The sequence below is a fragment of the Cherax quadricarinatus genome, unplaced genomic scaffold, assembly GCF_038502225.1.
Source record: "Cherax quadricarinatus isolate ZL_2023a unplaced genomic scaffold, ASM3850222v1 Contig504, whole genome shotgun sequence".
Classification (NCBI taxonomy): domain Eukaryota; kingdom Metazoa; phylum Arthropoda; class Malacostraca; order Decapoda; family Parastacidae; genus Cherax; species Cherax quadricarinatus.
This window is the reverse complement of record NW_027195530.1, coordinates 45,219-171,151: the sequence shown is the minus strand read 5'-3', so window position 1 is coordinate 171,151 and position 125,933 is coordinate 45,219. Positions and strand designations below refer to the sequence as shown.

General features: G+C 43.7%; 1 protein-coding gene across 1 annotated transcript; it reads left to right on the top strand.

Moving 5' to 3' along the window:
• The first annotated feature begins 5,746 nt into the window (after positions 1-5,746).
• On the top strand, positions 5,747-99,614 carry LOC138851396 (uncharacterized). Its single transcript, XM_070080476.1, has 4 exons — positions 5,747-5,869; positions 44,653-46,579; positions 69,019-69,186; positions 99,050-99,614. Exons 2-4 carry the CDS (start codon positions 44,695-44,697, stop codon positions 99,274-99,276), a joined length of 2,280 nt encoding a protein of 759 aa, XP_069936577.1. The 5' UTR covers positions 5,747-5,869; positions 44,653-44,694; the 3' UTR covers positions 99,277-99,614.
• Positions 99,615-125,933: the final 26,319 nt, after the last annotated feature.

Sequence of the window (125,933 nt, the reverse complement as noted above, 5' to 3'; positions counted from 1 at the left end):
CATTTTTGGAGGCTGTATAGATAAGGTTGTTTGACGTGTATATTGCAACAGTCTGATTGTTGATCTTGGTATATGTTGTACTGTACTTTATGTTTTATTGTTTGATTACCTGATTGTCCAAGTATATGTTTTTCTATGTTTAATTTTAATATTTTGTAATATGTTATTTTAAATAAAATATAAACAAAAAATTGTCCATTTATTGAGGAATACAGAGACAGACAGTATAATAACCCATGTGACATGTCAAGATATCTTATTAATGAAAATAAGATACCAGATATATTAAGCAAATTTCCTAGTGTGACATTCGCTTTCTTTACTACACTGTTCCCTATCAATTCTCCTGACATGCATGGGTCAAAGAGGATTTCCAGATATCTTACTGAGGAAACTGAAGTGATGGGCTCCCCATTACAGATTAGCCTAGTTATGCATAGCCTAGTTATGGGGAATATATATGATAACTGATGCACGCACGAACAAAGATCACTTACTACTCTCAGGTGACTTCAATATAAATCTCCTACAAGACCAGGACCCACACGTTACTGAATTCACAAACACTGTGAGTAACTGCTTGTTGCTACCAACAGTAACAAAACCTACAAGAGTTACAGAGACTAATATTTCCCTACTAGACCACATCTGAACCAACACCATATCGTCTTTAAAATCAGGCATAATCACAGATAATACCACACACCACTACCCTACCTTCCTCATAACTAATCTAGGCAAATTACCCCAAGACACTACTAAAGTCACTTTCAGACTTCACAATGAGGCAGCCATTAATAACTTCACAACAGCAGTGACAAACATTGACTGGCACACTGAGCTAGAAATCTCTACAGATATTGACGAATGTATTAATAATTTTCTAAAAAAGACCCAATACCTTTATAACAAGCACAGCCCTAAAAAAAAAACTAAACAGATGACAGCTAAGAGACTGAACAGTCCCTGGCTAACACCCAGCATCCTCAAATCCATAAACACAAAGCACTTATATGAAAAACAGTACAGAATGGGCCACATAACCAGAGACCAAACAAAACATTATTCGTCAGCCCTAACCAGCCTGATAAGAAGGGCTAAAAAATTGTATTATGCAAACAGATTATCCAACTTACGAGGTGATATAAAAAAGACCTGGAAAACCCTATCAGAAATTCTAGGAACAAAAAAGATATCACGAAATAGCGAAATTTAATTAACAAAACCAGATGAACCCCAACTCCCACCAACAGAAACAGCAAACAGACTCAATGATTTCTTCTCCACTATAGGAAAAAACCTAGCCAATAAAATCCCAAGCTCAGATACCCCACTCAATGACTACCTCACTGGTAACTACCCGAACACACTGTTCCTAGCTCCGACTAACCCAACTGAAGTCTCCCTTATTATCAACACACTAAAAAACAAGACAGGAGATTTAAATACCTTACCACCCTTTATATACAAAAAAAGCGTCACAAGCGCTATCACCAATCATTGCAACACTCTAACAAATCCATTGAATCCTCTACCTTTCCTACAGTTCTCAAAATAGCAAGGGTTACCCCGAAACATAAAGGAGGAGGCCAAACACACTTGAATTGGGTGACCCGGTGGTCTGGTGGCTAAAGCTCCCGCTTCACACACGGAGGGCCCGGGTTCGATTCCCGGCGGGTGGAAACATTTGACACGTTTCCTTACACCTGTTGTCCTGTTCACCTAGCAGCAAATAGGTACCTGGGTGTTAGTCGACTGGTGTGGGTCGCATCCTGGGGGACAAGATTAAGGACCCCAATGGAAATAAGTTAGACAGTCCTCGATGACGCACTGACTTTCTTGGGTTATCCTGGGTGGCTAACCCTCCGGGGTTAAAAATCCGAACGAAATCTTATCTTATCTTATAACTATAGGCCAATATCCAACTTACACCCTCTCTCTAAAATCTTCGAAAAATTAAGTCATAAGCGAATCTATTCCTGCCTCATCTCCCACAATATACTCAACCCCTGTCAATTTGGGTTCAGGCCTAATAAAAATACTAATGATGCTATTATACACATGCTAGAACACATATACACTGCAATAGAGAAAAAAAGAAGTCCCACTGGGGATCTTCATTGATTTACGTAAAGCTTTTGATACAGTTGACCACGACTTGCTCCACATAAAATTGTCACACTATGGTATAAGAGGGCACTCCCTCAACTACCTAAAGTCATACCTCAGCAACAGAAGCCAATATGTGTACACAAATGGGGCAAACTCTTCCGCACAGCCAATTACAGTTGGTGTTCCACAGGGAAGTTTCTTAGGCCCTCATCTCTTTCTCATATACATAAATGACCTACCAAATGCTTCGCAAATACTCAAACCCACACTATTTGCAGATGACACTACATACGTCTTCTCTCACCCTACCCCAGTCATGCTAGCCAATACTGTAAACACCGAATTACAGAAAATATCTACCTGGATGAGAACTAACAAACTTACACTAAACATTGACAAAACCTACTTCATTCAGATTGGTAAGAGAGCTACTGACGTCCCTCTTAACATAATGATAAACGGATCACCTATCACAAAACTCACATAGGGAAAATTCTTAGGAATCCACCTTGATAATAGACTCAAATTTCATACACATATACAACATATTTCCAAAAAAAAAATCAAGACCGTAGGCATACTATCGAAGATAAGGTACTATGTTCCACAGTCAGGCCTCCTGGCCCTATATCACTCACTTATTTATTCCTATCTCACCTATGGAATTTGTGCATGGGGCTCAACAACAATAAACCATCTCAGACCATTAATTACCCAACAAAAGGCTGCAGTCAGAATGATAACAAATTCTCACTACAGGCAGCACACTCCACCAATATTCAAAACACTAAACCTACTCACCATACAAAACATCCATACTTATTACTGCACCTACTACATACATAGAACACTTAACTCGGATATAAACCCTCCCCTCAAACATCTTGCCAACCTCAACAGAACACATGACCATAACACAAGGCACAGATCACTCTTTGATGTTCCTCGTGTCCATCTCACGCTATGCAAAAACTCAATGCACATAAAAGGCCCTAAAATCTGGAATTCATTACCTGTAAATATAAAAGAAACACTGTCTGTTTATAAATTCAAGTCTCTTCTCAAAAATCACTTACTCACCCACAACTAAATAAATACTGAATAATTGTATCTCATAAATGTCTAACCTGTGACCCAATCAAACTTTGTTATTTTTTAATTACATTACCTAACAGAATACTCCATTCTACTGATTGCACAATAACACAGTAAATGACCATATGACCTGTCTTTGTAATACTCATTTGTGCTTAATTGTTATCTGTTTACAATAATGGTTTTACCATCATTGCTTAGTTAATCTTAAGATAATTTTAAGCCTGCCCATAATGCTCTGCATACAAGGGGCTTTAGCATGTTGCACTGTAATAACTGTATTCCTTTGTACTTCTCTGTATCATGTTCAAATTATTAAATAAATAAATAAATAAATAAGATAAGGATGAAGGCCTAGCGACAGTACGAAAATGACCCGAAGCTGTTGTATAGCCACATCAGGAGGAATAAATAAGTTTATTCAGGTATACACAAATACAGTAACATAGATTATCATACATAGCAGCATATGTGTAAAGTACCTAGGATAACTCAAAAAAGTTAGACAAAGTGACTTATTTTTGTTGGGGTCTTTACTTATTTCCAGTCAAGGACCAAGTAGTCAGGCTAAGGAAGGAAGGAAGGAAGGTGGGGGAGCTCACTAGAAACAACCATGAAGTATGTGAGGAGCTCAACCTGAGATTTAAGGAGGTATTTACAGTGGAGACAGAAAGGACTCCAGGAAGTCAGAATACAGGGTTACAACAACACAGAATATACCAACAAGTGCTGGATGAAATACACACAACCGAGGAGGAGGTGAAGAAGCTGCTAAGTGAACTTGATACCTCATAGGCAGCAGGACCGGACATCTCTCCATGGGTCCTTGGAGAGGGAGCAGAGACTCTGTGTGTGCCACTAACAACAATTTTCAACACATCCAATGAAACTGGGCAACTACCTGAGGTATGAAAGACAGCAAATGTAATCCCCATTTTTAGAAAAGAGACAGACACGAGGCACTAAACTACAGACCAGTGTCACTGATGTGTTTAGCATGCAAAGTCATGGAGAAAATTATCAGGAGGAAAGCTTATAAACGGAACATGCTTATAAACGGCAACCAATACAAATTCAGGGAAGGAGAGTCCTGTGTGACAAACCTACTGGAGTTTTATGACATGGTAACGAAAGTAAGACAAGAGAGGGAGGGGTGAGTAGATTGCATTTTCTTGCACCGTAAGACCTTCTACAGAGTTCCTCACAAGAGGTTAGTGAAAAAACTTGAGGATCAGGCACGCACAACAGGAAGGTCACTGCAGTGGATCAAAGAATACCTGACAGGAAGGCAACAACGAATCATGGTATGTGACGAGGTGTCAGAGTGGGCTCCTGTGACGAGCTTGGCTCCACAGGGGTCAATCCCATCGCCAGTGCTATTTTTGGTATATATAAATGACATGATGGAAGGGGTAGACTCAGAAGCATCCCTCTTTACAGATGGTGTGAAGTTAATGAGGAGACTTAAATCAAATGAGGATCAGGCAGGACTACAAAGAGATCTGGACAGGCTGCAAGCCTGGTCCAGCAACTGGCTTCTCGAATTTAACCCAGCTAAATGCAAAGTAATGAAGATCGGGGAAGAGCAAAGAAGACGGTAGACAAAGTATGGGTTCAGTGACCAAAGACTGCAAACCTCACTCAAGGAAAAGGATCTTGGGGTGAGTATAATACCGAGCACATCTCCTGAGGCACACGTCAACCAGATAACTCCTGTAGCATATGGGCGCCTGGCAAACCTGAGAAGAGCATTCCGATACCTCAGTTAGGAATCGATTAAGACTCTACACCGTGTACGTCAGGCCCATACTGGAGTATGCAGCACCAGTTTGGAACCCACACCTGGTCAAGAATGTCAAGAAATTAGAGAAAGTGCAAAGGTTTGTAATAAGGTTAGTCCCGGAGCTCATGGGAATGTCCTACGAAGAAAGGTTGAGGGAAATCGGACTGACGACACTGGAGGACAGAAGGGTCAGGGAAGACATGATAACGACATACAAAATACTGCGTGGAATAGATAAGGTGGACAAAGACAGGATGTTCCAGAGAGGGGGCACAGAAACAAGGGGTCAGAATTGGAAGCTGAAGACTCAGACGAGTCACAGGGACGTTAGGAAGTATTTCTTCAGTCATAGAGTCGTCAAGAAGTGGAATAGCCTAGCAAGTGATGTAGTGGAGGGAGGAACTATACATAGCGTCAAAACGAGGTATGACAAACCTCAGGGAGCAGAGAGGGAGAGAGGATCTAGTAACGATCAGTGAAAAGGCGGGGCCAGGAGCTGAGTCTCGGCCCCTGCAACCACAGTTAGGTGAGTACAGCTTGAAAATATTTTTGGAAGGTGTTATCAAAACAGTACAACACCTGAGGTGTTTCCCAACACCGAGGTTACATCCTTGACTAACTTTGCATGTCCCTGGTTTGTTTGGGCGAGAACAAAAATTGTTGACGGTCGAGAGGCTTATCGTACAAGGAAAACGATAAACATTTAACAGTTTTGTCACTCAGATGTAACAACTGTTACAGCATGTTGCAGCCATGAGAGGACAATACAAAAAATCAACAGTAGTCTCAATTTGTAACTCAGAATTTTAAAACGAGTCATTCACCTTCAGAACACAGCCGGGGTAACATCGGCCTTCCAGCCGGTGATAGACGTAGAAGGTAAGTGAATTAACTATTACAGTTAGCGATAAAGGACGGTTAAATTCATTTATTTCTGAAATCTGTGTGAGTGAAGAATTGTGTTGTGTTACTGTACCGGTCTTTTGTCTTACTGTACTGGTCTTCTGTGTTACTCTACTGGTCTGTTACTGTACTGGTCTTCCGTGTTACTGTACTGGTCTTCTGTGTTACTGTACTGGTCTTCTGTGTTACTGTACTGGTCTTCTGTGTTACTGTACTGGTCTTCTGTGTTACTGTACTGGTCTTCTGTGTTACTGTACTGGTCTTCTGTGTTACTGTACTGGTCTTCTGTGTTACTGTACTGGTCTTCTGTGTTACTGTACTGGTCTTCTGTGTTGCTGTACTGGTCTTCTGTGTTACTGTACTGGTCTTCTGTGTTACTGTACTGGTCTTCTGTGTTACTGTACTGGTCTTCTGTGTTACTGTACTGGTCTTCTGTGTTACTGTACTGGTCTTCTGTGTTACTGTACTGGTCTTCTGTGTTACTGTACTGGTCTTCTGTGTTACTGTACTGGTCTTCTGTGTTACTGTACTGGTCTTCTGTGTTACTGTACTGGTCTTCTGTGTTACTGTACTGGTCTTCTGTGTTACTGTACTGGTCTTCTGTGTTACTGTACTGGTCTTCTGTGTTACTGTACTGGTCTTCTGTGTTACTGTACTGGTCTTCTGTGTTACTGTACTGGTCTTCTGTGTTACTGTACTGGTCTTCTGTGTTACTGTACTGGTCTTCTGTGTTACTGTACTGGTCTTCTGTGTTACTGTACTGGTCTTCTGTGTTACTGTACTGGTCTTCTGTGTTACTGTACTGGTCTTCTGTGTTACTGTACTGGTCTTCTGTGTTACTGTACTGGTCTTCTGTGTTACTGTACTGGTCTTCTGTGTTACTGTACTGGTCTTCTGTGTTACTTTACTGGTCTTCTGTGTTACTGTACTGGTCTTCTGTGTTACTGTACTGGTCTTCTGTGTTACTGTACTGGTCTTTGTGTTAATGTACTGGTCTTCTGTGTTACTGTACTGGTCTTCTGTGTTAATGTACTGGTCTTCTGTGTTACTGTACTGGTCTTCTGTGTTAATGTACTGGTCTTCTGTGTTAATGTACTGGTCTTCTGTGTTAATGTACTGGTCTCTTACTGTACTCGTCTTCTGTGTTACTGTACTGGTCTTCTATGTTATTGTACTGGTCTTCTGTGTTAATGTACTGGTCTTCTGTGTTACTGTACTGGTCTTCTGTGTTAATGTACTGGTCTTCTTTGTTACCGTACTGGTCTTCTGGGTTACTGTACTGGTCTTCTGTGTTAATGTACTGGTCTTCTGTGTTAATGTACTGGTCTTCTGTGTTAATGTACTGGTCTTCTGTGTTAATGTACTGGTCTTCTGTGTTAATGTACTGGTCTTCTGTGTTACTGTACTGGTCTTCTGTGTTAATGTACTGGTCTCTTACTGTACTGGTCTTCTGTGTTAATGTACTGGTCTCCTGTGTTACTGTACTGGTCTTCTGTGTTACTGTACTCGTTTTCTGTGCTAATGTACTGGTCTCTTACAGTACTGGTCTTCTGTGTTAATGTACTGGTCTCTTACTGTACTGGTCTTCTGTGTTAATGTACTGGTCTCTTACTGTACTGGTCTTCTGTGTTACTGTACTTGTCTTCTGTGTTAATGTACTGGTCTTCTGTGTTACTGTACTGGTCTTCTGTGTTAATGTACTGGTCTTCTGTGTTAATGCACTGGTCTTCTGTGTTACTGTACTCGTTTTCTGTGCTAATGTACTGGTCTCTTACTGTACTGGTCTTCTGTGTTAATGTACTGGTCTCTTACTGTACTGGTCTTCTGTGTTACTGTACTTGTCTTCTGTGTTAATGTACTGGTCTTCTGTGTTACTGTACTGGTCTTCTGTGTTAATGTACTGGTCTTCTGTGTTACTGTACTGGTCTTCTGTGTTACTGTACTGGACTTCTGTGTTACTGTACTGGTCTTCTGTGTTACTGTACTGGTCTTCTGTGTTACTGTACTGGTCTTCTGTGTTACTGTACTGGTCTTCTGTGTTACTGTACTGGTCTTCTGTGTTAATGTACTGGTCTTCTGTGTTACTGTACTGGTCTTCTGTGTTACTGTACTGGTCTTCTGTGTTACTGTACTGGTCTTCTGTGTTACTGTACTGGCCTTCTGTGTTAATGTACTGGTCTTCTGTGTTACTGTACTGGTCTTCTGTGTTAATGTACTGGTCTTCTGTGTTACTGTACTGGTCTTCTGTGTTAATGTTCTGGTCTTCTGTGTTAATGTACTGGTCTTCTGTGTTACTGTACTGGCCTTCTGTGTTAATGTACTGGTCTTCTGTGTTACTGTACTGGTCTTCTGTGTTAATGTTCTGGTCTTCTGTGTTAATGTACTGGTCTTCTGTGTTTCTGTACTGGTCTTCTGTGTTACTGTACTGATCTTCTGTGTTAATGTTCTGGTCTTCTGTGTTAATGTACTGGTCTTCTGTGTTACTGTACTGGTCTTCTGTGTTACTGTACTGGCCTTCTGTGTTAATGTACTGGTCTTCTGTGTTAATGTACTGGTCTTCTGTGTTACTGTACTGGTCTTCTGTGTTAATGTACTGGTCTTCTGTGTTACTGTACTGGTCTTCTGTGTTACTGTACTGGTCTTCTGTGTTAATGTACTCGTCTTCTGTGTTACTGTACTGGTCTTCTGTGTTACGGTACTGGTCTTGTGTGTTACTGTACTGGTCTTCTGTGTTAATGTACTGGTCTTCCGTGTTAATGTACTGGTCTTCTGTGTTAATGTACTGGTCTTCTGTGTTAATGTACTCGTCTTCTGTGATACTGTACTTGTCTTTTGTGTTACTGTACTGGTCTTCTGTGTTAATGTACTGGTCTTCTGTGTTACTGTACTGGTCTTCTGTGTTAATGTACTCGTCTTCTGTGTTACTGTACTGGTCTTCTGTGTTAATGTACTGGTCTCTTACTGTACTGGTCTTCTGTGTTAATGTACTGGTCTTCTGTGTTAATGCACTGGTCTCTTACTGTACTGGTCTTCTGTGTTACTGTACTGGTCTTCTGTGTTAATGTACTGGTCTCTTACTGTACTGGTCTTCTGTGTTACTGTACAAGTCTTCTGTGTTAATATACTGGTCTTCTGTGTTAATGTACTGATCTTCTATGTTACTGTACTGGTCTTCTGTGTTACTGTACTGGTCTTCTGTGTTACTGTACTGGTCTGTGTTATTGTACTGGTCTGTGTTTCTGTACTGATCTGTTACTGTACTGGTCTGTGTTACTGTACTGGTCTGTGTTACTGTACTGGTCTTCTATGCTACTGTACTTGTCTGTGTTACTGTACTAGTTTGCTACTGTACTGGTCTTCCGTGTTACTGTACTGGTCTTCTGTGTTACTGTACTGGTCTTCTGTGTTACTGTACTGGTCTTCTGTGTTACTGTACTGGTCTTCTGTGTTACTGTACTGGTCTTCCGTGTTACTGTACTGGTCTTCTGTGTTACTGTACTGGTCTTCTGTGTTACTGTACTGGTCTTCTGTGTTACTGTACTGGTCTTTGTGTTACTGTACTCGTAACTTCAGAAGTAGTAGTCACTGTAGGTACCAGTCATGTACCTAACTTCAGAAGTAGTAGTCACTGTAGGTACCAGTCATGTACCTAACTTCAGAAGTAGTAGTCACTGTAGGTACCAGTCATGTACCTAACTTCAGAAGTAGTAGTCATTGTAGGTACCAGTCATGTACCTAACTTCAGAAGTAGTAGTCACTGTAGGTACCAGTCATGTACCTAACTTCAGAAGTAGTAGTCACTGTAGGTACCAGTCATGTACCTATCAGTGAAGTTTATAATACAAGAATCACTAAAACAGTTCCTCCTCTAATGATATATAATGATGAAAAATGTAATGAATTTGTGTTAAGTAAAGGAACTCAAGGTGCTGGAGATATTCGTTAAATGTAATATTAATGATAATAATAATAATAATAAATCTTTATTTCTATAAGTACACGTACACTGTAGACAGCTTTAGCTGACATCAGTGACATACTACTATATAGAAAGCCTCTTGTTATGCTGAGCATTTCCCGCAAATTAGGTCGGTTTTGTCCCAGGATGCGACCCTGTTTTAGTGAGCCTGTACATAGTGTGTCCTCACTTTTCAGTTCTTAGCTGACAGGAGTTGAACCTGGGGTAGTCTTCTGTTGCTGAAGTCCATCCACTTGAAAGTTCGACGAGTTCAGAGAGGCTCTTCTGCATATCACTGTTGTAACGTTTGTTTATTTGAGATACTGTTGCCTTCACCAGTTTCAGCTTCAGTAACAGAAACATTCAGTGGGATCCTAAATGAAACATAATTGGAAGATATCCTGAGCAACACGGATTCAAACCTTTGCCTGAAAAGAAACAGCTCTGTGTAACTTAAGGCACATTCCCCTAATAGAAAAGAAGAGAAGATGTAAAGTAGAGAGAGAGAGAGAGACACCCTCTAGAGGTAAAGGTGAAGACACACAAGGCTGCTAGAAGGGGCTTGTCTATCTGAAATACACAAGAAGACACTGGCCAGAAACAGAAAATATCAAACATAAACTTAAGGAATCATACAAGAGCCAAGAAACACATGAAGAACTTCAAGCAATAAATGAAATTGAAAGAAACCTAAAATACTTATTTTCGTGTACCAAATCTAGAGCAAAAACCACATCCAATATTGGGCCTTTGATTAAACCAAATGAAACTTATAGTACAGATTATAGTAAACAAATGAGTGAGATATTGAACTCCCAGTATAACTCTGGGTTTAGTGAGCTGTTACTCGGACTAATGGTCGATAATCTAAATGATTTTTAATGACCAAGACTCAAAATTTGGTAAATTCAAGAATTTCTGATATAATCCTAAGACCACATGACTTCGTAAAAAAACAGTAAATAACATGCTCATACACCGTGCTCCAGGCCTTAAATATTCTATGGAGAGGGGCGCCACTAGCACGATAAGAGACAACACAATAAGTGTCAGGGGCCCAAGACTGTTCAACTGCCTCCCAGCATACTTAAGGAGGATTATCAATAGACCCCTGGCTGTTTTCAAGAAGGCACTGGAGAGGCACCTAAAGTCGGTACCTGACCAGCCGGTCTGTGGCTCGTACGTCGGATTGCATGCAGCCAGCAGTAACAGCCTGGTTGATCAGGCTCTGATCCACCAGGAGGCCTGGTCAAAGACCGGGCCGCGGGGGCGTTGAACCCCGGAACTCCCTCCAGTTAAACTCCAGGTAAACTATATACACTATGTACAACAATAGGTATTAGTGCACTCCACGGTAAGCAAGCAGAATAGAAGCCACAAGATAGCAGACTGTGCTTCAACCAGCTCTAGAATGGGAATGACAAGGGCAGACAGGAGAGCGGTACCCACATAACCTCTGCGATTGCCAAAACCATCTTCTCGTTGGCTGGAACCTGGGTACTGATTGAACGACGGGGCCCCATCATCAACCCTTAGCTCCTGGTTTGCTGGTTGGGGAGATAGCCTGTCAATGAGGGTTTACCTGGAGTTTACCTGGAGAGAGTTTCGGGGGTCAACGCCCCTGCGGCCCGGTCTGTGACCAGGCCTCCTGGTGGATCAGCCCCTGATCAACCAGGCTGTTGCTGCTGGCTGCACGCAAACCAACGTACGAGCCACAGCCCGGCTGATCAGGAACTGACTTTAGGTGCTTGTCCAGTGCCAGCTTGAAGACTGCCAGGGGTCTGTTGGTAATCCCCCTTATGTGTGCTGGGAGGCAGTTGAACAGTCTCGGGCCCCTGACACTTATTGTATGGTCTCTCAACGTGCTAGTGACACCCCTGCTTTTCATTGGGGGGATGGTGCATCGTCTGCCAAGTCTTTTGCTTTCGTAGTGAGTGATTTTCGTGTGCAAGTTCGGTACTAGTCCCTCTAGGATTTTCCAGGTGTATATAATCATGTATCTCTCCCTCCTGCGTTCCAGGGAATACAGGTTTAGAAACCTCAAGCGCTCCCAGTAATTGAGGTGTTTTATCTCCGTTATGCGCGCCGTGAAAGTTCTCTGTACATTTTCTAGGTCGGCAATTTCACCTGCCTTGAAAGGTGCTGTTAGAGTGCAGCAATATTCCAGCCTAGATAGAACAAGTGACCTGAAGAGTGTCATCATGGGCTTGGCCTCCCTAGTTTTGAAGGTTCTCATTATCCATCCTGTCATTTTTCTAGCAGATGCGATTGATACAATGTTATGGTCCTTGAAGGTGAGATCCTCCGACATAATCACTCCCAGGTCTTTGACGTTGGTGTTTCGCTCTATTTTGTGGCCAGAATTTGTTTTGTACTCTGATGAAGATTTAATTTCCTCATGTTTACCATATCTGAGTAATTGAAATTTCTCATCGTTGAACTTCATATTGTTTTCCGCAGCCCACTGAAAGATTTGGTTGATGTCCGCCTGGAGCCTTGCAGTGTCTGCAATGGAAGACACTGTCATGCAGATTCGGGTGTCATCTGCAAAGGAAGACACGGTGCTGTGGCTGACATCCTTGTCTATGTCGGATATGAGGATGAGGAACAAGATGGGAGCTAGTACTGTGCCTTGTGGAACAGAGCTTTTCACCGTAGCTGCCTCGGACTTTACTCTGTTGACGACTACTCTCTGTGTTCTGTTAGTGAGGAAATTATAGATCCATCGACCGACTTTTCCTGTTATTCCTTTAGCACGCATTTTGTGCGCTATTACGCCATGGGTGTGTACATGCGCCGAATAAAGGTTACATACTCTTTGCATGCCACACCCCCACCCCGAGAAGGCTCAGGATTAGGCTCCCACCTCCCAGTGGTAACCGTGCCGCCATGGCACCAAATAATGGGACCACCTTTCCTCTCAACCATCTAACTCTTAGATAGAGCTCAGCTTTATTCATGACAAAAAGTCAAACCCTAAACTCAGAGTGAGACAGCAGACAGTCGGGCTAACATAGGTCCAAGACACGGGCGGATGGTAGCTCATGTCTCCTCACTTTGTTTATTTATTTATTTATTTATTTATTTTATGTCTTCGCAAACAGAACATTGAGATTTTATATTTACAATAGTGGGTTGCATTGCAAAGAGAGCCTCTATTATGCCTAGGCATTATGGGCCAACTTAACATTATTGGCTGACAGACTACTTAACACTAAGGATTATATCATAGTTGTACAGTAGGACAGTAATTATTTCATAGTTGTACAGTAGAATATTAATTATAAATGAATCAAAATTTGTATAATACAAAGATATATTCATATATTCTAAAATGCTTATTGTGAAAAACAATGGTTCAATTATATTTCTGTCAACAATGGATAAAAGGTTTACTGTGATTGTTTCAGTTATGATGTGGGAGTACATAGGTGAGTAAATGTGTACTGAGTATTTAACATTTAGTCTAGGGTGATTAAGTGGCTTTTGAGAAGAGTCTTAAATTGATTTTCAGACTGGGTTACTTCAATATCTTCTGGTAGTGAATTCCATATTTTAGGGCCCTTTATGTGCATAGAGTTTTTACATAGTGTGATATGAACACGAGGTATATCAAAAAGAGATCTGTGTCTTGTGGTCATGTGTCCTGTGTAGGTTGGTGAGGAGAAGTTTGAGTGGAGGGTTGATATTTGCGTGTATTGTTCTGTGTATGTAGTAGGCACATGAATAAGTATGGATGTTCTCAATGGTGAGCAGATTCAGACTTTTGAAAATTGGTGGAGTATGCTGGCGGGAGTGGGAATTTGTTAGCTTACTGCTACCTTTTGCTGGGTTATTAGGGGTTTCAGGTGATTGGATGTTGTTGATCCCCATGCACAAATTCCATAAGTAAGATAAGGGTATGTGAGTGAATGGTACAGTGCCAGGAGAGCTGATTGTGGAACGTAGTACCTTATCTTTGATAGTATGCCTACAGTCTTGCAGATTTTCTTGGTGATTTGTTGTATGTGTGTCCGGAAATTAAGGCTACTGTCAAGGTGGATACCTAAGAATTTTCCCTCTGTGAGTCTTGTGACTGATGATCCATTTATCGTTATGTTAATCGGATCATTTGCAGCTTTGTTTCCAAACTGAATGAAATAGGTTTTATCGGCATTCAGTTTATTAGTCATCATCCAGGCAGATATTTTTTGTAATTCAGCATTGACTGCGTTTGCTAGTATGACTGTGTTTGGGTGGGAAAAGACATATGTAGTGTCATCTGCAAGTAATATGGGTTTGAGTAGCTGTGATGCATTCGGTAGATCATTGATGTAAATGAGAAAGAGGAGTGATCCAAGGACGCTTCCTTGTGGGACTCCGACTGTGATTGGGTGGGTGGAAGAGTTTGCATCATTTGCATACACATATTGAGTTCTGTTACTAAGGTATGACTTTAGGTAGTTGAGGGAGTGGCCTCTTATACCATAGTGCGTTAATTTGGAGTACAGCAGTTCATGGTCGACTGTATCGAAAGCTTTACGTAAATCAGTGAAAATGCCCAGCGGGACTTCTTTCTTTTCAAGTGCGGTATATATATTAGTTCTAGCATGTGTATGATAGCATCATTCGTGCTTTTATTATTCCTGAATCCAAACTGACAAGGGTTTAATATGTTGTGTGAGACGAGGTAGGAATAGACCCGTCTATGAATTAATTTTTCAAAGATTTTAGAGAGCAGTGTAAGTTAGATATTGGTCTATAGTTATTCAAGTCAGCTTGGTCACCTTTATGGATCGGAGTGACCCTTACTATTTTGAGGATTGTTGGGAAGGTAGATGATTCAATGGATTTGTTAAAGAGCGTTGCAATAATTGGTGACAATACTTGAGAAGCTTTTTTGTACATAAAAGCAGGCAAGTTGTTTATGTCTCCTGCCTTATTTTTAAGAGTGTTTATGATGAGTGTAACTTCTATGGGGTTGGTTGGAGCTAGGAATAGCGTATTTGGGTAGATACCTATGAGGTAGTCTGATGGACGGGTGTTTATGCTTCTTATTTTGTTTGCTAGATTTTTTCCAATGGTGGAGAAGAAAACATTAAGTCTGTTTTCTGTTTCAGTAAGTGTGAGTAGGGGTTCATCTGATTTTGTTAGTTTGATTGTTTTGTTTTTGGATAACTATATAGTTCCAAGAATTTCAGATAGAGTTTTCCAGGTTTTTTTCATATCACCTTTGATGTTATATAATCTATTTTCATAATACAATTTTTTGATCACCTTATCAGGTTGGTAAGTGCTGACGAGTAACTTTTCGACTGTTCTCTAGTTATTTGACCCATTCTATACTGTTTTTCATATTTGTGCTTTGTGTTAATGGATTTGAGGATGCTTGGTGTTAGCCAGGGATTATTCACTCTCTTTGCAGTGATCTGTTTAGTTTTTTTTTGTGGCAATGTTTGTCATAGAGACATTGGGCTTTGTTTAGAAAATTATTTATACATTCATTCATATCTGTATGTGTTTCGAGCTCATTTTGCCAATCGATGTTATTCATAGCTGCTATAAAGTTGTTTACTGCTGTCTCGTTATGTAGTCTGAAGGGGGATAAAAAACCGTGTGTGTACTCACATATTTGTGGTTGCAGGGGTCGAGTCTTAGCTCCTGGCCCCGCCTCTTCACCGGTTGTGTGTGTGTGTATGTGTGTGTGTGTGTGTGTGTGTGTGTGCATACTCACCTATTTGTACTCACCTATTTGTGGTTGCAGGGGTCGAGTCACAGCTCCTGGCCCCGCCTCTTCGCTGATTGCTACTAGGTCCTCTCTATCCCTGCCCCATGAGCTCTATCATACCTCGCCTTAAAACTATGTATGGTTCCCGCCTCCACTACGTCACTTTCTAGGCTATTCCACGGCCTGACTACTCTATGACTGAAGAAATACTTCCTAACATCCCTTTGATTCATCCGAGTCTTCAACTACCAATTGTGACCTCTTGTGTCCGTGTCCCATCTCTGGAACATCCCGTCTTTGTCCACCTTGTCTATTCCGCGCAGTATTTTATATGTCGTTATCATGTCTCCCCTGACCCTCCTGTCCTTCAGTGTCGTCAGGCCGATTTCCCTCAACCTTTCTTCGTAGGACAATCCCCGTAGCTCTGGGACTAACCTTGTCGCAAACCTTTGTACTTTCTCTAGTTTCTTGACGTGCTTTATCAAGTGCGGGTTCCAAATAGGTGCTGCATACTCCAGTATGGGCCTGACATACACGGTGTACAGTGTCTTGAACGATTCCTTACTAAGGTATCGGAATGCTGTTCTCAGGTTTGCCAGGCGCCCATATGCTGCAGCAGTTATCTGATTGATGTGTGCTTCCGGAGACATGCTCGGTGTTATACTCACCCCAAGATCTTTCTCCTTGAGTGAGGTTTGTAGTCTTTGGCCACCTAGCCTATACTCTGTCTGTGGTCTTCTGTGCCCTTCCCCTATCTTCATGACTTTGCATTTGGCAGGATTAAATTCGAGAAGCCATTTGCTGGACCAGGTGTCCAGTCTGTCCAGGTCTCTTTGAAGTCCTGCCTGGTCCTCATCTGATTTAATTCTCCTCATTAACTTCACATCATCTGCAAACAGGGACACTTCTGAGTCTAACCCTTCCATCATGTCGTTCACATATACCAAAAATAGCACTGGTCCTAGGACCGACCCCTGTGGGACCCCGCTCGTCACAGGTGCCCACTGTGATACATCATTACGTACCATGACTCGTTGTTGCCTCCCTGTCAGGTATTCTCTGGCCCATTGCAGTGCCCTTCCTGTTATATGCGCCTGATGCTCTAGCTTCTGCACTAATCTCTTGTGAGGAACTGTGTCGAAGGCCTTCTTGCAGTCCAAGAAGATGCAATCAACCCACCCCTCTCTCTCGTGTCTTACTTCTGTTATTTTATCATAAAACTCCAGAAGGTTTGTGACACAGGATTTGCCTTCCATGAATCCGTGCTGGTTGGCATTTATACTCTTGTTCCGTTCCAGGTGCTCCACCACTCTCCTCCTGATAATCTTCTCCATAACTTTGCATACTATACACGTCAATGACAGAGGTCTATAGTTTAGTGCCTCTTTTCTGTCTCCTTTTTTAAAAATGGGAACTACATTTGCCGTCTTCCATACCTCAGGTAGTTGCCCAGTTTCCAGGGACGTGTTGAAGATTGTGGTAAGTGACATGCACAACATATCTGCTCCCTCTCTAAGGACCCATGGGGAGATGTCCAGTCCCATTGCCTTTGAGGTATCGATGTCCCTTAGCAGTTTCTTCACCTCCTCCTCATCTGTATGTATGTCGTCCAACACTTGTTGGTGTATTCCTTGCTGGTGTCCCCATCTGGTCTGGCCCCCCAGAGTCCTTCCTGTCTCTACTGTAAATACTTCCTTAAATCTCGTGTTGAGCTCCTCACATACCTCTTGATCGTTTCTTGTGAGTTCTCCACCTTCTTTCCTCAGCCTTATCACCTGGTCCTTGACTGTTGTCTTCCTCCTAATGTGGCTATACAGCAGTTTCGGGTCAGATTTGACTTTCGATGCTATGTTGTTTTCATACTGTCGCTGGGCCTCCCTCCTTATCTGTGCATACTCGTTTCTGGCTCTTCTACTAATCTCCTTGTTTTCCTGGGTCCTATGCCTCCTGTACCTTTTCCATTCCATTTCCATTTTGTGTGTGTGTGTGTGTGTGTGTGTGTGTGTGTGTGTGTGTGTGTGTGTGTGTGTGTGTGTGTGTGTGTTTGTGTGTGTGTGTGTGTGTGTGTTTGTGAGTGTGTGTACTCACCTAATTGTACTCACCTAATTGTGGTTGCAGGGGTCGAGACTCAGCTCCTGGCCCCGCCTCTTCACTGATCGCTACTGGACCCTCTCTCTCTCTCTGCTTCCTGAGCTTTGTCATACCTCTTCTTAAAACTATGTATGGTTCCTGCCTCCACTACTTCACTTGCTAGGCTATTCCACTTGCTGACAACTCTATGACTGAAGAAATACTTCCTAACGTCCCTGTGACTCGTCTGAGTCTTCAGCTTCCAGTTGTGACCCCTTGTCCCTGTGTCCCCTCTCTGGAACATCCTATCTCTGTCCACCTTGTCTATTCCCCGCAGTATCTTGTATGTCGTTATCATGTCTCCCCTGACCCTTCTGTCCTCCAGTGTCGTCAGTCCGATTTCCCTTAACCTTTCCTCGTACGACATTCCCTTGAGCTCTGGGACTAGCCTTGTTGCAAACCTTTGTACTTTCTCTAACTTCTTGACGTGCTTGACCAGGTGTGGGTTCCAGACTGGTGCTGCATACTCCAGTATGGGCCTAACATACACAGTGTACAGTGTCTTGAACGAATCCTTATTAAGGTATCGGAACGCTATTCTCAGGTTTGCCAGGCGCCCGTATGCTGCAGCGGTTATTTGGTTGATGTGTGCCTCCGGTGATGTGCTCGGTGTTATGATCACCCCAAGGTCTTTCTCCCTGAGTGAGGTCTGTAGTCTTTGTCCACCTAGCCTATACTCTGTCTGCGGTCTTCTTTGCCCCTCCCCAATCTTCATGACTTTGCATTTGGCTGGATTGAATTCGAGAAGCCAGTTACTGGACCACAAGTCCAGCCTCTCCAGGTCTCTTTGCAGTCCTGCCTCATCCTCGTCCGATTTAATTCTTCTCATCAACTTCACGTCATCTGCGAACAGGGACACTTCAGAGTCTATTCCTTCCATCATGTCGTTCACATATATCAAAAATAGCACTGGTCCTAGAACTGACCCCTGTGGGACCCCGCTCGTAACAGGCGCCCACTGTGATACCTCTTCACGTACCATGACTCGTTGCTGCCTCCCTGTCAGGTATTCCCTTATCCATTGCAGTGCCCTTCCTTTTACGTGTGCCTGATCCTCCAGCTTCTGCACTAATCTCTTGTGGGGAACTGTGTCAAAGGCCTTCCTGCAGTCTAGGAAAACACAATCTACCCAACCCTCTCTCTCGTGTCTTACTTCTGTTACCTTGTCATAAAACTCCAGGAGGTTTGTGATACAAGATTTGCCTTCCATGAACCCATGCTGGTTTTCATTTATAATCTTGTTCCTTTCCAGGTGTTCGACCACTCTCCTCCTGATAATCTTCTCCATGACTTTGCACACAATACATGTCAGAGACACAGGTCTGTAGTTTAGTGCCTCGTTTCTGTTTCCTTTCTTAAATATGGGGACTACATTAGCTGTCTTCCATTTCTCAGGTAGTTGCCCAGTTTCAAGGGATGTGTTGAAGATTGTGGTTAGAGGCACACACAGCATCTCTGCTCCTTCTCTAAGGACCCATGGGGAGATGTTGTCCGGTCCCATCGCCTTTGAGGTGTCAAGGTCACTTAAGAGCTTCTTCACCTCCTCCTCAGTTGTTCGTATGTCATCCAACACTTGTTGGTATATTCCCTCTTGATGTTCCCTTCTGTGCTGTCTTCCCACAGCCCTTCCTGTCTCTACTGTAAAAACTTCCTTAAATCTCCTGTTCAGCTCCTCACATACCTCCTGATCATTTCTTGTGAGTTCTCCACCTTCTCTCCTTAATCTGATCACCTGGTCTTTGACTGTTGTCTTCCTCCTGATGTGGCTATACAACGGTTTCTGGTCAGTCTTGATTCTCGATGCTATGTCATTTTCATACTGTCGCTGGGCCTCCCTCCTTACCTGTGCGTACTCATTCCTGGCTCTGTGACTGATCTCCCTATTTTCGTGTGTTCTCTGCCTTCTGTACTTTTTCCATTCTCTATTGCACTTTGTTTTTGCCTCCTTACACCGTCGGGTAAACCAGGGGCTTGTTCTGGTCTTCCCGTTGTTACTGTTGCCCTTGGGAATGAACCTTTCCACTGCCTCCTTGCATTTTGTTGCTACATATTCCATCATTTCATTTACTGGCTTTCCTGCCAGTTCTCTGTCCCACTGGACCTCCCGCAGGAAGTTCTTCAACCCTATGTAGTCCCCTCTTTTATAGTCAGGCTTTTCCCATTCTACTCCTGTTATTCTCTCCACTTGCAGCTCTACTATGTATTCAAAGCACAGAACCACGTGGTCGCTAGCTCCTAGGGGACTCTCATACTTGATGTCCTCAATGTCTGAGCTGCCCAGGGTGAACACAAGGTCCAATCTTGCTGGTTCATCCTCCCCTCTCACTCTGGTAGTGTCCTTAACATGTTGGTGCATGAGGTTTTCCAGCACCACGTCCAACATCCTGGCTCTCCATGTTTCGGGACCCCCATGTGGCTCCAGGTTTTCCCAGTCAATCTCCCTGTGATTGAAATCCCCCATAACCAGCAACTTTGCTCTGCTGGAGTGAGCTCTTCTTGCCACCTCAGCAAGTGTGTCCACCATTGCTCTGTTGCTCTCTTCATATTCCTCTCTTGGCCTCCTGCAGTTCTGTGGTGGATTATACATCACTGCAATGACCACTTTGTGTTCCCCAGACTGAAGTGTACCTGCTATGTAGTCTCTTTCTCCCGTCTCATCTATTCCTTCCATTTTCTCGAATTTCCATATGTTTTTTTTATGAGCAGAGCAACCCCACCTCTCCCCCAGCCCCTTCTATCTTTCCTCATGATCTGGTATCCTGGTGGGAAGATTGCATCTGTTATTGTCTCCATGAGTTTTGTTTCTGTAACTGCTATGATGTCTGGGGACTTCTCATTGATTCTTTCTTGCCATTCCTCATGTTTATTCGTTAATCCATCTGCATTTGTGTACCAAACCTTCAACTTCTGTTCTAATACTGTAACTGTAACTGTGTGTGTGTGTGTGTGTGTGTGTGTGTGTGTGTGTGTGTGTGTGTGTGTGTGTGTGTGTGTGTGTGTGTGTGTGTGTATGTGACTCAACAATCAATATTTGCACAAATAACTCATTACAGTTGTGACCGTAGCTCTTTTGTTTACCGTCCGATTTCCTCCAGTTTTGGTACACAAGACAAAGTGTTTTCACTCTTTCTTGAAAATATTTATCAAAAATATACCTCAAACAACAACTGAGAAAAGACTGAAAAAGGACTGATTTACTGAAAATGCCCTTGTGGCCAAATTTATTCCTATATGGGACGACGTAAGGTTGTTTGGACACTTGGTGCCGAGAGAACAATGCTTATACGTACTTACCCCAGAACCAGAACCCCAGTTTGTTAGTTCCTGGAATGTTGCAAAAAATCTGCCCTTTACTCCCACATTAAACTCCGAAAGTATTTGGAGTATTTCCAAAAATGAAATGAGGTTAAATAGATAAATCATTATTCTATAATTTCTGTGAATATTATTCCATTTAATTAAGTAATAAAGGAAGAATTATGGAATTTAGGTGAATAAGTTATTTCCGAGATATTGGCCTGGAGGACCGGCCGGCCCCCCGTCTCTAAAAAAAAAAAATGATTCGCGAAATTCGCGTTTATTTCGGTTTATTTCTTAGTAAACTGATGTTCTAGTGCAATTATCCTCTTCAAAACACCGTTTTCTCTTATTCAAAAACGACATGAGAGAAGTAACTCATTTATATCGAAATATTCCCGATGGTCTCTCGCCAAATTATGGCTTTTTTATTCAGTCTAGAGTATATAACATGTGTGTGTATGTTATTTATAGTGTTTATTTTATCATATTAGATCAATTCTGATAGATAAATAAGTCGTAGAGTTGATATATAAGCTGATATAAGCGTAATAATGAAGTGATTTCCCCTGGCTCTCTCGGGAGCGGGAACATTGCCGAGCATTCCCATATGGTGCCTGGTTGTCTCTAGGTCTACGGAAAGCTCCACCTACTGTTTTATGATGCCAAATAGTCAGTTATTATATTAGAAAGAATAATGCAAGAAAAAGAGATAAAAAAAAAACAAGGAAAAAATTACAAAAAATACATGGGCTGTGAGCAGACTCGCTACCAACATCGCCGTCGCCATACCTGATGTAAATGACTATAATTTCTTGTAGAAACGTCGTAGAACATTCATTCTGGTACCATTGTTTTGCCAAAGAGTTAAGCTATTTTTCGATATATATATATATATATATATATATATATATATATATATATATATATATATATGTATATATATATATATATATATATATATATATATATCTATATATATATATATATATATATATATATATATATATCTATATATATATATATATATATATTTATATATATATATATATATATATATATATATATAAATATATATATATATATATATATATATATATATATATATATATATATATATATATATATATATATATATATATATATATATATATATATATATATATATATATATATATATATATATATATATATATATATATATATATATATATATATATATATATAAGAGGACCTCGTACATTGTGCCCAAAGATCAGCTCAAACGTACTATACCCGGTAGACTCCTGCACAGTTTCTCATATTGAAAACAGCAACAAAGGTAGTGATTCATCCCAGTCTGTAGGAAAATGCATGCAAAAAGTTCTCATCATGGTTTTTAACGTCTGAAGGAGTCTTTCCAAGGCGCCTTGGGACTGAGGATGATAGGCAGTGGATAAGTTGTGGATTATCTCTAACCTAGTTAATGCTTCCCTAAATGCTTTGGCAGTTAAGTTAGTACCTTGATCACTTTGAATAGTTTTAGGAATGCCAGAACAAGAAATAAATCTGGTTAAAGCTTTGAGAATAGCTTTAGTATTAATACTGCGCATGGGAATTGCTTCAGGGTATCTAGTTACTCTATCCATAATAGTAAATACGTACTGATTTCCAGACTTTGACTTAGGTAGAGGATCTACACAGTCTATGATTAAATCTGCAAAAGGTTCTCCATCAGCAGGTATAGGTTGGAGAGGTGCAGATTTAATCTAATGTCCAGGTTTCCCTACTTGCTGACATTCTCGGCAACACCGGATATGATTCTTCACATCCTGCCTTAATTTTGGCAAATAGAATTCTTTTGTGATTCTAAATAATGTTTTAGTAATTCCCAGGTGACCTCCTAATGAAGTATTATGAGCTATATTCAATATTTGAGGTCTAAACTTTGTTGGAACTACTAACCTGTCAGACAATTGCCGGCCCTCTATCTCCTTACCAGTCTTAAAAACGACTGTTTGATTTGCAAACAGTCGTTTTTAAGTTTATACTTGACTGGATGATCCAAAGAGGATTTACCTACGGCTGCCTGAAAAGCGAAATTCAAAGAAGGGTCCTTTCGTTGTTCCTCCGGCAGGAGAGTCCCTTGGGCATGGAAACAGAGATATCTGGCAATCCTGCTACCCTGGAATAGGAAGGCTTGATCTGGGTCTGTTCACTTAAACTACGAGGCCCTGGCCAGTTTTCCTATTAAAACAAATTGGCTATTCCAAGATCGGAGTCGTCCAAGGATAGGTCAGCATTCTCGCCAGACAACCCTTGGAATGTTGCTCGAGTTATGGCCAACACCGGAGAAGAATTAATCATTATGGGTTCAGGACATACACTAGCAGGGGTAATGTTATTACCCAATAATAACATTGCATCTTTCATGGGGAATCCCTCGGACACACCCACAATCAAGTATCCAGTGTAATATTTGCACAGTACATAAATTCTATGCAAGGGGACAGAATATATAGCTCCTCCAAATGCTTCCAACAAAACAGAGGAATTTAAGGAGGTGTTCTTTGAAAGGGGTAATATTCCCGCTCTTATAAGTGAGCAATATGCTCCAGTATCTCTAAAGGGTTTGACTTCAGTTGTTTTTGAGTTTTCCTGAAGGAAAATAAGACTCTGACAGTAATAAGGGGCCATCCCTTTCTATACTTCTTTCAGGGACATGCTACTAGGGATATTATAGATTTTCCCAATAGGTTGGGGTTTGTGGGGGCAGTTGGGACGGATGTGACCTACTTTGTTACAGAGGAAGCAGACGACAGGCTTGCCCTTTACTCCCTGCTGATGTTGCAACTGGTGTCGCTCTGGCTGGTGTCTCTCTGGATACTGTTGTCGAGTTACGCCATGATGAGGGGTTTGTCTCTCACCAGGTGGAGCACAAGTTGAGAAACGAGGCTCACCAGGTGACTTAGTTGGCTGACATAGACGTTCTCCCTCCAGCTGGCACTTCATCCTCCAAGGTTGACGATCTCTGCTCATGCCAGGCTGTTGAAAAGAGAGACGGGACCGCTCGGACAGAGAGTGATTAGTTTCAAAGGTATCAGCCAACCTGGCTGCCTCCAATGCAGTGGTTAAGTCACGATCCTGCAGAAAGACTCTAACCTCTGATCCCACAGACTCCAGCATGTTGTCAACCAGAATAAGCTGCACAAGATCATCGAAGGTAGCAACACCACTTGCTTTATACCAGCTGGTAAAAGCTTAGGTCTGCTGTCGCACAAAATCAACCAGGGACTGACCAAGCTGTCTGTTGTGATAGAAACACAGGCCTTATCTCTAGGCTTTATTGAACATAGAATCTTCATAGTACTTCTGCAACAACAAAATATAATGACTAGTACATCTAATAACGGCTTCTACAGGGATGGTGATGTCTTGCATATGTCAAGAGAAAAGTTATAACTACAGGCCACATATTTAAACTCACCATGTAATCTGCATCACTAATATATGGATAGAAGAGAAGAGAATCACACACCATGTGTTGGCGCCCATGACACACACAAAACTATTGTTGTTGTTAAGGGCCCCGAGAGGTGGTGCAGTATTATCCTGCTGCTGCTCCCCACAGGAGCAGTATCACTACAATCTCCCCCTTCTAAAATATCAGAGACAGTAATCTCCCAAACTGTTAGGTGGGCGACGTACACGTCCCGACCTTCGTAGCCCTTGAGCCTCTTCACCAGGTTCAATATTTTCCAGCAGGGTTTGACTAACTGCTGGAGCAGAATCCTCTATTTCCCTAGGGGTAGTCTCAAGGGGCTTTCCAGGAGAAAACGAAGCATCTTTCACATCTATTGGTGTATCTTGAGATTCCACACTAATGGGGATTTCAACTGGGGCTAAATGTCTTGTAGATACTGTAGTCTCTTCACCATTTTGGTAGCGAATGTGGGCGTAATGTGGATTAGCTTGCAGGAGTTCTACCTCTTCCACTAAAGGATCCGTCTTGTTCATCCTACGGTGACTCTTCAGGAGAACGGGTCCAGGATGACATAACCAAGTGAGCACGGAGGCTCCCGTAGAGGAACGACGTGAATAGTTGAGGAGTCTTTCATGAGGGGTTGCATTAGTAGCTGTGCACAGCAATGATCTAATAGAGTGAAGAGCATCAGGTAGGACAGTTTGCCAGTGTTCAGCAGGTAGATTGCGCGATTTCAATGTCATTGTAACTGCCTTCCATATAGTACCACTGAACTGCTTGACTTGACCATTGCCTTGAGGGTTGTAGCTTGTTGTTCTGCTGCAGGCAATACCTTTGCTAGCCAAAAGCTCCTGAAGTTCGTTACTCATGAACGAGGATCCCATGTCTGAATGGATATAAGCTGGCATACCAAAAATAGAGAACAACTGTGAAAGACAACTAATAACAGTTGAAGCAGTCATATTTGCACAGGGGAATACAAAGGGAAACCTTGAATATTCATCTACTATGTTAAGGAAATACCTATTCTGATTTGTGCTTGGTAGAGGTCCTTTGAAATCTAAATTCAGTCTCTCGAAAGGTTGGGTGGATTTTATGAGATGAGTCTTCTCTAGCTGATGAAAGTTTGGCTTGGTTCTCTACACATATGCTGCTATGTATGATAATTCTATGTAACTGTACTTGTGTATACCTGAATAAACTTACTTACTTACTTACATACTCTGCATGCTCTGATCACTTGTCGCACATCTTCCACTGAGTAGGGCATGTTCTTTGATTTGACAAAATGGTAAAGGCGTGTAACTCCTGGGTGACACAAAGCCTTGTGGAGCGCTGAGAGTGATTGCAAATCATGACATGCTGCTCCACAGTGGGACCTAGAGAATGCATCAGGTGAGATGTTCTCTTGACCCGGTCGGTACAGAATATCAAAGTCATAACACGATAGTTCCATCCTCCAGCGTAATATCTTGTCATTCTTTATCCTACTTTTGTGCTTCTTGTCGAACATATACATCACGGACCGTTGGTCAGTCCTTATGGTGAAATATCTGCCAGTTAAATAATGCCTCCAATGGCGAACTGCTTCTATGATGGCCTGGGCTTCCTTTTCTACAGCAGCGTAACATTTCTCTGATCCTTGAAAAGTTCTCGAGAAGAAGGCCACTGGTCGTCCTGCTTGAGATAAGACTGCAGCAATGGCAATGTCAGATGCATCCGTTTCCACTTCGAATGGTAGGGACTCATCAATGGCTTGAACTACTGAGTTTTCAATGTCCTGTTTGAGAGTATGGAAAGCGGCTTCTGCTTCCTTTGTCACAGGAAATGTGGTAGCACTCGATGGGCGGACTTTACTTGAATAGTTGTAGATCCATTGTGAGTAATAAGCAAAGAAACCAAGAGTTCTTCGGAGTGACTTTTTGTCTTGAGGCACTGGAAGTTCCCGTAGAGGTCGTAGTCGTTCAGGGTCTGGGAATATTGACCCTCCTTCCACTACATAACCAAGGATGCTAAACCTTTTAGTTGAAAAAGTGCACTTTTCCCCATTGTAACTGATATTTTTCTTCTTGGCGGCTTCCAAAAACTTATCAAGGTTTGCATCATGTTCCTCCTGGGTCTTGCCAGAAATGTTAACATTATCTAAATACGCATAAGTTCCCATGAGTTGCTCTTCCTGAATGAGTGAATCCATAATTCGTTGGAAGCAGGCTACCCCATTGGTGACTCCAAAAGGGACTCTGGTAAACTGATACAGGCCATCACTAGCCTGAAATGCTGTGTATGGTTTATCTTCATTCCTTATAGGGACTTGATGATAGGCACTCTGTAGATCAATTGTGCTAAACACATAGTATTGAGCAATTTTGTTCACTGTATCATCAATTCGAGGTAGAGGGTACCCATCAAGAAGTGTAAATTTGTTGATTACCTGGAGTTTACCTGGAGAGAGTTCCGGGGGTCAACGCCCCCGCGGCCCGGTCTGAGACCAGGCCTCCTGGTGGATCAGAGCCTGATCAACCAGGCTGTTGCTGCTGGCTGCACGCAAACCAACATACGAGCTACAGCCCGGCTGATCAGGAACTGACTTTAGGTGCTTGTCCAGTGCCAGCTTGAAGACTGCCAGGGGTCTGTTGGTAATCCCCCTTATGTGTGCTGGGAGGCAGTTGAACAGTCTCGGGCCCCTGACACTTATTGTATGGTCTCTTAACGTGCTAGTGACACCCCTGCTTTTCATTGGGGGGATGGTGCATCGTCTGCCAAGTCTTTTGCTTTCGTAATGAGTGATTTTCGTGTGCAAGTTCGGTACTAGTCCCTCTAGGATTTTCCAGGTGTATATAATCATGTATCTCTCCCTCCTGCGTTCCAGGGAATACAGGTTTAGGAACCTCAAGCGCTCCCAATAATTGAGGTGTTTTATCTCCGTTATGCGCACCGTGAAAGTTCTCTGTACATTTTCTAGGTCGGCAATTTCACCTGCCTTGAAAGGTGCTGTTAGTGTGCAGCAATATTCCAGCCTAGATAGAACAAGTGACCTGAAGAGTGTCATCATGGGCTTGGCCTCCCTAGTTTTGAAGGTTCTCATTATCCATCCTGTCATTTTTGTAGCAGATGCGATTGATACAATGTTATGGTCCTTGAAGGTGAGATCCTCCGACATGATCACTCCCAGGTCTTTGACGTTGGTGTTTCGCTCTATTTTGTGGCCAGAATTTGTTTTGTACTCTGATGACGATTTAATTTCCTCATGTTTACCATATCTGAGTAATTGAAATTTCTCATCGTTGAACTTCATATTGTTTTCTGCAGCCCACTGAAAGATTTGGTTGATGTCTGCCTGGAGCTTTGCAGTGTCTGCAATGGAAGACACTGTCATGCAGATTCGGGTGTCATCTGCAAAGGAAGACACGGTGCTGTGGCTGACATCCTTGTCTATGTCGGATATAAGGATGAGGAACAAGATGGGAGCGAGTACTGTGCCTTGTGGAACAGAGCTTTTCACCGTAGCTGCCTCGGACTTTACTCTGTTGACGACTACTCTCTGTGTTCTGTTAGTGAGGAAATTATAGATCCATCGACCGACTTTTCCTGTTATTCCTTTAGCACGCATTTTGTGCGCTATTACGCCATGGTCACACTTGTCGAAGGCTTTTGCAAAGTCTGTATATATTACATCTGCATTCTTTTTGTCTTCTAGTGCATTTAGGACCTTGTCGTAGTGGTCCAATAGTTGAGACAGACAGGAGCGACCTGTTCTAAACCCATGTTGCCCTGGGTTGTGTAACTGATGGGTTTCTAGATGCGTGGTGATCTTGCTTCTTAGGACCCTTTCAAAGATTTTTATGATATGGGATGTTAGTGCTATTGGTCTGTAGTTCTTTGCTGTTGCTTTACTGCCCCCTTTGTGGAGTGGGGCTATGTCTGTTGTTTTTAGTAACTGTGGGACGACCCCCGTGTCCATGCTCCCTCTCCATAGGATGGAAAAGGCTCGTGATAGGGGCTTCTTGCAGTTCTTGATGAACACAGAGTTCCATGAGTCTGGCCCTGGGGCAGAGTGCATGGGCATGTCATTTATCGCCTGTTCGAAGTCATTTGGCGTCAGGATAACATCGGATAGGCTTGTGTTAATCAAATTTTGTGGCTCTCTCATAAAAAATTCATTTTGATCTTCGACTCTCAGTCTGGTTAGCGGCTTGCTAAAAACTGAGTCATATTGGGACTTGAGTAGCTCACTCATTTCCTTGCTGTCATCTGTGTAGGACCCATCTTGTTTAAGTAGGGGCCCAATACTGGACGTTGTTCTCGATTTTGATTTGGCATAGGAGAAGAAATACTTTGGGTTTCTTTCGATTTCATTTATGGCTTTTAGTTCTTCCCGCGATTCCTGACTCCTAAAGGATTCTTTTAGCTTAAGTTCGATGCTTGCTATTTCTCTGACCAGTGTCTCCCTGCGCATTTCAGATATATTGACCTCTTTTAGCCGCTCTGTTATTCTTTTCCGTCGCCTGTAAAGGGAGCGCCTGTCTCTTTCTATTTTACATCTACTCCTCCTTTTTCTTAGAGGAATAAGCCTTGTGCATACATCGAGTGCCACCGAGTTAATCTGTTCTAGGCATAAGTTTGGGTCTGTGTTGCTTAGTATATCTTCCCAGCTTATATCGGTTAGGACTTGGTTTACTTGGTCCCACTTTATGTTTTTGTTATTGAAGTTGAATTTGGTGAATGCTCCCTCGTGACTAGTCTCATTTTGTCGGTCTGGGGCTCCACGCATACATGTCTGAACCTCAATTATGTTGTGATCTGAGTATATTGTTTTTGATATGGTGACATTTCTTATCAGATCATCATTGTTAGTGAATATGAGGTCTAGTGTATTCTCCAGTCTAGTAGGCTCTATTATTTGCTGGTTTAAATTGAATTTTGTGCAGAGATTTAAAAGCTCGTGTGAGTGTGAGTTTTCATCAGAGCTGCCTCCTGGTGTTATTTCTGCAACAATATTATTTGCTATATTCCTCCATTTTAGGTGCCTTAAGTTGAAATCCCCCAGGAGCAAGATGTTGGGTGCAGGAGCTGGAAGATTTTCCAGACAGTGGTCAATTTTTAACAGCTGTTCCTGGAATTGCTGGGAAGTTGCATCCGGAGGCTTGTAGACTACCACAATGACTAGGTTTTGGTTCTCGACCTTTACTGTTAAAACTTCCACTACATCATTTGAGGCATTAAGCAGTTCTGTGCAAACAAGTGACTCTGCAATGTACAGGCCAACCCCCCCCTTTTGCCTGTTCACTCTGTCACATCTGTATAGGTTGTAACCTGGGATCCATATTTCGTTGTCCAAGTGATCCTTTATGTGGGTCTCAGTGAAAGCCGCGAACATTGCCTTTGCCTCTGCAAGCAGTCCACGGATGAAAGGTATTTTGTTGTTTGTTGCTGGCTTTAGACCCTGTATATTTGCAAAGAAGAATGTTATCGGACTGGTGGTATTGTTGGTACTGGGGGGGGATTTTTTTTCCGGCATTAGTATCTGTATCAGAGTAATCGATAGCCAGCCTCCGTTTCCTATAATCATCTTTAACAACAACAACCTGTGCACGCCAAGGGGAATTACTCGGATCTATAATACCCTCCTTCAGCAGCCTCTGAGTTTCTTTCTGAATGAACATCCGATCCTCATAAGAATAGCGGCGTGACTTAGCTGATATAGGATGGCAATCCGCGGTAAGATTTGCAAACAGCTTTGGTGGGTCTACCCTTAAAGTGCTAAGTCCACAGACAACAAGAGGAGGCAGTTCACCTCCATATGTTAAGGTGACACTACCATGCAGCTTCTGAAAGTCCTGATAAAAGCATCCCTGATGGACTCTTCACAATACTTAGCAGCTGTCACTGCTTGGAAGTGACAGTCCTTACCTAAAATTTTCAGTGCTTGAAAGTATTCCTCTAAGGATTCATCAATCTGCTGGCGGCGAGTTGCAAGGCGATAGCGTGCAAAGATTTCATTTGTAGGTTTAATATACTGAGACTTGAGGGTTTTGATAGCATCTTCGTAGGTATTACACTCAGAAATAGCCTCATATATCTTAGGTGACACAAAATTGATGAGCAGACTTAGTTTATCTAGATCTTCTTTAGGAAGGGCTCCCAAGAAGTTTTCGAAAGTCTTAAACCAGTGCTTCCATTCCTGAGCAGCCGTTGATAAGCTGGGGTCACAGTCTAGCCTCTCAGGTTTCAGTAAACGCTCCATGTTGTGATGTAGTCTAGTGCAGGATCACCACCAGGTAGCCCAGGATTCTATGTTCAATAAATTGTTGTGATAGAAACACAGGCCTTATCTCTAGGCTTTATTGAACATAGAATCTTCATAGTACTTCTGCAACAACAAAATATAATGACTAGTACATCTAATAATGGCTTCTACAGGGATGGTGATGTCTTGCATATGTCAAGAGAAAAGTTATAACTACAGGCCACATATTTAAACTCGCCATTTAATCTGCATCACTAATATATGGATATAAGAGAAGAGAATTGTAGTGATACTGGTCCTGTGGGGAGCAGCAGCAGGATAATACTGCACCACCTCTAGGGGCCCTTAACAACAACAACAGTTTGGTGTGTGTCATGGGCACCAACACATGGTGTGTGATTCTCTCCTACTTTATCCATTTATCAGCGATGCAGATTACATGGTGAGTTTAAATATGTGGCCTGTAGTTATAACTTTTCTCTTGACATATGCAAGACATCACCATCCCTGTAGAAGCTATTATTAGATGTACTAGTCATTATATTTTGTTGTTGCAGAAGTACTATGAAGATTCTATGTTCAATAAAGCCTAGAGATAAGGCCTGTGTTTCTATCACAACAATTTATTGAACATAGAATCCTGGGCTACCTGGTGGTGATCCTGCACTAGACTACATCACAACATGGAGCGTTTACTGAAACCTGAGAGGCTAGACTGTGACCCCAGCTTATCAACGGCTGCTCAGGAATGGAAGCACTGGTTTAAGACTTTCGAAAACTTCTTGGGAGCCCTTCCTAAAGAAGATCTAGATAAACTAAGTCTGCTCATCAATTTTGTGTCACCTAAGATATATGAGGCTATTTCTGAGTGTAATACCTACGAAGATGCTATCAAAACCCTCAAGTCTCAGTATATTAAACCTACAAATGAAATCTTTGCACGCTATCGCCTTGCAACTCGCCGCCAGCAGATTGATGAGTCCTTAGAGGAATACTTTCAAGCACTGAAAATTTTAGGTAAGGACTGTCACTTCCAAGCAGTGACAGCTGCTCAGTATTGTGAAGAGTCCATCAGGGATGCTTTTATCAGTGGCCTGCAATCACCAATAATAAGGCAGCGTTTATTGGAGAATAAAACTCTCGACTTAGCCGCTGCCTTTGACCAGGCAAGAGCTCTAGATTCAGCCCAGAAGAATTCTGAAGTATACAGTACCACTCAGCCTTCTCGAGTGGTAAGTGCTGCAATTCCTGACCAAGACTCTTGCAATGAAGTTACTGTGGAACCTGCCTCAGTGACAACAGCAGCAGGTACGGTGTGTTTCTTTTGTGGTTTTTCAAGACATCCACGTCCAAAGTGTCCTGCTCGTGAAGCAATGTGCCATAAATGCCACAAGAAAGGTCACTTTGCTAAAGTATGTCGTGCTAATGCATCAACAAGAGCTAGTGCCTCCACACATTCCAGTGATCATGCGACTCTAGCAACAGTGACTTCTGCGGCTACTCCAAATTCACTGTCAAAGGCAGTTGTGAAAGTATTCATCAAAGGAACAGAAGTAAATGGTCTTATTGATAGTGGCAGCTCAGAGAGTTTCATCAACCTTGACTTAGTTAAACGGCTCTCCTTGACTCTACATCACTCATCAGGTACCGTTTCCATGGCATCAACATCTCTCTCTATTCAGACCTTAGGGTTTTGTAAGGTAAATCTCAGAGTTAATGGAAAGGATTATCAAGATGTACATTTAGCTATTCTGCCACAACTGTGCTCTGATGTTATCCTTGGTCAGGACTTTCAGAAGCTGCATGGTAGTGTCACCTTAACATATGGAGGTGAACTGCCTCCTCTTGTTGTCTGTGGACTTAGCACTTTAAGGGTAGACCCACCAAAGCTGTTTGCAAATCTTACCGCGGATTGCCATCCTATATCAGCTAAGTCACGCCGCTATTCTTATGAGGATCGGATGTTCATTGAGAAAGAAACTCAGAGGCTGCTGAAGGAGGGTATTATAGAACCGAGTGATTCCCCTTGGCGTGCACAGGTTGTTGTTGTTAAAGATGATTATAGGAAACGGGGACTGGCTATCGATTACTCTGAGACAATCAACAAATTTACACTTCTTGATGGGTACCCTCTACCTCGAATTGACGATACAGTGAACAAAATTGCTCAGTACTACGTGTTTAGCACAATTGATCTGCAGAGTGCCTATCATCAAGTCCCTATAAGGAATGAAGATAAACCATACACAGCGTTTCAGGCTAGTGATGGCCTGTATCAGTTTACCAGAGTCCCTTTTGGAGTCACCAATGGGGTAGCCTGCTTCCAACGAATTATGGATTCACTCATTCAGGAAGAGCAACTCATGGGAACCTACGCGTATTTAGATAATGTTACCATTTGTGGCAAGACCCAGGAGGAACATGATGCAAACCTTGATAAGTTTTTGGAAGCCGCCAAGAAGAAAAATATCAGTTACAATGGGGAAAAGTGCACTTTTTCAACTAAAAGGTTTAGCATCCTTGGTTATGTAGTGGAAGGAGGTTCAATATTCCCAGACCCTGAACGACTACGACCTCTACGGGAACTTCCAGTGCCTCAAGACAAAAAGTCACTCCGAAGAACTCTTGGTTTCTTTGCTTATTACTCACAATGGATCTACAACTATTCAAGTAAAGTCCGCCCATTGAGTGCTACCACATTTCCTGTGACAAAGGAAACAGAAGCCGCTTTCCATACTCTCAAACAGGACATTGAAAACTCAGTAGTTCAAGCCATTGATGAGTCCCTACCATTCGAAGTGGAAACGGATGCATCTGACATTGCCATTGCTGCAGTCTTATCTCAGGCAGGACGACCAGTAGCCTTCTTTTCGAGAACTTTTCAAGGATCAGAGAAATGTTATGCTGCTGTAGAAAAGGAAGCCCAGGCCATCATAGAAGCAGTTCGCCACTGGAGGCATTATTTTACTGGTAGACATTTCACCATAAGGACTGACCAACGGTCCGTGATGTATATGTTCGACAAGAGGCACAAAAGTAAGATAAAGAATGACAAGATATTACGCTGGAGGATGGAACTATCGTGTTATGACTTTGATATTCTGTACCGACCGGGTCAAGAGAAAATCTCACCTGATGCATTCTCTAGGTCCCACTGTGGAGCAGCATGTCATGATTTGCAATCACTCTCAGCTCTCCACAAGGCTTTGTGTCACCCAGGAGTTACACGCCTGTACCATTTTGTCAAATCAAAGAACATGCCCTACTCAGTGGAAGATGTGCGACAAGTGATCAGAGCATGCAGAGTATGTGCAGAGTGCAAGCCAAACTTTCATCAGCCAGAGAAGACTCATCTCATAAAATCCACCCAGCCTTTCGAAAGATTGAATATAGATTTCAAAGGACCTCTACCAAGCACAAATCAGAATAGGTATTTCCTTAATATAGTAGATGAATATTCAAGGTTTTCCTTTGTATTCCCCTGTGCAAATATGGCTGCTTCAACTGTTATTAGTTGTCTTTCACAGTTGTTCTCTATTTTTGGTATGCCAGCTTATATCCATTCAGACAGGGGATCCTCGTTCATGAGTAACGAACTTCAGGAGTTTTTGGCTAGCAAAGGTATTGCCTGCAGCAGAACAACAAGCTACAACCCTCAAGGCAATGGTCAAGTGGAGCGGTTCAATGGTACTATATGGAAGGCAGTTACAATGACATTAAAGTCGCGCAATCTACCTGTTCAACACTGGCAAACTGTCCTACCTGATGCTCTTCACTCTATTAGATCACTGCTGTGCACAGCTAGTAATGCAACCCTTCATGAAAGACTCCTCAACTATTCACATCGTTCCTCTACGGGAGCCTCCGTGCCCACTTGGTTATGTCATCCTGGACCCGTTCTCCTGAAGAGTCACCGTAGGATGAACAAGACGGATCCTTTAGTGGAAGAGGTAGAGCTCCTGCAAGCTAATCCACATTACGCCCACATTCGCTACCAAAATGGTGAAGAGACTACAGTATCTACAAGACATTTAGCCCCAGTTGAAATCCCTATTAGTGTGGAATCTCAAGATACACCAATAGATGTGAAAGATGCTTCGTTTTCTCCTGGAAAGCCCCTTGAGACTACCCCTATGGAAATAGAGGATTCTGCTCCAGCAGTTAATCAAACCCCGCTGGAAAATATCGAACCTGGTGAAGAGGCTCAAGGGCTACGAAGGTCGGGACGTGTACGTCGCCCACCTAACAGTTTGGGAGATTACTGTCTCTGATATTTTAGAAGGGGGAGATTGTAGGGATACTGGTCCTGTGGGGAGCAGCAGCAGGATAATACTGCACCACCTCTAGGGGCCCTTAACAACAACAACAGTTTGGTGTGTGTCATGGGCACCAACACATGGTGTGTGATTCTCTCCTACTTTATCCATTTATCAGCGATGCAGATTACATGGTGAGTTTAAATATGTGGCCTGTAGTTATAACTTTTCTCTTGACATATGCAAGACATCACAATCCCTGTAGAAGCTATTATTAGATGTACTAGTCATTATATTTTGTTGTTGCAGAAGTACTATGAAGATTCTATGTTCAATAAAGCCTATAGATAAGGCCTGTGTTTCTATCACAACAAGAATCACACACCATGTGTTGGCGCCCATGACACGCACCAAGCTGTTGTTGTTGTTAAGGGCCCCGAGAGGTGGTGCAGTATTATCCTGCTGCTGCTCCCCACAGGAGCAGTATCACTACACTGTCATCTGCCTAACTTAAAGATCTTTCAGTATTTAGCTGGGATACATGTATATGCTCCCAAAACTGTGGTCTTCGCTACTTTATAATCGGAAAAATTAGCGTCATTTAACACTGACGTAAATTCCTGCACTCTGGTGGCCTGGTGGCTAACGCTCTCGCTTCACACGGCGAGGACCTGGGTTCGATTCCCAGCCAGGTAGAAACATTGGACGTGTTTTTTTCCACCTGTTGTCTATGTTCCCCATCAGTAAAATGGGTACCTGGGTGTTAGTCGACTGGTGTGGGTCGCATCCTGGGACACCGACTTAATTTACCTGAAATGCAGAGCATAACAAGGGAGTTTCTATATAGTAGTATGTCATTGTTGTCAGCTAGGACTGTATACCTTGTACATGTACTTGTAGTAAATAAAGATATTATTATTATTACATTATTATTAATGCTGTGTGAACCAACGATGCCCAATGCTGTTCCAGTCACCTCAAGGCTCGAGCCTGGTTTTCGAAAGCTTCGAAAAATTGTTCTGGTTCGGCCTCATTGAAGCGGGGAACAAGTTTTACTGCTTTCTGTAAACTAAAGTCATTTACATTTGCGAAAACTGCTTTCTTTCTTTTTCCCTATCAAACTTTTCCTTGGCAAATGCCCTCTGCTCCCTAGTCTGCTCAAGATTGATTTTTGCCAGCTCAAGTGCCAACACCGCTGATTCGCCTTGAGACAACCTTGCTGCACTAGACTGACGATTTTGCTCCATTGATGTATCATATTCCTCCTGTGAGAACATTTGGAGTTTTACTCCTGGCTCCCGTAGAGGGAGGAGTCTGATGTGCCATCTCCTCTTCCCGAAGTTTGTCGGTGATCAGTGAACGCAGTTGCACAGCTGTGAGAGTGCATTCGTAATCAATGCCAATGGAACGATTAATTTGCCAAAAACGTTAGGGACAATTTAGGCAAGTTAAATAAAGTTTATGCCGACACCAGACGTCTGACTCGTCTAGGCGGCATACCCCAATGTATAAGTTATTTGCTATGGACAGTACGATTGCAGAATACCCCAACGTAACACATTATTTGCAGAACACGCTTAGCTATGCACAATATGATTGCAGAATACGCACATACGCTTACAAGGTGGATACACACTAGCAAAGCTGACTGCAAAATCTTCACACAAGATTGACGGTAGTGAAGCGAGCACACCGAACAAGCTAGTAGCGAGCTGTTGAACGATCATACCATAGCAAGGCTGACCATAGCAAGGCAATTGACACGCAATGTTTGTAAAGCGTTGGCAAAGCTAATGCAATGCCAGACAGCAAGCAACACAATGTTCCTGCTTCCAGCGTCACCTTAGGCTCAACCCATGCTCTAAGTCCAGCTCCAGCTCTCGGACAGGTTACCCATATTACAACCCAGGAGTCCCAAAGGCCTATTATCCTGGGTGTAAAGGGAGCAAAATAAACACAACAGAAAAAACTTTGACTTATATTATCCTTCACCAATTTAGAACAGAAGTATGTACACTATATACACTATGTACAACAATAGGTATTAGTGCACTCCACGGTAAGCAAGGCAGAATAGAAGCCACTAGAGAGCAGACTGTGCTTCAACCAGCTCTAGAATGGGAATTACAAGGGCAGACAGGAGAGTGGTACCCACATCACCTCTGCGATTGCCAAAACCATCTTCTCGTTGGCTGGAACCTGGGTACTGATTGAACGACAGGGCCCCATCATGAACCCTTAGCCCCTGGTTCGCTGGTTGGGAGAGATAGCCTGTCAGTGAGGGTGTGTACATGCGCCGAATAAAGGTTATGTACTGTTTGCATGCCACACCCTTCTTGTTTCCCTCTCCACTTATAGCTCTACTATGTATTCAAAGCTCAGAACCACGTGGTCACTGGCCCCGAGAGGTCTTTCATATGTGATGTCCTCAATATCTGCGCTACCCAAGGTGAATACTAGGTCCAGTCTTGCTGGTTCATCCTCTCTCTCTGGTAGTGTCCCTTACATGTTGGTTTTCCAGTACCACCTCCATAATCTTAGCCCTTCATGTTTCTGGGCCCCTGTTGAGAAATGGTTTACCAGCTAAGGTTAAAGATTAATTATAGGGGGAACTTAGCTTGATAAGACAGCTTTTGCCCACACAGCCACCCCTGCAGGTAAGGTCTTGAGAAGCTGTCTTAGCCACTTCTCAATGGGCTGGAAAGGAAATATATTAGTAATAAATTACCCCTAAGGGGTATTATGTCAGCATATTTCATTAAATGATTGCTGACTGGAAAACTTACATTTATAGGCTCGATGGCCTGTAATTTATCGAGTATTGGTAGTTTAATGAACATAACATGATATCTGCTGCACAGCTGACCTATCAATGTTAAGATCATTAAACATACCTGGGTATTTGTAGCTGACCCATTGCTGCACCCAGATATCCGTTGACTTGATTGAAGAATAGTGTTCCTTGAAGAATGTTGCACTACACTGTTGGATCACAACACTCATTGTTACGCTGTTCATCAAGATTTGTTCATTTATTCACAATCTGTTTACTAAAGAAGCTGATCACACTTCTTTTTAAGTGTTTATTGTGTTTTTTGAGACACTTTGTTCACACTAACACACAGATCAATGTTCTTTGTTGGTTATCCTGGCATCAGTGTGACTCCCAGTAAGGTGAAAAGTAATCTGACCTTACAGCATCTCCTCACCCTCACTTGTCCTCAGCATAAAGGAAAAGCTGACCTAGTATATTTCGCTTCCTTGCCAAATTTCCACTATGAAGCAAAGCAGAATGCTTGATTCTTGCTGTCTTAAGCATAGACAACAATGTACACTATCTTTACCATGGTAATAAAGTGGGAGCAGGATTTTCCTTAATTGTCCTGCTAAGGTAAGAGATGGACTGTCTCTTATTAAACTACACTTTGCAACACTGGACTCTTGCAAGGAGCGGCGGTCGCTTGACAACGTCACATACTCGTACTGCATCTGGGATCAATTACTTGCTGTAGCAGTAAACAAGATGTTTGCCCCTTCTGAGAGGGCTGGGCCCCTCAGGGCTGAAAGGGTCTGAAGGAGGCTGATGCCCCCCTCCTGGAGAAAATTTCAGCTGGCTCAGGACCAGACGGTTGGCTCAGGACGAGACAGCTGGCTCAGGACCAGACAGCTGGCTCAGGACCAGACAGCTGGTTCAGGACCAGACGGCTGGCTCAAGACCAGATGTCTGACTCAGGACCAGACAGCTGGCTCAGGACCAGATGGCTGGCTCAAGACCAGACGGCTGGCTCAGGACCAGATGGCTGGCTCAGGACCAGATAGCTGGCTCAGGACCAAACAGCTGGCTCAGGACCAGACGGCTGGCTCAGGACCAGACAGCTGGCTCAGGACCAGACGGCTGGCTCAGGACCAGACAGCTGGCTCAGGACCAGACAGCTGGCTCAGGACCAGACAGCTGATGCAGGACCAGACGGCTGGCTCAGGACCAGACGGCTGGCTCAGGACCAGACGGCTGGCTCAGGACCAGACGGCTGGCTCAGGACCAGACGGCTGGCTCAGGACCAGATGGCTGGCTCAGGACCAGACAGCTGGCTCAGGACCAGACAGCTGGCTCAGGACCAGACAGCTGGCGCAGGTCAAGACAGCTGGCTCAGGACCAGACGGCTGGCTCAGGACCAGACGGCTGGCACAGGACGAGACGGCTGACTCAGGACCAGACGGCTGGCTCAGGACCAGATGTCTGGCTCAGGACCAGACGGCTGGCTCAGGACCAGACAGCTGGCTCAGGACCAGACGGCTGGCTCAGGACCAGACAGCTGGCTCAGGACCAGACGGCTGGCTGAGGACCATACGGCTGGCGCAGGACCAGACAGCTGGCTCAGGACCAGACGGCTGGCTCAGGACCAGACAGCTGGCTCAGGACCAGACAGCTGGCTCAGGACCAGACAGCTGGCTCAGGGCAAGACGGTTGGCTCAGGACCAGACGACTGGCTCAGGACCAGACGGTTTGCTCAAGACCAGACGGCTGGCTCAGGACAAGACGGTTGGAGCAGGGCCAGACGGTTTGCTCAAGACCAGACAGCTGGCTCAGGACCAGACGGCTGGCTCAGGACCAGACGGCTGGCTCAGGACCAGACGGCTGGCTCAGGACCAGACGGCTGGCTCAGGACCAGACGGCTGGCTCAGGACCAGATGGCTGGCTCAGGACCAGACAGCTGGCTCAGGACCAGACGGCTGGCTCAGGACCAGACAGCTGGCTCAGGACCAGACGGCTGGCTCAGGCCCAGACAGCTGGCTCAGGACCAGACGGCTGGCTCAGGACCAGACAGCTGGCTCAGGACCAGACAGCTGGCTCAGGACCAGACAGCTGATGCAGGACCAGACGGCTGGCTCAGGACCAGACGGCTGGCTCAGGACAAGACGGCTGTCTCAGGATCAGACGGCTGGCGCAGGACCAGACGGCTGGCTCAGGACCACACAGCTGGCTCAGGACCAGACGGCTGGCTCAGGACCAGACGGCTGGCTCAGGACCAGACAGCTGGCTCAGGACCAGACGGCTGGCTCAGGACCAGACGGCTGGCTCAGGACCAGACAGCTGGCTCAGGACCAGACAGCTGATGCAGGACCAGACGGCTGGCTCAGGACCAGACGGCTGGCTCAGGACAAGACGGCTGTCTCAGGATCAGACGGCTGGCGCAGGACCAGACGGCTGGCTCAGGACCACACAGCTGGCTCAGGACCAGACGGCTGGCTCAGGACCATACGGCTGGCTCAGGACCAGACAGCTGGCTTAGGACCAGAGAGCTGGCTCAGGACAAGACAGCTGGCTCAGGACCAGACGGCTGGCTCAGGACCAGACAGCTGGCTCAGGACCAGACGGCTGGCTCAGGACCAGACGGCTGGCTCAGGACCAGACGGCTGGCTCAGGACCAGATGGCTGGCTCAGGTCCAGACAGCTGGCTCAGGACCTCTGTGTCTCCGGGATAACAATAACATTATGACGGTGTTTGTACTCTGTGTCTCCGGGATAACAATAACATTATGACGGTGTTTGTACTCTGTGTCTCCGGGATAACAATAACATTATGACGGTGTTTGTACTCTGTCTCCGGGATAACAATAACATTATGACGGTGTTTGTACTCTGTGTCTCCGGGATAACAATAACATTATGACGGTGTTTGTACTCTGTCTCCGGGATAACAATAACATTATGACGGTGTTTGTACTCTGTGTCTCCGGGATAACAATAACATTATGACGGTGTTTGTACTCTGTCTCCGGGATAACAATAACATTATGACGGTGTTTGTACTCTGTGTCTCCGGGATAACAATAACATTATGACGGTGTTTGTACTCTGTCTCCGGGATAACAATAACATTATGACGGTGTTTGTACTCTGTGTCTCCGGGATAACACTAACATTATGACGGTGTTTGTACTCTGTCTCCGGGATAACAATAACATTATGACGGTGTTTGTACTCTGTGTCTCCGGGATAACAATAACATTATGACGGTGTTTGTACTCTGTGTCTCCGGGATAACAATAACATTATGACGGTGTTTGTACTCTGTGTCTCCGGGATAACAATAACATTATGACGGTGTTTGTACTCTGTCTCCGGGATAACAATAACATTATGACGGTGTTTGTACTCTGTCTCCGGGATAACAATAACATTATGACGGTGTTTGTACTCTGTGTCTCCGGGATAACAATAACATTATGACGGTGTTTGTACTCTGTGTCTCCGGGATAACAATAACATTATGACGGTGTTTGTACTCTGTCTCCGGGATAACAATAACATTATGATGGTGTTTGTACTCTGTCTCCGGGATAACAATAACATTATGACGGTGTTTGTACTCTGTCTCCGGGATAACAATAACATTATGACAGTGTTTGTACTCTGTCTCCGGGATAACAATAACATTATGACGGTGTTTGTACTCTGTGTCTCCGGGATAACAATAACATTATGACGGTGTTTGTACTCTGTGTCTCCGGGATAACAATAACATTATGTCGGTGTTTGTACTCTGTCTCCGGGATAAGAATAACATTATGACGGTGTTTGTACTCTGTGTCTCCGGGATAACAATAACATTATGACGGTGTTTGTACTCTGTGTCTCCGGGATAACAATAACATTATGACGGTGTTTGTACTCTGTGTCTCCGGGATAAGAATAACATTATGACGGTGTTTGTACTCTGTGTCTCCGGGATAAGAATAACATTATGACGGTGTTTGTACTCTGTGTCTCCGGGATAACAATAACATTATGACGGTGTTTGTACTCTGTGTCTCCGGGAAAAGAATAACATTATGACGGTGTTTGTACTCTGTGTCTCCGGGATAACAATAACATTATGACGGTGTTTGTACTCTGTGTCTCCGGGATAACAATAACATTATGACGGTGTTTGTACTCTGTGTCTCCGGGAAAACAATAACATTATGACGGTGTTTGTACTCTGTCTCCGGGATAACAATAACATTATGACGGTGTTTGTACTCTGTGTCTCCGGGATAACAATAACATTATGACGGTGTTTGTACTCTGTGTCTCCGGGATAAGAATAACATTATGACGGTGTTTGTACTCTGTGTCTCCGGGATAACAATAACATTATGACGGTGTTTGTACTCTGTGTCTCCGGGATAAGAATAACATTATGACGGTGTTTGTACTCTGTGTCTCCGGGATAAGAATAACATTATGACGGTGTTTGTACTCTGTCTCCGGGATAACAATAACATTATGACGGTGTTTGTACTCTGTGTCTCCGGGATAACACTAACATTATGACGGTGTTTGTACTCTGTCTCCGGGATAACAATAACATTATGACGGTGTTTGTACTCTGTGTCTCCGGGATAACAATAACATTATGACGGTGTTTGTACTCTGTGTCTCCGGGATAAGAATAACATTATGACGGTGTTTGTACTCTGTGTCTCCGGGATAAGACTAACATTATGACGGTGTTTGTACTCTGTCTCAGGGATAACAATAACATTATGACGGTGTTTGTACTCTGTGTCTCCGGGATAACACTAACATTATGACGGTGTTTGTACTCTGTCTCCGGGATAACAATAACATTATGACGGTGTTTGTACTCTGTGTCTCCGGGATAACAATAACATTATGACGGTGTTTGTACTCTGTGTCTCCGGGATAACAATAACATTATGACGGTGTTTGTACTCTGTCTCCGGGATAAGAATAACATTATGACGGTGTTTGTACTCTGTGTCTCCGGGATAAGAATAACATTATGACGGTGTTTGTACTCTGTGTCTCCGGGATAAGAATAACATTATGACGGTGTTTGTACTCTGTGTCTCCGGGATAAGAATAACATTATGACGGTGTTTGTACTCTGTGTCTCCGGGATAAGAATAACATTATGACAGTGTTTGTACTCTGTGTCTCCGGGATAAGAATAACATTATGACGGTGTTTGTACTCTGTGTCTCCGGGATAACAATAACATTATGACGGTGTTTGTACTCTGTGTCTCCGGGATAAGAATAACATTATGACGGTGTTTGTACTCTGTGTCTCCGGGATAACAATAACATTATGACGGTGTTTGTACTCTGTGTCTCCGGGATAACAATAACATTATGACGGTGTTTGTACTCTGTGTCTCCGGGATAACAATAACATTATGACGGTGTTTGTACTCTGTCTCCGGGATAAGAATAACATTATGACGGTGTTTGTACTCTGTGTCTCCGGGATAACAATAACATTATGACGGTGTTTGTACTCTGTGTCTCCGGGATAAGAATAACATTATGACGGTGTTTGTACTCTGTGTCTCCGGGATAACAATAACATTATGACGGTGTTTGTACTCTGTGTCTCCGGGATAAGAATAACATTATGACGGTGTTTGTAGAGATTAAGACACATGTGCAACATCTGGGTATCTTTATTGTAGACGTTTCGCCATCCAGTGGCTTTATCAATACAAATTCTAGGACATAACTTGAAGACAGTAGAACTATGTACAGAAGATGAGGTAATCAGTCCCTCAACCTATATAAGCGCCAGGGTCCTTTCTTCTGCTTCAGAATCTCCACGACTATGGTGCTCTTCGCACCTACTCCTAGGTTGAGGGACTGATTACCTCATCTTCTGTACATAGTTCTACTGTCTTCAAGTTATGTCCTAGAATTTGTATTGATAAAGCCACTGGATGGCGAAACGTCTACAATAAAGATACCCAGATGTTGCACATGTGTCTTAATCTCATCTTGTCGGTATTATATACCATTCGTACACAACTTGTCAGACACTGCAACATCATGGAATCTTAATTCTGAGGACATGTACATAACCTTCACGACTACGACAACTACTACTACTACTACAACTACTACTACAACTACTACTACAACTAACCCATCTCTTTGGGAAGGACCTACTTCCACTGGGGAATCCCGCCTACCAGTGAATATGCCCTCGTCTGCTACACCTGACGTTACTATATAAGCGCCAGGGTCCTTTCTTCTGCTTCAGAATCTCCACGACTATGGTGCTCTTCGCACCTACTCCTAGGTTGAGGGACTGATTACCTCATCTTCTGTACATAGTTCTACTGTCTTCAAGTTATGTCCTAGAATTTGTATTGATAAAGCCACTGGATGGCGAAACGTCTACAATAAAGATACCCAGATGTTGCACATGTGTCTTAATCTCATCTTGTCGGTATTATATACCATTCGTACACAACACGGTGTTTGTACTCTGTGTCTCCGGGATAAGAATAACATTATGACGGTGTTTGTACTCTGTGTCTCCGGGATAACAATAACATTATGACGGTGTTTGTACTCTGTGTCTCCGGGATAACAATAACATTATGACGGTGTTTGTACTCTGTCTCCGGGATAACAATAACATTATGACGGTGTTTGTACTCTGTGTCTCCGGGTTAAGAATAACATTAGTGAACATAATTTCAATATCTATATTGTACATCCCATTAAAGTAATAACTTATGGTATTAATTATTCGAAGACAAGTTTCTAAAATTTTTGATATTTAATTAACGCTAAAGAAATGTAGCCTAAAAAACTTACATTACCATTAGGAAAAAAGCTGACTAAACTAAGTAATTGATCTGAGTGTGTTTAAGAAACAGATTAAAATATGGGCTTTCTCTTGTCTGACTCAGGTGACGGCGTCTCAGTGTGTTACGACAACCGTCACTAGAGTCATGGTTCCAGCATTCCACATTGTGCTGTTATCTTCTCTGCTGCTTGAAGCTTCAACTCAAAATTTTCCTGGAATGTCCGTTAGTCTTCGGCAGCCCACTCGTAGGGGGCCACTCCCACCTAATATGGAACACCTACAAAAGCCGATGCTCCTGCCGAAGACGGAGCCCCTGACAAAGACGGAGCCCCTGACAAAGACGGAGCCCCTGACAAAGACTGAGCCCCTGACAAAGACGGAGCCCCTGACAAAGACGGAGCCCCTGACAAAGACGGAGCCCCTGACAAAGACTGAGCCCCTGATAAAGACGGAGCCCCTGCCAAAGACGGAGTCCCTGCCAAAGACGGAGCCCCTGACAAAGACGGAGCCCCTGCCAAAGACGGAGCCCCTGCCAAAGACGGAGCCCCTGCCAAAGACGGAGCTACTGCCAAAGACGGAGCCCCTGACAAAGACGGAGTCCCTGCCAAAGACGGAGCCCCTGACAATGACGGAGCCCCTGACAAAGACGGAGCCCCTGCCAAAAACGGAGCTCCAGAATAAGGCCGTAGCTTCACTAGATTCACTTGTGGCTGTGGCCACAGATAAGGCTGCTAGAACACTTAATGCTGGGACAACACCTGGGGCTCACACCAGAGACAAGGCTGTCATAACAGCGACGCCTTCTATAACACCTGAGGTCCCTAACATTCCTACACCTAACATCTCTAATAAGACGCCTAGCAGAACACCCAAAGTGCTGATCACACCTGTGGCAGGGACCGCACCTGTGGCAGGGACCACACCTGTTCCAGTGACCACACCTGTGGCAGGAACTACATTCGTAGCTGGGACCACACCTTTGGCAGCGACCACACCTATTCCAGGGGCCACACCTGTTCCAGGGACCACACCTGTGGCAGGAACCACATCCGTAGCTGGGGCCACACCTGTGGCAGGGACCACACCTGTTCCAGGGACCACACCTGTGGCACGAACCACACCTGTAGCTGGTACCACACCTATTCCAGGGACCACACCTATTCCAGGGACCACTCCTGCTCCAGGGACCACACCTGTGGCAGGAACCACATCTGTAGCTGGGACCACAACTGTGGCAGGAACCACACCTGTAGCTGGTACCACACTTGTGGCAGGGACCACACCTATTCCAGGGGCCACACCTGTTCCAGGGACCACACCTGTGGCAGGAACCACACCTGTAGCAGGGACCACACCTGTGGCAGGAACCACACCTGTAGCTGGTACCACACCTGTGGCAGGGACCACATCTGTAGCAGGAACCACACTTGTGGCAGAGATCATACCTGTGGCAGGGACCACACCTGTAGCAGGGACAACATCTGTTGCAGGGACTATACCTGTGACAGGAACTACACCTGTAGCTGGGACCATATCTGTGGCAGAGGCCACACCTGTAGCTGGGACCACACCTTTCGCAGTGACCACACCTGTGGCAGGGACCACACCTGTGGAAGGGGCCACACGTGTGGCAAGGACCACACCTGTGGCAGGGATCACACCTGTGGCAGGGACCACACCTGTGGCAGTGACCACACCTGTGGCAGTGACCACACCTGTGGCAGGAACTACACGTGTGGCTGGGACCACACCTGTGGCAGGGACAACACCTGTGGCAGGGACCACATCTGTGGCAGGGACCACACCTGTGGCAGGGACCACACCTGTAGCAGGGACCACACCTGTGGCAGGGACCACACCTGTGTCAGGGAGCACACCTGTGTCAGGGAGCACACCTGTGTCAGGGAGCACACCTGTGTCAGGGAGCACACCTGTAGCAGGGAGCACACCTGAGACTACTGAACTAAGACTAAGTAAGATCTCCCATCAAGTGGTCACCATCCTGATGCAACAACTTCCCTGCTCACAAAGTAACTATAAATTCTCTTAAATATTTGATGTCAAGCATACCTGTTGTCTACTGTACCCATTGTCTACTGTACACGTTGTCTGCTGTACACGTTGTCTACTGTACTTGTTGTCTACTGTACCTGTTGTCTACTGTACCTGTTGTCTAATATACCCGTTGCCTATTGTACCTGTTGTCTACTGCACCCTTTGTCTACTGTACCTGTTGTCTACTGCATCTTTTGTCTACTGTACCCCTTGTCTATTGTACCCCTTGTCTACTGTACCCGTTGTCTACTGTACCCATTGTCTACTGTACCCGTTGCCTACTGTAACTGTTGTCCACTGTGCCTATTGTCTACTGTACATGTGTTCTACTGGACCTGTTGTCTACTGTACCCAATGTTTACTGTCCCTGTTGTCTACTGTATCTGTTGTCTAATGTACTTGTTGTCTACTGTACCTGTTGTTTATTGAACCCTTTGTCTACTGTACCCGTTGTCTACTGTACCCGTTGTCTACTGTACACTTTGTCTACTCTACCCGGTGTCTACTGTACCTGTTTACTGTACCTGTTGTCTTCTGTACCTGTTTTCTACTGTACCTGTTTTTTACTGTACCTGTTACTGATGTACCTCTCACTGATTTACCTGTTACTGATGTACCTGTTACTGATGTACCTGTTATAGATGTACCTGTTTACCTGGAGTTTACCTGGAGAGAGTTCCGGGGGTCAACGCCCCCGCGGCCCGGTCTGTGACCAGGCCTCCTGGTGGATCAGAGCCTGATCAACCAGGCTGTTACTGCTGGCTGCACGCAATCCAACGTACGAGCCACAGCCCGGCTGGTCAGGTACCGACTTTAGGTGCTTGTCCAGTGCCAGCTTGAAGACTGCCAGGGGTCTATTGGTAATCCCCCTTATGTATGCTGGGAGGCAGTTGAACAGTCTCGGGCCCCTGACACTTATTGTATGGTCTCTTAACGTGCTAGTGACACCCCTGCTTTTCATTGGGGGGATGTTGCATCGTCTGCCAAGTCTTTTGCTTTCGTTGTGAGTGATTTTCGTGTGCAAGTTCGGTACTAGTCCCTCTAGGATTTTCCAGGTGTATATAATCATGTATCTCTCCCGCCTGCATTCCAGGGAGTACAGGTTGAGGAACTTTAAGCGCTCCCAGTAATTGAGGTGTTTTATCTCCGTTATGTGAGCTGTGAAGGTTCTCTGTACATTTTATAGGTCAGCAATTTCACCTGCCTTGAAAGATGCTGTTAGTGTGCAGCAATATTCCAGCCTAGATAGAACAAGTGACCTGAAGAGTGTCATCATGGGCTTGGCCTCCCTAGTTTTGAAGGTTCTCATTATCCATCCTGTCATTTTTCTAGCAGATGCGATTGATACAATGTTATGGTCCTTGAAGGTGAGATCCTCCGACATGATCACTCCCAGGTCTTTGACGTTGGTGTTTCGCTCTATTTTGTGGCCGGAATTTGTTTTGTACTCTGATGAAGTTTTAATTTCCTCATGTTTACCATATCTGAGTAATTGAAATTTCTCATCGTTGAACTTCATATTGTTTTCTGCAGCCCACTGAAAGATTTGGTTGATGTCCACCTGGAGCCTTGCAGTGTCTGCAATGGAAGACACTGTCATGCAGATTTGGGTGTCATCTGCAAAGGAAGACACGGTGCTGTGGCTGACATCCTTGTCTATGTCAGATATGAGGATGAGGAACAAGATGGGAGCGAGTACTGTGCCTTGTGGAACAGAGCTTTTCACCGTAGCTGCCTCGGACTTTACTCTGTTGACTACTACTCTTTGTGTTCTGTTAGTGAGGAAATTATAGATCCATCGACCGACTTTTCCTGTTATTCCTTTAGCACGCATTTTGTGCGCTATTACGCCATGGTCACACTTGTCGAAGGCTTTTGCAAAGTCTGTATATATTACATCTGCATTCTTTTTGTCTTCTAGTGCATCTAGGACCTTGTCGTAGTGATCCAATAGCTGAGACAGACAGGAGCGACCTGCTCTAAACCCATGTTGCCCTGGGTTGTGTAACTGATGGGTTTCTAGATGGGTGGTGATCTTGCTTCTTAGGACCCTTTCAAAGATTTTTATGATATGGGATGTTAGTGCTATCGGTCTGTAGTTCTTTGCTATTGCTTTACTGCCCCCTTTGTGGAGTGGGGCTATGTCTGTTGTTTTTAGTAGCTGTGGGACGACCCCCGTGTCCATGCTCCCTCTCCATAGCATGGTAAAAGCTCGTGATAGGGGCTTCTTGCAGTTCTTGATGAACACGGAGTTCCATGAGTCTGGCCCAAGGGCAGAGTGCATGGGCATGTCATTTATCGCCTGTTCGAAGTCATTTGGCATCAGAATAACATCAGACAGGCTTGTGTTAACCAAATTCTGTGGCTCTCTCATAAAAAATTCATTTTGATCTTCGACTCTCAGTCTGGTTAGCGGCTTGCTAAAAACTGAGTCATATTGGGAATTGAGTAGCTCATTCATTTTCTTGCTGTCATCTGTGTAGGACCCATCTTGTTTAAGTAGGGGCCCAATACTGGACGTTGTTCTCGACTTTGATTTGGCATAGGAGAAGAAATACTTTTGGTTTCTTTCGATTTCATTTATGGCTTTTAGTTCTTCCTGCGATTCCTGACTCCTATAAGATTCCTTTAGCTTAAATTCGATGTTTACTATTTATCTGACCAGTGTCTCCCTACGCATTTCAGATATATATTGGCCTCTTTTAGCCGCTCTGTTATTCTTTTTCGTCGCCTGTAAAGGGAGCGCCTGTCTCTTTCTATTTTACATCTATTCCTCCTTTTTCTAAAAGGAATAAGCCTTGTGCATACATCGAGTGCCACAGAGTTAATCTGTTCTAGGCATAAGTTGGGGTCTGTGTTGCTTAGTCTATCTTCCCAGCTTATATCGGTTAGGACTTGGTTTACTTGGTCCCACTTTATGTTCTTGTTACTGAAGTTGAATTTGGTGAAGGCTCCCTCATGACTAATCTCATTATGTCGGTCTGGGGCTCCGCGCATACATGTCTGAACCTCGATTATGTTGTGATCTGAGTATATTGTTTTTTATATGGTGACATTTCTTATTAGATCATCGTTGTTAGTGAAGATGAGGTCTAGTGTATTCTCCAGTCTAGTAGGCTCTATTATTTGCTGGTTTAAGTTGAATTTTGTGCAGAGATTTAAAAGCTCGTGTGAGTGTGAATTCTCGTAAGAACTTCCTCCTGGAGTTATCACTGCAACAACATTATTTGCTATATTCCTCCATTTTAGGTGCCTTAAGTTGAAATCCCCCAGGAGCAAGATGTTGGGGGCAGGAGCTGGCAGATTTTCCAGACAGTGGTCAATTTTTAACAGCTGTTCCTGGAATTGCTGGGATGTTGCATCCGGAGGCTTGTAGACTACCACAATGACTAGGTTTTGGTTCTCGATCTTTACTGCTAAAACTTCCACTACATCATTTGAGTCACTAAGCAGTTCTGTGCAAACAAGTGACTCTGCGATATACAGGCTAACCCTCCCCCCCCTTTTGCCTGTTCACTCTGTCGCATCTTTATAGGTTGTAACCTGGGATCCATATTTCGCTGTCAAAGTGATCCTTCATGTGGGTCTCTGTGAAAGCCGCGAACATTGCTTTTGCCTCTGTACTTGTCACCATTGTACCTGTTACTGATGTACCTGTTATTGATGTACCTGTTATTGATATACCTGTTACTGATGTACCTGTTACTGATGCACCTGTCCAATGATGTACCTGTTACTGATGTTCCTGTCACCGTTGTACCTGTTACTGATGTACTTGTTATTGATGTACCCATTACTGATGTACCTGTTACTGATGTACCTGTTACTGATGTACTTGTTACTGAAGTTCATTACTGATGCACCTGTTACTGACATACCTGTCACTGTTGTACCTGTTACTGATGTACCTGTTACTGATGTACCTATCACTGTTGTACCTGTTACTGATGTACCTGTTACTGATGTACCTGTTACTGATGTACCTATCACTGTTGTACCTGTTACTGATGTACCTGTTACTGATGTACCTATCACTGTTGTACCTGTTACTGATGTACCTATCACTGTTGTACCTGTTACTGATGTACCTATCACTGTTGTACCTGTTACTGATTGTTGCGAATAAGAATTTTTTTAAAGAACTTCAGAATGTGGCCTGTTACCATTCATTTCTAATGCAACAAGATTTTTGGATCCGAGTTATTTAAAATTTTAGAGTCTAGGGGAAATAATTTCAACTGGGAAACTCCATAGAATAATATTCAAATTTATTAAAGTATTTAAATACAAAACTTTATCTTCTCTTTGTAGTTAATGTAACTTAATACTTTGTACAATAAATTTACCATATACATTTAGTTCAAAATCATGGAAATGTCACATTAATAAGGAAGTTTAATTATTCTTCCTGTAATTCAGTCTTCAATAACATTTACGTCTTTGTCTTAACAAGACTAAACTCAAAATACAAAAGGTACAAGGTTTAACAAGACCTTTGAATCTGCCCGTAAAGTATCTCTATGGATTACTGAACTGACCAAGAATATAAATATCAAGAGAGTCTTTCAAAATAATGAGGAACAAAGTGAGTCAGCTCTAGAGTCCAATTCTCAAAACCATTCAAACTGTACACCATAAGAGCCAATATACGTCAGGTTGGATCAGCTGACCCACGTCAGTCAGCCGGACATAAACAATTGAACAATTCACCGGATAGTTCCAAGACTTAAACTCTACTCTATATTCACAAGAAATCCTACCTAACAATAATAATAAAATAATAGTGATAATAACAAAATAGTGATAATAGTGATAATAGTGATAATAACGATAATATCATGGTATTTTTCATATATTAACAGATAATAATATAACGTCGAAAGTCTCTATTTTAACTATAAACGGGGACTTTTGCGCTATAATATTAAGTGATGAACATATTCTCTTACAATAGTTAAATAACACAGGATGACCAATTTCGAAGATATAACACCCCCCCCCCCCGTACGACAATAGGTCGCAGTAGGAAGTTTGCAAGTGTCCTTGGTAATATCTCCTTTATAATAAGCGTCCTCTTGGTAAATAAGGCAAGTAGTACGACGGAAGAATGGAGAAGAAAGAACTCGATCAGCATGGTTATTTGCCAGAGGATGAGCTTTTGGAACAATGGCCAGAAGAACTATCTGGAGTGGCTTCCATCACAATTCGAGAACAGAAGTCTCGGACATGACTGTCAGGGTCATCCATGTGGACTTAATACTTCGTCACATCAACGAAACGGCTTTCATAGTCATACTGTCAATATAAAAGAAAATCATTAACAAAAATAAATAATATATATAAATTAGGGTCTAAGAGTACTCATTTCTTAACTTTACATTTTAAGGTATACATTTTTTTTTTCAAGGGCGAGAAAGGGCTTCAGCAATTATGTTAAGGGATCCACTTAAGTGTTGAATACTAATCAGATAAGGTTGGATCCTCAGAGCCCACCTGAGGATTCGGGTGTTCTTTGATTTCATAGAATTAATATAAATTAAAGGGTTGTGATCAGAAAATACCATAATTTTATGGGGGAGGTTCCCAGATAAATGTCAAAATGTTCCAAAGATATTACTAGGGCAAGAGCTTTCTCTACAGTTGCGTAATTCTTTTGGTGATGTTTTAACTTTGAAGAAAAATAAGATATAGGATGCAAAATATCAGTAGAGGGGGATTTCTGAAGTAACACCGCCCCCACAGCATAACCGCTGGCATCGATGTGTAAATAGAAGGGTTGATTAAAGTCAGGACTTTTCAATACGGGTGACGAAGAAAGCAACCGCTTCAACCGATTAAAAGCTATCTCACAATCTTTCGTCCAGCAAAACTTCATCTTACTACTGGTTAACTCAGTAAGAGGAGATGCAACCTGAGAAAAATTAGGACAGAAACGACAATAATAACCAGTCATTCCAAGGAACCTCTGTATAGACTTTCTATCTTGAGGGATAGGAAACTCGGCAATGGCCCTAACTTTTACATCACCAGGACGTACCTCGCCCTGACCTATACAAAACCCGAGGTATTTAATCTTGGCTTGTCCAAACTGACACTTGGCTAAATTTATGGTGAAGTTGTACTTTTCTAACTTCTTAAATAAGGTTTCCAGGCGAATTAAATGTTGCTCCCACTCATTGCTATATATAACAAGATCATCTAGATATGCATCCACTCCTTCTAAATCATTGGTCAGCAGGTTCATCAGGCGCTGAAAGGTAGAGGCCGCGTTACACAACCTGAAGGGCATAACACGATAATTGAATAATAATCCTTGTACAGTAAATGCGGATATTTCTTGGGCTTGCTGGGTAAGAGGCACTTGGTAATAGCCCCTTAATAAATCCAGGTCATTCTCTGCTCAGACGCTGTGCTGAGCGGTCGTCAGCTGTCTCTCCTCAGTCCCGACACGTGGTGGAGGAGCTTTGAGACGACAACAACAATGGCGACTGGTTTTCGACGAAGAGTTAATACTGTGTGTATTGACCTTATAAAGGGCAAAATCCCCAGTGCATCGATTAATGTGTTGGTGCCAATGATCATCTGCGATGTATATGGCATCCAGCATGAGTCCCTGTGTGGCGTTGCCTTAAATGGACTATCCCGGATCTTTGTCAAGTTTTGTGATGCCAAGACCTACGAGCAGAATGTCAACCAGTATCAGGATTTTAGCAAGCAAGTCACCCCAGCAGTCACAGTTAAGTTGCACGACGTTTCACAATACTATACGTGGGTACGTGTGCGAAACGTGCCTTTTGAGGCTCACGAAGTTGACATACGTGACGTGAGTGGAACCACAGTCGATGGCCTCCATTCCAAACCAACAGATACAGATACTAATGCCGGAAAAAAAATCCCCCCCCCCAGTACCAACAATACCACCAGTCCGATAACATTCTTCTTGGCAAATATACAGGGTCTAAAGCCAGCAACAAACAACAAAATACCTTTCATTCGTGGACTGCTTGCAGAGGCAAAGGCAATGTTCGCGGCTTTCACTGAGACCCACATAAAGGATCACTTGGACAACGAAATATGGATCCCAGGTTACAACCTATACAGATGTGACAGAGTGAACAGGCAAAAGGGGGGTGGGGTTGGCCTGTACATTGCAGAGTCACTTGTTTGCACAGAACTGCTAAATGCCTCAAATGATGTAGTGGAAATTTTAGCAGTAAAGGTCGAGAACCAAAACCTAGTCATTGTGGTAGTCTACAAGCCTCCGGATGCAACATCCCAGCAATTCCAGGAACAGCTGTTAAAAATTGACCACTGTCTTGAAAATCTTCCAGCTCCTGCACCCAACATCTTGCTCCTGGGGGATTTCAACTTAAGGCACCTAAAATGGAGGAATATAGCAAATAATATTGTTGCAGTAATAACACCAGGAGGCAGCTCTGATGAAAACTCACACTCACGCGAGCTTTTAAATCTCTGCACAAAATTCAATTTAAACCAGCAAATAATAGAGCCTACTAGACTGGAGAATACACTAGACCTCATCTTCACTAACAATGATGATCTGATAAGAAATGTCACCATATCAAAAACAATATACTCAGATCACAACATAATTGAGGTTCAGTCATGTATGCGCGGAGCCCCAGACCGACATAATGAGATTAGTCACGAGGGAGCATTCACCAAATTCAACTTCAATAACAAAAACATAAAGTGGGACCAAGTAAACCAAGTCCTAACCGATATAAGCTGGGAAGATATACTAAGCAACACAGACCCCAACTTATGCCTAGAACAGATTAACTCGGTGGCACTCGATGTATGCACAAGGCTTATTCCTCTAAGAAAAATGAGGAGTAGATGTAAAATAGAAAGAGACAGGCGCTCCCTTTACAGGCGACGGAAAAGAATAACAGAGCGGCTAAAAGAGGTCAATATATCTGAAATGCGTAGGGAGACACTGGTCAGAGAAATAGCAAACATCGAACTTAAGCTAAAGGAATCTTATAGGAGTCAGGAATCGCGGGAAGAACTAAAAGCCTTAAATGAAATCGAAAGAAACCCAAAGTATTTCTTCTCCTATGCCAAATCAAAGTCGAGAACAACGTCCAGTATTGGACCCCTAATTAAACAAGATGGGTCCTACAGAGATGACAGCAAGGAAATGAGTGAGCTACTCAAGTCCCAATATGACTCAGTTTTTAGCAAGCCACTAACCAGACTGAGAGACGAAGATCAAAATGAATTTTTTATGAGAGAGCCACAGAATTTGGTTAACACAAGCCTATCTGATGTTATCCTGACGCCAAATGACTTCGAACAGGCGATAAATGACATGCCCATGCACTCTGCCCCAGGGCCAGACTCATGGAACTCCGTGTTCATCAAGAACTGAAAGAAGCCCCTATCACGAGCCTTTACCATCCTATGGAGAGGGAGCATGGACACGGGGGTCGTCCCACAGTTACTAAAAACAACAGACATAGCCCCACTCCACAAAGGGGGCAGTAAAACAACAGCAAAGAACTACAGACCGATAGCACTAACATCCCATATCATAAAAATCTTTGAAAGAGTCCTAAGAAGCAAGATCACCACCCATCTAGAAACCCACCAGTTACACAACCCAGGGCAACATGGGTTTAGAACAGGTCGCTCCTGTCTGTCTCAGCTACTGGATCACTACGACAAGGTCCTAGATGCACTAGAAGACAAAAAGAATGCAGATGTAATATATACAGACTTTGCAAAAGTCTTCGACAAGTGTGACCATGGCGTAATAGCGCACAAAATGCGTGCTAAAGGAATAACAGGAAAAGTCGGTCGATAAGATAAGATAAGATAAGATTTCGTTCGGATTTTTAACCCCGGAGGGTTAGCCACCCAGGATAACCCAAGAAAGTCAGTGCGTCATCGAGGACTGTCTAACTTATTTCCATTGGGGTCCTTAATCTTGTCCCCCAGGATGCGACCCACACCAGTCGACTAACACCCAGGTACCTATTTGCTGCTAGGTGAACAGGACAACAGGTGTAAGGAAACGTGTCGAATGTTTCCACCCGCCGGGAATCGAACCCGGGCCCTCCGTGTGTGAAGCGGGAGCTTTGGCCACCAGGCCACAGAGAGAAGTAGTCAACGGAGTAAAGTCCGAGGCAGGCACGGTGAAAAGGTCTGTTCCACAAGGCACAGTACTCGCTCCCATCTTGTTCCTCATCCTCATATCTGACATAGACAAGGATGTCAGCCACAGCACCGTGTCTTCCTTTGCAGATGACACCCGAATCTGCATGACAGTGTCTTCCATTGCAGACACTGCAAGGCTCCAGGCAGACATCAACCAAATCTTTCAGTGGGCTGCAGAAAACAATATGAAGTTCAACGATGAGAAATTTCAATTACTCAGATATGGTAAACACGAGGAAATTAAATCTTCATCAGAGTACAAAACAAATTCTGGCTACAAAATAGAGCGAAACACCAACGTCAAAGACCTGGTAGTGATCATGTCGGAGGATCTCACCTTCAAGGACCATAACATTGTATCGATCGCATCTGCTAGAAAAATGACAGGATGGATAATGAGAACCTTCAAAACGAGGGATGCCAAGCCCATGATGACACTCTTCAGGTCACTTGTTCTGTCTAGGCTGGAATATTGCTGCACACTAACAGCACCTTTCAAGGCAGGTGAAATTGCTGACCTAGAAAATGTAGAGAACCTTCACGGGGCACATAACGGAGATAAAATACCTCAATTACTGGGAGCGCTTGAGGTTCCTGAACCTGTATTCCCTGGAACGCAGGCGGGAGAGATACATGATTATATACACCTGGAAAATCCTAGAGGGACAAGTACCGAACTTGCACACGAAAATCACTCACTACGAAAGCAAAAGATTTGGCAGACGATGCACCATCCCCCCAATGAAAAGCAGGGGTGTCACTAGCACGATAAGAGACCATACAATAAGTGTCAGGTGCCCGAGACTGTTCAACTGCCTCCCAGCACACATAAGGGGGATTACCAACAGACCCCTGGCAGTCTTCAAGCTGGCACTGGACAAGCACCTAAAGTCGGTTCCTGATCAGCCGGGCTGTGGCTCGTACGTTGGTTTGCGTGCAGCCAGCAGCAACAGCCTGGTTGATCAGGCTCTGATCCACCAGGAGGCCTGGTCACAGACCGGGCCGCGGGGGCGTTGACCCCCGGAACTCTCTCCAGGTAAACTCCAGGTATGGTTCCAAGATTTAATGACGGAGATTTAGATACTTATTTTGAAGTCTTTGAGAATCAAGCACGTGCTATGCGCTGGCCCCGACAACACTGGGCAACCTTATTACATACTTCGTTGTCTGGTAAAGCTCAAAGTTGTGCGGCTACGTTACCTTTTGAGAAATATGTGGATTATGATTCCGTTAAGAAGGCTATCCTAGAGGCTTATGATCTCCTCCCAGTAAGTTATCTAAAAACCTTTAGAGCATTAAAACTCCAGCCAACTCAGTCGTATGTGGATTTTGCACGTGAAAAGAAAATTGCTTTTGAGAGATGGTGTAGAGCTTCTAACTGTAAATCTATGGGAAGTCTTTCCCAGTTGATCCTGCATGAGGATTTCTATAATAATTTACCAGAAGACTTGCATAGGTATTTGATTAGTTGCCCCATAGTAAATATACTAGAAACAGCCTCGCTCGCCGATAATTATGAAATATCTCAACAATTGATTGGCGAAACAAAAAGTAAGGAAACAGTGACTAAATATGCCCCTAAGAAAGGACGATCCAATCTTACAGAGATGCGTCACATACAGAATCCTTGCCAGATCTCCTATGATGCCTCCACGCCCATTAATAATAAATTTAGATCTAACTCTAGGAAAAGTTCAAAACCACTAAGGCATAACAGTGAGTTGAAATGCACTTATTGTAATAAGAATGGGGATTTAAGGAAACACTGTTATTGGCTAGAGAGGGATACCAGGAACGAGCGACTTCGTTTCCCAACTCAGGTAATATCTTCATCGACAACTCAAAAGAAACTGAACCCTAGTACCGAACAAGGTTCACAAGAACGAATCAGTAGTCATTCTAGATGACTCAATACTAGAGCTGTTTCAGAAAAAGATATTCACTCAGCTATGAGTCCCTACTTTGCTAAAGTGAAAGTTGGAATAGACGAGACTCAATTAGTTGAAATTAATTCCTTCCGTGATACTGGAAGTTATTTAACATTGTTGAAGCAGGACATACTTCCCGTAAGTGATATGACTCACACATAGCTAGATGTCTTATTAGAAGCCTATGGAGGCGCCATTATAAGAGTGCCTCTTCACAGGATATACATCCAAACACCAACCTATACTGGCTTTGTGTCGGTAGGTATATCCAGTGAAACTTTTCCTATTCAGGGCGTTGACTTACTCATGGGCAATGATCTAGACTATCCGGGTATAAGCCGAGAGCCTCTAGTTATTGATAATTCTACTGACATTAACTATGCCATAGAAGCTCGAAAAGAGGCTCCTACCAATGTACCTGTTGCTGGTGCACCTGTCACTGATGTACCTGTTGCTGATGTACCTATCACTGATGTACCTGTTGCTGATGCACCTGCCACTGATGTACCTGTTGCTGATGCACCTGCCACTGATGTACCTGTTGCTGATGCACCTGTCACTGATGTACCTGTTGCTGGTGCACCTGTCACTGATGTACCTGTTGCTGATGCACCTGTCACTGATGTACCTGTTGCTGGTGCACCTGTCACTGATGTACCTGTTGCTGGTGCACCTGTCACTGATGTACCTGTTGCTGATGCACCTGCCACTGATGTACCTGTTGCTGATGCACCTGTCACTGATGTACCTGTTGCTGGTGCACCTGTCACTGATGTACCTGTTGCTGATGCACCTGCCACTGATGTACCTGTTGCTGATGCACCTGTCACTGATGTACCTGTTGCTGGTGCACCTGTCACTGATGTACCTGTTGCTGGTGCACCTGTCACTGATGTACCTGTTGCTGATGCACCTGCCACTGATGTACCTGTTGCTGATGCACCTGTCACTGATGTACCTGTTGCTGGTGCACCTGTCACTGATGTACCTGTTGCTGATGCACCTGCCACTGATGTACCTGTTGCTGATGCACCTGTCACTGATGTACCTGTTGCTGGTGCACCTGTCACTGATGTACCTGTTGCTGATGCACCTGCCACTGATGTACCTGTTGCTGATGTACCTATCACTGATGTACCTGTTGCTGGTGCACCTGTCACTGATGTACCTGTTGCTGATGCACCTGTCACTGATGTACCTGTTGCTGGTGCACCTGTCACTGATGTACCTGTTGCTGATGCACCTGTCACTGATGTACCTGTTGCTGATGCACCTGTCACTGATGTACCTGTTGCTGATGCACCTGCCACTGATGTACCTGTTGCTGATGCACCTGCCACTGATGTACCTGTTGCTGATGCACCTGTCACTGATGTACCTGTTGCTGATGCACCTGTCACTGATGTACCTGTTGCTGATGCACCTGTCACTGATGTACCTGTTGCTGGTGCACCTGTCACTGATGTACCTGTTGCTGGTGCACCTGTCACTGATGTACCTGTTGCTGATGCACCTGTCACTGATGTACCTGTTGCTGATGCACCTGCCACTGATGTACCTGTTGCTGATGCACCTGTCACTGATGTACCTGTTGCTGATGCACCTGTCACTGATGTACCTGTTGCTGATGCACCTGCCACTGATGTACCTGTTGCTGATGCACCTGCCACTGATGTACCTGTTGCTGATGCACCTGTCACTGATGTACCTGTTGCTGATGCACCTGTCACTGATGTACCTGTTGCTGATGCACCTGTCACTGATGTACCTGTTGCTGGTGCACCTGTCACTGATGTACCTGTTGCTGATGCACCTGTCACTGATGTACCTGTTGCTGATGCACCTGTCACTGATGTACCTGTTGCTGATGCACCTGTCACTGATGTACCTGTTGCTGATGCACCTGCCACTGATGTACCTGTTGCTGATGCACCTGCCACTGATGTACCTGTTGCTGATGCACCTGTCACTGATGTACCTGTTGCTGATGCACCTGTCACTGATGTACCTGTTGCTGGTGCACCTGTCACTGATGTACCTGTTGCTGATGCACCTGTCACTGATGTACCTGTTGCTGATGCACCTGTCACTGATGTACCTGTTGCTGGTGCACCTGTCACTGATGTACCTGTTGCTGATGCACCTGCCACTGATGTACCTGTTGCTGATGCACCTGTCACTGATGTACCTGTTGCTGGTGCACCTGTCACTGATGTACCTGTTGCTGGTGCACCTGTCACTGATGTACCTGTTGCTGATGCACCTGCCACTGATGTACCTGTTGCTGATGCACCTGTCACTGATGTACCTGTTGCTGATGCACCTGTCACTGATGTACCTGTTGCTGGTGCACCTGTCACTGATGTACCTGTTGCTGATGCACCTGCCACTGATGTACCTGTTGCTGATGCACCTGTCACTGATGTACCTGTTGCTGATGCACCTGCCACTGATGTACCTGTTGCTGATGCACCTGTCACTGATGTACCTGTTGCTGGTGCACCTGTCACTGATGTACCTGTTGCTGATGCACCTGCCACTGATGTACCTGTTGCTGATGCACCTGTCACTGATGTACCTGTTGCTGGTGCACCTGTCACTGATGTACCTGTTGCTGATGCACCTGCCACTGATGTACCTGTTGCTGGTGCACCTGTCACTGATGTACCTGTTGCTGATGCACCTGTCACTGATGTACCTGTTGCTGGTGCACCTGCCACTGATGTACCTGTTGCTGATGCACCTGTCACTGATGTACCTGTTGCTGATGCACCTGCCACTGATGTACCTGTTGCTGATGCACCTGCCACTGATGTACCTGTCATTGATGTACCTGTTGCTGGTGTACCTGTCAATGATGTACCTGTTGATGATGTATCTTTCATTTACGTACCTGTTGGTGATGTACCTGTCACTGACGTACCTGTCACTGATTTACCTGTTGATTTCATACCTGTCACTGATGTACCTGTTGATAATGTATCTGTCATTGATATACCTGTTGGTGATTGACCTGTCATTGATGTACATGTTGCTGATGTACGTGTCACTAATGTACCTGTTACTGATGTATCTGTCACTGATGTACCTGTTAATGATGTACCTGTTACTGATATATCTGTCACTGATGCAACTGTTACTGATGTACCTGTTACTGATGTACCTGTTACTGATGTACCTGTTACTGATATACCTGTCTATTTCGAACACAGGTTATGAATGACCTATGAGCTGGTCGTGATGATTTTTATAGAGAAACAAAGTCAGCAGATAGACTATAATGTATATTTTACTTTCACCCACTATGTACAGATGGAATATAAAATAAGTGTACACCACGGTGACAGATGGCAAAAGCAAAAGCCAGAGAGAGAGCACCATACTCAACCAGCAGGCAGGCAAGTCTGCCAAATGCTGACTGCAAGTGAAACACATTGCTTTAGCATTTGGCTGATTCGTCTGTTATTGAAAAATGAAGAAAAATACTGATTTAACAACGGATACCTAGTAGCTTTGTCCATGATAATAAACAAGTACTGGTTTCCTGACTTGGATTTTGGATACAGGATACAGGATACAAATGACAAGACAAATGACAAGGATACAAGGCAGTCGCAGCCCAGCCACCGTGGAGAGAAGACGTCGTCGTTCCCGCTCTTCAGCTGAGCAACTCTGAACACTGTTGCTCGAGAATTTACTTGGGTTATTACCTGGAGTTTACCTGGAGAGAGTTCCGGGGGTCAACGCCCCCGCGGCCCGGTCTGAGACCAGGCCTCCTGGTGGATCAGAGCCTGATCAACCAGGCTGTTGCTGCTGGCTGCACGCAAACCAACATACGAGCTACAGCCCGGCTGATCAGGAACTGACTTTAGGTGCTTGTCCAGTGCCAGCTTGAAGACTGCCAGGGGTCTGTTGGTAATCCCCCTTATGTGTGCTGGGAGGCAGTTGAACAGTCTCGGGCCCCTGACACTTATTGTATGGTCTCTTAACGTGCTAGTGACACCCCTGCTTTTCATTGGGGGGATGGTGCATCGTCTGCCAAGTCTTTTGCTTTCGTAATGAGTGATTTTCGTGTGCAAGTTCGGTACTAGTCCCTCTAGGATTTTCCAGGTGTATATAATCATGTATCTCTCCCTCCTGCGTTCCAGGGAATACAGGTTTAGGAACCTCAAGCGCTCCCAATAATTGAGGTGTTTTATCTCCGTTATGCGCGCCGTGAAAGTTCTCTGTACATTTTCTAGGTCGGCAATTTCACCTGCCTTGAAAGGTGCTGTTAGTGTGCAGCAATATTCCAGCCTAGATAGAACAAGTGACCTGAAGAGTGTCATCATGGGCTTGGCCTCCCTAGTTTTGAAGGTTCTCATTATCCATCCTGTCATTTTTCTAGCAGATGCGATTGATACAATGTTATGGTCCTTGAAGGTGAGATCCTCCGACATGATCACTCCCAGGTCTTTGACGTTGGTGTTTCGCTCTATTTTGTGGCCAGAATTTGTTTTGTTTGTTATCCTGAGTAGTTCTTCACCAGAGCTGAGAGGAGACTTGCTTGCAGTCACTTCGAGCCCCATCCCATCAAGAGGGTAAGGCGGTGACTTGCTTGCTTGTTCACCCCTCTCATCCCCATCCCCCCATCCTTCCCCATCCTCCCCCCACCCATACATCAACACTGGCCCACACACTTAACACACTACATACATTGCTATCCTTCTGACTGTCCTATCTTCTTATTTTTCGGCAACTTCGCTTTGGCGAGTTAACACAAGGCATTTTGACCATCTGGTAGCCCGTGTGGTTTTTTAAAATCCAGCCGATCTTTGCCTTGGGCCCTTTCCCCTCACTACTCGAGGGTAGGCTATCTTAGGGGCTGACCTTCATAAGTCAGCTGAATTAGGATGTTAGGCTAACATTAAGGAAAGATACCTTTTTGTTAAGTAACTCCTCTGCCAGATGCACCTTCCCAGGCATCATGGCGAGGATTCGTGTAAGATTACGCATTGAAGGAAACCAAATGTCCATGAAAGACATTCTCAAATGTATTTGCTCTAACTCAACTGTTGCTCCAGTGGATGTTTTTCAAACCCACGCTGGAGCAGTACTTCTCCTCTCTTCGGAAGAAGAGTTACTTCAACTCCTAAAGCATGATGTCTTGGATAAACTGAGGACTTCTGGTGTTATCCCAATTGCACCTGACAGCTATCAAGCCCAGAGGACTGTGTTTGTGGCCAGAATCAACAGTTTTATGAAACACAGCACTGTTAATGAAATTGTTGATAACATTAATGCCGAGAATTCTGACCTTAGGGCTGTAGAAGCACATAAATTCTCGAATACCAACAACAATAAGGTAACTTTAAAACTAATACTTGAGACACCTGAGGAGGCCAAACTTGTGTGTCAAAATGGCTTCAAATGTTTCAGTACCAGATGTACATCTGACCAAATTTCTATAGAACGCTTTGTCAGTGTGACACAATGTTTCAAGTGTTATGCCTTTGGTCATAACAACAACAAATGCAGTACACAAGTGCAAATTTGTAGCATTTGCTCTGGCCAACATTCCTATCGTGATTGTACCAATAAAAATTCACCTAAATGTGTCCTCTGTAATGGAAAACATCATGCTGTTTCTGCTATTTGTCCTGAAAGAAAAAAGGAAATGCAGAAAATTCTTGACGCCAAGAAACTATCCACTTCTAAGAAGACCACTCCCCAGGCACCACCAACCATGTCCCAAACTTCCTTCCCAGCTCTGCCTGGATCAAGTGGGACTCCTCAGGTCTCTACCAATGGTTCCAATGTTTGGAATTCTGCCCCTCTTGGAGCACACCAATCTAACCCTCACTTACAACAGACACAACAACAAGGTTCAGTCGCATCTCATGTGTCTCAGGTATCCACAGACGGGGATATAATGAGAGCACAACTAATGTACTTGGTGGCCAAAGACACAGCTGGTGGTGATATTCAACTCTGCTCTCGTGTTTTAAATGATATGTTAAAGGCTAATGGGATCACTCCCATCATTATCCCTGAAAATGTGAAGGCCATTATGACCCAGCCTTCTCATAACAAGAAGTATGTACCATACTCTACATCTAATAATAAGCCTAAGTCATCCCTGGCCCAGGGATCGCCCTCCTCGCAAACCCAGGTTGTCAACTCTTCTCAACCCGAAAAGTCAACACCTGAACATAACAATGCCCCAGAAATTGGTGCCTACTCTCCCGCTATTGTAGCTGTACCTGTTGAACAGGAACTTTCCCAAGGTAACTCACCTTGCCTATCTAATATTCACTTGGAGCCTACACAGTCTCCCATTAACTCTCACGAGCCTCTGCTTCCTGAAACTGAGTATAGCATACCTCAGTTTCATGATGATGACTCTAACGACTCTAACGATTCTAATGATTCTAATGAGTCTGTTAATATTACTGCCTCTAGTGAAGAGGAAGAGGATGGCATTGTTAATACACAAGCATCCACGCAAAAGTTCCCTTCTCCTATTGACGAGTCCAGCAGGGATAGTATAGATACAACACATGAAATTAGTTGCAGGCGTTCAGAACGCAGTGTACGACCGAAGAAAAAGAAATAATGGGGATTACAATTTTCCAACTTAATGTTCAACATTTCTTCAATAACCGTTACCTTCTTGAGGTTGAACTACATAACTACAATCCTGATGTTATACTTTTGAACGAGACAGCTGCAAGAGTTGATCAACATATTAAATTACGTGGATACTGTACTGTTGAGAAATCGAGAGGACAGTTTAGTGGTGTAGCCATCTTGGTTAAATTAGGATATACATTTAAAAATATTCATGTGGATGAAGATAACATTCTTGCAATAGAACTAACAACGTCGCATGGACAACTAATAATAGGAACTGGATATTTTCCCCCGAGACAGCCATATATAGAGTCAATTCCTCTACATAGGATATTAAGCAGAAATATTCCAACAATTTTAGCTGGAGATTTTAATGCTCATCACCCTGCCCTCTTCAACTGTGGAGCTGGTATTCCACTGGGTGACTTAAAAGGAAAACAACTCTTTAATATCATGACAGCTAGAAACTTGTCATTTCAAGGCCCATTCTTCAAATCGTACATTGGACCTCATCCAGGAACACCAGATATTGTACTGACAAACAGAGACTGTGACATCTTTCACTGTCGTATATCTCCTGGTGGAAATGTAGGATCTGACCATATCCCTGTTATAATACAACTACAAACTTCTCCATTTAGAATACCTGTAACTCCTAAACCCAATCTTAACACCCTAGGATTTGACCCCTTCAGGGCATATCTGGGTGAAGATGAAATTGTGTCTTTGGAAAATCTACCTTCCAGTGCAATTGATGATGCAATCAGGTCCCTGCACAATCGAATAATTGAAGCTACCAATGCAAATTGCCAATTAGCTTCCACGAAGATATACCAACAATATAAACCTACTAGGGAAATTAGAGACACTTTAAGAAATTATCAAGCAGAATGTCGAAGGCATCTTCAAATGCGACAACCACCAGCAGCTACACTGCACCGATTAAGGCACGAATTAATTAACATGATTAGTCAACACAAACGAGACATATGGAAATTTCTAGTTCTTCAAGCTAATCAATATAAACGTGAACCAGCAAAATTTTGGAGTAAGATCCGACAACTTTTAGGGGCAAAGCACAAGACTCCTAACTACCTAGTTCATACCTTCACTGATGAGGATGATGAAGATGTTGAAATTAAACTTGACGATCCACAGGAACAGGCTAATTTGATGGGTGATGTATGGGAGAAAATTCTCTCCCACAATAACAGTCGTCAATTTAATAATAATCATTATCAGTTGGTCAATGAATGGAGAGATGAGAACTTGGATGATCTACAACCACTACCTTCCATCGATACTTCAACTCTTGAAGATACCCACCCGCTTACTAGACCTATTACATTATTAGAGATAAGTCAGGTTATTGGAAGAATGAGAAATAGAGCCCCTGGCCTCTCTGGAATAACAATGAAACAAATAAAGTACCTACCTAGAAATTGCAAACAGTCCTTGGTAAATATCTTTAATGCCATCTTGGCCTCAGGATATTTTCCAGTTGTTTTTAAGACTGCTAGAATGATCTTTCTTGCTAAGCCCAATAAAGACATCCACCAACCTGGGAACTATAGACCTATATCTTTACTTGAAGTCACTGGAAAAGTTCTTGAGAAAGTCATTTCCAACAGATTGAATTACTATATGGAGTTTAATCACTTGTTTACTGAAAAACAATTTGGCTTTAGAACACATAGAGGTACCAATCATGCAATAAATGTTATTTTTGACACTGTAGCAAGTCTAAAACAGCAGGGCAATCTTGCCTTAATTGCCACCAGAGATGTTCATAAAGCTTTTGATAGCTTATGGCATGATGGCCTTATATACAAACTCATTGACCTACCAGACCATAACTGGACTTTTCTCAGAGTAATTTATAATTTCTTAACTCAAAGAAAAATCATTCCCACCTTTCATGGCAAGTCGACAGAACCTTTTATACCGACGGCTGGTGTCCCACAAGGTTCTTGTCTCAGTCCACTTCTGTTTAACATTTATGTGAATGACCTTCCTCAACCAGAGTTTAATGACACAATTGTGACACAGTTTGCAGATGATGTTATTCATGTCGTCTCATCAACTCCAGTAACAGGAAAATACAAGTATGAGAGAGTCATAGAAAAAATGAATATTGAACTTCGTCGAACATCTAATTGGGAGAAGAAATGGAGAATTACGACTAATCCTGACAAGGTCCTTGTTAGCACGATAGGATGTTTTGCATCAACCATTGAAGATAAAGGGGGTATCTCCATCAGAGGTACACCTGTAGCCATTAGAAACCCTAACAAGATCTTGGGATATGAAATAGACAGGCTGCTCCACTCAACATCTCATGTAACTAAAAAGATCAACACAGCCAAAGCCGGTCTTAGCAGACTCTTTCGATTCAATCAAGCCCCTCAACATGTCAAAAAACATCTGTATAAAATGATAATAAGACCTATACTTGAATACCCTTGTGTCCCAATGTCATTAACAACAAAGACCAACATGCTACGGTTACAAAGGGTCCAGAATAGAGCTCTTCGATTTATTACCAATACCAGGAGGAGAGACAGAGTTAAAATGGCAGATTTACACACACAACAAGATATCACTGCCATAAATGTACGCCTTGACACCCTAAAAAAGAAACAACTTTATACAATGCAAGAACTATACATGCCAGATAGAGAACATCCTATACAAGTGATAAATACCACCGATTACACCATTAATACTCCACCTCACAGGACTCAAAGAATGACTCTCCCACAGAGGGTTCGTCGTTTTATTCATAAAGATGATTACCCTCGACCCATGATTTTGAGCAACTTACCTGACGAAGAAGATTGGATACCACCAGAACCCTTCTATGTATACTGAAAAAACCATCGCCCCCAATTAGGGAGACATCTTAAATAACTTTCTAATGTAAAATTATGCTATTGACTATGGTTGGACACCACCATTAAGAAGCTATTGTCACGAGCTCATAAACTGGCCAGAAAATATTGCCTTTCCTGTCGTATGAATATCCGCTGTGCAATCGCGAAAAAAAAAAAAAAAAAAAAAAAAAAAAAAAAAAAAAAAAAAAAAAAAAAAAAAAAAAAAGCAATTGCAACTTGTATAATTACAACCAATTCAGAGTCATGTACTTATATACCTATTATATTTATGTGACTCTGATGGGTTAGTATTATACCTCTTAAAAAATAATCTTATCCAAATACACTTTTTAAATTACACCAAAGTGGTTGGGCCACTTACCTTTTATATCCTACCTCTCCCCCCCCCCTCCAGCCCTCTTCCAATATTTCCATCCTTACCCATCCTTCTTCCTTCCCCATCTTACCAAAGCTCTGGTCATTACGATACGATACGATTTTGGTAATAGTCTTACACAATCAATGATTAGCTCTGTAAACGGTTCTACGTCTTCATGTATGAGATGAGGTGGCGCAGGTTTAATGGAGTATCCAGGCTTACCTACTTGCTGACATTCCCTACATCTTGCCTTATTTTGGGCCAATAAAACTCTTTCATTATTCTATACAGAGTTTTTGTAATTCCTAAATGACCTTCTAAAGAGGAATTATGGGCTATGTTCAAAATTTGTGACCTAAATTTCTTAGGAACTACCAGTCTATCTGCTTCTGGGCTTTCCCCTACCTCCTTACCAGTCTCTGCGCTGAGCAGTAGATCGTGTTTAATTATATATTTGACTGGGTGATCTGAGTGGGATTCACCCAAGGCTGCCTGAAAAGCGAAGTTTAAACAAGTAATTAATCTTAATTCTTGGGTAGAGTATTAGGTGTGTTTCACAGAGTCGGGTGTCGTCATGCGTGTGTGAGGTGTTGCTTTGTTGTGGGATGTGATGGTGAGGTATAGTCACCAATCCCAGGCAACACCATCCCCCAACTCTTCACAGACCTAAACTTACTGTACAGAACATCCACACTTACTACTGTGCAACCTACATTTACAGAACCTTAAATTCCAACATTAACCTTGACCTAAAACACTTTCTTGATATTTGTGACAGAACCGACAGGGATAACACCAGACACAAACATCTCTATGACATTCCCCGTGTCCGGCTAAACCTATACAAAAATTCAATGTACATAAAAGGACCTAAAATGTGGAACACCCTACCTGAAAACTCTAGAACTGCAGACACATTCATCACTTCAAAACTACCGTTAGACAACATCAGCTACCTACACGAAAACAGCCTATTATCTTGTATCATGCACACATAAAAAACAGCCCAGACCTTCCCTCGATGTCTGTGATTCCCCACAATTCGCACTTACACTCACCCAAATGACTGTAAACATAGAAATACATAATACAACTATTACCTAATGAATGTTAACTAGTCATAAGTTTGCCTGTGATACTCCAATATAGAAACTATGTATTGTACCAAAACATAATCATTCACATTGCAAAATTTACTAACTGTAATGCAGTTACTTAGCCTTAATACCAATATACCCCTTAATCTGTACCAATATAGAGTTTTGAATTAATCTTAGTCTACCCGAAATGCCTAGTCATGCTAGGTGTGATAGTGGCCCTCTCTGTAATTAGTATTTTATAATATGTAAACCACACAATATCCTATAATATGTAAACCACGCATTGTAATCTTTATAGAGAATAAACTTGATTTGATTTGATTTGTTCTTACTTTCCAGATATTTGTTGTCCTTATCCTTACACTCAAGTTCTGGACGAGTGCTTCTACCTGAGTCTTCGTACTCTCACCTGGAATGAAGCTCGTGTCCACTGTCAAGGAATGTATGGTGACTTGGCCTCACCTAAACACATCAACGCCCTCAAGTCTTACATTGTCACTACAGCAGGTGTGTTAAAACTTCTTCCTTCAGTAAACTTTGATGTGCATTTAAAAGATAACATTAAAACTTGTGTGTTAAAACTTCTTCCTTCAGTAAACTTTGATGTGCATTTAAAAGATAAAATTAAAACTTGTGTGTTAAAACTTCTCCCATCAGTAAACTTTGATGTGCATTTAAAAGATAACATTAAAACTTGTGTGTTAAAACTACTTCCTTCAGTAAACTTTGATGTGCATTTAAAAGATAACATTAAAACTTATGTCCAGCAGCACTGGAGGATTCTCAGTTTTCTCTGGAATTCGCTGAAATTGTTTGTTATACAAGTTTTGTAGATAATTTTATGTTTATTTAGTTTTACATTATAAATATAATTAAGTGCATCCTGGCCTTAATAGGCTTCTAAAAATTTATTTGAAGCTTTATGAAGACTTCTGAACCCGACTTGAGGCAAATGAACTGAGACATTTGTCCCTTTAAGAGAATTATGATTCAAATGATAGTTCTGTCGAATAACCAGAAAGTAAACATTGATTCATAAGTACTTAGTACTTACCTAGTACTTACCTAGTACTTACTTAGTACTTACTTAGTACTTAGTACTTACTTAGTACTTAATACGGTGGAAAATATTATAAAAGCCTCGTAACATATCACAACGTGACCGACCACTCAATGATTGATCTCAATTAATAATAATAATAATAATAATAATAATAATAATAATAATAATAAAATTATTATTATTATTATTATTATTATTATTATTATTATTATTATTATTGTTATTAGTAGTTACATCGTTATAGGTTACATAGCGCTGCGAGGACTGATGAACAATGAATAAGAGTGAAGGAGAAATAGAAGAGGAGGTAAGATGTAGTTCGTCGTAGTGTAGTCCTGGTAGTGTAGTCCTGGTAGTGTAGTCCTGGTAGTGTAGTCCTGGTAGTGTAGTCCTGGTAGTGTAGTCCTGGTAGTGTAGTCCTGGTAGTGTAGTCCTGGTAGTGTAGTCCTGGTAGTGTAGTCCTGGTAGTGTAGTCCTGGTAGTGTAGTCCTGGTAGTGTAGTCCTGGTAGTGTAGTCCTGGTAGTGTAGTCCTGGTAGTGTAGTCCTGGTAGTGTAGTCCTGGTAGTGTAGTCCTGGTAGTGTAGTCCTGGTAGTGTAGTCCTGGTAGTGTAGTCCTGGTAGTGTAGTCCTGATGGTGTAGTCCTGGTAGTGTAGTCCTGGTAGTGTAGTCCTGGTAGTGTAGTCCTGGTAGTGTAGTCCTGGTAGTGTAGTCCTGGTAGTGTAGTCCTGATGGTGTAGTCCTGGTAGTGTAGTCCTGGTAGTGTAGTCCTGGTAGTGTAGTCCTGGTAGTGTAGTCCTGGTAGTGTAGTCCTGGTAGTGTAGTCCTGGTAGTGTAGTCCTGGTAGTGTAGTCCTGGTAGTGTAGTCCTGGTAGTGTAGTCCTGGTAGTGTAGTCCTGATAGTGTAGTCCTGGTAGTGTAGTCCTGGTAGTGTAGTCCTGGTAGTGTAGTCCTGGTAGTGTAGTCCTGGTAGTGTAGTCCTGGTAGTGTAGTCCTGGTAGTGTAGTCCTGATGGTGTAGTCCTGGTAGTGTAGTCCTGGTAGTGTAGTCCTGGTAGTGTAGTCCTGGTAGTGTAGTCCTGGTAGTGTAGTCCTGGTAGTGTAGTCCTGATGGTGTAGTCCTGGTAGTGTAGTCCTGGTAGTGTAGTCCTGGTAGTGTAGTCCTGGTAGTGTAGTCCTGGTAGTGTAGTCCTGGTAGTGTAGTCCTGATGGTGTAGTCCTGGTAGTGTAGTCCTGGTAGTGTAGTCCTGGTAGTGTAGTCCTGGTAGTGTAGTCCTGGTAGTGTAGTCCTGGTAGTGTAGTCCTGGTAGTGTAGTCCTGGTAGTGTAGTCCTGGTAGTGTAGTCCTGGTAGTGTAGTCCTGGTAGTGTAGTCCTGGTAGTGTAGTCCTGGTAGTGTAGTCCTGGTAGTGTAGTCCTGGTAGTGTAGTCCTGGTAGTGTAGTCCTGGTAGTGTAGTCCTGGTAGTGTAGTCCTGGTAGTGTAGTCCTGGTAGTGTAGTCCTGATGGTGTAGTCCTGGTAGTGTAGTCCTGGTAGTGTAGTCCTGGTAGTGTAGTCCTGGTAGTGTAGTCCTGGTAGTGTAGTCCTGGTAGTGTAGTCCTGGTAGTGTAGTCCTGGTAGTGTAGTTTACCTGGAGTTTACCTGGAGAGAGTTCCGGGGGTCAACGCCCCCGCGGCCCGGTCTGAGACCAGGCCTCCTGGTGGATCAGAGCCTGATCAACCAGGCTGTTGCTGCTGGCTGCACGCAAACCAACATACGAGCCACAGCCCGGCTGATCCGGAACTGACTTTAGGTGCTTGTCCAGTGCCAGCTTGAAGACTGCCAGGGGTCTGTTGGTAATCCCCCTTATGTGTGCTGGGAGGCAGTTGAACAGTCTCGGGCCCCTGACACTTATTGTATGGTCTCTTAACGTGCTAGTGACACCCCTGCTTTTCATTGGGGGGATGGTGCATCGTCTGCCAAGTCTTTTGCTTTCGTAGTGGGTGATTTTCGTGTGCAAGTTCGGTACTAGTCCCTCTAGGATTTTCCAGGTGTATATAATCATGTATCTCTCCCTCCTGCGTTCCAGGGAATACAGGTTTAGGAACCTCAAGCGCTCCCAATAATTGAGGTGTTTTATCTCCGTTATGCGCGCCGTGAAAGTTCTCTGTACATTTTCTAGGTCGGCAATTTCACCTGCCTTGAAAGGTGCTGTTAGTGTGCAGCAATATTCCAGCCTAGATAGAACAAGTGACCTGAAGAGTGTCATCATGGGCTTGGCCTCCCTAGTTTTGAAGGTTCTCATTATCCATCCTGTCATTTTTCTAGCAGATGCGATTGATACAATGTTATGGTCCTTGAAGGTGAGATCCTCCGACATGATCACTCCCAGGTCTTTGACGTTGGTGTTTCGCTCTATTTTGTGGCCAGAATTTGTTTTGTACTCTGATGAAGATTTAATTTCCTCATGTTTACCATATCTGAGTAATTGAAATTTCTCATCGTTGAACTTCATATTGTTTTCTGCAGCCCACTGAAAGATTTGGTTGATGTCTGCCTGGAGCTTTGCAGTGTCTGCAATGGAAGACACTGTCATGCAGATTCGGGTGTCATCTGCAAAGGAAGACACGGTGCTGTGGCTGACATCCTTGTCTATGTCGGATATAAGGATGAGGAACAAGATGGGAGCGAGTACTGTGCCTTGTGGAACAGAGCTTTTCACCGTAGCTGCCTCGGACTTTACTCTGTTGACGACTACTCTCTGTGTTCTGTTAGTGAGGAAATTATAGATCCATCGACCGACTTTTTCTGTTATTCCTTTAGCACGCATTTTGTGCGCTATTACGCCATGGTCACACTTGTCGAAGGCTTTTGCAAAGTCTGTATATATTACATCTGCATTCTTTTTGTCTTCTAGTGCATTTAGGACCTTGTCGTAGTGATCCAATAGTTGAGACAGACAGGAGCGACCTGTTCTAAACCCATGTTGCCCTGGGTTGTGTAACTGATGGGTTTCTAGATGCGTGGTGATCTTGCTTCTTAGGACCCTTTCAAAGATTTTTATGATATGGGATGTTAGTGCTATTGGTCTGTAGTTCTTTGCTGTTGCTTTACTGCCCCCTTTGTGGAGTGGGGCTATGTCTGTTGTTTTTAGTAACTGTGGGACGACCCCCGTGTCCATGCTCCCTCTCCATAGGATGGAAAAGGCTCGTGATAGGGGCTTCTTGCAGTTCTTGATGAACACAGAGTTCCATGAGTCTGGCCCTGGGGCAGAGTGCATGGGCATGTCATTTATCGCCTGTTCGAAGTCATTTGGCGTCAGGATAACATCGGATAGGCTTGTGTTAATCAAATTTTGTGGCTCTCTCATAAAAAATTCATTTTGATCTTCGACTCTCAGTCTGGTTAGCGGCTTGCTAAAAACTGAGTCATATTGGGACTTGAGTAGCTCACTCATTTCCTTGTTGTCATCTGTGTAGGACCCATCTTGTTTAAGTAGGGGCCCAATACTGGACGTTGTTCTCGATTTTGATTTGGCATAGGAGAAGAAATACTTTGGGTTTCTTTCGATTTCATTTATGGCTTTTAGTTCTTCCCGCGATTCCTGACTCCTAAAGGATTCTTTTAGCTTAAGTTCGATGCTTGCTATTTCTCTGACCAGTGTCTCCCTACGCATTTCAGATATATTGACCTCTTTTAGCCGCTCTGTTATTCTTTTCCGTCGCCTGTAAAGGGAGCGCCTGTCTCTTTCTGTTTTACATCTACTCCTCCTTTTTCTTAGAGGAATAAGCCCTGGTAGTGTAGTCCTGGTAGTGTAGTCCTGGTAGTGTAGTCCTGGTAGTGTAGTCCTGGTAGTGTAGTCCTGGTAGTGTAGTCCTGGTAGTGTAGTCCTGGTAGTGTAGTCCTGGTAGTGTAGTCCTGGTAGTGTAGTCCTGGTAGTGTAGTCCTGGTAGTGTAGTCCTGGTAGTGTAGTCCTGGTAGTGTAGTCCTGATGGTGTAGTCCTGGTAGTGTAGTCCTGGTAGAGTAGTCCTGGTAGTGTAGTCCTGGTAGTGTAGTCTTGGTAGTGTAGTCCTGGTAGTGTAGTCCTGGTAGTGTAGTCCTGGTAGTGTAGTCCTGGTAGTGTAGTCCTGGTAGTGTAGTCCTGATGGTGTAGTCCTGGTAGTGTAGTCCTGGTAGTGTAGTCCTGGTAGTGTAGTCCTGGTAGTGTAGTCCTGGTAGTGTAGTCCTGGTAGTGTAGTCCTGGTAGTGTAGTCCTGGTAGTGTAGTCCTGGTAGTGTAGTCCTGGTAGTGTAGTCCTGGTAGTGTAGTCCTGGTAGTGTAGTCCTGGTAGTGTAGTCCTGGTAGTGTAGTCCTGGTAGTGTAGTCCTGGTAGTCTAGTCCTGGTAGTGCAGTCCTGGTAGTGTAGTCCTGGTAGTGTAGTCCTGGTAGTGTAGTCCTCGTAGTGTAGTCCTGGTAGTGTAGTCCTGATAGTGCAGTCCTGGTAGTGTAGTCCTGGTAGTGAAGTCCTGGTAGTGTAGTCCTGGTAGTGTAGTCCTGGTAGTGCAGTCCTGGTAGTGTAGTCCTGGTAGTGCAGTCCTGGTAGCGTAGTCCTGGTAGTGTAGTCCTGGTAGTGTAGTCCTGGTGGTGTAGTCCTGATGGTGTAGTCCTGGTAGTGTAGTCCTGATGGTGTAGTCCTGGTAGTGTAGTCCTGATAGTGTAGTTCTGGTAGTGTAGTCCTGGTAGTGTAGTCCTGATGGTGTAGTCCTGGTAGTGTAGTCCTGGTAGTGTAGTCCTGGTAGTGTAGTCCTGGTAGTGTAGTCCTGGTAGTGTAGTCCTGGTAGTGTAGTCCTGGTAGTGTAGTCCTGGTAGTGTAGTCCTGATAGTGCAGTCCTGGTAGTGTAGTCCTGGTAGTGTAGTCCTGGTAGTGTAGTCCTGGTAATGTAGCCCTGGTAGTGTAGTCCTGGTAGTGCAGTCCTGGTAGTGTAGTCCTGGTACTGTAGTCCTGATGGTGTAGTCCTGGTAGTGTAGTCCTGATGGTGTAGTCCTGGTAGTGTAGTCCTGATGGTGTAGTCCTGGTAGTGTAGTCCTGATGGTGTAGTCCTGGTAGTGTAGTCCTGGTAGTGTAGTCCTGGTAGTGTAGTCCTGGTAGTGTAGTCCTGGTAGTGTAGTCCTGGTAGTGTAGTCCTGGTAGTGTAGTCCTGGTAGTGTAGTCCTGATGGTGTAGTCCTGGTAGTGTAGTCCTGATGGTGTAGTCCTGGTAGTGTAGTCCTGGTAGTGTAGTCCTGGTAGTGTAGTCCTGGTAGTGTAGTCCTGGTAGTGTAGTCCTGATGGTGTAGTCCTGGTAGAGTAGTCCTGGTAGTGTAGTCCTGGCAGTGTAGTCCTGGTAGTGTAGTCCTGGTAGTGTAGTCCTGGTAGTGTAGTCCTGATGGTGTAGTCCTGGTAGTGTAGTCCTGGTAGTGTAGTCGTGGTAGTGTAGTCCTGGTAGTGTAGTCCTGGTAGTGTAGTCCTGGTAGTGTAGTCCTGGTAGTGTAGTCCTGATGGTGTAGTCATGTTTGTGTAGTCCTGGTGGTGTAGTCCTGGCGGTGTAGTTCTAGTGTTGCAGTCCTGGAGGTGTAGTTCTAGTGTTGCAGTCCAGGAGGTGTAGTTCTAGTGGTGCAGTCCTGGAGGTGTAGTTCTAGTGTTGCAGTCCTGGAGGTGTAGTTCTAGTGTTGCAGTCCTCGAGGTGTAGTTCTAGTGTTGCAGTCCTGGAGGTGTAGTTCTAGTGTTGCAGTCCTGGAGGTGTAGTTCTAGTGTTGCAGTCCTGGAGGTGTAGTTCTAGTGTTGCAGTCCAGGAGGTGTAGTTCTAGTGGTGCAGTCCTGGAGGTGTAGTTCTAGTGTTGCAGTCCTGGAGGTGTAGTTCAAGTGTTGCAGTCCTGGATGTGTAGTTCTAGTGTTGCAGTCCTGGAGGTGTAGTTCTAGTGTTGCAGTCCAGGAGGTGTAGTTCTAGTGGTGCAGTCCTGGAGGTGTAGTTCTAGTGTTGCAGTCCAGGAGGTGTAGTTCTAGTGGTGCAGTCCTTGAGGTGTAGTTCTAGTGTTGCAGTCCTGGAGGTGTAGTTCTAGTGTTGCAGTCCTGGAGGTGTAGTTCTAGTGTTGCAGTCCAGGAGGTGTAGTTCTAGTGTTGCAGTCCTGGAGGTGTAGTTCTAGTGTTGCAGTCCAGGAGGTGTAGTTCTAGTGGTGCAGTCCTTGAGGTGTAGTTCTAGTATTGCAGTCCTGGAGGTGTAGTTCTAGTGCTGCAGTCCTGGAGGTGTAGTTCTAGAGTTGCAGTCCAGGAGGTGTAGTTCTAGTGTTGCAGTCCTGGAGGTGTAGTTCTAGTGGTGCAGTCCTAGAGGTGTAGTTGTAGTGTTGCACTCCTGGAGGTGTAGTTGTAGTGTTGCAGTCCTGGAGGTGTAGTTCTAGTGGTGCAGTCCTAGAGGTGTAGTTGTAGTGTTGCAGTCCTGGAGGTGTAGTTCTAGTGTTGCAGTCCAGGAGGTGTAGTTCTAGTGGTGCAGTCCTGGAGGTGTAGTTCTAGTGTTGCAGTCCTGGAGGTGTAGTTCAAGTGTTGCAGTCCTGGAGGTGTAGTTGTAGTGTTGCAGTCCTGGAGGTGTAGTTGTAGTGTTGCAGTCCTGGAGGTGTAGTTCTAGTGGTGCAGTCCTGGAGGTGTAGTTGTAGTGTTGCAATCCTAGAGGTGTAGTTGTAGTGTTGCAGTCCTGGAGGTGTAGTTGTAGTGCTGCAGTCCTGGAGGTGTTGTTCCAGTGTTGCAGTCCTGGAGGTGTAGTTGCAGTGTTGCAGTCCTGGAGGTGTAGTTCTAGTGTTGCAGTCCTGGAGGTGTAGTTGCAGTGTTGCAGTCCTGGAGGTGTAGTTCTAGTGTTGCAGTCCTGGAGGTGTTGTTCCAGTGTTGCAGTCCTGGAGGTGTAGTTGTAGTGTTGCAGTCCTGGAGGTGTAGTTGTAGTGTTGCAGTCCTGGAGGTGTAGTTCTAGTGGTGCAGTCCTGGAGGTGTAGTTGTAGTGTTGCAATCCTAGAGGTGTAGTTCTAGTGTTGCAGTCCTGGAGGTGTAGCTCTAGTGTTGAAGCCCTGGAGGTGTAGTTCTAGTGTTGCAGTCCTGGAGATCTAGTTCTAGTGTTGCAGTCCTGGAGGTGTAGCTCTAGTGTTGCAGTCCAGAAGGTGTAGTTCTAGTGTTGCAGTCCTGGAGGTGAAGTTCTAGTGTTGCAGTCCACGAGGTGTAGTTCTAGTGTTGCAGTCCTGGAGGTGTAGTTCTAGTGTTGCAGTCCTGGAGGTGTAGTTGTAGTGTTGCAGTCCTGGAGGTGTAGTTGTAGTGTTGCAGTCCTGGAGGTGTAGTTCTAGTGTTGCAGTCCTGGAAGTGTAGTTCCAGTGTTGCAGTCCTGGAGGTGTAGTTCCAGTGTTGCAGTCCTGGAGGTGTAGTTCTAGTGTTGCAGTCCTGGAGGTGTAGTTCTAGTGTTGCAGTCCTGGAGGTGTAGTTCTAGTATTGCAGTCCTGGAGGTGTAGTTCTAGTGTTGCAGTCCTGGAGGTGTAGTTCTAGTGTTGCAGTCCTGGAGGTGTAGTTCTAGTGTTGCAGTCCTGGAGGTGTAGTTCTAGTGTTGCAGTCCTGGAGGTGTAGTTCTAGTGTTGCAGTCCTGGAGGTGTAGTTCTAGTGTTGCAGTCCTGGAGGTGTAGTTCTAGTGTTGCAGTCCTGGAGGTGTAGTTCTAGTGTTGCAGTCCTGGAGGTGTAGTTCTAGTGTTGCAGTCCTGGAGGTGTAGCTCTAGTGTTGCAGTCCAGGAGGTGTAGTTCTAGTGTTGCAGTCCTGGAGGTGTAGTTCTAGTGTTGCAGTCCTGGAGATATAGTTCTAGTGTTGCAGTCCTGGAGGTGTAGTTCTAGTGTTGCAGTCCTGGAGATATAGTTCTAGTGTTGCAGTCCTGGAGGTGTAGTTCTAGTGTTGCAGTCCTGGAGGTGTAGTTCTAGTGTTGCAGTCCTGGAGGTGTAGTTCTAGTGTTGCAGTCCTGGAGGTGTAGTTCTAGTGTTGCAGTCCTGGAGGTGTAGTTCTAGTGTTGCAGTCCTAGAGGTGTAGTTCTAGTGTTGCAGTCCTAGAGGTGTAGTTCTAGTGTTGCAGTCCAGGAGATATAGTTCTAGTGTTGCAGTCCTGGAGGTGTAGTTCTAGTGTTGCAGTCCAGGAGATACAGTTCTAGTGTTGCAGTCCTAGAGGTGTAGTTCTAGTGTTGCAGTCCTTGAGGTATAGTTCTAGTGTTGCAGTCCAGGAGATATAGTTCTAGTGTTGCAGTCCTAGAGGTGTAGTTCTAGTGTTGCAGTCCTAGAGGTGTAGTTCTAGTGTTGCAGTCCAGGAGGTGTAGTTCTAGTGTTGCAGTCCAGGAGGTGTAGTTCTAGTGTTGCAGTCCTGGAGGTGTAGTTCTAGTGTTGCAGTCCTGGAGGTGTAGTTCTAGTGTTGCAGTCCTGGAGGTGTAGTTCTAGTGTTGCAGTCCTGGAGGTGTAGTTCTAGTGTTGCAGTCCAGGAGGTATAGTTCTAGTGTTGCAGTCCTGGAGGTGTAGTTCTAGTGTTGCAGTCCTGGAGGTGTAGTTCTAGTGTTGCAGTCCTGGAGGTGTAGTTCTAGTGTTGCAGTCCTGGAGGTGTAGTTCTAGTGTTGCAGTCCTGGAGGTGTAGTTCTAGTGTTGCAGTCCTGGAGGTGTAGTTCTAGTGTTGCAGTCCTGGAGGTGTAGTTCTAGTGTTGCAGTCCTGGAGGTGTAGTTCTAGTGTTGCAGTCCTGGAGGTGTAGTTCTAGTGTTGCAGTCCTGGAGGTGTAGTTCTAGTGTTGCAATCCTGGAGGTGTAGTTCTAGTGTTGCAGTCCTGGAGGTGTAGTTCTAGTGTTGCAGTCCTGGAGGAGTGTTGCAGTCCTGTAGGTGTAGTTCTAGTGTTTGCAGTCCTGTAGGTGTAGCTCTAGTGTTGCAGTCCTGGAGGTGTAGTTCTAGTGTTGCATTCCTGGAGGTGTAGTTCTAGTGTTGCAGTCCTGGAGGTGTAGGTGTAGTGTTGCCGTGCTGGAGGAGGTGTAGTTCTAGTCTTGCAGTCCTGGAGGTGTAGTTCTAGTGTTGCAGTCCTGGAGGTGTAGTTCTAGTGTTGCAGTCCTGGAGGTGTAGTTCTAGTGTTGCAGTCCTGGAGGTGTAGTTCTAGTGTTGCAGTCCTGGAGGTGTAGTTCTAGTGTTGCAGTCCTGGAGGTGTAGTTCTAGTGTTGCAGTCCTGGAGGTGTAGTTCTAGTGTTGCAGTCCTGGAGGTGTAGTTCTAGTGTTGCAGTCCTGGAGGTGTAGTTCTAGTGTTGCAGTCCTGGAGGTGTAGTTCTAGTGTTGCAGTCCTGGAGGTGTAGTTCTAGTGTTGCAGTCCTGGAGGTGTAGTTCTAGTGTTGCAGTCCTGGAGGTGTAGTTCTAGTGTTGCAGTCCTGGAGGTGTAGTTCTAGTGTTGCAGTCCTGGAGGTGTAGTTCTAGTGTTGCAGTCCTGGAGGTGTAGTTCTAGTGTTGCAGTCCTGGAGGTGTAGTTCTAGTGTTGCAGTCCTGGAGGTGTAGTTCTAGTGTTGCAGTCCTGGAGTTGTAGTTGAATTGTTGCAGTCCTGGAGGTGTAGTTCTAGTGTTGCAGTCCTGGAGGTGTAGTTCTAGTGTTGCAGTCCTGGAGGTGTAGTTCTAGTGTTGCAGTCCTGGAGGTGTAGTTCTAGTGTTGCAGTCCTGGAGGTGTAGTTCTAGTGTTGCAGTCCTGGAGGTGTAGTTCTAGTGTTGCAGTCCTGGAGGTGTAGCTCTAGTGTTGCAGTCCTGGAGGTGTAGTTGTAGTGTTGCAGTCCTGGAGGTGTAGCTCTAGTGTTGCAGTCCTGGAGGTGTAGTTGTAGTGTTGCAGTCCTGGAGGTGTAGTTGTAGTGTTGCAGTCCTGGAGGTGTAGTTCTAGTGTTGCAGTCCTGGAGGTGTAGCTCTAGTGTTGCAGTCCTGGAGGTGTAGTTCTAGTGTTGCAGTCCTGGAGGTGTAGTTCTAGTGTTGCAGTACTAGAGGTGTAGTTCTAGTGGTGCAGTCCTGGAGGTGTAGTTCTAGTGTTGCAGTCCTGGAGGTGTAGCTCTAGTGTTGCAGTCCTGGAGGTGTAGTTCTAGTGTTGCAGTCCTGGAGGTGTAGTTCTAGTGTTGCAGTCCTGGAGGTGTAGTTCTAGTGTTGCAGTCCTGGAGGTGTAGTTCTAGTGTTGCAGTCCTGGAGGTGTAGTTCTAGTGTTGCAGTCCTCGAGGTGTAGTTCAAGTGTTGCAGTCCTGGAGGTGTAGTTCTAGTGTTGCAGTCCTGGAGGTGTAGTTCTAGTGTTGCAGTCCTGGAGGTGTAGTTCTAGTGTTGCAGTCCTGGAGGTGTAGTTCTAGTGTTGCAGTCCTGGAGGTGTAGTTCTAGTGTTGCAGTCCTGGAGGTGTAGTTCTAGTGTTGCAGTCCTGGAGGTGTAGTTCTAGTGTTGCAGTCCTGGAGGTGTAGTTCTAGTGTTGCAGTCCTGGAGGTGTAGTTCTAGTGTTGCAGTCCTGGAGGTGTAGTTCTAGTGTTGCAGTCCTGGAGGTGTAGTTCTAGTGTTGCAGTCCTGGAGGTGTAGTTCTAGTGTTGCAGTCCTGGAGGTGTAGTTCTAGTGTTGCAGTCCTGGAGGTGCAGTAGTTAGTTCTAGTGTTGCAGTCCTGGAGGTGTAGTTCTAGTGTTGCAGTCCTGGAGGTGTAGTCCTCTAGTGTTGCAGTCCTGGAGGTGTAGTTCTAGTGTTGCAGTCCTGGAGGTGTAGTTCTAGTGTTGCAGTCCTGGAGGTGTAGTTCTAGTGTTGCAGTCCTGGAGGTGTAGTTCTAGTGTTGCAGTCCTGGAGGTGTAGTTCTAGTGTTGCAGTCCTGGAGGTGTAGTTCTAGTGTTGCAGTCCTGGAGGTGTAGTTCTAGTGTTGCAGTCCTGGAGGTGTAGTTCTAGTGTTGCAGTCCTGGAGGTGTAGTTCTAGTGTTGCAGTCCTGGAGGTGTAGTTCTAGTGTTGCAATCCTGGAGGTGTAGTTCTAGTGTTGCAGTCCTGGAGGTGTAGGTCTAGTGTTGCAGTCCTGGAGGTGTAGTTCTAGTGTTGCAGTCCTGGAGGTGTAGTTCTAGTGTTGCAGTCCTGGAGGTGTAGTTCTAGTGTTGCAGTCCTGGAGGTGTAGTTCTAGTGTTGCAGTCCTGGAGGTGTAGTTCTAGTGTTGCAGTCCTGGAGGTGTAGTTCTAGTGTTGCAGTCCTGGAGGTGTAGTTCTAGTGTTGCAGTCCTGGTGTAGTGTAGTTCTAGTGTTGCAGTCCTGGAGGTGTAGTTCTAGTGTTGCAGTCCTAGTGTTGCAGTCCTGTGTAGTTCTAGTGTTGCAGTCCTGGAGGTGTAGTTCTAGTGTTGCAGTCCTGGAGGTGTAGTTCTAGTGTTGCAGTCCTGGAGTTCTAGTGTTGCAGTCCTGGAGGTGTAGTTCTAGTGTTGCAGTCCTGGAGGTGTAGTTCTAGTGGTGCAGTCCTGGAGGTGTAGTTCTAGTGTTGCAGTCCTGGAGGTGTAGTTCTAGTGTTGCAGTCCTGGAGGTGTAGTTCTAGTGTTGCAGTCCTGGAGGTGTAGCTCTAGTGTTGCAGTCCTGGAGGTGTAGTTCTAGTGTTGCAGTCCTGGATGTGTAGTTCTAGTGTTGCAGTCCTGGAGGTGTAGTTCTAGTGTTGTAGTCCTGGAGGTGTAGTTCTAGTGTTGCAGTCCTGGAGGTGTAGTTCTAGTGTTGCAGTCCTGGAGGTGTAGTTCTAGTGTTGCAGTCCTGGAGGTGTAGTTCTAGTGTTGCAGTCCTGGAGGTGTAGTTCTAGTGTTGCAGTCCTGGAGGTGTAGTTAGTTCTAGTGTTGCAGTCCTGGAGGTGTAGTTCTAGTGTTGCAGTCCTGGAGGTGTAGTTCTAGTGTTGCAGTCCTGGAGGTGTAGTTCTAGTGTTGCAGTCCTGGAGGTGTAGTTCTAGTGTTGCAGTCCTGGAGGTGTAGTTCTAGTGTTGCAGTCCTGGAGGTGTAGTTCTAGTGTTGCAGTCCTGGAGGTGTAGTTCTAGTGTTGCAGTCCTGGAGGTGTAGTTCTAGTGTTGCAGTCCTGGAGGTGTAGTTCTAGTGTTGCAGTCCTGGAGGTGTAGTTCTAGTGTTGCAGTCCTGGAGGTGTAGTTCTAGTGTTGCAGTCCTGGAGGTGTAGTTCTAGTGTTGCATTCCTGGAGGTGTAGTTCTAGTGTTGCAGTCCTGGAGGTGTAGTTCTAGTGTTGCAGTCCTGGAGGTGTAGTTCTAGTGTTGCAGTCCTGGAGGTGTAGTTCTAGTGTTGCAGTCCTGGAGGTGTAGTTCTAGTGTTGCAGTCCTGGAGGTGTAGTTCTAGTGTTGCAGTCCTGGAGGTGTAGTTCTAGTGTTGCAGTCCTGGAGGTGTAGTTCTAGTGTTGCAGTCCTGGAGGTGTAGTTCTAGTGTTGCAGTCCTGGAGGTGTAGTTCTAGTGTTGCAGTCCTGGAGGTGTAGTTCTAGTGTTGCAGTCCTGGAGGTGTAGTTCTAGTGTTGCAGTCCTGGAGGTGTAGTTCTAGTGTTGCAGTCCTGGAGGTGTAGTTCTAGTGTTGCAGTCCTGGAGGTGTAGTTCTAGTGTTGCAGTACTAGAGGTGTAGTTCTAGTGGTGCAGTCCTGGAGGTGTAGTTCTAGTGTTGCAGTCCTGGAGGAGTACTTCTAGGGGTGCAGTCCTGGAGGTGTTGCAGTCCTGGAGGTGTAGTTCTAGTGTTGCAGTCCTGGAGGTGTAGTTCTAGTGTTGCAGTCCTGGAGGTGTAGTTCTAGTGTTGCAGTCCTGGAGGTGTCGATCTAGGGGTGCAGTTCTGGAGGTGTAGTTCTAGTGTTGCAGTCCTTGAGGTGTAGTTCTACTGTTGCAGTCCTGGAGGTGTAGTTCTAGTGGTGCAGTCCTGGAGGTGTAGTTCTAGTAGTCCTGGAGGTGTAGTTCTAGTGTTGCAGTCCTGGAGGTGTAGTTCTAGTGTTGCAGTCCTGGAGGTGTAGTTCTAGTGTTGCAGTCCTGGAGGTGTAGTTCTAGTGTTGCAGTCCTGGAGGTGTAGTTCTAGTGTTGCAGTCCTGGAGGTGTAGTTCTAGTGTTGCAGTCCTGTTCTAGAGGTGTAGTTCTAGTGTTGCAGTCCTGGAGGTGTAGTTAGTGTTGCAGTCCTGGAGGTGTAGTTCAAGTGTTGCAGTCCTGGAGGTGTAGTTCGAGTGTTGCAGTCCTGGAGGTGTAGTTCTAGTGTTGCAGTCCTGGAGGTGTAGTTCTAGTGTTGCAGTCCTGGAGGTGTAGTTCTAGTGTTGCAGTTCTGTAGGAGGTGTAGTTCTAGTGTTGCAGTCCTGGAGGTGTAGTTCTAGTGTTGCAGTGTAGTTCTAGGAGGTGTAGTTCTAGTGTTGCAGTCCTGGAGGTGTAGTTCTAGTGTTGCAGTCCTGGAGGTGTAGTTCTAGTGTTGCAGTCCTGGAGGTGTAGGTGTAGTTCTAGTGTTGCAGTCCTGGAGGTGTAGTTCTAGTGTTGCAGTCCTGGAGGTGTAGTTCTAGTGTTGCAGTCCTGGAGGTGTAGTTCTAGTGTTGCAGTCCTGGAGGTGTAGTTCTAGTGTTGCAGTCCTGGAGGTGTAGTTCTAGTGTTGCAGTCCTGGAGGTGTAGTTCTAGTGTTGCAGTTCTGGAGGTGTTGTTCCAGTGTTGCAGTCCTGGAGGTGTAGTTCTAGTGTAGCAGTCCTGGAGGTGTAGTTTGCAGTAGTGTTGCAGTCCTGGAGGTGTAGTTCTAGTGTTGCAGTCCTGGAGGTGTAGTTCTAGTGTTGCAGTCCTGGAGGTGTAGTTCTAGTGTTGCAGTCCTGGAGGTGTAGTTCTAGTGTTGCAGTCCTGGAGGTGTAGTTCTAGTGTTGCAGTCCTGGAGGTGTAGTCCTCTAGTGTTGCAGTCCTGGAGGTGTAGTTAGTTCTAGTGTTGCAGTCCTGGAGGTGTAGTTCTAGTGTTGCAGTCCTGGAGGTGTAGTTCTCTAGTGTTGCAGTCCTGGAGGTGTAGTCCTGGAGGTGTAGCTAGTGTTGCAGTCCTGTAGGTGTAGTTCTAGTGTTGCAGTCCTGGAGGTGAAGTTCTAGTGTTGCAGTCCTGGAGGTGTAGTTCTATTGTTGCAGTACTGGAGATGTAGTTCTAGTGTTGCAGTCCTGGAGGTGTAGTTCTAGTGTTGCAGTCCTGGAGGTGTAGTGCTAGTGTTGCAGTCCTATGTAGTTCTAGTGTCAGTAGAGTCCTGGTGTAGTTCTAGTGTTGCAGTCCTGGAGGTGTAGCTCTAGTGTTGCAGTCCTGGAGGTGTAGTTCTAGTGTTGCAGTCCTGGAGGTGTAGTTCTATTGTTGCAGTCCTGGAGATGTAGTTCTAGTGTTGCAGTCCTGGAGGTGTAGTTCTAGTGTTGCAGTATAGGAGGTAAAGTTCTAGTGTTGCAGTATAGGAGGTATAGTTCTAGTGTTGCAGTCCTAGAGGTATAGTTCTAGTGTTGCAGTCCAGGTGTTGCAGGTGTAGTTCTAGTGTTGCAGTCCTGGAGGTGTAGTTCTAGTGTTGCAGTCCTGGAGGTGTAGTTCTAGTGTTGCAGTCCTGGGTGTAGTTAGTGTTGCAGTCCTGGAGTGTAGTTCTAGTGTTGCAGTCCTGGAGGTGTAGTTCTAGTGTTGCAGTCCTGGAGGTGTAGTTCTAGTGTTGCAGTCCTGGAGGTGTAGTTCTAGTGTTGCAGTCCTGGAGGTGTAGTTCTAGTGTTGCAGTCCTGGAGGTGTAGTTCTAGTGTTGCAGTCCTGGAGGTGTAGTTCTAGTGTTGCAGTCCTGGAGGTGTAGTTCTAGTGTTGCAGTCCTGGAGGTGTAGTTCTAGTGTTGCAGTCCTGGAGGTGTAGTTCTAGTGTTGCAGTCCTGGAGGTGTAGTTCTAGTGTTGCAGTCCTTGAGGTGTAGTGTTGCAGTAGTGTAGTTCTAGTGTTGCAGTCCTGGAGGTGTAGTTCTAGTGTTGCAGTCCTGGAGGTGTAGTTCTAGTGTAGTCCTGGAGGTGTAGTGTCCAGGAGGTGCAGTCCTGGAGGTGTAGTTCTAGTGTTGCAGTCCCGGAGGGGTAGGTCTAGAGTTGCAGTCCTGGAGGTGTAGTTCTAGTGTTGCAGTCCTGGAGGTGTAGGTCTAGTGTTGCAGTCCTGGAGGTGTAGTTCTAGTGTTGCAGTCCTGGAGGTGTAGTTCTAGTGTTGCAGTCCTGGAGGTGTAGTTCTAGTGTTGCAGTCCTGGAGGTGTAGTTCTAGTGTTGCAGTCCTGGAGGTGTAGTTCTAGTGTTGCAGTCCTGGAGGTGTAGTGTCTAGTGTTGTCCTGGAGGTGTAGTTCTAGTCTAGTGTTGCAGTCCTGGAGGTGTAGTTCTAGTGTTGCAGTCCTGGAGGTAGTGTCTAGTGTAGTGCAGTCCTGGAGGTGTAGTTCTAGTGTTGCAGTCCTGGAGGTGTAGTTAGTGTTGCAGTCCTGGAGGTGTAGTGTGTTGCAGTCCTGGAGGTGTAGTTCTAGTGTTGCAGTCCTGGAGGTGTAGTTCTAGTGTTGCAGTCCTGGAGGTGTAGTTCTAGTGTTGCAGTCCTGGAGGTGTAGTTCTAGTGTTGCAGTCCTGGAGGTGTAGTTCTAGTGTTGCAGTCCTGGAGGTGTAGTTCTAGTGTTGCAGTCCAGGAGGTGTAGTTCTAGTGTTGCAGTCCTGGAGGTGTAGGTCGTGTGTTGCAGTCCTGGAGGTGTAGTTCTAGTGTTGCAGTCCTGGAGGTGTAGTTCTAGTGTTGCAGTCCTGGAGGTGTAGTTCTAGTGTTGCAGTCCTGGAGGTGTAGTTCTAGTGTTGCAGTCCTGGAGGTGTAGTTCTAGTGTTGCAGTCCTGGAGGTTCTAGTAGTCCTCTAGTGTTGCAGTCCTGGAGGTGTAGTTCTAGTGTTGCAGTCCTGGAGGTGTAGTTCTAGTGTTGCAGTCCTGGAGGTGTAGTTCTAGTGTTGCAGTCCTGGAGGTGTAGTTCTAGTGTTGCAGTCCTGGAGGTGTAGTTCTAGTGTTGCAGTCCTGGAGGTGTAGTTCTCGTGTTGCAGTCCTGGAGTCTAGTGTGTAGTTCTAGTGTTGCAGTCCAGGAGGTGTAGTTCTAGTGTTGCAGTCCTGGAGGTGTAGTTCTAGTGTTGCAGTCCTGGAGGTGTAGTTCTAGTGTTGCAGTCCTGGAGGTGTAGTTCTAGTGTTGCAGTCCTGGAGGTGTAGTTCTAGTGTTGCAGTCCTGGAGGTGTAGTTCTAGTGTTGCAGTCCTGGAGGTGTAGTTCTAGTGATGCAGTCCCTGGAGGTGTAGTGTCTAGTGTTGCAGTCCTGGAGGTGTAGTTCTAGTGTTGCAGTCCTGGAGGTGTAGTTCTAGTGGTGCAGTCCTGGAGGTGTAGTTCTAGTGTTGCAGTCCTGGAGGTGTAGTTCTAGTGTTGCAGTCCTGGAGGTGTAGTTCTAGTGGTGCAGTCCTGGAGGTGTAGTTCTAGTGTTGCAGTCCTGGAGGTGTAGTTCTAGTGTTGCAGTCAGTCCTGGAGGTGTAGTTCTAGTGTTCCTGGAGGTGTAGTTCTAGTGTTGCAGTCCTGGAGGTGTAGTTCTAGTGTTGCAGTCCTGGAGGTGTAGTTCTAGTGTTGCAGTCCTGGAGGTGTAGTTCTAGTGTTGCAGTCCTGGAGGTGTAGTTCTAGTGTTGCAGTCCTGGAGGTGTAGTTCTAGTGTTGCAGTCCTGGAGGTGTAGTTCTAGTGTTGCAGTCCTGGAGGTGTAGTTCTAGTGTTGCAGTCCTGGAGGTGTAGTTCTAGTGTTGCAGTCCTGGAGGTGTAGTTCCAGTGTTGCAGTCCTGGAGGTGTAGCTCTAGAGTTGCAGTCCTGGAGGTGTAGCTCTAGTGTTGCAGTCCTGGAGGTGTAGTTCTAGTGTTGCACTCTAGGAGATATAGTTCTAGTGTTGCAGTCCTGGAGGTGTAGTTCTAGTGTTGCAGTCCTGGAGGTGTAGTTCAAGTGTTGCAGTCCTAGAGGTGTAGTTCTAGTGTTGCAGTCCTGGGGGTGTAGTTCTAGTGTTGCAGTCCAGGAGGTATAGTTCTAGTGTTGCAGTCCAGGAGATATAGTTCTAGTGTTGCAGTCCTGGAGGTGTAGCTCTAGTGTTGCAGTCCTGGAGGTGTAGCTCTAGTGTTGCAGTCCTGGAGGTGTAGTTGTAGTGTTGCAGTCCTGGAGGTGTAGTTGTAGTGTTGCAGTCCTGGAGGTGTAGTTGTAGTGTTGCAGTCCTGGAGGTGTAGCTCTAGTGTTGCAGTCCTGGAGGTGTAGTTCTAGTGTTGCAGTCCTGGAGGTGTAGTTCTAGTGTTGCAGTCCAGGAGATATAGTTCTAGTGTTGCAGTCCAGGAGGTGTAGTTCTAGTGTTGCAGTCCTGGAGGTGTAGTTCTAGTGTTGCAGTCCTGGAGGTGTAGTTCTAGTGTTGCAGTCCTGGAGGTGTAGCTCTAGTGTTGCAGTCCTGGAGGTGTAGTTCTAGTGTTGCAGTCCTGGAGGTGTAGCTCTAGTGTTGCAGTCCTGGAGGTGTAGTTCTAGTGTTGCAGTCCAGGAGATATAGTTCTAGTGTTGCAGTCCAGGAGGTGTAGCTCTAGTGTTGCAGTCCAGGAGGTGTAGCTCTAGTGTTGCAGTCCTGGAGGTGTAGCTCTAGTGTTGCAGTCCTAGAGGTGTAGTTCTAGTGTTGCAGTCCAGGAGATATAGTTCTAGTGTTGCAGTCCTAGAGGTATAGTTCTAGTGTTGCAGTCCAGGAGATATAGTTCTAGTGTTGCAGTCCTGGAGGTGTAGTTCTAGTGTTGCAGTCCTGGAGGTGTAGTTCTAGTGTTGCAGTCCAGGATATATAGTTCTAGTGTTGCAGTCCTAGAGGTGTAGTTCTAGTGTTGCAGTCGTAGAGGTGTAGTTCTAGTGTTGCAGTCCTGGAGATATAGTTCTAGTGTTGCAGTCCTAGAGGTGTAGTTCTAGTGTTGCAGTCCAGGAGGTGTAGTTCTAGTGTTGCAGTCCTGGAGGTGTAGCTCTAGTGTTGCAGTCCTGGAGGTGTAGTTCTAGTGTTGCAGTCCAGGAGGTATAGTTCTAGTGTTGCAGTCCTGGAGGTGTAGTTCTAGTGTTGCAGTCCAGGAGATATAGTTCTAGTGTTGCAGTCCTAGAGGTGTAGTTCTAGTGTTGCAGTCCAGGAGGTGTAGTTCTAGTGTTGCAGTCCTGGAGGTGTAGTTCTAGTGTTGCAGTCCTGGAGGTGTAGTTCTAGTGTTGCAGTCCTGGAGGTGTAGTTCTAGTGTTGCAGTCCTGGAGGTGTAGTTCTAGTGTTGCAGTCCTGGAGGTGTAGTTCTAGTGTTGCAGTCCTGGAGGTGTAGTTCTAGTGTTGCAGTCCTGGAGGTGTAGTTCTAGTGTTGCAGTCCTGGAGGTGTAGTTCTAGTGTTGCAGTCCTGGAGGTGTAGTTCTAGTGTTGCAGTCCTGGAGGTGTAGCTCTAGTGTTGCAGTCCTGGAGGTGTAGTTCTAGTGTTGCAGTCCTGGAGGTGTAGTTCTAGTGTTGCAGTCCTGGAGGTGTAGTTCTAGTGTTGCAGTCCTGGAGGTGTAGTTCTAGTGTTGCAGTCCTGGAGGTGTAGTTCTAGTGTTGCAGTCCTGGAGGTGTAGTTCTAGTGTTGCAGTCCTGGAGGTGTAGTTCTAGTGTTGCAGTCCTGGAGGTGTAGTTCTAGTGTTGCAGTCCTGGAGGTGTAGTTCTAGTGTTGCAGTCCTGGAGGTGTAGTTCTAGTGTTGCAGTCCTGGAGGTGTAGTTCTAGTGTTGCAGTCCTGGAGGTGTAGTTCTAGTGTTGCAGTCCTGGAGGTGTAGCTCTAGTGTTGCAGTCCTGGAGGTGTAGTTCTAGTGTTGCACTCCAGGAGATATAGCTCTAGTGTTGCAGTCCTGGAGGTGTAGTTCTAGTGTTGCAGTCCTGGAGGTGTAGTTCTAGTGTTGCAGTCCTAGATGTGTAGTTCTAGTGTTGCAGTCCTGGAGGTGTAGTTCTAGTGTTGCAGTCCTGGAGGTGTAGTTCTAGTGTTGCAGTCCTGGAGGTGTAGTTGTAGTGTTGCAGTCCTGGAGGTGTAGCTCTAGTGTTGCAGTCCTGGAGGTGTAGCTCTAGTGTTGCAGTCCTGGAGGTGTAGTTGTAGTGTTGCAGTCCTGGAGGTGTAGTTGTAGTGTTGCAGTCCTGGAGGTGTAGTTGTAGTGTTGCAGTCCTGGAGGTGTAGCTCTAGTGTTGCAGTCCTGGAGGTGTAGCTCTAGTGTTGCAGTCCAGGTGTAGTTCTAGTGTTGCATTCCAGGAGATATAGTTCTAGTGTTGCAGTCCAGGAGGTGTAGTTCTAGTGTTGCTGTCCTGGAGGTGTAGTTCTAGTGTTGCAGTCCAGGAGGTGTAGTTCTAGTGTTGCAGTCCAGGAGGTGTAGCTCTAGTGTTGCAGTCCAGGAGGTGTAGCTCTAGTGTTGCAGTCCTGGAGGTGTAGCTCTAGTGTTGCAGTCCAGGAGGTGTAGTTCTAGTGTTGTAGTCCAGGAGATATAGTTCTAGTGTTGCAGTCCAGGAGGTGTAGCTCTAGTGTTGCAGTCCAGGAGGTGTAGCTCTAGTGTTGCAGTCCTGGAGGTGTAGCTCTAGTGTTGCAGTCCAGGAGGTGTAGTTCTAGTGTTGCAGTCCAGGAGATATAGTTCTAGTGTTGCAGTCCAGGAGGTGTAGCTCTAGTGTTGCAGTCCAGGAGGTGTAGTTCTAGTGTTGCAATCCAGGAGATATAGTTCTAGTGTTGCAGTCCAGGAGGTGTAGTTCTAGTGTTGCAGTCCTGGAGGTGTAGCTCTCTTATTGCAGTCCTGGAGGTGTAGTTCTAGTGTTGCAGTCCTGGAGGTGTAGTTCTAGTGTTGCAGTCCTGGAGGTGTAGTTCTAGTGTTGCAGTCCAGGAGGTATAGTTCTAATGTTGCAGTCCTGGAGGTGTAGCTCTAGTGTTGCAGTTCTGGAGGTGTAGTTCTAGTGTTGCAGTTATGGAGGTGTAGCTCTAGTGTTGCAGTCCAGGAGGTGTAGTTCTAGTGTTGCAGTCCAGGAGATATAGTTCTAGTGTTGCAGTCCAGGAGGTGTAGTTCTAGTGTTGCTGTCCTGGAGGTGTAGTTCTAGTGTTGCAATCCTGGAGGTGTAGCTCTAGTGTTGCAGTCCTGGAGGTGTAGCTCTAGTGTTGCAGTCCTGGAGGTGTAGCTCTAGTGTTGCATTCCTGGAGGTGTAGCTCTAGTGTTGCAGTCCAGGAGGTGTAGTTCTAGTGTTGCAGTCCTGGAGGTGTAGCTCTAGTGTTGCAGTCCTGGAGGTGTAGCTCTAGTGTTGCAGTCCTGGAGGTGTAGCTCTAGTGTTGCAGTCCTGGAGGTGTAGTTCTAGTGTTGCAGTCCTGGAGGTGTAGTTCTAGTGTTGCAGTCCTTTAGGTGTAGTTCTAGTGTTGCACTCCTGGAGGTGTAGCTCTAGTGTTGCAGTCCTTGAGGTGTGGTTCTAGTGTTGCAGTCCTGGAGGTGTAGTTCTAGTGTTGCAGTCCTGGAGGTGTAGTTCTAGTGTTGCAGTCCTGGAGGTGTAGCTCTAGTGTTGAAGTCCTGGAGGTGTAGTTCTAGTGTTGCAGTCCTGGAGTTGTAGCTCTAGTGTTGCAGTCCTGGAGGTGTAGTTCTAGTGTTGTAGTCCTGGAGGTGTAGCTCTAGTGTTGCAGTCCTGGAGGTGTAGTTCTAGTGTTGCAGTCCTGGAGGTGTAGATCTAGTGTTGCAGTCCTGGAGGTGTAGTTCTAGTGTTGCAGTCATGGAGGTGTAGCTCTAGTGTTGCAGTCCTGGAGGTGTAGTTCTAGTGTTGCAGTCCTGGAGGTGTAGCTCTAGTGTTGCAGTCCTGGAGGTGTAGTTCTAGTGTTGTAGTCCTGGAGGTGTAGCTCTAGTTTTGCAGTCCTGGAGGTGTAGCTCTAGTGTTGCAGTCCTGGAGGTGTAGTTCTAGTGTTGCAGTCCTGGAGGTGTAGATCTAGTGTTGCAGTCCTGGAGGTGTAGCTCTAGTGCTGCAGTCCTGGAAGTGTAGCTCTAGTGTTGCAGTCCTGGAGGTGTAGTTCTAGTGTTGCAGTCCTGAAGGTGTAGCTCTAGTGTTGCAGTCCTGGAGGTGTAGTTCTAGTGTTGTAGTCCTGGAGGTGTAGCTCTAGTGTTGCAGTCCTGGAGGTGTAGCTCTAGTGTTGCAGTCCTGGAGGTGTAGTTCTAGTGTTGCAGTCCTGGAGGTGTAGATCTAGTGTTGCAGTCCTGGAGGTGTAGCTCTAGTGTTGCAGTCCTGGAGGTGTAGCTCTAGTGTTGCAGTCCTGGAGGTGTAGCTCTAGTGTTGCAGTCCTGGAGGTGTAGCTCTAGTGTTGCAGTCCTGGAGGTGTAGCTCTAGTGTTGCAGTCCTGGAGGTGTAGCTCTAGTGTTGCAGTCCTGGAGGTGTAGCTCTAGTGTTGCAGTCCTGGAGGTGTAGCTCTAGTGTTGCAGTCCTGGAGGTGTAGTTCTAGTGTTGCAGTCCTGGAGGTGTAGCTCTAGTGTTGCAGTCCTGGAGGTGTAGCTCTAGTGTTGCAGTCCTGGAGGTGTAGTTCTAGTGTTGCAGTCCTGGAGGTGTAGCTTTAGTGTTGCAGTCCTTGAGGTGTAGCTCTAGTGTTGCAGTCCTGGAGGTGTAGCTCTAGTGTTGCAGTCCTGGAGGTGTAGTTCTAGTGTTGCAGTCCAGGAGGTGTAGCTCTACAGTCGTATTTCCTTAGGTCTGGTGGTATAGTCTGCTTTTTGTAGTACCGCTGATATGTTCCTGTTTGTGCGGTCCTGCTGGAGGAGCCTCTTTATGTCATATTGTTTTAGTAATGTTTGTTAAGTCGTGACGGAACAGTATTGTTTATATAGGCCTGGAGAAATAGGCCTTGTGGTAGAGGCCTGGTTGTGTTGTCCTTCATTTTAAGTCTTTTTTTATGTAGGTCTTTGTAAAAGCCTGGTGCTGTATAAGAACCTAAGAACATAAGAAAGAAGGAACACTGCAGCAGGCCTACTGACCCATGCGGAGCAGGTCCATCCCCCCCCCCCCCGGATTAGCCCAATGACCCACCCAGTCTGGTGACCTCCAGTCAAGGAAGGAGCACGGCACCAGACCCAGCAGCACAAGCTAGTCAGGTCCAACTCACACCCACCCACACCCATTCATGTATTTATCTAACCTATTTTTAAAACTACACAACGTTTTAGCCTCAGTAACTGTACTCGGGAGTTTGTTCCACTCATCTTCAACTCTGTTACCATAAGCCTGGTGTATAAGCCTAGTTGTGTATATCTAGTCGAGTTTTCTTGGTAGTGTAGGCCAGTTCATGAAGCTCATGTGGAGAAGTCTTATGATGCATACTTGTAGTGAAGTCCTGGTACTATAGGCCTGGATTTGCAGACCTGGTATCTTATTCTTGGTGTTAGTTCAGTGTGGTCCTCGTGTAGTCCTGCTCGTGTAGCCCTGGTGGTGTAGTCCTGCTCGAGTAGCCCTGGTGGTGTAGTCCTGCTCGAGTAGCCCTGGTGGTGTAGTCCTGCTCGAGTAGCCCTGGTGGTGTAATCCTGCAGGTGTATGCTTGTAAAGGTAGTCTTGGTGGTGCATTGTTGGTGGTGTAGTCCTGGTGTGGTAATCCTGTTTGTGTAAACCTGGTGATGTAGTTTTCCGTGTAGATCTGTTGTGTTGTCCTGGTGTTGTCTTGTTTGTGTATTCGTTGTGATATAGTCGTTGGTTTCCATGAGTGCTACGATATTTGGGGATGTCTCCATGATTCTTTCATGCCACTCTTCTCATTTATTTGTTACTCCATCTGCGTTGATGTACCAAACTTTCAGCTTCTTGTCTAATATTGTGGTGGGGGGGGGGAAGGGACTGAGGGAAAGGGATACCTGGTTGGTTACAACTAGGTGGAGTTTGTTACAGGGGGGGGGGAGGCTGGGAGTGTGGAGTTTTTGGTTAGTTTGCATGGTTGCAGTAACGTTGTCGAGGTTGAAGGTCTTATCTAGGTAGTTCTCAGGAAGGTTTTGTTACTGTTCCTCCTGGATCTGGGGTTCCCTGCTTATCTCCATCACTGGCTCTCTTTCCTGCTCCATGTGTGTGTGTGTGTGTGTGTGTGTGTGTGTGTGTGTGTGTGTGTGTGTGTGTGTGTGTGTGTGTGTGTGTGTGTGTGTGTGTGTGTACTCACCTGTTTACTCACGTATTTGTGGTTGCAGGGGTCGATACTCAGCTCCTGGCGCAGCCTCTTCATTGACCACTACTGGGTCCTCTCTCTCTCTCTCCCTGCATATGTGTGTGTGTGTGTGTGTGTGTGTGTGTGTACACAATTATACTTAGCTAATTGTGGTTGTAGGGGTCGATTCATGGCTCCTAGCCCTGCCTCTTCACTGATCGCTACTAGGTCCTCTCTCTCCCTGCTCCATGAACTTTATCATACCCCTTCTTAAAGCTATGTGTGGATCCTGTGTCTACTACATCACTCTCCAGTCTGTTCGACTTCTTGACAAAACTATGACTGAAGAAATACCTCCTAACATCCCTGTGACTCATCTTATCTCTGTCTACCTTGTCGATTCCCCTCAGTATTTTATATGTTGTTATCATGTCTGCCCTGTCCCTCCTGTCCTCCAGTGTCGTAAGGTCAATTTCCCTTAATCTCTCCTCGTAGGACATGCGCCTTAGTTCCGGGACTAGTCTCGTTGCAAACCTTGGCACTTTCTCTAATTTCCTGACGTGCTTGCCCAGGTTTGGGTTCCAAACTGGTGCTGCCATACTCTAACATAGGTCTGACGTATACGGTGTGCAAAGTCCTGAACGACTCCTTCTTGAGATGTCGAAATGCTATACTTAGTCGCCCATATGCTGCAGCAGTTATTTGGTTGATATGCACCTCAGGAGATATGTTCGGTATTATACTCACCCCAAGATCCTTTGCTTTTCCCTTGAGTGAGGTTTGTAGTCTTTGGCCACCTAGGCGGTATTCTGTCTGCGGTCTTCTTTGACCTTCCCCGATCTTCACGACTTTGCACTTGGCGGGGTTGAACTCCAGGATTGTGTGTTTGTGTACTCACCTGTGTGTGTGTACTCCCCTATATGTACTTACCTATTTGTGGTTGCCGGAGTCGAGTCATAGTTCCTAGCCCTGCCTCTTCACTGATTGCTACTAGGTCCTCTCTCCCCCAGCTCCCTGAGCTTTATCAAAAATCGTCTTAAAACTATGGTTCGTGCCTCCACTACGTCACTTTCTAGGCTATTTCACTTCCTCTGTGTGTGTGTGTGTGTGTGTGTGTGTGTGTGTGTGTGTGTGTGTGTGTGTGTGTGTACTCACCTATTTGTACTCACCTATTTGTGGTTGCAGGGGTCGAGTCCTAGCTCCTGGCCCCGCCTCTTCACCGGTTGCTACTAGGCCCTCTCTCTCCCCGCTCCATGAGCTTTATCAAACCTCGTCTTAAAACTGTGTATGGTTCCTGCCTCCACTATGTCATTTTCTAGGCTATTCCACTGCCTTACAACTCTATGACTGAAGAAATACTTCCTACTATCTCTCTGACTCATTTGTGTCTTCAACTTCCAATTGTGGCCTCTTGTTTCTGTGTCCCCTCCCTGGAACATCCTGTCTTTGTCCACCTTGTCTATTCCACGCAGTATTTTATATGTCGTTATCATGTCTCCCCTGACCCTCCTGTCCTCCAGTGTCGTCAGGCCGATTTCCCTTAATCTTTCTTCATAGGACATTCCCCTTAGCTCTGGAACTAACCTTGTCGCAAACCTTTGTACTTTCTCTAGTTTCTTGACGTGCTTGATAAAGTGTGGGTTTCAAACATGTGCTGCATACTCCAGTATGGGCCTAACGTACACGGTGTACAGTGTCTTGAACGATTCCTTACTAAGGTATCGGAATGCTGTTCTCAGGTTTGCCAGGCGCCCATATGCTGCAGCAGTTATCTGATTGATGTGTGCTTCCGGAGACATGCTCGGTGTTATACTCACCCCAAGATCTTTTTCCTTGAGTGAGGTTTGCAGTCTTTGGCCACCTAGCCTATACTCTGTCTGTGGTCTTCTGTGCCCTTCCCCTATCTTCATGACTTTGCATTTGGCAGGATTAAATTCGAGAAGCCATTTGCTGGACCAGGTGTCCAGTCTGTCCAGGTCTCTTTGAAGTCCTGCCTGGTCCTCATCAGATTTAATTCTCCTCATTAACTTCACATCATCTGCAAACAGGGACACTTCTGAGTCTAACCCTTCCATCATGTCGTTCACATATACCAAAAATAGCACTGGTCCTAGGACCGACCCCTGTGGGACCCCGCTCGTCACAGGTGCCCACTGTGATACATCATTACGTACCATGACTCGTTGTTGCCTCCCTGTCAGGTATTCTCTGATCCATTGCAGTGCCCTTCCTGTTATATGCGCCTGATGCTCTAGCTTCTGCACTAATCTCTTGTGAGGAACTGTGTCAAAGGCCTTCTTGCAGTCCAAGAAAATGCAATCAACCCACCCCTCTCTCTCTTGTCTTACTTCTGTTATTTTATCATAAAACTCCAGAAGGTTTGTGACACAGGATTTGCCTTCCGTGAATCCGTGCTGGTTGGCATTTATACTCCTGTTCCGTTCCAGGTGCTCCACCACTCTCCTCCTGATAATCTTCTCCATAATTTTGCATACTATACACGTCAATGACACAGGTCTATAGTTTAGTGCCTCTTTTCTGTCTCCTTTTTTAAAAATGGGAACTACATTTGCCGTCTTCCATACCTCAGGTAGTTGCCCAGTTTCCAGGGATGTGTTGAAGATTGTGGTAAGTGGCACGCACAACATATCTGCTCCCTCTCTAAGGACCCACGGGGAGATGTTGTCCGGTCCCATTGCCTTTGAGGTATCGATGTCCCTTAGCAGTTTCTTCACCTCCTCCTCATCTGTATGTATGTCGTCCAACACTTGTTGGTGTATTCCTTGCTGGTGTCCCCATCTGGTCTGTCCCCCCAGAGTCCTTCCTGTCTCTACTGTAAATACTTCCTTAAATCTCGTGTTGAGCTCCTCACATACCTCTTGATCGTTTCTTGTGAGTTCTCCACCTTCTTTCCTCAGCCTTATCACCTGGTCCTTGACTGTTGTCTTCCTCCTAATGTGGCTATACAGCAGTTTCGGGTCAGATTTGACTTTCGATGCTATGTCGTTTTCATACTGTCGCTGGGCCTCCCTCCTTATCTGTGCATACTCGTTTCTGGCTCTTCTACTAATCTCCTTGTTTTCCTGGGTCCTATGTCTCCTGTACCTTTTCCATTCTCTGTTGCACTTAGTTTTTGCCTCCCTACACCTTCGGTAAACCAAGGACTCGTTTTGGTCTTCCTATTATTTCTGTTTCCCTTGGGAACAAAACTTTCCTCTGCCTCCTTGCACTTTGTTGCCACATATTCCATCATCTCGTTTACTGATTTTCCTACCATTTCTCTGTCCCACTGAACCTCCTGCAGGAAGTTTCTCATACCTGTGTAGTGTGTGTGTGTGTGTGTGTGTGTGTGTGTGTGTGTGTGTGTGTGCGTGTGTGTGTATGTGTGTGCGTGTGTGTGAACTCAACTAGTTGTACTCACCTAGTTGAGGTTGCAGGGGTCGAGTCCAAGCTCCTGGCCCCCGCCTCTTCACTGGTCGCTACTAGGTCACTCTCCCTGAACCATGAGCTTTATCGTACCTCTGCTTAAAGCTATGTATGGATCCTGCCTCCACTACATTGCTTCCTAAACTATTCCACTTCCTGACTACTCTGTGGCTGAAGAAATACTTCCTAACATCCCTGTGATTCATCTGTGTCTTCAGCTTCCAACTGTGTCCCCATGTTGCTGTGTCAAGTCTCTGGAACATCCTGTCTTTGTCCACCTTGTCAATTCCTCTCAGTATTTTGTAAGTCATTATCATGTGCCCCCTATCTCTCCTGTCCTCCAGTGTCGTCAGGTTGATTTCCCTTAACCTCTCCTCGTAGGACATACCTCTTAGTTCTGGGACTAGTCTTGTTGCAAACCTTTGCACTTTCTCTAGTTTCTTTACATGCTTGGCTAGGTGTGGGTTCCAAACTGGTGCCGCATACTCCAATATGGGCCTAACGTACACGGTGTACAGGGTCCTGAACGATTCCTTATTAAGATGTCGGAATGCTGTTCTGAGGTTTGCCAGGCGCCCATATGCTGCAGCAGTTATTTGGTTGATGTGCGCTTCAGGAGATGTACCTGGTGTTATACTCACCCCAAGATCTTTTTCCTTGAGTGAGGTTTGTAGTCTCTGGCCCCCTAGACTGTACTCCGTCTGCGGTCTTCTTTGCCCTTCCCCAATCTTCATGACTTTGCACTTGGTGGGATTGAACTCCAGGAGCCAATTGCTGGACCAGGTCTGCAGCCTGTCCAGATCCCTTTGTAGTTCTGCCTGGTCTTCGATCGAATGAACTCTTCTCATCAACTTCACGTCATCTGCAAACAGGGACACCTCGGAGTGTATTCCTTCCGTCATGTCGTTTACAAATACCAGAAGCAGCACTGGTCCTAGGACTGACCCCTGTGGGACCCCGCTGGTCACAGGTGCCCACTCTGACACCTCGCCACGTACCATTACTCACTGCTGTCTTCCTGACAAGTATTCCTTGATCCATTGTAGTGCCTTCCCAGTTATCCCTGCTTGGTACTCCAGTTTTTGCACTAATCTCTTGTGTGGTACTGTGTCAAACGCCTTCTTGCAATCCAAGAAGATGCAATCCACCCACCCCTCTCTCTCTTGTCTTACTGGTGTCACCTTGTCATAGAACTCCAGTAGGTTTGTGACACAGGATTTCCCGTCCCTGAAACCATGTTGGCTGCTGTTGATGAGATCATTCCTTTCTAGGTGTTCCACCACTCTTCTCCTGATAATCTTCTCCATGACTTTGCATACAATACATGTCAGTGACACTGGTCTGTAGTTTAGTGCTTCATGTCTGTCTCCTTTTTTAAAGATTGGGACTACATTTGCTGTCTTCCATGCCTCAGGCAATCTCCCTGTTTCGATAGATGTATTGAATATTGTTGTTAGGGGTACACATATTGCCTCTGCTCCCTCTCTCAGGACCCATGGGGAGATGTTATCTGGCCCCATTGCCTTTGAGGTATCTAACTCACTCAGAAGCCTTTTCACTTCTTCCTCGGTTGTGTGTACTGTGTCCAGCACCTGGTGGTGTGCCCCACCTCTCCGTCTTTCTGGAGCCCCTTCTGTCTCCTCTGTGTGTGTGTGTGTGTGTGTGTGTGTGTGTGTGTGTGTGTGTGTGTGTGTGTGTGTGTGTGTGTGTGTGTGTGTGTGTGTGTGTGTGTGTGTGTGTGTGTGTGTGTGTGTGTGTGTGTGTGTGTGTGTGTGTGTGTGTGTGTGTGTGTGTGTGTGTGTGTGTGTGTGTGTGTGTGTATGTGTACTCACCTAGTTCTCACCTAGTTGAGGTTGCGGGGGTCGAGTCCGAGCTCCTGACCCCGCCTCTTCTGTGTGTGTGTATGTACTCACCTCACCTAATTGTGGTTGCAGAGGTCGAGACTCAGCTCCTGGCCCCGACTCTTCGCTGAGTGCTACTAGGTCCTCTCTTTCCCGCTCCATGAGTTTTATCATACCTTATCTTAAAGCTTTGTATGGTTTCTGCCTCCACTACCTCACTTGCTAGGCTATTCCACTTCCTGGCTACTCTATGACTGAAGATATACTTCCTAACATCCCTTTGATTCATCTGGGTCTTCAACTTCCAAGTGTGGCCTCTTGTTTCTGTGTCCCTCTCTGGAACATCCTGTCTCTGTCCACGTTGTCTATTCCACGCAGTATTTTGTATGTTGTTATCATTTTTCCCCTAACCCTCCTGTTCTCCAGTGTCGTCAGGCCGATTTCCCTTAACCTTCCTTAGTAGATAAGATAAGATAAGATAAGATTTCGTTCGGATTTTTATACCCAGAGGGTTAGCCACCCTGGATAACCCAAGAAAGTCAGTGCGTCATCGAGGACTGTCTAACTTATTTCCTTTGGGGTCCTTAATCTTGTCCCCCAGGATGCGACCCACACCAGTCGACTAACACCCAGGTACCTATTTGCTGCTAGGTGAACAGGACAACAGGTGTAAGGAAACGTGTCGAAATGTTTCCACCCGCCGGGAATCGAACCCGGGCCCTCCGTATGTGAAGCGGGAGCATAGCCACCAGGCCACCGGGCCTGAAACTAACCTTGTCACAAACCTTTGCACTTTCTCTAATTTCTTGACATGCTTGATCAAGTGTGGGTTCCGAGCAGGTGCTGTGTGCGTACATAAATGTGCCTTGAGTGCATAAACCTACATCATAGTGTGTACTCTTATCATTGTGTTTCCTTGCCATCCTTATGATGGTAACAGGCACACTGGTGGTGTTCGTGGGTGGCAAGGACTTCTCCTATGGTAGTCGACACTGGAAGTGGATGGACGGGAGAGATATCGACCTTAGAGACTGGTCCTATGGTGAACCGAACAACTTCGCTAGTAAAGAGCACTGCGCTTCCATGGTGACAGAGAAACAACCGACTCTTAACGATGTTTCTTGTGGGAAATTGCTTCGATTTGTATGTCAGTATTACGGGCGTTAGTGAGGCAGAACATTTAGATGGGCGGGGCATGAAGAGTCATGAATACTGTAGAAAACATACACTGATTTCACGTTTTTTTCTATATTCCTAATGCAAATATTCTTTTTTGGTATACCCTGTACCTTCACTTTCATTACCACACACTCTTCAGTTAGGAAGTTTAACTCGCTGGTATCTGCAGTAACGTCGTCTCTCTCCACATACTATTGTAATACATATTATGTACTGGTGTTAATTTTAGTATATAACTTTTTAACACGTTGTTAACGTTTCAGGAACACACAGTATTATTTTTATAGTTAAATGTTACTACAGATCCAATAAAGAATATTTGAGAAGACGGTTTTTAGTGTCCATAAGCTGCTGTTTCTCCCGTCTAGTTGTGTCAAGTGAACTACGTGATGATTAACTAGAATCCTGACGTAAAAGTAAGAAATACAACATAAAAGTAAGAAATACAACATAAAAGTAAGAAATACAACATAAAAATAAGAAATACAACATAAAAGTAAGAAATACAACATAAAAGTAAGAAATACAACATAAAAGTAAGAAATACAACATAAAAGTAAGAAATACAACATAAAAGTAAGAAATACAAAATAAAAGTAAGAAATACAACATAAAAGTAAGAAATACAACATAAAAGTAAGAAATACAACATAAAAGTAAGAAATACAACATAAAAGTAAGAAATACAACATAAAAGTAAGAAATACAACATAAAAGTAAGAAATACAACATAAAAGTAAGAAATACAACATAAAAGTAAGAAATACAACATAAAAGTAAGAAATACAACATAAAAGTAAGAAATACAACATAAAAGTAAGAAATACAACATAAAAGTAAGAAATGCAACATGAAAGTAAGAAATACAAAATAAAAGTAAGAAATACAACATAAAAGTAAGAAATACAACATAAAAGTAAGAAATGCAACATAAAAGTAAGAAATACAACATAAAAGTAAGAAATACAACATAAAAGTAAGAAATGCAACATAAAAGTAAGAAATACAACATAAAATTAAGAAATACAACATAAAAGTAAGAAATACAACATAAAAGAAATACAACATAAAAGTAACAAATACAACATAAAAGTAAGAAATACAACATAAAAGTAAGAAATACAACATAAAAGTAAGAAATGCATCATAAAAGTAAGAAATACAACATAAAAGTAAGAAATACAACATAAAAGTAAGAAATACAACATAAAAGTAAGAAATACAACATAAAAGTAAGAAATACAACATAAAAGTAAGAAATACAACATAAAAGTAAGAAATACAACATAAAAGTAAGAAATACAACATAAAAGTAAGAAATACAACATAAAAGTAAGAAATACAACATAAAAGTAAGAAATACAAAATAAAAGTAAGAAATACAACATAAAAGTAAGAAATACAACATAAAAGTAAGAAATACAACATAAAAGTAAGAAATACAACATGAAAGTAAGAAATACAACATAAAAGTAAGAAGTACAACATAAAAGTAAGAAGTACAACATAAAAGTAAGAAATACAACATAAAAGTAAGAAATACAACATAAAAGTAAGAAATACAACATAAAAGTAAGAAGTACAACATAAAAGTAAGAAATACAACATAAAAGTAAGAAATACAACATAAAAGTAAGAAAAACAACATAAAAGTAAGAAATACAACATAAAAGTAAGAAATACAGCATAAAAGTAAGAAATACAACATAAAAGTAAGAAATACAACATAAAAGTAAGAAATACAACATAAAAATAAGAAATACAACATAAAAGTAAGAAATACAACATAAAAGTAAGAAATACAACATAAAAGAAAGAAGTACAACATAAAAGTAAGAAATACAGCATAAAAGTAAGAAATACAACATAAAAGTAAAAAATACAACATAAAAGTAAGAAATACAACATAAAAGTAAGAAATACAACATAAAAGTAAGAAATACAACAAAAAATAAGAAATACAACATAAAAGTAAGAAATACAACATAAAAGTAAGAAATACAACATAAAAGTAAGAAATACAACATAAAAGTAAGAAATACAACATAAAAGTAAGAAATACAACATAAAAAGTAAGAAATACAACATAAAAGTAAGAAATACAACATAAAAGTAAGAAATACAACATAAAAGTAAAAAATACAACATAAAAGTAAGAAATACAACATAAAAGTAAGAAATACAACATAAAAGTAAGAAATGCATCATAAAAGTAAGAAATACAACATAAAAGTAAGAAATACAACATAAAAGTAAGAAATACAACATAAAAGTAAGAAATACAACATAAAAGTAAGAAATACAACATAAAAGTAAGAAATACAACATAAAAGTAAGAAATACAACATAAAAGTAAGAAATACAACATAAAAGTAAGAAATACAACATAAAAGTAAGAAATACAACATAAAAGTAAGAAATACAACATAAAAGTAAGAAATACAACATAAAAGTAAGAAATACAACATAAAAGTAAGAAATACAACATAAAAGTAAGAAATACAACAGAAAAGTAAGAAATACAACATAAAAGTAAGAAGTACAACATAAAAGTAAGAAGTACAACATAAAAGTAAGAAATACAACATAAAAGTAAGAAATACAACATAAAAGTAAGAAATACAACATAAAAGTAAGAAGTACAACATAAAAGTAAGAAATACAACATAAAAGTAAGAAATACAACATAAAAGTAAGAAATACAACATAAAAGTAAGAAATACAACATAAAAGTAAGAAATACAGCATAAAAGTAAGAAATACAACATAAAAGTAAGAAATACAACATAAAAGTAAGAAATACAACATAAAAGTAAGAAATACAACATAAAAGTAAGAAATACAACAAAAAATAAGAAATACAACATAAAAGTAAGAAATACAACATAAAAGTAAGAAATACAACATAAAAGTAAGAAATACAACATAAAAGTAAGAAATACAACATAAAAGTAAGAAATACAACATAAAAGTAAGAAATACAACATAAAAGTAAGAAATACAACATAAAAGTAAGAAATACAACATAAAAGTAAGAAATACAACATAAAAGTAAGAAATACAACATAAAAGTAAGAAATACAACATAAAAGTAAGAAATGCATCATAAAAGTAAGAAATACAACATAAAAGTAAGAAATACAACATAAAAGTAAGAAATACAACATAAAAGTAAGAAATACAACATAAAAGTAAGAAATACAACATAAAAGTACGAAATACAACATAAAAGTAAGAAATACAACATAAAAGTAAGAAATACAACATAAAAGTAAGAAATACAACATAAAAGTAAGAAATACAACATAAAAGTAAGAAATACAACATAAAAGTAAGAAATACGACATAAAAGTAAGAAATACAACATAAAAGTAAGAAATACAACATAAAAGTAAGAAATACAACATAAAAGTAAGAAATACAACATAAAAGTAAGAAGTACAACATAAAAGTAAGAAGTACAACATAAAAGTAAGAAATACAACATAAAAGTAAGAAATACAACATAAAAGTAAGAAATACAACATAAAAGTAAGAAGTACAACATAAAAGTAAGAAATACAACATAAAAGTAAGAAATACAACATAAAAGTAAGAAATACAACATAAAAGTAAGAAATACAACATAAAAGTAAGAAATACAGCATAAAAGTAAGAAATACAACATAAAAGTAAGAAATACAACACAAAAGTAAGAAATACAACATACAAGTAAGAAATACAACATAAAAGTAAGAAATACAACATAAAAGTAAGAAATACAACATAAAAGTAAGAAATACAACATAAAAGTAAGAAATACAGCATAAAAGTAAGAAATACAACATAAAAGTAAGAAATACAACATAAAAGTAAGAAATACAACATAAAAGTAAGAAATACAACATAAAAGTAAGAAATACAACATAAAAGTAAGAAATACAACATAAAAGTAAGAAATACAACATAAAAGTAAGAAATACAACATAAAAGTAAGAAATACAACATAAAAGTAAGAAATGCAACATAAAAGTAGGAAATACAACATAAAAGTAAGAAATACAACATAAAAGTAAGAAATACAACATAAAAGAAAAGTAAGAAATACAACATAAAAGTAAGAAATACAACATAAAAGTAAGAAATACAACATAAAAGTAAGAAATACAACATAAAAGTAAGAAATACAGCATAAAAGTAAGAAATACAACATAAAAGTAAGAAATACAACATAAAAGTAAGAAATACAACATAAAAGTAAGAAATACAACATAAAAGTAAGAAATACAACATAAAAGTAAGAAATACAACATAAAAGTAAGAAATACAACATAAAAGTAAGAAATACATGTTGTGATAGAAACACAGGCCTTATCTCTAGGCTTTGTTGAACATAGAATCTTCATAGTACTTCTGCAACAACAAAATATAATGACTAGTACATCTAATAATGGCTTCTACAGGGATGGTGATGTCTTGCATATGTCAAGAGAAAAGTTATAACTACAGGCCACATATTTAAACTCACCATGTAATCTGCATCGCTGATAAATGGATAAAGTAGGAGAGAATCACACACCATGTGTTGGTGCCCATGACACACACCAAACTGTTGTTGTTGTTAAGGGCTCCTAGAGGTGGTGCAGTATTATCCTGCTGCTGCTCCCCACAGGAACAGTATCACTACAATACAACATAAAAGTAAGAAATACAGCATAAAAGTAAGAAATACAACATAAAAGTAAGAAATACAACATAAAAGTAAGAAATACAACATAAAAGTAAGAAATACAACATAAAAGTAAGAAATACAACAAAAAATAAGAAATACAACATAAAAGTAAGAAATACAACATAAAAGTAAGAAATACAACATAAAAGTAAGAAATACAACATAAAAGTAAGAAATACAACATAAAAGTAAGAAACACAACATAAAAGTAAGAAATACAACATAAAAGTAAGAAATACAACATAAAAGTAAGAAATACAACATAAAAGTAAGAAATACAACATAAAAGTAAGAAATACAACATAAAAGTAAGAAATACAACATAAAAGTAAGAAATACAACATAAAAGTAAGAAATACAACATAAAAGTAAGAAATACAACATAAAAGTAAGAAATACAACATAAAAGTAAGAAATACAACATAAAAGTAAGAAATACAGCATAAAAGTAAGAAATACAACATAAAAGTAAGAAATACAACATAAAAGTAAGAAATACAACATAAAAGTAAGAAATACAACATAAAAGTAAGAAATACAACATAAAAGTAAGAAATACAACATAAAAGTAAGAAATACAACATAAAAGTAAGAAATACAGCATAAAAGTAAGAAATACAACGTAAAAGTAAGAAATACAACATAAAAGTAAGAAATACAACATAAAAGTAAGAAATACAACAAAAAATAAGAAATACAACATAAAAGTAAGAAATACAACATAAAAGTAAGAAATACAACAAAAAATAAGAAATACAACATAAAAGTAAGAAATACAACATAAAAGTAAGAAATACAACATAAAAGTAAGAAATACAACATAAAAGTAAGAAATACAACATAAAAGTAAGAAATACAACATAAAAGTAAGAAATACAACATAAAAGTAAGAAATACAACATAAAAGTAAGAAATACAACATAAAAGTAAGAAATACAACATAAAAGTAAGAAATACAACATAAAAGTAAGAAATACAACATAAAAGTAAGAAATACAACATAAAAGTAAGAAATACAACATAAAAGTAAGAAATACGACATAAAAGTAAGAAATACAACATAAAAGTAAGAAATACAACATAAAAGTAAGAAATACAACATAAAAGTAAGAAATACAACATAAAAGTAAGAAATACAGCATAAAAGTAAGAAATACAACATAAAAGTAAGAAATACAACATAAAAGTAAGAAATACAACATAAAAGTAAGAAATACAACATAAAAGTAAGAAATACAACATAAAAGTAAGAAATACAACAAAAAATAAGAAATACAACATAAAAGTAAGAAATACAACATAAAAGTAAGAAATACAACAAAAAATAAGAAATACAACATAAAAGTAAGAAATACAACATAAAAGTAAGAAATACAACATAAAAGTAAGAAATACAACATAAAAGTAAGAAATACAACATAAAAGTAAGAAATACAACATAAAAGTAAGAAATACAACATAAAAGTAAGAAATACAACATAAAAGTAAGAAATACAACATAAAAGTAAGAAATACAACATAAAAGTAAGAAATACAACATAAAAGTAAGAAATACAACATAAAAGTAAGAAATGCAACATAAAAGTAAGAAATACAACATAAAAGTAAGAAATACAACATAAAAGTAAGAAATACAACATAAAAGTAAGAAATACAGCATAAAAGTAAGAAATACAACATAAAAGTAAGAAATACAACATAAAAGTAAGAAATACAACATAAAAGTAAGAAATACAACATAAAAGTAAGAAATACAACATATTGAAGAATTCCACAGTAATCATTATTTACTTTATTATAACATTTATTATAACATTTATTATAATATTTATTATAACATTTATTATAACATTTATTATAACATTTATTATAACATTTGAACAGAAAAATTGTCGTCAATAAAATGTTAAAGAACATGAGGAAAATTTTGATAATTTTTCCTATTATTTAACTGTTTAACTTTAATATTTGTTAGAGATAATAATTGTAATATTTGTTAGAGATAATAATTGTAATATTTGTTAGAGATAATAATTGTGGAAATTATTTAATTTCCGAAGCTATAGCGCCTAATAAGTGTTTAATGTGTTGATTTGGGTCAAAATGTATTTTTATTTTGAATAGAACCAACCGGGTTCACCCTGCGCCTCCGTGGATGTGCGGGGGGACAGGACGACTCAGGGCATGGGTTGGTGGCAGTGTTTTGAATGTAGTGAGGAGGCTGTGAAAACATGGGACCAGGAAATTGGCGTTCACGGCGGCCTAAGGATTAATATGGGCCTCACTTCCTAATAGGAAGTGTCGTAACTGTTCCTGGTGAAGAGTGAGGGACGTGATTTACGTGACCACCGTAATAAAGTGGTAAAATGAGTGGACAATAGTAGGACCGGGTGTGACGGGTGCGCGGCCATGGTGTGTGTCCAGGGGAAATTACCCGTGAGTTAATCCTCACTCATCGGTCTCAGATCTTAATGGAGTGACCTCTAATGTGTATAATAATTATGAGACGTTAAATTGTCTTGTGAATGGTATTGTAATCAGTGATAATAACATTAAGTTAAGAGAATGCGGGAAGTGAAATAAATCGCCCTGCTCCGAGTGAACGCGTGGTTCCCGTCCCGAGGATAGTGAAGTTTTATGGAATCACGACTTCTAAACCGGGACAAACCAACGGATACCTCGTCCTGCCGGAATAAGAACTGTGTCGGTGTAGCAGGACATCGAAATGAGATGGTGAATGGAGGAAATAAGGAGCATCAATCACCCACAATTAAGTAACCTTTCTAGTTATAGCAGACTGATACTGGCCAGTTAGGTATGTTTTAATTGGATAGGTTATGGGTGATCCAGCTACATCAAGTGACCACCAGAGAATATCTGGTAAGTGGTGGGATTATGTACAAATGTTTTTCCTTGATGGATGTATCCATGTGTAACCTACCCCCCCCCCCTTATTCAGTTAAACTAATATAATCTATACAGTCCACAATTAATTAGTAGCGCCGTACTTGAGGGTGTTATCCAATTTATACTGGTCTCGGATAGATATGGATAAGATTGTGAGGGTCGAGGGGCCACCTGCAGTGACCAGAGGTGGTTAAGTTTTCTCACAAGTCTACACGGGTGACTACGGTAAACAATATAGTTGTTGTCTCCCAATGAGATTACTTGTATGCATGTAATGTTGAGGTATGTACAAATAATCACCCCTATAAAATTTTCCATAATAAATGTAATATTTGTTAGAGATAATAATTGTAATATTTGTTAGAGATAATAATTGTAATATTTGTTAGAGATAATAATTGTAATATTTGTTAGAGATAATAATTGTAATATTTGTTACAGATAATAATTGTAATATTTGTTAGGGAGGCCAAGCCCATGATGACACTCTTCAGGTCACTTGTTCTATCTAGGCTGGAATATTGCAGCACACTAACAGCACCTTTCAAGGCAGGTGAAATTGCTGACCTAGAAAATGTACAGAGAACTTTCACGGCGCGCATAACGGAGATAAAACACCTTAGGAAGGAGCAGAGAGTACAGAAGTGAAGTGGGAAGAACAGAGAGTACGGAAGTGAAGTGGGAGGAACAGAGTACAGAAGTGAAGTGGGAAGGAACAGAGAGTACAAAAGTGAAGCGGGAAGGAACAGAGACTGCAGAAGTGAAGTGGAAGGAACAGAGAGTACAGAAGTGAAGTGGGAAGGAACGGATAGTACAGAAGTAAAGTGGGAAAGAACAGAGAGTACAGAAGTGAAGTGGGAAGGAACGGAGAGTACAGAAGTGAAGTGGGAAGGAACGGAGAGAACAGAAGTGAAGTGGGAATGAACAGAGAGTACAGAAGAGAAGTGGGAAGGAGCAGAGAGCACAGAAGTGAAGTGGGAAGGAACAGAGAGTACAGAAGTGAAGTGGGAAGGAACGGAGAGTGCAGAGGGAAGGAACAGAGAGTATAGAAGTGAAGTGGGAGGAACAGAGAGTACAGAAGTGAAGTGGGAGGAACAGAGTACAGAAGTGAAGTGGGAAGGAACAGAGAGTACAAAAGTGAAGCGGGAAGGAACAGAGACTGCAGAAGTGAAGTGGAAGGAACAGAGAGTACAGAAGTGAAGTGGGAAGGAACAGAGGGTGCAGAACTTAATTGGGAAGTAACAGAGAGCACAGAAGTGAAGTGGGAAGGAACAGAGAGTATAGAAGTGAAGTGGGAATGAACGGAGAGTACAGAAGTGAAGCGGGAAGGAACAGAGAGTACAGAAGTGAAGTGAGAAAGAACGGAGAGTACATAAGTGAAACGTGAAGGAACGGAGAGTACGGAAGTGAAGTGGGAAGGAACGGACAGTGCAGAAGTGAAGTGGGAAGGAACAGAAAGTACAGAAGCGAAGCGGGAAGGAACAGAGAGTGCAGAAGTGAAGCGGGAAGGAACAGAGAGTACAGAAGTGAAGTGGAAGGAACGGAGAGTACAGAAGTGATGTGGGAAGGAACAGAGAGTACAGAAGTGAAGTGGAAGGAACGGAGTGTACAGAAGTGAAGTGGGAAGGAACGGAGAGTACAGAAGTGAAGAGGGAAGGAACAGAGATCACAGAAGTGAAGTGGGGAGGAACAGAGAGTTCAGAAGTGAAGTGGGAAGGAACAGAGAGTGCAGAAATGAAGTGGGAGGAACAGAGAGTGCAGAAGTGAAGCGGGAAGGAACAGAGAGTGCAGAAGTGAAGTGGAAGGAACAGAGAGTACAGAAGAGAAGTGGGAAGGAACGGAGGATGCAGAAGTGAATTGGGAAGTAACAGAGTACAGAAGAGAAGTGGGAGGAACAGAGAGTACAGAAGTGAAGTGGGAAGGAACAGAGAGTACAGAAGTGAAGTGGGAAGGAACAGAAAGTACAGAAGTGAAGTGGGAGGAACAGAGAGTACAGAAGTGAAGTGGGAAGGAACAGAGAGTACAGAAGTGAAGTGGGAAGGAACGGAGAGTGCAGAAGTTAAGGGAGAAGGAACAGAGAGTACAGAAGTGAAGTGGGAGGAACAGAGAGTACAGAAGTGAAGTGGGAGGAACAGAGTACAGAAGTGAAGTGGGAAGGAACAGAGAGTACAGAAGTGAAGTGGGAAGGAACGGAGTGTACAGAAGTAAAGTGGGAGGAACAGAGAGTACAGAAGTGAAGTGGGAGGAACAGAGAGTACAGAAGTGAAGTGGGAGGAACAGAGTACAGAAGTGAAGTGGGAGGAACAGAGAGTGCAGAAGTGAAGTAGAAAGGAACAGAGTGCAGAAGTGAAGTGGGAGGAACAGAGAGTACAGAAGTGAAGTGGGAACTAACGGAGAGTACAGAAGTGAAGTGGGAAGGAACAAAGAGTACAGAAGTGAAGTGGGAAGGAACGCAGAGTACAGAAGTGAGGTCGGAAGGAACGGAGAGTGCAGAAGTGAAGTGGGAAGGAACGGAGAGTGCAGAAGTGAAGTGGGAAGGAACAGAGAGTACAGAAGTGAAGCGGGAAGGAACAGAGAGTGCAAAAGTGAAGTGGAAAGAACGGAGAGTACAGAAGTGAAGTGGGAGGGAACGGAGAGTATAGAAGTGAAGAGGGAAGGAACAGAGAGTGCAGAAGTGAAGTGCGGATGAACAGAGAGTGCAGAAGAGAAGTGGAAGGAACGGAGAGTGTAGAAGTGAAGTGGAAGGAACAGAGAGTGCGGAAGTGAAGTGGAAGGAACGGAGAGTAAGGAAGTGAAGTGGAAGGAACGGAGAGTGCAGAAGGAAGCGGAAAGAAACGGAGAGTACAGAAGTGAAGTGGAAGGAACAGAGAGTACAAAAGTGAAGTGGGAAGGAACGGAGAGTGCAGAAGTGGAAGGAACAGAAAGTGAAGAAGTGAAGTGGAAGGAACGGCGAGTGCAAAGAGAAGTGGAAGGAACGGAGAGTGCAGAAGTGAAGCGGGAAGGAACGGAGAGAACAGAAGTGAAGTGAGAAGGAACGGAGAGTACAGAAGTGAAGCGGGAAGGAATGGAGAGTACAGAAGTGAAGTGGGAAGGAACAGAGAGTAAAGAAGTGAAGTGGGAAGGAACGGAGAGTACAGATGTGAAGTGGGAAGGAATGGAGAGTGCAGAAGTGAAGAGGGAAGGAACTGAGAGTGCAGAAATGAATCGGGAAGGAACAGAGAGTACACAAGTGAAGTGGGAAGGAACGAAGAGTGCAGAAGTGATGTGGGAAGGAACGGAGAATGCAGAAGTGAAGTGGAAGGAACGGAGAGTGCAGAAGTGAAGCGGAAACGAACGGAGAGTACAGAAGTGAAGTGGAAGGAACAGAGTGTACAAAAGTGAAGTGGGAAGGAACTGAGAGTGCAAAGGTGAAGTGGGAAGGAACGGAGAGTGCAGAAGTGAAGTAGAAGGAATGGAAAGTGTAGAAGTGAAGCTGGAAGAAACGGAGAGTACAGAAGTGAAGTGAGAAGGAACGGAGAGTACAGAAGTGAAGCGGGAAGGAATGGAGAGTACGGAAGTGAAGTGGGAAGGAACACAGAGTACAGAAGTGAAGTGGGAAGGAACAGAGAGTACAGAAGTGAAGTGGGAGGAACAGAGTACAGAAGTGAAGTGGGAGGAACAGAGAGTGCAAAAGTGAAGTAGAAAGGAACAGAGTGCAGAAGTGAAGTGGGAGGAACAGAGAGTACAGAAGTGAAGTGGGAACTAACGGAGAGTACAGAAGTGAAGTGGGAAGGAACAAAGAGTACAGAAGTGAAGTGGGAAGGAACGCAGAGTACAGAAGTGAGGTCGGAAGGAACGGAGAGTGCAGAAGTGAAGTGGGAAGGAACGGAGAGTGCAGAAGTGAAGTGGGAAGGAACAGAGAGTACAGAAGTGAAGCGGGAACTAACAGAGAGTGCAAAAGTGAAGTGGAAAGAACGGAGAGTACAGAAGTGAAGTGGGAGGGAACGGAGAGTATAGAAGTGAAGAGGGAAGGAACAGAGAGTGCAGAAGTGAAGTGCGGATGAACAGAGAGTGCAGAAGAGAAGTGGAAGGAACGGAGAGTGTAGAAGTGAAGTGGAAGGAACAGAGAGTGCGGAAGTGAAGTGGAAGGAACGGAGAGTAAGGAAGTGAAGTGGAAGGAACGGAGAGTGCAGAAGTGAAGCGGAAAGAAACGGAGAGTACAGAAGTGAAGTGGAAGGAACAGAGAGTACAAAAGTGAAGTGGGAAGGAACGGAGAGTGCAGAAGTGAAGTGGAAGGAACAGAAAGTGAAGAAGTGAAGTGGAAGGAACGGCGAGTGCAGAAGAGAAGTGGAAGTAACGGAGAGTGCAGAAGTGAAGCGGGAAGGAACGGAGAGAACAGAAGTGAAGTGAGAAGGAACGGAGAGTACAGAAGTGAAGCGGGAAGGAATGGAGAGTACAGAAGTGAAGTGGGAAGGAACAGAGAGTAAAGAAGTGAAGTGGGAAGGAACGGAGAGTACAGATGTGAAGTGGGAAGGAATGGAGAGTGCAGAAGTGAAGAGGGAAGGAACTGAGAGTGCAGAAATGAATCGGGAAGGAACAGAGAGTACACAAGTGAAGTGGGAAGGAACGAAGAGTGCAGAAGTGATGTGGGAAGGAACGGAGAATGCAGAAGTGAAGTGGAAGGAACGGAGTGTACAAAAGTGAAGTGGGAAGGAACTGAGAGTGCAAAGGTGAAGTGGGAAGGAACGGAGAGTGCAGAAGTGAAGTAGAAGGAATGGAAAGTGTAGAAGTGAAGTGGAAGGAACGAAGAGTGCAGAAGTGAAGCTGGAAGGAACGGAGAGTACAGAAGTGAAGTGAGAAGGAACGGAGAGTACAGAAGTGAAGCGGGAAGGAATGGAGAGCACGGAAGTGAAGTGGGAAGGAACACAGAGTACAGAAGTGAAGTGGGAAGGAACAGAGAGTACAGAAGTGAAATGGGAAGGAACGGAGAGTGCAGAAGTGAAGTGGCAAGGAACATAGAGGACATAAATGAATCGGGAAGGAACAGAGAGTACACAAGTGAAGTGGGAAGGAACGAAGAGTGCAGAAGTGATGTGGGAAGGAACGGGGAATGTAGAAGTGAAGTGGAAGGAACGGAGAGTACAGAAGTGAAGTGGAAGGAACAGAGAGTACAAAAGTGAAGTGGGAAGGAACGGAGAGTGCTGATGTGAAGTGGAAGGAACAGAGAGTACAGAAGTGAAGCTGGAAGGAATGGAGAGTACAGAAGTGAAGTGGGAAGGAACAGAGAGTACAGAAGTGAAGTGGGAAGGAACAGAGAGTACAGAAGTGAAGTGGGAAGGAACAGAGAGTACAGAAGTGAAGCGGAAAGGAATGGAGAGTACAGAAGTGAAGTGGGAAGGAACAGAGAGTACAGAAGTGAAGTGGGAAGGAACAGAGAGTACAGAAGTGAAGTGGGAAGGAACGGAGAGGTCAGAAGTGAATAGGGAAGGAACTCAGAGTGCAGAAGTGAAGCGGGAAGGAACATAGAGGACAGAAGTGAAGTGGGAAGAAACAGGGTACAGAAGTGAAGTGGGAAGGAACAGAGAGTAAAGAAGTGAAGCGTGAAGGACCGGAGAGTACAGAAGTGAAGTAGGAAGGAACGGAGAGTGCAGAAGCGAAGTGGGAATGAAGAAAGAGCACAGAAGTGAAGCGGTAGTAACGGCGAGTACAGAAGTAATGCGGGAAGGAACAGAGAGTACAGAAGTGAAGTGGGAAGGACCGGAGAGTACAGAAGTGAAGTGGGAAGGAATAGAGAGTATAGAAGTGATGTGGGAAGGAACGGTGAGTGCATAATTAAGTGGGAAGGAAAAAAGAGCACAGAAGTGAAGCCTGAAGGAACAGAGAGTACAAAAGTGAAGTGCGAAGGAACAGAGAGTACAGAAGTGAAGTGGGAGAAACAGAGAGTATAGAAGTTAAGTGGGAAGGAGCAGAGAGTACAGAAGTGAAGTGTGAAGGAACGAAGAGTGCAGAAGTTAAGGGGGAAGGAACAGAGAGTACAGAAGTGAAGTGGGAGGGAACGGAGAGTATAGAAGTGAAGAGGGAAGGAACAGAGAGTGCAGAAGTGAAGTGCGGATGAACAGAGAGTGCAGAAGAGAAGTGGAAGGAACGGAGAGTGTAGAAGTGAAGTGGAAGGAACAGAGAGTGCGGAAGTGAAGTGGAAGGAACGGAGAGTAAGGAAGTGAAGTGGAAGGAACGGAGAGTGCAGAAGTGAAGCGGAAAGAAACGGAGAGTACAGAAGTGAAGTGGAAGGAACAGAGAGTATAAAAGTGAAGTGGGAAGGAACGGAGAGTGCAGAAGTGAAGTGGAAGGAACAGAAAGTGAAGAAGTGAAGTGGAAGGAACGGCGAGTGCAGAAGTGAAGTGGAAGTAACGGAGAGTGCAGAAGTGAAGCGGGAAGGAACGGAGAGAACAGAAGTGAAGTGAGAAGGAACGGAGAGTACAGAAGTGAAGCGGGAAGGAATGGAGAGTACAGAAGTGAAGTGGGAAGGAACAGAGAGTAAAGAAGTGAAGTGGGAAGGAACGGAGAGTACAGAAGTGAAGTGGGAAGGAATGGAGAGTGCAGAAGTGAAGAGGGAAGGAACTGAGAGTGCAGAAATGAATCGGGAAGGAACAGAGAGTACACAAGTGAAGTGGGAAGGAACGAAGAGTGCAGAAGTGATGTGGGAAGGAACGGAGAGTGCAGAAGTGAAGCAGAAACGAACGGAGAGTACAGAAGTGAAGTGGAAGGAACAGAGTGTACAAAAGTGAAGTGGGAAGGAACGGAGAGTGCAAAGGTGAAGTGGTAAGGAACGAAGAGTGCAGAAGTGAAGTGGAAGGAACGGAGAGTGCAGAAGTGAAGCGGAAACGAACGGAGAGTACAGAAGTGAAGTGGAAGGAACAGAGTGTACAAAAGTGAAGTGGGAAGGAACGGAGAGTGCAAAGGTGAAGTGGGAAGGAACGGAGAGTGCAGAAGTGAAGTAGAAGGAATGGAAAGTGTAGAAGTGAAGTGGAAGGAACGAAGAGTGCAGAAGTGAAGCTGGAAGGAACGGAGAGTACAGAAGTGAAGTGAGAAGGAACGGAGAGTACAGAAGTGAAGCGGGAAGGAATGGAGAGTACGGAAGTGAAGTGGGAAGGAACACAGAGTACAGAAGTGAAGTGGGAAGGAACAGAGAGTACAGAAGTGAAGTGGGAAGGAACGGAGAGTGCAGAAGTGAAGTGGCAAGGAACATAGAGGACATAAATGAATCGGGAAGGAACAGAGAGTACACAAGTGAAGTGGGAAGGAACGAAGAGTGCAGAAGTGATGTGGGAAGGAACGGGGAATGTAGAAGTGAAGTGGAAGGAACGGAGAGTACAGAAGTGAAGTGGAAGGAACAGAGAGTACAAAAGTGAAGTGGGAAGGAACGGAGAATGCTGATGTGAAGTGGAAGGAACAGAGAGTACAGAAGTGAAGCTGGAAGGAATGGAGAGTACAGAAGTGAAGTGGGAAGGAACAGAGAGTACAGAAGTGAAGTGGGAAGGAACAGAGAGTACAGAAGTGAAGCGGGAAGGAATGGAGAGTACAGAAGTGAAGTGGGAAGGAACAGAGAGTACAGAAGTGAAGTGGGAAGGAACAGAGAGTACAGAAGTGAAGTGGGAAGGAACGGAGAGGTCAGAAGTGAATAGGGAAGGAACTCAGAGTGCAGAAGTGAAGCGGGAAGGAACAAAGAGGACAGAAGTGAAGTGGGAAGAAACAGGGTACAGAAGTGAAGTGGGAAGGAACAGAGAGTAAAGAAGTGAAGCGTGAAGGAACGGAGAGTACAGAAGTGAAGTGGTAAGGAACGGAGAGTACAGAAGTGAAGCGGGAAGCAACGGAGAGCACTGAAGTGAAGTGGGATGGAACGGACAGTGCAGAAGTGAAGTGGGAAGGAACAGAGAGGAGAGAAGTGAAGCGGTAGTAACGGCGAGTACAGAAGTAACGCGGGAAGGAACAGAGAGTACAGAAGTGAAGCGGGAAGGACCGGAGAGTACAGAAGTGAAGTAGGAAGGAACGGTGAGTGCAGAAGCGAAGTGGGAATGAAGAAAGAGCACAGAAGTGAAGCGGTAATTACGGCGAGTACAGAAGTAATGCGGGAAGGAACAGAGAGTACAGAAGTGAAGTGGGAAGGACCGGAGAGTACAGAAGTGAAGTGGGAAGGAATAGAGAGTATAGAAGTGATGTGGGAAGGAACGGTGAGTGCATAATTAAGTGGGAAGGAAAAAAGAGCACAGAAGTGAAGCCTGAAGGAACAGAGAGTACAAAAGTGAAGTGGGAAGGAACAGAGAGTACAGAAGTGAAGTGGGAGAAACAGAGAGTATAGAAGTGAAGTGGGAAGGAGCAGAGAGTACAGAAGTGAAGTGTGAAGGAACGAAGAGTGCAGAAGTTAAGGGGGAAGGAACAGAGAGTACAGAAGTGAAGTGGGACGGACAGAGTACAGAAATGAAGTGGGAAGGAACAGAGAGTACAGAAGTGAAGTGGGACGGAACGGAGAGTACAGAAGTGAAGTGGGAGGAACAGAGAGTACATAAGTGAAGTGGGAAGGAACAGAGAGTGCAGATGTGAAGTGGGAGGAACAGAGAGTGTAGATGTGAAGTAGGAAGTAACATAGAGTGCAGAAGTGGGAGGAACAGAGTACAGAAGTGAAGTGGGAACGAACGGAGAGTACTGAAGTGAAGTGGGAAGGAACAGAAAGTGCAGAAGTGAAGTGGGAAGGAACGGAGAGCACAGAAGTGAAGTGGGAAGGAAAGGAGAGTGCAGAAGTGAAGTGGGAAGGAACAGAGAGTGCAGAAGTGAAGTGGCAAGGAACGCAGAGTACAGAATTGAACTGGGAGGGAACAAAGAGTACAGAAGTGAAGCGGGAAGGAACAGAGTACAGAAGTGAAGTAGGAACGAACGGAGAATGCAGAAGTGAAGTGGAAAGAACGGACAGTGCAGAAGTGAAGTGGGAAGGAGCAGAGAGTACAGAGTACAGTGTTGGAAGGAGGATTATTAAATTATCAGTGTTGGAAGGAGGATTATCAAATTATCAGTGTCGGAAAGAGGATTATCAAATTATCAGTGCTGGAAGAGGGATTATCTAGTTATCAGTGTTGGAAGGAGGATTATCAAATTATCAGTGTTGGAAGGAGGATTATCAAATTATCAGTGTTGGAAGGAGGATTATCAAATTATCAGTGTTGGAAGGAGGATTATCAAATTATCAGTGCTGGAGGAGGGATTATCTAGTTATCAGTGTTGGAAGGAGGATTATCAAATTATCAGTGTTGGAAGGAGGGTTATCAAATTATCAGTGTTGGAAGGGGGATTATCTAGTTATCAGTGTTGGAAGGATGATTATCAAATTATCAGTGTTGGAAGGAGGATTATCAAATTATCAGTGTTGGAAGGGGGATTATCAAATTATCAGTGCTGGAAGAGGGATTATCTAGTTATCAGTGTTGGAAGGAGGATTATCAAATTATCAGTGCTGGAAGGAGGATTATTAAATTATCAGTGCTGGAAGAGAGATATCCAATTATCAATGTTGGAAGGGGGATTCTCAAATTATCAGTGTTGGAAGGGGGATTATCAAGTTATCAGTGTTGGAAGGGGGATTATCAAGTTATCAGTGTTGGAAGGAGGATTATCAAATTATCAGTGTTGGAAGGAGGATTATCAAATAGTATCAGTGTGGGAAGGGGGATTATCAAATTATCAGTGTTGGAAGGGGGATTTTCAAATTATCGGTGTTGGAAGGGGGATTATCAAGTTATCAGTGTTGGAAGGGGGATTATCAAATTATCAGTGTTGGGCCATCAGTGCTGCTGTGGGATTTTCAAACCTCATCGTGCTGAAGGGGATCATCAGTCAGTGCTGGCCGATCATCAAATCATCAGTGTTGGACGGGGATCTGGAAACCATCAGTGCTGGAAGGAGGATTCATCAATTCCATCAGTGCTGGCCGGGGGTGGGATTTCATCAAATCAGTGTGGAAGATTACGCCTCAGTGTGGAACGGGGATTATCAAACCATCAGTGTTGGAAGGGATTCATCAAACCATCAGCGCTGGGGCGGGGGTGGGGGATCATCAAACCATCAGCGTTGAAGGGGATCATATTCATCAGCCTTGGATCATCGCTGGGGCTCGCTGAAGGGGACTTATCAAATCCATCAGTGCTTGGAAGGATTCATCAAACCATCAGTGCTGGAAGGGGACTTATCAATCAGTCAGTGCTGGAAGGGGGATTCATCAAACCATCAGTGCTGGAAGGGGGAATTATGAAACCATCAGTGCTGGAAGGGGTGATCATCAAAGCCATCAAAGTGAAGGGGATTCAATGGAACCATCAGTGCCGAAGGATCATCAAACCATCAGTGCTTGAAGGGATCATCAAATTCCATCGTTGCTTGGAAGGAGGATCATCAAACCATCAGTGTTGGAAGGATTATCTACAGTGTTGGAAGGAGGACATCAAATTATCAGTGTTGAAGGGGATTCAAATAAACTATCAGTGCTGGAAGGGGGATTCATCAAATCATCTGTGCTGGAAGGATTATTTCAAACTCATCAGTGTTGGGGCGTGGATTCATCAAATCATCAGTTGGTTGGCGGAAGGATTATCAAATTCATCAGTGCTTGGCTGGACTATCAAACCATCAGTCTGGGAGGGGGATTCAACCATCAGTGTGGAAGGATTATCAAATCATCAGTGCTGGAAGGAGGATCATCAACCATCAGTGCTGGGGCCGATGGACATCAAATTCATCAGTGCTGGAATGGGGATATCAAATCCATCAGTATTGGAAGGATCATCAACCTATCAGTGCTGTGGGGGATTCATCAAACCTTATCAGTGTTGGGGCTGGAGGATTCATCAACCATCAGTGCTGGAAGGAGATTCATCAAATCCATCAAAGTGCTGAAGGGGGATCATCAAATCATCAGTGCTGGAAGGGGATCATCAAACCATCAGTGCTGGCCTGTGGATTCATCAAACCATCAGTGTCAAATGGAGTGGATCATCAAACCATCAGTGCTGGGGCCTGATGACTCATCAAACCATCAGTGCCTTGGAAGGGGATTCATCAAAATCATCAGTGCTGGAAGGGGGACTCATCAAACCATCAGTGCTGGCTGGGATTATCAATCCATCAGTGCTTGAAAGAGGGTGACCTTATCAAATCCATCAGTGTTGGAAGGCTGGATGACATCAAATCATCAGTGTTGGAAGGGGATTATCAAATCATCAGGTGTTGGAGTTGATTCAAATCAAATCATCAGTTGGAAGGAGGATTCATCAAACCATCAAAATCAGTGTTGGAAGGGGGATTATCAAATTATCAGTGTTGGAAGAGGGATTATCAAATTATAAGTGTTGGAAGGGGGATTATCAAATTATCAGTGTTGGAAGAGGGATTATCAAATTTTCAGTGTTGGAAGGGGGATTATCAAATTATCAGTGTTGGAAGGGGGATTATCAAATTATCAGTGTTGGAAGGGGGATTATCAAATTATCAGTGTTGGAAGGGGGATTATCAAATTATCAGTGTTGGAAGGGGGATTATCAAATTATCAGTGTTGGAAGAGGGATTATCAAATTATCAGTGTTGGAAGGGGGATTATCAAATTATCAGTGTTGGAAGAGGGATTATCAAATTATAAGTGTTGGAAGATTATCAAATTATCAGTGTTGGAAGAGGGATTATCAAATTATCAGTGTTGGAAGGGGGATTATCAAATTATCAGTGTTGGAAGAGGGATTATCAAATTATAAGTGTTGGAAGGGGGATTATCAAATTATCAGTGTTGGAAGAGGGATTATCAAATTATCAGTGTTGGAAGGGGGATTATCAAATTATCAGTGTTGGAAGGGGGATTATCAAATTATCAGTGTTGGAAGGGGGATTATCAAATTATCAGTGTTGGAAGAGGGATTATCAAATTATCAGTGTTGGAAGGGGGATTATCAAATTATCAGTGTTGGAAGGGGGATTATCAAATTATCAGTGTTGGAAGGGGGATTATCAAATTATCAGTGTTGGAAGGGGAATTATCAAATTATCAGTGTTGGAAGGGGGATTATCAAATTATCAGTGTTGTGGGGTGATGGTAAGCGGATGAAACACTCAGAAATTATTTCATGAAAATCAGTATTTCAATTTTCCTATTTATAAAATAAGACAAACTTGGACCTCACAGCTCAAAATTAATAAAAAAAATCCTTCCAATGAGGATACACCAGCAGGCAAGGTTTGAAGCTCATCAGAAGCAACATTTTCGAGCAATTATAATGAAACCATTTACGTAATATAATTGGTAAATTGAAATTTATTCATCTGAGACTGACAAACTTTGCTTTAATAAAGTCCACCATTAGTAAAAGTTTGAAGCCGCTCGAGAAGATATTCATTAGTAATTGACCCATTTCTAACGATTCCAAAGCGACATCCACAACACTACCAACACTCTGGAACCTACAATTAAATTTACAGTTGAGGTTGAGAGGGACAACCAACTACCATTTCTCGACGTACTAACACTCACAGGTGAAAACTGACTCTTTTAAAGTCTACCGAAAATCAACCTACGAAATCCATCCTCTCTATTTCTTCTCTCAACAGTGAACTGTAGATATGTAGATATAAACCCATATGTACACCTGATAACCCTTTTGGGGCCTAGTTCCTAGGCCTTTTATGTATCCATATGCTCTTGCGCTACCGTCCACAGGATGGATATGCTCTTGCGCTGCCGTCCACAGGATGGATATGGGGTGCACAATAAACTAGCAACTTCCGTGGCAAAATCTCATCTCTCTCACCATGACACCAGAACTACAAGACAGGTAGTTATAAGCTTCTCTCTGAAAGCTTACAGAATTTCCAGTCCGCAGTTCCTCAGGGAAGAATGCACTTACATCACAAATTCATTGAGCTCGCTACACTTCCCTCTACACTTCATACGTGATTGCAGGAAACGTGTGACACATATCCTTAAAAAGACCGGTCAACGACATTGCGTAACTAACTTCACTAAAACACTTGATAGAAAACTTGTTAAAATATCTACCAGCTCTTCAGCTATTAAAAACTTAGCGCAAAAAAACCAAAAACGACTCTGGCACTAGCGCAGAAGTATACACAATGCCATGTGGGGGGTTGTACAAAATATATATGGGGGAAACAGCGAGATCTTTGGACATCAGGATGAGGAAACACAGGAGCGCCTGCAACCCCGATGACTGTAGAAACGCGTATATCCTACACAGAGACGACTTTATACCCTTCATGAAGTTCAGTGAGGCGTTAAGGAAGAGGAATTACGTCGGCGAAAGTGTACAGAAGCTACCCTAATTACTGCTGGTAATACTATCCATCAAAAATCCGCAAGTTAAACGATATCTAAATTGCTAATCAACAGGATATTACCCATTCTGGTGACCGCTGTAACATAATGTTAACATTTCTATGTAATGTTAACATCTCTATGTTCTAATGTATGGTGTAGCAGTGGTTGGCTAGCAGGTGAGAGCGAGCTAGTGTTCAGTGTATGGTGTACCAGTGGTTGGCTAGCAGGTGAGAACAAGCTAATGTTCAGTATATGGAGTAGCAGTGGTTGGCTAGCAGGTGAGAACAAGCTAATGTTCAGTGTATGGTGTAGCAGTGGTTGGCTAGCAGGTGAGAGCGAGCTAGTGTTCAGTGTATGGTGATAAATTAGACACATATGCAACTCATGGGTATCTTTATTGAGGAAACGTTTCGCCACACATTGGCTTCATCAGTCCATACAAAGAAGAATCTTGAAGAACAGGAGGAGAATGAGGTAATCAGTCCCTCAACCTTGAGTCGATGTGGTCAGTCCATCAGTCTTGAATAGAATACAGCATATGTGCGGAGAAGGAGCTTATAAACCGTAGGCAGGAGAAGTGCAGCAGTCGTAGGTGGTGTCACATTTGTTCAATGTGGAAGTAGGTCGTGCCCAAGGGTTAGGCAAGCGAAGAATTCCCAAGTATGCCGTATACGCCGTATTCTATTCAAGATTGATGGACTGACCACATCGACTCTAGGTTGACGGACTGATTACCTCATTCTCCTCCTGTTCTTCAAGATTCTCCTTTGTAGATTATGCTGCACAGTTTTGGTCACCGTATTACAGAATGGATATAAATTCTCTGGAAAATGTACAAAGGAGGATGACAAAGTTGATCCCATGTATCAGAAACCTTCCCTATGAGGATAGACTAAGGGCCCTGAAACTGCACTCTCTAGAAAGACGTAGAATTAGGGGGGATATGATTGAGGTGTATAAATGGAAGACAGGAATAAATAAAGGGGATGTAAATAGTGTGCTGAAAATATCTAGCCTAGACAGGACTCGCAGCAATGGTTTTAAGTTGGAAAAATTCAGATTCAGGAAGGATATAGGAAAGTACTGGTTTGGTAATAGAGTTGTGGATGAGTGGAACAAACTTCCAAGTACCGTTATAGAGGCCAGAACGTTGTGTAGCTTTAAAAATAGGTTGGATAAATACATGAGTAGATGTGGGTGGGTGTGAGTTAGACCTGATAGCTTGTGCTAACAGGTCGGTTGCCGTGTTCCTCCCTTAAGTCAATGTGACCTGACCTGACTAGGTTGGGTGCATTGGCTTAAGCCGGTAGGAGACTTGGACCTGCCTCGCATGGGCCAGTAGGCCTTCTGCAGTGTTCCTTCGTTCTTATGTTCTTATGTTCTTATGTATGGACTGATGAAGCCAATGTGTGGCGAAACGTTTCCTCAATAAAGATACCCATGAGTTGCACATGTGTCTAATTTATCAACGTGTCGGTTCTCTGAACCATTCATCTACAAAGTGTATGGTGTAGCAGTGGTTGGCTAGCAGGCGAGAGCGAGCTAGTGTTCAGTGTATGGTGTAGCAGTGGTTGGCTAGCAGGTGAGAGTGAGCTAGTGTTCAATGTATGGTGTAGCAGTGGTTGGCTAGCAGGTGAGAGTGAGCTAGTGTTCAGTGTATGGTGTAGCAGTGGTTGACTAGCAGGTGAGAGCGAGCTAGTGTTCAGTGTATGGTGTAGCAGTGGTTGACTAGCAGGTGAGAGTGAGCTAGTGTTCAATGTATGGTGTAGCAGTAGTTGGCTAGCAGGTGAGAGAAAGCTAATGTTCAGTGTATGGTGTACCAGTGGTTGGCTAGCAGGTGAGAGCAAGCTAGTGTTCAATGTATGGTGTAGCAGTGGTTGGCTAGCAGGTGAGAGCGAGCTAGTGTTCAGAATATGGTGTAACAGTGGTTGGCTAGCAGGTGAGAGCGAGCTAGTGTTCAGAATATGGTGTAACAGTGGTTGGCTAGCAGGTGAGAGCGAGCTAGTGTTCAGAGTATGGTGTAGCAGAGGTTGGCTAAGTAAGTTTATTCAGGTATACACAAATACATTTACAAAGATTATCATACATAGCAGCATATGTGTAGAGAACCTGGGATAACAAAAAAGTCAGACAGAGTGACTTATTTCCATTGGGGTCCTTTTACCTTATTATTATAATATAGAGGTGATAATATCTTATTATTATTCTACAAAGGAGATAACATCTTATTATCATACTATTAAGACTATCTACTACACGAGGGTCATTAAGACTATCTACTACACGAGGGTCATTAAGACTACAATACGAGGATCATTGCTAGGAATAAGGTAAAATTACACTTGTGTTAGCTAAAAAATAAAAAATCATTCCCCTCCTTTTCTGTAGCTACATTCATCAGACACCTTTTGGCACTCTTCTTGAATTGGTTCATGCTATGACTGGCTTTGACATGTGCGGGCAGTCTGTTCCATTCCTTTATTGCTGTACAATAAAAGGTGTTTGAAGCCTGGCCACTGACTGTGGGTACTACAAAGTTGTGCTCTCTCCCCCTTGTACTATGATTGCTTTGGTTCCCAACCTTGACAAAATTGACAGCAAGATATTCTGGACACTGTTTGTGAGCAATTTTATAAACATGATTTAGCTTCAGTTGTTTTACTCTGTCTTCAACATTCAGCATATCCAACTGCTGTAATTCATCCTGGCCTACATGTTCTCCTCGACCCAGGCCTAGGATGAATCTTACAATTTTGTTCTTGGTAATTTGCAGTCTTTCAGTGTTTTTTTTTTTGTCAAGGCAGAGTACCATGAAGAGGAAGCGTAATCCATATGATACTGTATAAGGGCTAGACATAGGGTCCTGCGAGCCTCAGCTTTCTTTACTACACTGTTCCCTATCAATTCTCCTGACATGCATGGGTCAAAGGGGATTCCCAGATATTTTACTGAGGAAACTAAAGTGATGGGCTCCCCATTGCACTGGACATTAAAATTATTTACCCTTCTCAGTTTATGTTTCGAGCCAAAGAGAATGGCTTCAGTTTTCCCGAGGTGTAATGATAGTTTGTTGTCTACTAACCATTTGCTGCAGGACTCCAGTTCCAGTGTTAATACATTAGATATATCTTGTGGGTCTTTACCTGACACTAACAGAGCAATGTCATCTGCATACAGTAGGAGTTTGCACTTGACACTGATAGGTATGTCATTAACATAGCATAAGAATATTAAGGGACCCAGAATACTACCTTGGGGAACTCCACATGCTATCGGCAGGTGAGAGCAAGCTCGTGTTCAGAGTATGGTGTAGAAGTGGTTGGCTAGCAGGTGAGAGCGAGCTAGTGTTCAGAGTATGGTGTAGCAGTGGTTGGCTAGCAGGTGAGAACAAGCTAGTGTTAAGTGTATGGTGTAGCAGTGGTTGGCTAGCAGGTGAGAGCAAGCTAGTGTTCAGTGTATGGTGTAGCAGTGGTTGGCTAGCAGGTGAGAACAAGCTAGTGTTCAGTGTATGGTGTAGCAGTGGTTGGCTAGCAGGTGAGAGCGAGCTAGTGTTCAGTGTATACTATAGTAGTGGTTGGCTAGCAGGTGAGAGCGAGCTAGTAGTGGTTGGCTAGCAGGTGAGAGCGAGCTAGCAGTGGTTGGCTAGCAGGTGAGAGCGAGCTAGTGTTCAGTGTATACTATAGTAGTGGTTGGCTAGCAGGTGAGAGCGAGCTAGTGTTCAGTGTATGCTATAGTAGTGGTTGGCTAGCAGGTGAGAGCGAGCTAGTAGTGGTTGGCTAGCAGGTGAGAGCGAGCTAGCAGTGGTTGGCTAGCAGGTGAGAGCGAGCTAGTGTTCAGTGTATACTATAGTAGTGGTTGGCTAGCAGGTGAGAGCGAGCTAGTGTTCAGTGTATACTATAGTAGTGGTTGGCTAGCAGGTGAGAGCGAGCTAGCAGTGGTTGGCTAGCAGGTGAGAGCGAGCTAGTGTTCAGTGTATGCTATAGTAGTGGTTGGCTAGCAGGTGAGAACAAGCTAGTGTTCAGTGTATGCTATAGTAGTGGTTGGCTAGCAGGTGAGAACAAGCTAGTGTTCAGTGTATGCTATAGTAGTGGTTGGCTAGCAGGTGAGAGCGAGCTAGTGTTCAGTGTATGGTGTAGCAGTGGTTGGCTAGCAGGTGAGAGCGAGCTAGTGTTCAGTGTATGGTGTAGCAATGGTTGGCTAGCAGGTGAGAGCGAGCTTGTGTTCAGTGTATACTATAGTAGTGGTTGGCTAGCAGGTGAGAGCGAGCTAGCAGTGGTTGGCCAGCATGTGAGAGTGAGCTAGTGTTCAGTGTATGCTGTAGCAGCGGTCATGGATGGGGTGGAATTAAGAACATAATAATAGAGGAACATTGCAGCAGGCCTATTGGCCCATACTAGGCAGATCCTTCTGAAGCCCAAATCCATTCCTTGGAAATCTTTTTCAGTGTTACCCAAGACGTTAGTTTTGATAACCCTTTTAACCAGTGTGCAAGTCCCACTCAAATGCAACCCCTTTCACTCATAGACTCATCTAACCTCAATTTGAAGCTACTAAAGGTTTTAGCTTCAGTGACCCTACTAAGCTTTTCTACTTTTCTACTTATCGACTACCCTAATTACAAACCAATACTTTCTTATATGCGTTCTAAATCAAAACTTATCCAATTTGAATCCATTATTTCAAGTTTTTTCTTGGATGGATATCCTCAGGACCTTTAATTGCCTTTGTTAATGGCCAACTTCCACTTGTACACTTCAGTCATGTCTCATTCTTTGTCTTACATGAGACTGTAGTTTCAGGAATTTCAATCTTTCTTCGTTAGGAAGATTTCTTATGCAATGAGGTTAATTTTGTCATTCCTCTCTGAATGTTTCCTAACGAATTTATATCCATTCTGTAATATGGAGACAAAAACTGAGCTGCATAATCTAAGTCAAACCTTACTAATGATGTGTAGAGCTGTAATATAACCTACGGACTCCTGCTGCTTATAATTCTTGATATAAATCCCAGTAATCTGTTTGCCTTATTACATACGTTTAGGTATTGCTGTCTTGGCTTTAGGTTATTGCTTCATTTATTATCACATACCTGCAAGTCCATCTCAAGAAGCTCATTGCTAGTAATCCCTTCCTTAAATCTCTTGTTAAAGCAACTGCTCAAGAAGAAATTTCTCACCTAGCTGGTAGTAATAAGTTATCACAAGTTATATACACTGATGGATCTAAACAGGAGTCTTCTGGCAGGGCTGCATCTGCTCTTGTTGCCACCTCCCTAGTTAAGAACGATAATAAATTTGTTGAGTTAGGCATAAGAATTAACAACTGGGCGTCTACACTGCAAACTGAATTGTTTGCAATCCTAGTGGCCCTAAAGCTAACATATGACACTGAGCTTGACTCTATCATCATTACTGATTCTGTCATCACTGAAGGCTCTTGACTCATATAATGACTCCAACAACATACTCATTTGATAAGCTAGGCATAGATACTCAAAAATCCGGGGCAAAGGAATTAATGTACAATTACTATGGATCCCATCACACATTGGATTACTCCTTCATGTGGCTAGCTGGTCTAGTGGCTAACGCGACGGGCTGGAGTTTTGAGACTCTATGACCGCGGGTTCAATCCCGGCCGGGGGTATGGTTCCTTCATGATAAAGTTGATATGTTAGCCAAGA

Coding starts and splice junctions, on each gene's coding strand:
- LOC138851396 (XM_070080476.1), top strand. CDS start 44,695: ATGGTTCCAGCATTCCACATTGTGCTGTTATCTTCTCTGCTGCTTGAA. Junction 46,580..69,018: donor ACAACTTCCCTGCTCACAAA/GTAACTATAAAT, acceptor CTTACTTTCCAG/ATATTTGTTGTCCTTATCCT. Junction 69,187..99,049: donor TTACATTGTCACTACAGCAG/GTGTGTTAAAAC, acceptor TGATGGTAACAG/GCACACTGGTGGTGTTCGTG.